At 51.7% G+C, this 141,382-nt stretch overlaps 3 protein-coding genes across 3 annotated transcripts in view; 1 reads left to right on the top strand and 2 right to left on the bottom strand.

The window, feature by feature from the left end:
• The window catches only part of TNNT2 (troponin T2, cardiac type), a 10,088-nt gene extending 4,381 nt beyond the window's left edge, over positions 1-5,707 (top strand). The window contains exons 7-17 of the mRNA XM_071449947.1: positions 254-289; positions 534-555; positions 1,437-1,497; positions 1,602-1,718; positions 2,320-2,397; positions 2,492-2,602; positions 2,982-3,091; positions 3,652-3,742; positions 4,169-4,209; positions 4,883-4,888; positions 5,593-5,707. Coding sequence (XP_071306048.1) covers positions 254-289; positions 534-555; positions 1,437-1,497; positions 1,602-1,718; positions 2,320-2,397; positions 2,492-2,602; positions 2,982-3,091; positions 3,652-3,742; positions 4,169-4,209; positions 4,883-4,888; positions 5,593-5,641 — 722 coding nt within the window. The 3' untranslated portion in view covers positions 5,642-5,707. The remainder of the gene's footprint in view (positions 1-253; positions 290-533; positions 556-1,436; positions 1,498-1,601; positions 1,719-2,319; positions 2,398-2,491; positions 2,603-2,981; positions 3,092-3,651; positions 3,743-4,168; positions 4,210-4,882; positions 4,889-5,592) is intronic.
• Positions 5,708-33,869: 28,162 nt separating this feature from the next.
• On the bottom strand, positions 33,870-80,147 carry PKP1 (plakophilin 1). Its single transcript, XM_071450198.1, has 13 exons — positions 79,946-80,147; positions 72,208-72,308; positions 59,773-60,194; positions 50,706-50,850; positions 48,221-48,428; positions 47,363-47,540; positions 45,158-45,272; positions 43,849-44,004; positions 43,569-43,745; positions 41,063-41,216; positions 40,431-40,617; positions 35,276-35,360; positions 33,870-33,941 (listed from the first exon to the last, which is right to left on the bottom strand). The coding sequence occupies exons 1-13, from the start codon at positions 80,145-80,147 to the stop codon at positions 33,870-33,872; spliced, it is 2,202 nt and encodes a 733-aa protein (XP_071306299.1).
• An 18,151-nt stretch (positions 80,148-98,298) lies between these two features.
• Positions 98,299-126,816, bottom strand: IGFN1 (immunoglobulin like and fibronectin type III domain containing 1). Its single transcript, XM_071449920.1, has 22 exons — positions 126,798-126,816; positions 126,197-126,319; positions 123,868-124,007; positions 123,206-123,305; positions 121,768-121,813; positions 120,902-121,076; positions 120,236-120,349; positions 118,902-119,073; positions 118,040-118,312; positions 111,498-116,312; positions 110,172-110,296; positions 109,595-109,736; positions 108,831-109,127; positions 107,909-108,208; positions 106,863-107,036; positions 106,354-106,482; positions 105,616-105,921; positions 103,618-103,706; positions 102,327-102,522; positions 100,866-101,165; positions 100,081-100,407; positions 98,299-99,352 (listed from the first exon to the last, which is right to left on the bottom strand). The coding sequence occupies exons 1-22, from the start codon at positions 126,814-126,816 to the stop codon at positions 99,339-99,341; spliced, it is 8,376 nt and encodes a 2,791-aa protein (XP_071306021.1). The 3' UTR covers positions 98,299-99,338.
• Positions 126,817-141,382: the final 14,566 nt, after the last annotated feature.

Genomic DNA, 141,382 nt, shown 5'->3' with positions numbered 1-141,382 from the left:
AGAGAGGCACTGCTGCTTTTCCAGCCTGAGCTTCTGCAAAACTTGTCTGGATTCCTCCTGAGAGCACCTGGGGCTCTCCTGGCCACCCTGTGAGTGAGGGGTGTCCCTCAGGGGCTGCTCTCCCCCCATTCATCCTGCAGGGATGCAGCCGGGGTTTGCAGTGGGGATAAGCGTGGGAAAGAGGGGGACAGCCCCCCAGAGTGTCCCTGGGCAGGACTGGCCACGGGGACACAAAGCATCGTGTTTTCCACAGGTGGAGAGGGAGAGCGGGAGCAGGAGCCCGGGGAAGGTGAAGTATCACCCTTGTTCCTCCTCCTGCCTGGGGGTTCCCTGCTCAGCCAGCAGCACCAGCTGTGCCTGGGCACACCGTGTGGCACAGGGCTGGCACCTCACTGCTGGGGGGGTCCCTGGGAAGCCCCCGCTGCTGTGGAGAGAGGGAGGGCTCGGCTCAGGGCGGGCTTGGCTCAAGGTGTGACAGGAAACCCCTTGGTGACACTGACCTTGTCTTTCTGTGCTGCTCCTGGGACCTGCAGGTGAATCGAAGCCAAAACCCAAGTAAGTGTGGCAGGGTTTCCCTGGGGCAAGGTCTGAGCCATGCCAGGGCAGAGGCTCCGTGTGACAGAGCCTGGTCCATAAAGGACAGGGCACAGGGAGCCTCCAGGGCAGGGTGGGACTGGGGTATGGAGAGAAAAGGGAGAGAAACGACAGCAAAACACAGCCCATGAAGGGGACCCTGAGAACGAGGTCTTTAGGCAGTTCTGAAGCCTTTTGTACATTCCCTGGGAGAAGCTCAGCGGCCCTGTGACCCTGCAGGTGACAGAAGTGTGTGTGTGTGTGTGTGTGTGTGTGTGTGTGTGTGTGTGTGTGTGAGAGCACCCCAGTGTGGGACACAGACCCCAGGCTATGGCTGGCATGAGGCACATGTTTCCAGGAGTGCCAGGGACTGACCCGGAGGGAGCAGGACTGTGAACCATTGCAGGAAACCTGGGGGGTCCTCCTGGGCCCCTGGGATTCTGCAGTGTGGGAGGCAGATCTGCCCTCAGCCATCATCATCCCTTCATCCCTTTGTGCCCCTGCTGGGCATCTCCTGCCCTCCCTCAAGCCCCACAGGAGGAAGGCTCCAGCTGCCTGTGCCAGGTCACACAGAGCACACGGTGCCCTTTGGGGGGAGCAGGGGGCTGGCAAAGGGCCCTGGCCACGCTGTCTGCAGCTTGCAGGGTTATTCCAGCCATGCAGGCACCTGGGAGCGTTTCCAGGGAATGCCACAGGTCTTCCTCTGGGGCTGCCCAGCTGGCACCTCCAGCAGGATGCATTGCACTCCTCCAGCTGTGGCCACTCTGCACCCCGGGGGGCTCAGGGGGTGGGATGGGTGGAGGGCACGTGCTGTCCCAGACCTGCTGCAGCCCCCTCGTGCTCCAGCTCCCCCTCCACTGCAGGGTCTTCATGCCCAACCTGGTGCCCCCCAAGATCCCAGATGGCGAGAGACTGGATTTTGATGTAAGTTATGGCCCAGTTCCCACCCCTGGGGGTGCTGCCCTCCCTCTGCTCCCCCTCAGTGTCTGGCAGCTGCTGCAGGCCCTGGCTGTCTGTGCCTGCTGCAGGACATTCACCGCAAGCGCATGGAGAAGGACCTGAACGAGCTGCAGGCCCTCATCGAAGCCCACTTTGAGAGCAGGAAGAAGGAGGAAGAGGAGCTGCTGTCCCTCAAGGACAGGATTGTACGTGTTCAGTCTTCCCCTCTCTGGCTGTTGCCACCTGGTCCCTGTGGGCACTCAGCCACTGTCCCCTCCCCACAGTCCTGGCAGACCTGGGACACCCCTGGCCCTGCAGGAGAGAGCCTGAGGGTTGAACCAGATTTCTATGAGCCCCAGTGCCTGCACACCATAAAATTCCCTGAGCTGGAAGGGACCCACAGGGATCACTCAGTCCAACCCCTGGCCCTGCCCAGACCACCCCAACAATCCCACCCTGGGCATCCCTGGCAGTGCTGCCCAAACACTCCTGGAGCTCTGGCAGCCTCAGGGCTGTGCCCATTCCCTGGGGAGCCTGAGCAGTGCCAGCACCCTCTGGGGAAGAACATTTCCTGATCTCCAGCCTGACCCTCCCCTGGCACAGCTCCAGCCATTCCTTTCCTGTCCCCGCTCGCTGGGAAGCCCCCGGTGGTGCTGCAGTGCCCGGTGCCGATGCACCTCTCCCCGGGTCACTGTCCCCAGGCTCCCCTGGGGCTCTCAGGGCTCTCGGGGTCCGGGGTCTGTCCCTGGGAGCAGAGAGGATGCAGATTCCTGGCGGTGTCCAAGCCCAGGTCCCCTCCCTGTGCAGGAGCAGCGGCGAGCGGAGCGGGCGGAGCAGCAGCGGATCCGCAGCGAGCGGGAGAAGGAGCGCCAGGCCCGCATGGCCGTGAGTGCCCTCTGGAAATGCGGCCTGGCAAGGGCCTGGGGACACGAGCTGTGTGTCCGTCCATCCACTGCTGACCGCCTTCTGACCCTGGCAGGAGGAAAGAGCTCGCAAGGAGGAAGAGGAGGCGCGGAAGAGGGCGGAGGAGGAGGCGCGGAAGAAGAAGGCGTTCTCCAACATGCTGCACTTTGGGGGATACATGCAGAAGGTGGGACCCTCCCCAAGGGGCTGTGATGGAGCCACTGTTGCTCCTGGGGAGGGCTTGGCCATGGGCTGGCCTCATCCATGTGACACTGGGGCTTTAGAGGCAGGAGGGACAGGGAACTGAGCTTGGGTCAGTGTTACAGGGCCAGAGTGAGCTCGGACCTGCCCCGAGCTCAAGTCTGCTCTGCAGATGTGCAGCTCCAGCCTTGCCTCAGGGACAGGGATGGGGACAAGGACAAGGTGTCTTGTCCACTGTTGCCAAAATGTCCTCAAGGACCTCATGGAGTCCCAAAAGCTGAGGGTGTTGGGTGCAAAACTGGGGATGGGGGAGAGCAAAGGCTGGGCAGACTTCCTTCTCTCCAGTGGATTGATGGTTTCCTCAGTCAGAGAAAAAGGGTGGGAAGAAGCAAACAGAGCGGGAAAAGAAGAAGAAGATCCTCAGTGAGCGACGGAAGCCCCTGAACATCGACCACCTCAGTGAGGACAAGCTCAGGTGAGCACAGGCTGGCAGGAGGGATGGCCAGGGCAGGATCCCAGGCTGGGGACAGCTCCTGGGCAGGATCCCGGGCTGGGGACAGCTCCTGGGCAGGATCCCGGACTGGGGACAGCTCCTGGGCAGGATCCCGGGCTGGGGACAGCTCCTGGGCAGGATCCCGGGCTGGGGACAGCTCTCTGGGGCTTCCAGCTGAGGGGGATGGCACAGCTGGGGATGGGCTGTGACACCCCGTGGGGGACACGGGCTCCAAGGCTGTGCAGGGCCACCATGGCCGGGCTGCAACTGATGGCACCAGCCATGAGAGGGAGCCAGGGTCACACGGGTGACACAGGGGTGTCCTGGGGAGCCAGGGTCTCACGGGTGGGATGTGTGTCCCCATATGTACTGACCTCCCCCGTGGCTCTTGTCCTGAACTCACTGCCTGCGTCCCTGTCTGGGAGCCTCCTGAGCCCCATCCCCGGGAGCAGATGAGGGGTTGGCATCAGTGCCCCATCCCTGCTGAGCTCCCTGGGAGCACAGCCCTTCCCTGCACTGTCCTCAGCTGGCTCTTCCTGCAGGGACAAGGCCAAGGAGCTGTGGCAGAACATCCATGACCTGGAGGCTGAGAAATTTGACCTGCAGGAGAAGTTCAAGCGGCAGAAATACGAGGTGAGCCCCAGGGCCTCTGTGATTTGTCCACCCTCTGTGTTCCTGACTGCTCCTTCTGCTTCCCAGCCAGGGGATGAGCTGGGGTGTGCAAGTGATCTCCCAGCTCCTGGGGACGTGTACCTGGCAACACCACAGGGCAAATGCATCACAGGCCAGGCAGGATGGAGCCCTGAGCAACCTGGGACAGTGGAAGGTGCTCCTGCCCATGGCAGGAGGTAGAATGAGATGGGCTTGAAGGTTCCTTCCAACCCCAACCATCTTGGGATTCTGGGATTCTAAACCCCACAGAAAAACTGCTGGGAAAAAGAGAGCAGTGATGCATCTTCAGCCAGCCCTTGTCCCCAGCCTGGGGTTTCTTGTCAGACCTCACCATCCACCTGCAGCTTTTTCTTGCCAGACCTCACCATTCACCATTTTTTCTTGCAGATCAATGTTCTTCGAAACCGCATCAGTGACCACCAGAAAGTGTAAGTGGCTGCCCATCCCTCCTCCATCTCCTGTCCTTCCAGCTCCCTGTTCTCCAGCTCCCTCCCTATGGATATCCCTTGCTAAACCACCTCCTCCCTTTCCCCCTCCTGCCTCTGGTCTTGCTGGTGCCCAGCATTCCTGAACCTGCAGGTCTGTCCCAGGATCTCAGTCCCTGCCCTTCTGCCCCTGATGGACCTCCATGGTCCCACTGCCACCAGCTCCCCCCTCCCCAGAGACCTTGGCAGGGGATGGACCCCAGGGAGAACTTACCTCTGCATGGGAAGCTTTGTGCCCTCTGGGGTCCTTCAGTCTCCAGCACCCCCTCCCTGCAGGGGCTGGATCTCAGGGGCATCTCAGGAAGCTGCTGGAGATCCCAGCTTGTCTAGCAGGAGAAGTCCCATGGGCTGTGGGATTTGTGCAGGCCCACAAGGCCAGAGGAACCTGTCCCTGTGCCCATGGTCCCTGCACATGGCTGGGGAACCCTTTGTAGGAGGGTGGGAGAGGCTGTTTGACCCCTATTCCCAGGAGCACCCCAGTGCTCTCACATCCCCATCCCACTTCCCCCTCATGTGGGAGGTGCTCAGCCCACCCCGTGTGTCAGGGGCAGCAGCTCCCACCCAACTTACACCAGGTCTCTCTTCTCTCCTGCCCCACCATGGCGTGATCCTGCAGCAAAGGGTGAGTACAGGCACTTCTGAGGGCTGTGTGTGTCCCCCTGCACAGGAGCTCTGTGCTCTGTGTGTGTGTCCCTGCACAGGAGCTGTGTGTTTGTGTGTGTTTGTGTTTGTGTGTCCCTGCACAGGAACTCTGTGTGTGTCTCTGCACAGGAGCACTGTGTGTGTTTGTGTGTGTTTGTGTGTGTTTGTGTGTGTGTGTCTCTGCACAGGAGCACTGTGTGTGTCCCACTCCATGTGTGTGGCAGGGACACCAGGACCCCAGGGCAGAAGCAGGGCTCAGGGATGAGGCAGTCCCAAGGACTGGCAGCCAGAAATGCCCTTCACTGCCCACCCAAACCTCCTCCTCTGTGCTCCCCTGTGCTGGTTAGGGCGAGCCGTGGGCTGGTTCCTGAAGGATCCTGCAGCTGCTTTTATCCCTCTGCAGTCACAGATGCAACTTGTCCATTCTTCTTGGAACGATTCTTGGGGGGGAGAAACATGGGAGGGAAATGGTGGGTCCTAAGAATCACCTGGCAACTGCATGAGCTTGCTCCCAGGGAGTCCCAAGGCTCTTTGGCTCAGGTCCCAAGGTTTACGTGGGGCCAGTGGAGACCCCAGGGCAGTTTCCAATGGGAAAAGGCTGCAGGACCACTGACAGCACCCACCTCCTCCTCCCTGTGTGGTCACTGATGCCTTTTTGCACGTACTGTTCCTCTTCCCTTGCAGATCCAAGGGTGCCCGTGGGAAGACCATGGTGGGCAGCCGAAGGAAGTAGAGGCTCAGGGAGAGAGGAGGCCAAGCCTCAGGAGCTGCAGTGGCTGCACAGAGCCCTGGCTGCAGGAGTGGGGATTCCAGGGGGCAGAGGCCTCAGGAGTGTCCCATCTCCACCCCCCAGTGTTGTTGTGTCTGTAAATAAAGAGGTGCTGAGGGGGTGCAGGTGTGGTCTCCATCCTGAGGCTCTGATCCAGGGGACACAGGCTCAGCACAGCTCCAGGAGTTGCCCACCTGCTGCCCAGGCTGTGAGAGGTCACAGCAACCACCCAGGACCCCCCACGCCACTGTCCCTGTGCCTCCCAGCACCATCTCAGCTACTGTCCTTGGCAGGTTTGGTGACACACCTCAGTGCTCTGAGCTGCTTTTCCTGCTGCACCCTGGGGCAATCCTCGTCACGGCCACTTCTGCTCTGCTTTTGCTCTACCAGAGCCCCACTGGCTCCTCTCTGGTCCCCTGTGGGACACCATGGACAGGGGCACTGCTTCCAAAGCCTCTTGGCCCATGGAATAGTCACTAACTCACCTTCCAGGCTATTTCCATTCCTATTTCCAGCTCTTGCTAAAGGCTCTGACCAGCTGTGTTTGCCTCCTCTGCATGTTCCTGACAGCATGCAAGGAAGCCTTGAGATAAAGCTGTGTGGGGAGGCCACTTCTCAGTGCTTCAGGGGCAGATCTCTTCCATCTGGCTGGGAATCTGCAGCACATCACACGTGTGCTGTCCCTGGGGACACATCACCTGCAGACCCCTGCAGTGTTCCTGGTGGGTCTGGATCTGGTTCTGGATCTGGATCTGGACCTAAACTTGGACTGGCTGCCAGCCCAAGGCACCAGAGGTCCTGGAGTGCTGTTTGCTTCCCTGTTATGTTATGATAGCCTGTCCCAGGCAGTTGATAAAGCAAAATCCAGCATCCAAGAAGCCTTTCCCAGAGCAGTGGGGACAGGATGATGCACGGAGTGGTGAATCTCATCCCTTGGTGAGATGTTTTGTGTCCCCCTTGCTGGGGCTACCTGTCCTCCCCATTCCTTGCCTGGTGATGTGGGGGTGTCCTGCAGGTTTCTCCCGTTTGTTCCTGTTGGATGAGAATTTTTTTTCCCTCCTTCAACACACACCACCAGATTTTGGGGAATAAGGCTCTGGGAAGCTCAGAATCAGTGAGGCACAAGTGGAGGACAACCAGCTCCCCACCACCTCCCTCCTCAAAACCGAGGTGTGGAGGGCAAAGGGGAGAGCTGGGTAGGGTGGCACTGCTGGGACACTGGGAAACAGCCAGAGGGTGGCTGGGTGATGGTCCAGCAAGGGACACTTCCAGCCTGCCTGATGCACGGCAACAGGAGACAGGAGTGCTGGGGGCAGTCAGCTGTGTGTGCCTTGGAAAACACCTCCCCTTGTGCAGGCCCTGCAGCTCCATTCTCCCAGGCCCTCTCTGCAGCTCCATTCTCCCAGGCCCTGCAGCTCCATTCTCCCAGGCCCTGCAGACCCATTCTCCCAGGCCCTGCAGACCCATTCTCCCAGGCCCTGCAGACCCATTCTCCCAGGCCCTGCAGACCCATTCTTTCTCCCAGGCCCTCTCTGCAGCTCCATTCTCCCAGGCAGTTTTGCGGCGGGCAGAGGCAGGGCCGGAGCTCAGCCCAGCCCCGCAGCCGCTCTGCCCGTCCCCGCGGCTGGCAGCGCCCAGGGCGGCGGTGCCCGGGCACTCCCTGCTTCCCACAGCGCTGCCTGTCCCGGCAGCTCCCGGCCCCGCTCCAGCCCGATCCCGGCACCTCCCCGTGCGCCACCGCCGGGGCACCGGCCTGAGTCAGCGCCCGGCCCGGCCCGGCCCGGCCCGGCTCAGCCCGGCCCGGGCATCCCGCTCCCAGCGCACTGCTGCTGCTGGGCATCGGAGCGGCAGAGCAGGAGCAGGGTGCTGCAGTCCCTGGGACACCAGGCAGAGCAGGAGCAGGGTGCTGCAGTCCCTGGGACACCAGGCAGAGCAGGAGCAGGGTGCTGCAGTCCCTGGGACACCAGGCAGAGCAGGAGCAGGGTGCTGCAGTCCCCGGGACACCAGGCAGAGCAGGAGCAGGGTGCTGCAGTCCCTGGGACACCAGGCAGAGCAGGAGCAGGGTGCTGCAGTCCCTGGGACACCAGGCAGAGCAGGAGCAGGGTGCTGCAGTCCCCGGGACATGGCAGAGCAGGAGCAGGGTGCTGCAGTCCCTGGGACATGGCAGAGCAGGAGCAGGGTGCTGCAGTCCCCGGGACATGGCAGAGCAGGAGCAGGGTGCTGCAGTCCCTGGGACATGGCAGAGCAGGAGCAGGGTGCTGCAGTCCCTGGGATATGGCAGAGCTGCCTGCGGTGTTCTCTGAGGGCTCCCGGGGTGCTGGGAAGCCCCCAGGTGTTGCACTGACAGGGAGTGGCTGCCGTGCTTCGGGGGGTTGTGCCGGGCTTGGCTGGAGCATGGCTCGGGGTCTGTGCTGGTGCTGGGGGGCAGCTCTGCCCCAGATCCCTCTCCAAGGGCTGCAGCTCCTCCCGGGGGCAGCTCCAATCTCTGCTCTCTGTGGGCAGCCACCGGGGCCGAGGGAAGGGTTAGGCTGGGTATCAGGAAAGGTTCTTCCCCCAGAGGGTGCTGGCACTGCCCAGGCTCCCCAGGGAATGGGCACAGCCCCGAGGCTGCCAGAGCTCCAGGAGTGTTTGGGCAGCGCTGCCAGGGATGCCCAGGGTGGGATTGTTGGGGTGGTCTGGGCAGGGCAGGGGTTGGACTGGATGGTCCCTGTGGGTCACTTCCAGCTCAGGACATCCCAGGACTCTGTGGTGTGCTGCTGTCCCCACCTGCCAATGGAGCACATGGTGAGTCTGGGGTAGCACAGCAGAGCAGGGCTGAGCCCAGGGTGAGGGATCCCAGGAGCAGCCTGGGGAGGGTCGTGCAGAGCATTCACAGCCTCGAAGAGCTTCATTGTGGAGATCTGAGCAGCCTGGTCTGTGAAGGTGTCCCCGCCCATGGCAGGGGGTAGAACAGGATGAGCTCTGAGGTCCCTTCCAGCCCAATGCATTCAGTGATTCCGTGTTTGCAGGGCTCTGCTGTGTGCTCTCACTGTCCCCGTGGGCAGCAGCACCTTGGCTGCCGGATCCAGGCACTGCCCTGGTGCCAGGGGTAGGGAGCTCTGCCCTTCCCTAGCAGGGCACCTTCCCGGGAGCTGTGAGGTGAAACCTTCCCTGACAGGCTGCAGAGGAGCAGCATCTGCCACAGCACGTGGGCCTGGGGTCACGGAATTCCCTGCCTTGGAAGGGACCCAAGGATCACCCAGTCCATCTCCATCTCCAGCTCCATGCTGGGGCCCTTTGAGGAACCCTTGTGCAGCACCTCTCTGCAGCACAGCTCATGGGCACTGGGGTGAGGCTGTGTCCCATGGAGCCCGAGCAGAGCAGGCAGCCAGGAGCTGCTCAGTGAGGCACTGCAGAGCTGCAGAGTGTGTGTGTGCTGTGTGCAGGGCAGGGCTCATGTGGCTCTGCCCTCCCGGGGTGGTGCCAATGTCCTGGCAGGAGCTCAAAGCTCCAGAGGCTGCTGCCAGCCCAGGGTCCAAATCCTTCTCCACAGTGTCCAGCACAGGTGTCCCAGCACTGCTGAGAAGCCCAGCCTGCAGCAGAGTTGTGCCAGGGCTCACAGACCTGCAGCTCGTGGTCTGTCCATGCATTCCCATGCCAGGGCAATCCCTGGGTGCCACTGTCCCCAAGGGGTGAGATGGATGTGAGGGAGGATGCATTTGGTACTGAGAAGGTGCTGATAAATGCTGGGCCAGTGTCTGGGGCTGTCCTTGTGCTAGAGCAGTGCTGGGAGTGAGGCAGCCTCATGCTCTTCTCTGCCTGCTAGAGACCTGGAGCAAAGCCACGGTGAAATATTGCAGAGCCTGGTGCTGTCCCTGCATCCCACCCAGGAACGCCTGCTCATGGCTTTGGCCAGCTCCCCTTATCCAGGGGTGCTCTGGAGATGTGTGCTCAGATCTCTGGGACATGTTGGGATTGCTGTCCTGGGGCCATCTGGCCAGTGCATGTCCCAAGGAACCAGGCTCAGGCAAGTGCCCACAACATTACAGGCCAGGATGGGGCTGCAGTGGCTCACAGACCCCCTGGGGCAGTGGAGCAGAAGCTCTTGAGGCTGGAACCTGCCAGGGCCCCAGGGTCTCAGCAGAGGGGATGTGGGGCCTCTCACTGGGGCCATCAGTTGGGCACAGAGTGAGGGAATCCCTCACCCCCAGCTCAGAGATGGCAGATGGTGGAACGGGGATGTTGGGAGGGGCCAGGGGAGGTTTGCTAGGATGGAGCTGTGCCAGGGGAAGGTCAGGCTGGGTATCAGGAAAGGTTCTTCCCCCAGAGGGTGCTGGCACTGCCCAGGCTCCCCAGGGAATGGCCACAGCCCCGAGGCTGCCAGAGCTCCAGGAGTGTTTGGGCAGCGCTGCCAGGGATGCCCAGGGTGGGATTGTTGGGGGGTCTGTGCAGGGCAGGGGTTGGACTGGATGGTCCCTGTGGGTCACTTCCAGCTCAGGACTCCACAATTCCAGTTCAGAATTCCACAATTCTGTGATTCTGTGATCCAGTCCCCCCTTCCTGCTCAAACAGGGAGATGTTGAGGAATTGTTTCCCCCTCAGGCCCATCCTGGATGAGTGGGCTGCTCTGCCTCTCCTGCCTGTCTCCCTGGGGAGCCCATCAGCCCCAGTCCTGCTGTAGGGTGGGGAACCTGGGTCCTATGGGGCTGGAGAAGGGGAGGGCACTGCAGGATAAGACACCCTGACTCTGTGCCCATGGTGGGCTGGGGCCAGCACAGCCCCCACTGCCCAGGTCAGGGTTTTGGTGCCATCCAGGGTGTGCAGGGCAGCATGGGGCAGGTGGATGCCACCACTGTGGGCAGCCAGCAATGCCCGTCCTTTGGAGTGTCCTGTGGAATTCACAGCTTCCAGCACCCTTCCATTCATGTACAGGGTGTCTGTGTTGCCCTGATCCGCAGTGCCACTGTCCCCACATAAGCAGTGAATGCCCAGCCTCCAGCTCAAACCAAGGCCAAATGACAACCAAAAACTGCAGAAAATTGAGAACTACAACCTTGGATTTCTTGTAGGTCAGGTCCAACAACCGCCTGTAGATTAAAATACAGGCAAAAGAACATAAATGCTGAACTTTGCAGCACCTTCCAGATGTGGAGCCCTCACCCTGAGAGTCCCAATTCCTGGTATTGCTGTGCCATGGCCTCCTCACACAGCCCCTGCAGGGCAGTTCTGTTTGTTCCTGCAAACATCTGACATTTGCAAGTTTCTCATGATTGTTTTTAAATGCCTTATAAAACTTCCAGTTTCATTGAGTGTTAGACCTGTAAATCACTGCCCCTAGCAGCTCATTCACAGGTCTCAATTAATAGCCTTTAATTGGGTAAAGTCACCCATGGTTTCTGCTGATTCCACAGATGTGTTAAGTCACCAACGAAGTCTTTAATGCACCCCAAGCGAGGTTTGGGTTTGGCACTGACACGATGCCTGTGTCCACAGCCCAGCCCCGCTGACACAGCAGGCAGTGATGCTCTGGGATGGAAGGAAGAGGCTTTGGCTGCTGTCTAGAAGCAGCATTTTATTGGCACTCGGTGGAAGGAAAATGAGCTTCCTGGTGATGTGTGAATCACTGCCTTTGCGTGTGCTCTCATGCCCTGGTTTCAGTGTGGGGCCTGGGTGTAAACTCTGCTCCTGAGCACAGGGCAGCAGCCCCTGGCAGGAGCACGGAGGGGTTGGGTCCTGCCTGGAGCTGGGACCTGCCCTGTGCCCAGCACTGGATCCCTGAGGATCACCCTGACAGGTGAAGGTGGTGCTGCCCTGTGGGCTGACCTGGAGCTGAGCCCTGAGTGAGGGATCCCTGGCATGGTGGCTCTGGCAGGCACAGGCAAGGGATGGCACATTTGGAGCACTGCAGGGAACTGGTCCTGCTCAGCACAGCCCCCAACCCACCCCACCCAAAGGCACACGGAGATGGGACTCACCCCATGGAGATGGGACTCACCCCATGGAGATGGGATCCACCCCATGGAGATGGGATCCACCCCATGGAGATGGGATCCACCCCATGGGGACAGGACTCACCACATGGATCTGGGACTCGCCACATGGATCTGGGACTCACCCCATGGGATGGGACTCACCCCATGGATCTGGGACTCACCCTGGCTGAGCTGCTCACAGGGCTCTGCAGGAGCAGTGGGTGTGAGGCAGGAGCCTTTAGCAGTGTCCCCCAGGTGCCACCTCTGGCAAACCCCTCAGTGACAGGTCCCAGAACCCACCCCTGCAGTTCTGAGACCACAGATCTTCAGGACATTCCTGCTGCTCTCTGCTGACACCTCCAGCTCTGGGCTGCCTGCACAGACACAGACACAGACACAGACAGACAGACACACACACAGACACACACAGACACATAGACACACAGACAGACACAGACGACACACAGACAGACACACAGACACACGGACACACAGACACACAGACACACACACACACACACAGACACACACACACACACAGACACACAGACAGACACACAGACACACACACACACACACACAGACACACAGACAGACACACAGACACACACAGACGTGTGCAGTCCCAGATGTGCACACACAGAGGAGCCTCCACACTCCCAGCACCAGTCCCTGTGGAGCCCCTCCAGAGGGAGGTGGAACAGCAGCACTGGGGAGAGGGGGTGCAGGGGGTGCAGGGGGCACAGGAGGCACATTCCCCTGGCATTCCCAGGCCCTGCTGGTGGATGGGCTGTCCCAGAGCCCGGGATGAGGCTTTGGGTGTCCCCCACTCCCAGACACCCGTTCAGAGCTGCCAGGGCTGTGCTGGCAGAGGGGGCCCGGGGGGCACAGGGCAGGCAGAGGGGCAGGTGGGCTGTGCTGGAGGGCCTGGGGGCCATGCTCAGTGTTAGTGTGGGTTTCTCTGGGAAAGCTCTCGGGTCCCAGCTCTGCTGGTGGCCCAAGACTCCTCTGTGAGCACGGTGAGGGGAGGATGGGATTTCAGAGACCAAGAGCAAGGTCCCACACCCGGGGCTCTCACTGCAGGAGCTGTGAGCCCAGCTCCACAGCTGGGGGAGATGGAAATGCCCAGGTGTGAGCTCACAGGCTTTCCCTTCAGGCCTGAAATGACCCAAGCCTGGGAAAATCCTCATTTCACAGCAATTCCCTTTGGATGTCCTGCTGTGAGAAATGAATGTGGGAGCAGCTGCTCTGGTGCAGGTGATTGAAGTGCCTGACCCCGAGGTGCCACCACACCTCCCTCACCCCTGCCTGCTCTCTGGGGCTGCTGCAGCCTCAGCACCTGCACAGAGCACAGGGGTTTATCCCAGTTTGCCTCCGAGCTGAGCCTTAAACCATAAACAAAGAGGAGGAGGGAAGAGCAGAGGAAGGGAAAGCATCCCTTATCTGACAGCTCAGAGGGTGCAGCACTTGCTGATGGGGTGGAAAATGCGAGTTCATGTCCTTGTCTGACCCAAACATGGCTTTGAGCTCTGGTTTTTAACCCAGCTGAGGTGGGGTTAAAAACTGCAGCACCCAGTCCTGTCTTTGTGAGGTGCTGGTTTATCACAGAATCCCAGAGTGGTTTGGGTTGGAAGGGACCTCAAATCCCATCCCATCCCACCCCCTGCCAGGGACACCTTCCCTATCCCAGGCTGCTCCAAGCCCCATCCAACCTGGCCCTGGACACCTCCAGGGATGGGGCAGCCCCAGTTGCTCTGGGCACCTGTGCCAGGGCCTGCCCACCCTCACAGGCATTAGGAAAATTAATCCACAAACACCAGAGGTTTATGTCCAAAAAGGAGACAGAGGAGTCCTTTTTTGGCTTTATTTGAATAAAGGGAGAGGCTATAGGGCATTCCCCTGGGATCTCTCAGGTTTTTGGAGGATGAAGCCTCCTTTTAATCCCAATTTCCCAGCTGCATTTCCCTTCTCTCTTTCCCCATTGGCTGAGGTACATGAGAGGTTCAGACTTCCCAGAACACCTGATACCAAAGATTTCCCTCTAGTGTATAATCCTCCCTTTTAATTTTAATTCTTATGGAATTAAGGATTTTTTCTTCCTCATCATTTATTTCATTTTCATTTTCAGAGTCTATTTTCATTTATCAGCAAGCCTAAAGTTTATTTGTAAAAGCAAGTATCTTTTTCCATCCATCAATCAGTGGAATCCTTCCCATTGTTTCTTTTATCTCTCAGCGCAGGTTTTATCTACCAGCAGACCCAGAGCTTGTTTGTAAAGACAAATCCGCTATTCCTCTCCCAGGGAAGAGTTTCCAATTCCAAGCCAATCCAGCTCTCTCCCTGTCACTGTCTGTCTGGGTAAGAAGCTGCTCTTTCTGAGCCCCCCGTAGGTCCCAAGAGGCCCCTGAGGTGTCCCCGGTGGGTAAATCCACGCTCCAGGCTCACGGCCACGCTGGGATGTGGCGCCCCGGGATGGGATGGGATGGGATGGGAAGGGATGGGAAGGGCTCCATCCCTCTGGGGCTCTGCTCCGGGCTGGGAAGGGCTGGGAGCCGCTCACGCCTTTTATCTGCCTGAAAACAAACACGGCTGTGCCTCGGCAGAGCAATAGATGCGGCTCTGATAGCATGACAAAGAGGGAACACTTTGATCCAGGGAAACGCTTTGATCTCCTGTGAGTCAGATGCTGCTGATTAGCTGTAAAAATAGAGCAATTATGGGCACTCTTCACGTGGGGGGCTGTCCCTGTCCCAGCTGAGCCGGCCACACCTCAGGGAAAAGTGACAGGACACGGAATTCAACAGAATATCAACTTCAACCGAATATGAAATTTAACTGAATATTAAAATCAACTAACTCTTGTCATTCTCAAATTTTGGACCGGCATATCTGGAAAAGGAGCGTTTGGCTTTGAGAGGTTTTCCACCTCAGGGTTTTTGCTTTGTTCCAGACCCGTTGATGTAATTACATCGTGGCAAAGACTCAGAAGCATCTCTGGGCTGGAGGAGGACGGGTCAGGTCCCTCAGGCTGATATCTCCGGATGTGCCCCTCACTGCCCAGAGCACATCCCCGGGGCTGCCACCGTGGCTTGGCTGCACCAGGCTCAGCGTGGAGGAGCTCTGAGCTCTCCTGGGCCCAGATGTCCCCACTGGAACCCAGCCCTGGGTGCCCTCAGGGCTCAGCCTGACACTTCTCCAGCCACTCAGGGTGGATCAGGCACAGGAGGTTCAGGTTTGTCCCAGCTCCCAGCTCTCTCAGAGGATGGCCTGATTTCAGTTCCAGGTCTCTCCCAGCAGTGGGTAAAGATAAACATCTCCAGAGGGTGATTCAGTGCTGTGTGACTGGCAGGGCAGAGCCTGCACAGGGTCCTGGCTGGGATGGGAACCAGCTCCTGAGTGTTTGCTGGATGGGGCAATCAGTCCTGGATGTTCCTGAGCCCTGTGATTAACTGCAGCCTCCAAACAGCATCATTGAGAAAAGCAACTAAAGGATTCTGGAGATTGCTGGCATTTCTTGAACCCCATTTGCAGCCTGAAGGCCCTTGGGACACAAACCCACAAACAGCTTGGAAGGAAGGAAGGAAGAGCTTCTCTTTTGGGAAGAAGGAAAACCAATGCAAATGGCCCCAAGGCTTCTGCCCACAAACCAGGCGAGGAACCAGGGTGGCTCCAGGCAGGTGGGTACACCATGAAACCCATCCCTGGATGGTTCCTGAAGAACCAGGTTCCCTCAGGCACAAAACTCCTCTGTAGATTTCAGACCCCTTTGTCTGAGAGAAGTATTTTGGAAATTTGCCTCAATGCTCCATGGAAAAGCACTGGGCCCATGAGTTCTGCATCAGGGTGTGAGGGTTACAGGTGCAGAAATGTTCCTCTGACTCCTCCAGGGGAAGCTGCAGCTCTGGCTGGGGCTTTCCAGTCCTCAGAGAGCAGAGAGGGACAGCAAGAGCATGGTGGCAGCATCCTCAGCATCCTGCTGTTAGAAAAGGGACCACACTCCCAGTACTAAAAGTGATTTCAGCATGAGAGGAATAGCAGATTTGTCTTTACAAATGAGCTGGGGTCTGCTGGTAGATAAAACCAGCACTGAGAGATAAAAGAAACAATGGGAAGGATTCCACTGATTGATGGATGGAAAAAGATATTTGCTTTTACAAATAAACTTTAGGTTTGCTGATAAATGAAATTAGACATTGAAAGATGAAAGAAATGATGAGGAAGAAAAAACCCCAAAATTCCATAAGAATTAAAAATTAACAGGGAGGGTTGTACATTAGAGGGAAATCTTTGGTATCAGGTGTTTTGGGAAGCCTGAACCTCTCAGGTACCTCAGCCAATAGGGAAAGAGGGAAAGGAAATGTGGCTGGGAGATTGGGATGAAAAGGAGGCTGCATCCTCCTAAAACCTGAGAGATCCCAGGGGAATGCCCCATGGCCTCTCCCTTTATTGGAATAAAGCCAAAAAAGGACTCCTCTGTCTCCTCTTTGGGCATAAACCTCTGGTGTTTGTGGATTACTTTTCCTAACAAGCATTTATTATAATAAAAAGAAAGGCCTAAAACAAGGGGGCCCAGGGGCTGAGCAGGAGCTCCTATCAAGGATGGAGCAGTGCCGGTGCTGGGGCTGCTCAGCAGTGATGTCCCCAGTGATGTCCGCAGTGATGTCCCCAATGATGTCCCCAGTGATGTCCCCGATGATGTCCCTGATGATGTCCCCAGTGATGTCCCCAGTGATGTCCCCATCGATGTCCCCAGTGATGTCCCCAATGTTCCAGGGGGAGTGGCACAGATCCACTGGGTCAGATCCCCCTTTTTATCCTGTTTTTTTGTCCCTCTGGATTGGTTTCTGTTTGGATCCCTCATTTGCATGCAGATTTAAGGCGCTTTATTGGCCCATGACAGTTCTGCCCAGGCTGGCTGTTTCACTGGGGGAGGTGCACTTTGCTCAGGTGTGTTTTGGTACATTGAGTATTTATAAAACTACCCTTTTAACCCCTTTTACAATAATCAAACTAACAGTACATGCTTAACAATTATCAACTATTTTTCAACAGTTTCTGACCTGTTTTTGACACAGCAGCCAGGTGGGATGGGAGCCCATCCAGCACCCCGGGGACTGGGGGTGGTGAGATGGGGCCTGGCAGCCCTGAAAGGGGTCCTGGAACTGGGCATCTCCCTTGGAAAGGCCCCTGCCCTTGAGCAAGCCCCACAGTTGTGTTCCTTCCCCAGCAATCCCCCACAATCGGTGGGCTGGAATTTGCTGTGGATCTGGGGAAACTGGGTTTAATTTGGAAAGTTTCAAGGTTCTGCCTCAGAGACAGATCAGGGATGTTTCTTGGTGGAAATACACACAGCTAGGCAGGAATCTCCAAGACAAAATTCTTGGCCTGAAATCTCTAAATTCTTCTGTAGGGCTGAGGCTCTGACTTCATTTATCCATGTTAAAAAACAATGTTCTCATCTTTATTTTGCCCAGGTAAATGTGACCCACGTTCCCCCAAAGCCAAGGATCTGCAAGAGAAGTCACATTCTTGTGGCATTTAAGAATTTGCCCAAAGCAAGAAATAAGAGCTGGGACTTAACAGAGCTCCTCCAGCTGGAGGAGCATGGACTTTGTAGCACCCAGAGTTATGTTAAGAAAAGCTAATTCTACACTAACAGACAGTGGAATGGAGTTCATTTGTCTCAGGAAAATTAATCCACAAACACCAGAGGTTTATGCCCAAAGAGGAAGCAGAGGAGTATTTTTTACTTTATTCCAATAAAGGGAGAGGCCATGGGGCATTCCCCTGGGATCTCTCAGGTTTTTGGAGGATGCAGCCTCCTTTTCATCCCAATTTCCCAGCCACGTTTCCCTTCTCTCTTTCCCCATTAGCTGAGGTACTTGAGAGGTTCAGACTTCCCAAAACACCTGATACCAAAGACTTCCCTCTAATGCACAACCCTCCCTTTTAATTGTCAATTCTTATGGAATTTGGGGGTTTTCCCCCATTGTTTCTTTCATCTTTCAATATCCAATTTCGTTTATCAACAAACCTAAAGTTTATTTGTAAAAGCAAATATCTTTTTCCATCCATCAATCAGTGGAACCCTTCCTGTTGTTTCTTTTATCTTTCAGTGCTGGTTTTATCTACCAGCAGCCCCACAGCTTGTTTGGAAAGACAAATCTGCCATTCCTCTCATTTGGAATCCACAGTCCTGGGAAGGGGCTGTGTGCAGGCAGAGCCTCCCTGTGTCCAGCCCCCTCCCCTAGCACAGCTGAGCACAGGGTGTGAGCTCAGCAGTTTCACCCAGAGCCTGCAGATTAAAAGGAGGAAGCCACACGTTTGGGTTTGGGGCATTCCTGCCAAGGTGTTGCTCTTTTGAAGTTGCTTCTCCTGGGTCTGTCCCTGGAATGTGGATTGGGGCGACCAGTTGGGCCAGTAAAGCCCTTCCTCCAAAATGAGTTTTTACTGAAAACTGCAAGGAGCTGTCGTAAGCACATTGACTCACTTGGTTTCTCAGCTCTTAGTTATGAGCTTGTGCTCTGGACAATTAATTATTTGTTCTTGTGGAGGCTTTGAAGATGCAAAGCAGGCCGGGAGAGTGAAGTGTTATTAGCTCATCTGCAATCCTTTTTATGTGACAGAGCAATGAAGTCCAGGCTCAGCCTGAGATGCTGAACAGCACTAAAATCTGAATTGTCCTCACACCCAGCTCTCTGGTTTCTCTCTGTCTTATTCAAGGCTCAGTGACTCTTCAGTCTAAAGCTCTTTAACACCAGCCAGGCAGAACTGGAGGGCTCAGCATCCCAGCCCAGGCAATCAGCAACAGCTCCAGGATTAACCTTACCACGACAGGACACCTGGAAATCTGGAATTTGGGCCACTAATTTAAATCTTCTTTCTGCTTATCTCCACTCAGACACAAAAGGGGAGATTGAAGACAGTTTGGTTTTTTTACAGTTTCTACCCTGATGTGGGTGTGTTCAGGGTCAAGTTCAGCATCTGCGAACCTGAGATTTTTATAGAGAGGAGTAAAGTGAAGCAGCCCAGAAAGCCATGAATGAGCAGCTGGGGATGACTGAGGGGTTCTGATCAGCTCTGTCCACAGGAAGCAGCTCCTGTGTGTCTGGCTCAAAGAGCAGAACTTGTATTGACAGTTTTATTTGTGTTTCTGCCAAGGAGAACTGGCCAGGTTCCTGCCCTGGGCAGCAGCAGCTCCAACAACTCTGTCATAGCTGGGCACTGGTGCTGCTCCTGGAAATTTGGGATCTCACCAGAGGCACTTCCAAAGCTGGAGTGTGCAGGGATTTGGGCTGCTCAGAGGAACTGTGTGTCAGAACTGGTGCTTTACCTGTGCTGGCCCCATTGCAGTGGTCTCACTTGCAGAATGAGCCTCTTGTTGAATTCCAGACCATCCCTGAGCAGAAATATCCATGTGTTCCTCAGGGAGAGATGGCAGGTGGGCTGTGCTGGTCACCCTGCAGAGCCCCAGCCTGGCTGTGCTCCAGGAGCAGCACAAGCCCAGCCTGTGGGAAAAGGCCCTGCTGAGTGTGAGCCTCAGCCCTGGGCACGTGCAAGAGCCTGAACATAAATGGGAATTAAATAGGCAGCTGTTCCCAGGGCTCACTCCTCACTGCAGGTTTCACTGATACCATCTCATGAGCACTCCTGAGACCTTCCCAGAGTCTGCTATGAGTTTTGTTTCTTGGTGTTGCTGGACAGAAATGATTAATTCCTCTTATTCCTTGATACTAGGATGAATTAATGGTATTCCTTGTTTGAGGAACAAAATGTTTCCTTTTCACTGCCTTTTGTGGCTACTGGCACCAGTTCCCAATTTCCAGCTCCCATTTCAGTGCTGGCTCAGAGCCCCATGAGGGCAGGGCTGGACAATCAGGTGAAGCTTCCTTTGCTACCCAGCCTCCCTTTGCATTGCTGTGCCTGACCAGAGATAGGGAAAGCAGCCACAAATTGCCAAGAAAATGCAGGTAGAAGGGTTTCCACAGAGGCTGAGCACAATGAACATGAGTCAGAGCACTCAGGATTTACAGAGAAATCTCTTAATCCTGGCCATAAAGATGCATTACCCTGCAGCACAAGGGTGGTGCTGAGTGTGCCAAGCTTTTCTCTGAAGACTCCTGCTTGCAAAGAAAAGAAAGCAAATGTCCTGGGTAGGGTAATGACTGCAGGAGGAGGGAATTCAGAGGAATGGGGATGGCAAGGCAGGAGCTGGCAGCACTGCAGTGGTGGGAGCCACTCAGGTGCAGCAGGAGCTGCAGGAGCCCTGCAGAGCTGCTGTGGTTTCACCTCCTTTGTTGGGCTGGCAGCACTTTCAGCTCCTGTCAGAGACACAAGGAATGTGTTGTTTTGGCATCCCAGCCTGCCAGGCCAGAGCTGGTCTGGCTTCCTGGAAAGGAGATTGTTCCTTTGCAGGGAACACAGGCTGCCTGTGCCTGTGCCTGTGCCTGTGCCTGTGCTCTCCCAGGAGATAAAGGGTCAGGTTCCAGCCCTCCTGTGCCCTGAGCTCTGCTTCTCTTAATCTGCACTTCCTCAACCAGCAGTGGAAATAGAAAATTGTTCATTTGCCCCTCCATCCACCTCTGCCTGGCCATGAGGTGAACCACATGCTGGGCAGTTTATTTCTCCCCACTGGCTATGAAGGGAACCCAGAGAAACCATCTCAGACTTCAGTGTCTCATTTTAAGCTGTCCAAGTGTGGGTGCATTGGAGACTCCTCCTAACAAGGAAGGAGCAATAAAGGTCAGGAAGGTGGGGAAACCTTCCTAGATGTGGTTATTGAGCTCAGTTTGTGGAGAGGCGTTGGTGGCACCTTAAAAAAAACAACCAAGGAAGCTGCCAATAGTGCAACTCCATGCACAGGGGTGGGAGGTGCTGTGGGCATCCTCTGCTTCCACCCCTGGCATGGCTGCCCTGCCCTGCACCAGCACTGCTGGCACATTTGTCCTGAATAAATTATGCTTGGAGACACCCCCAAGCTCAAAAATACAGAATCAAAGAACCACAGAACAATTTGGGTCAGAAAGGACCAAAGGACCTCAAGGATCATCGGTTCCAGCACCCTGCCATGGGCAAGGACCCTTCCACAAGTCCAGTTTGCTCCAACCAGGTGTCTGAGGGTATCACAGAGCATCTGAGATTATGTGAGGAGTTTTCTGCCAGAATTTCCAGGAAGGAGGAGGCACAGGGAACTCCCTGGGATGCCTGAGCTGCCTCTTCTGCAGGGATTTGTGGAGGCAGCTCAGGACCAAAGCAGGTACTCCATGTTAATGGCCTGGGACCTTCCCAAACCCAGCAGAGCAGACACTCTGGGGACAACCAGGCACCTGGAAAGGAGAGAAACCCACTCCTGGCTGGGCCTTGAATGTTGAAGGAAAGAGGCATCATGGTGCCAGCCCCTCTGCCTACTGTGGCCCAGGGAAGGGTGACAGGGTGGTATCAACACCTGGGCTTGGGAACCTCGTGCTCCTGGTCCTCCTGGGAAGGAGGAGCAGCCCAGTGGCACATCCATAAACATGGACAGAAACAGCCACAGTGCTCTCACACGGGGATTGTTCCTGCAGCATCCACCCAAGCACAGCTGGATACACCAATGGTTTTGGCCTGGTTCCTCCTCAGGGCTTGGCCTTGGGCTGTGCCCCCAGTGGTGCTCCTGGGGTGGGAGCCCAGCTCTGCACTGGAGGGTGTGGAGGGGCTGCCCTTGGACAATTCTGGCCAGGCTGCATTCCCCTTTGGATAGTTCTTGGTAGGTGCCTGTGGCTCTGCTGCTGTTGGATCACGGTCACCACCCTGTCCTTGGCACAGCCATGGGGCTGCAGGACACTGCACATGCCCCCTGTCACAATCTGCTCCTGTTCCCCAGCTCAGGTGGAGGGGAGAAGGGTCCCTCCCTCTGCCAAACCCCAGGAGATGTGTGGGACAAACCCCAGCCCTGGTTTCTGGGGATTGCACAGCCCCAGAAATCTGCTGGCACTTCCCCCTGCAGGGATGATCCATGGCAGGAGGGTGGTGGCAGGGGACATTCATTGGAAAGATATTCCCAAATCCTGTGCTCTTGGCTCTGTCAGCACTGGGCTCTGCTTGACCTGTCCCAGGGCAAAGCTGAGCACTCCTGCCCATAAGTAAAGGTGTCTGCCCATCCCATCCCATCCCATCCCATCCCATCCCATCCCATCCCATCCCATCCCATCCCATCCCATCCCCTTCCTGGAGACCTGAAAGTCACCATCAGCCTATCAGTGCCTCAATCACTGGAAGAAAAGCTCATCCATCCATCATCCATCCATCCATCCATCCATCCATCCATCCATCCATCATCCATCCATCATCCATCCATCATCCATCCATCATCCATCCATCCATCCATCCATCCATCCATCCCTCCATCCATCCATCCATCCATCCATCCATCCATCCATCCATCCTTTATCCATCCATCATCCATCCATCCATCCATCCATCCATCATCCATCCATCATCCATCCATCCATCCATCCATCCATCCATCCATCCCTCCATCCATCCATCATCCATCCATCCATCCATCCATCATCCATCCATCATCCATCCATCCATCCCTCCATCCATCCATCATCCATCCATCCATCCATCCATCCATCCCTCCATCCATCCATCCATCCATCCATCCATCCATCCATCCATCCCTCCATCCATCCATCCCTCCATCCATCCATCATCCATCCATCCATCCATCCATCCATCCATCCATCCATCCCTCCATCCATCCATCATCCATCCATCCATCCATCCATCCATCCATCCCTCCATCCATCCATCCATCCATCCATCCATCCATCCATCCATCCCTCCATCCATCCATCATCCATCCATCCATCCATCCATCATCCATCCATCATCCATCCATCCATCCCTCCATCCATCCATCCATCCATCCATCATCCATCCATCCATCCATCCATCCATCCATCCATCCCTCCATCCATCCATCCATCCATCCATCCATCCATCCATCCATCCTTTATCCATCCATCATCCATCCATCCATCCATCCATCCATCATCCATCCATCATCCATCCATCCATCCATCCATCCATCCATCCATCCATCCCTCCATCCATCCATCATCCATCCATCCATCCATCCATCATCCATCCATCATCCATCCATCCATCCCTCCATCCATCCATCATCCATCCATCCATCCATCCATCCATCCATCCATCCATCCCTCCATCCATCCATCCATCCATCCATCCATCCATCCATCCATCCCTCCATCCATCCATCATCCATCCATCCATCCATCCATCATCCATCCATCATCCATCCATCCATCCCTCCATCCATCCATCCATCCATCCATCATCCATCCATCCATCCATCCATCCATCCATCCATCCCTCCATCCATCCATCCATCATCCATCCATCCATCCATCCATCCATCCATCCATCCATCATCCATCCATCATCCATCCATCCATCCCTCAGCATACAGCTCTGTCCCTGCTGTGGCCGCATTCCTGGGCAGTGGGATGGGATGGGATGGGATGGGGTCGGGTTGGCTCTGCCCCTCTCTGCTCTGCCTTTGCTGGAGCCCCCTGGGCTCTGCCTCCCACAGTCCCCGCAGGGCTGGGCAGTGACTCAGCCCCAGCCGGGCTCGCAGTGGCTCCGCCTGTGCTGCTGCTGCTGCTCTTGGAGCCTGGGGCAGGCTCCAGGGGCAGAGGGTGCTGGGTGTGGGATCTGCTCCCTTACCAGGAAGCCACCACTGCAAATGCCATAAACACTCCCTGAGACATCTTCTGCTGCTCCCTCTCTCCTGGCTCCTCTTCTGCTTTGGCACATCCTGCGGGAAATCATTTGTGTGACTTCTGGCTTACCCTTGGGAAAAAAAAGAAAAATATTTGGGATAGGCACAGCCAGTTTCTCGTTGCACAGCCAAGAATGACAGAAGCCATTTAAGAGATGTGCTGCTGCCTGGGAAATCCAGGGTCCCACTGAAATCCTGCCAGTGACCCTGTTCCAATGATCCTTTCCAGTGTCTTTCTCCCTCCTGGCTGCGTCTCCTCCCCTGGAGGGAAACAGGAATCAATTTTCTACTCAAAGACTCCCAGATAATCTCCAGTTCTTCCCTTTACACTTTTTGAGCATTTCTTTCAGCCCTGGAATCAGGGGGGACTGATTTTCCTGTTCTGCTGGGAGAGATCCTTGTTGATTGAAGCAGGAGTTACCTGCACTGGGAGAGAAGGAGGCTTGCTGGAGAAAGAGTAAAAAACATAGGGAAGAAGGCACTGCGATGCACAAAGCAAATCTCTGCTGCCCTTCACTGGACAGCAAAGGCTGGGGCATCTACCACACCGAAACTTGGCCTGGGGACCCAAAGCAGGGACAGGGACTGCCTGAGCTCAGCTCTCAGTAAGATCCTTACCTTGTGAGGCTCTTTGTGAGATAGGTGCCAGGGAAAGGCAGGACCAACTCTCCTTCTCTGGAAAAGTATTTGGGTTTTGCAGTGCCAGGAACAGCCAATAGATTTATGACCTTTGAAAATTTCCACCTGCTTTTTTTTCCATGGCATTCCCTTGGGAAGCCAGACCCACCCTGGACATGAGGGGATACTTCCCTGCTGCCCAGCCTGAGGGTTTGGCTGCTTTGCTTTTCCTCTGCAGAAATGCAGCCAATGCAGGGTCCCTGCAGGCCCTGCACCCACACAGTGCTGAGATCTGGGGCTGCTGCAGGACCTGTACTCAGCTCTGGCCACCTCTGTCTTGGTTTGAAAGACAGGCGTCTGCTAAGGAAGGCAGGAGCCTCCCCTGAAATTGAAAATGTAAACCCCCCCTCCAAATTGCCATAAATTTTAAATTAGGGGGCTGTCATGCAAAAAATATGGGAGCAGGAAATAGTAGTTCTCAAATAGGGAAGAAAATAAAAGGATAAAATAAACAATGCAGTAAACCAAACCAACACTGCCAGAGTCAGAACCCAGCCTGACACCCTGTGGGTCAGGGTGTTGGCAGCAGAACCATTGGAATTGTGGCTCAGCCCTCCTGCAGTGCCAGGGCTGGTTCTGCTGGAGCAGGGATCCTGGAGAAAGGTGCAGTCTCTGCCTCTGAAGATCCAGTGGCAGAGGCAGCTGCTGTTCCTCTGGGCAATCCAGTGCAGAAGCCGTGCTGGTGTTCCAGAATCTCCAGATTCTATCCAGGTAGGAATGCTTGGCTCCTCCCCCTGGGCTCACATCTCCCAATGGGATGCTGTAGTTCTTATCAGCCATGCAGGGACATTCAATAGCTGTTATCAGCAGATGCCTCCCCAGTCATGGAAGAGATAAGGAAAACTGCCCACTTAACTGAATACAACTGCCATACAGATGGTAAATAGAATACAATTTGCTTGACAATCCAGGACAACCTCCCACCTTTGGGATACCCAAGATCTCATCCAGGAGCTGAAATATTGGCCAAAGTGTTGATCAAGACCAGATCTGATTCCTAAAAATGCCTGTCAGCAGTCCCACCTTCCCAATGGCATTCCCTGGTATCCTGCAAGGATTCCTGCAATGCTCTTTTTGTGCTGAAACATTTTCTTGGTCCCCATCAGCTGTGATGATGAGGCTGGGAGCATCAGGGATCTCATTTCTGCACTAGGGATCTCATCTCATTTCTGCCACCACATCCAGGAGGGGGTAAGAGGGAAGTAATTACATCAAAACCTCTCATCAAAGCCTTTTCTGCATGAGACGATCAAGCTGCAGAGAGTTGGGATGGGAAAAGCATTCCTGGGGCTTGGGAGTAGATGCCACATCCTGACAAAATGCTCTCAGTTTCCTTTATCTGGGAAATGTTGCTCTAGGTGTCACTGCTGCCCCCACCCTGATGGAGACTCAGGCTCAGTTTTCCGCATCCCAGCAGTGCAGAGGAAAAATTTCCTGGTACTGGATGAAAGGGACATGGCCCTGTGCTTGGGATGCATCCTGGGGATCCCTCAAAAGGCTCTCCTGAGATGAAGACAAGCTTAGGAAACACCAAAAAAGGGCCCAAGAACAATGTGGGATCTGCAACAACTTCTGCGCAAGATCCAGTCTGCAAGGCTGGGTAACAAATGGGGCTGTACAGGAGCCCAAAGTCCTGCCTGTTCCAGGGCAGGCAAGCAGGGACTGAGTCCCTGTGGGGCTCTGCCCTCTCCTGAGCCAGCCCAGCTCCCAGAGGAGCTGCCCTGGGGCTGGGGGTTCTGGGTGCCAGTGCCAAACTCTGCCCTGGGGCTGTGGCACTGCCACCAGCAGTGTCTGTGCCTGGCCATGGGGCCACAGCACAGCCTGAGCTGGGGCTGATCCCTCCCAGCAGCTGGGAAACGCTGACAGAGGGACTTTGCTGAGCCAGCCTGTCCCAGCAGGAGCTCTGTGTGTCCCTGCAGGGGCTGCTGGTGCTGGGGGGTCCTCGGGGCTGTTCAGGTTTCTGCCCTGGGCTCAGTGCTTCCTGCACAGTTCAGGCTGGAACCTGGGCCATGGAATTCTCTTGCATGGGTAGCCTGGGAAAGTCAGGAAGTTCTGGTGCCTGGGACCTGTGGGATAGAATCCCATGGACCTGAAAATGAAGAGCGGGGTCTGTGATGCCCTGAAGCATCACAGGCAGAGAAAAAGGATTCAGACTTTGTGCTGTGGGATGGGAAGGGGCTGTGCCAGGGGCTGCCTGGCTGGTGGGATGAGGCTTTGCTGGTGGAGCCCCATGGATTATTTGGGATCCTGGGGCTGTAGGACCTGTATGTTTTCCAAGGATTTAGTGCCTGCTCTCTTTGGGACAATGAATGCTCTGTGGGTGCTCTGCACCCTGTAGTGTCCATTTTCTCCCCTGCTGCAAGTCCCATTACACATGGGCTAAATCAGTACCTCTGTCAGAGCCAGGCTCTGAAGGGACAGCACAGCACAGCTGAATCCCACCTTGCACCCTCCCTGTGCTTTTTGTGTGTGTCCACAGACTTCCCTATCCAAAACTGGGCGTTTGTCATGTGTCCACACACAGGATGCAGACCCCAAAAAGACCCAGTGGTTTCTTGGGATTCATTTCACCTGCTGCACATGGACAGAGATCTGAGCCAGAGATCTGGCTCCAAAGGTGAGCAAGAATTCATTTCCCAAGTGGAGAAGTGTTCTGAGCTACACTGTCATGTCCTGCCCTTCTCAGTGTCCAGGGAGCGACTCAGGAATGGGCAGCAGGACTCATCTGCATTCCTTGTAGACACTCCAGACTGGGTAGAAGGTAACTCCCAGCCTGTCCTTGATGTGACCTTTCTTAGATGTGACTTCAGGTGGGATTCATGCCTGAAGAAGTTGCACACTGAACATCCCCAGTTGGTGATGTTTGTGATGTCAAATTTAATCCTCACAAGGACTGCTGGATGTGCTGCTCCCTAATGGGCTTTTATAAAACAATTATTATGTACCACATTCAAGGCCAGTGACAAACACTGCTGCTGTGCCAGGGCCCAGGAGCAGTCTGAGTGATCACAGCTGAAATGCAATCAGGCTTTGAAGGGCTGTTGGGTCCACCCAAAGCTGGTTTAGACATTTGAGTTTTGATGCTTTGCCTTTATGCTTAATCATTTAGTGCTCACCCACCCTTCAGCAGCCTGAGCAGAGCAGCAGAGGGTGCTCCTGGAAAGCAGCTCTGAGCCACGTGCAGGGAGTGGCACCTGTCCCTTGTCCCTTGCATGGCTCACAGAGTGTGCCCAGCCTGTCTGATGGGCTGCAAATCCTCTGTTCATGAGATTCTGGCAGTGGTAGAGGATTATTCCTCAGCCTTGCCTTGAGTAAATATCAAACACAGCTCAGAGCTGAGCTCATTCCCCTTTGCCAGGTATCTGCTTTGAAAAGTCTCCTGAAGGAGATCAAGAGGTGCTGCTCTTTGTCCCTGTGTGAGGCTGCTCCAGTGCTTGCACACCCCAGTGCCCCCCAGCCCTGGGAGTACAAAGTCCTTTGTTCATCCTGCACTGGGCTCTGGTTCCTGCAGGTCTGATGGAAAGACCAAATCCTTTGATGCTGTCACTAGCAATTCCATGGAGCAGGCTGGGGGTCCCCAAAGGGTGCAGATGCAGCTTCCAGTTTGGTCCTGATTAGCAGGAAAAGTCTGGACTCAACAGAACCCACTTCATATCCACCAGCACAGGCTCATCCTCCAAAACAGGAACTCAGAGGGACCTTTTAAAGGGTAAAGGAAAGGGAGAGTTAAATTTTCCAGGCAATGTGGGCTGCAATCATCATCCTGAGGCTCAGTCCAGCACATCCCAGCAGTGAGGAATTCCCTGAGGAGCAGGAGATGGCAGCTGGCCTGGGTAAGCAGCAGGAGGAGGAAGTACCAGCAGGTGTTTTTCAAACAGCTGAAGACAAAAATAGGAAAGCTTCACAACCTCTTCCAAGTTCAACATAAACTCCATTAAACCTGCCAAAAGCAGTTGAAGGAACAACCAGCTGGAGTCAGAAGAATGAGCCAAAAAGTCAGAGCATCTCCCAATAGAGGGGAAGGGCCTGCCAGGAGATTGGGGGATCAGTGGGGATCAGTGGGGATCACAAGAAGGAGAACTCAGGAAGGAAAGGAGCAGAGAGGAGCAGCTATTTACCTTTTCCAGTTTGTGATGCCTGTGGAAAATGGGGAGGATTCCCACAAACTGCTATACCTGATACATCAGTGACATTCCTGAGGATGGAGGAATGTCTGTGGAATTTTGGGGAGCTAGAGACCAGCAAGGAAAGGGAGGTAAATGACAGACAAACATCAGCATGTTGTGATACACGTGGGGTGAAATAATCTTTCCTTTTGTGAGATGGGTGTGGAGGTGACTCCATGGACCATTCATGGCCAGCCCATCCCAGTGACAGCTCAACAAAAGCTCAACCTGATATTCCAAGGGAATATCAGGTATTGTGGGAAGGGGCTAACAGCAATCCTGTTAGCTAAAGGAGTGAGAAGAAGCTGAGAAGCAAGAAGAAGCTGATAAGGAGCTCTCTCCAAGGCTGCAACCAAGGAGACCAAAAGAAGTGAAGAACTGAAGAAAGATGAGAACTTTGCAGCTGGATAAAGTATTTTTAGAAAGTTAGTTGGAGTCACTGTAACTTTTGGCCAATAGTGTTATGTTAATTTATTGTAGCCAATAGTTAAGGTAGAAGAAGCATAAACAATTAGAAAGTGTATAAATAGTCAGCCATGTTCAATAATAAAGAGTTGCCATCTGAGACTGCTTGTGGCCTCTGCTTTGTGTCGTGACCGCCTCGACAACGACAAGGTCTGGGCAGGGATGGAGCAGAGATCAGATCTGTGATGTCCCAGCACAGGCCTGGGCTCACTCACCCTGTGCCCTGTGCCCTGTGCTGGGCTCCCCAGCTCAGGAAGGAGCCATTCCATGGGGAAGGGTCCAGGGGAGGTCACCGAGTGCCAGGAGCTGCTGGGTCTGAGTGAGGAACTTCTCTGAGCTGGGCCTGCCCAGCCTGGCCCAGAGAGAAACTGGGGAGGATCCCCCCACCCCCACCACACCTTTTAAATGTCAGAACCACAGAGCTTCAGCCACAGCTCAGGTGGGGCAGGTCTAGAAAGAGCTGAGGGGTTTTCCCTGCTACAGCCTTTGGATCCTTTCAGCAATGACAAAAATGACACTAATGGTAATTAACTTTTCCATGGACTGAAGTCATGGCTGTGAAAGCTCTTGGGAGAGAAATCCACTGAGGATGAAATCATGGAATCATTGAAAATCCTGGGCTGGGAGGGACCCACAGGGATTGCTGAGTCCAACCCCTGCCCTGCCCAGACCACCCCAACAATCCCACCCTGGGCATCCCTGAGAGCATTGTCCAAACACTCCTGGAGCTCTGGCAGCCTCGGGGCCGTGCCCATTCCCTGGGGAGCCTGGGCAGTGCCAGGCTGCAGGAAATGGGATTTACAGTTTCCTTGCTCCTGTTGGATAAGACAGATCAGTCCAAGCTGATTCCTGCTGCAGGGTAACAGGGTTTTCCAGACCTTTCAGACCTTTCTTCTTTCCTAACACTGGCAAATCAACCAAAATAAAACCATCCAAACCAGAAAGCTTGAAGAAATTTCAGCAATTTTTATTGATTTCAGCTTTTCCAATGAAGCAAATACATACAGTACAGCCAAAACAAAACTCTGAGACATTTTTCTCACATACCTATATCTTACAGAATACACTGTAGAGCTATGGACTGGTAAGGCTGAGTTGGTCTCACACTGGTGTGTGTTCAGAAAGGAATGAAACTGCCTTTGATTTGTCCATGAGGCTTCTGAAATGCTGGGGTGGGATTGTACACACACAAAATAAACAAAGCATTTATAAGGAAATAGACCAAAAAAGCTCTGCTGTGCCCAGGACAGTGAGGGTGGTGTTTATTTACATGGCTGGGTGTCCAACTGCTCCTGCTGCTGGCCACACTCCTTCCTCCTCCTCAGGAATTCTCCATCCCTGTCCCTGTCCCTGTCCTGGGGTGTGCCCTACCCTGGCTCTTCAAGGAGCAAGGAACAGGAAACCAGCTCAGAGAGAGGATGTCACAGTTAAAATCATGCCTTAAAAAAAATACCTCCCCAGAATGAAAACAATTATACTGGAGGTGAAAACAGCATTAATTTATGTTGGAGAGAACCTCACTGGGCTCCCAGAACAGTTGGTTATGAGCAACAGCAGTTACTCCAATGTCTGAATTTCCCTGCACTTCTCAGAGTTGGGCATCAAAGTCACTTCACTGACTTGGGTGGAGGCTGGTGTCCAGATTTTAAAGGGAGACTGGGAGGACAACAGAGGGTATCAGAGAATTTCCCAGGGAAGATCCAGCTGCAGAACAGCCCTGGAATGGCAGAATGGTTGTGATTTCTGCAGCCCATGGCTCTCCTGAGTGGGCTCTGCCCCGAGGCTTGCAAGCAGTGACAAACAGCATCCTAAAAACAGCTCAGGGGGAGGAACCTCTCTGGTGTGCCCAGCTCAGGGCAGGGACAACATCCCAGCCAGGTGAGGATGCTCAGGGCTGTGCCCAGTCACGTTTGGAAGAGCTTTGAGCATGGAGACAGATTTTATTTTTAGCTTTAAAAAAAAACTGTCATAAAAACAACTGTAACAATGGTTTTTGTAATAAAATTTATGTGAATGATGAATCTGTCTCCTGGAGTCCAATACTCACTAATGAAATCTCCAGCACCTGTAAATTTAATTGTGAGTTGATGATCATAATCTGATCTTTGTGCCTTGTACAGTGACTCAGTAACTGCATTAGGGGAGAAAGCAGCTGCACTGTTTTAAATAAAGCCTAAATCACAGCCAATTAGAGTGAATTTCCTCAATATTCCATCATTCCATTTTGTAGTTCTGTTTCCCCAATTAGTTTTCCAGAGGAAAACATCTGCTCCCAGGACTTGTGTTGGACATGTCATTAGAGATCAAACCTGAATGCAAAATTGCACAGAACACTTCACACCCAAACTGAACCAGCCCTGTGGATGCTGCAGCCCTTGGGGACATCCACAGATGGGTCTTGCCCAAAGCATTTCCAACATTTTGCATCTGGGAATCCACATGCAGCAAGGGAACTGCTGGAAGGGCTTTGCCCACAGACTGGGGCCCTTTGCTCTGTTTAAACCCTCCTGGAACACTTCAGTCCAACTGGATTCTCCTGGTTCTGCCTCTCCACTTCAAAGGGGCTTTTTTCCCTTTCTCATTTGGCTGCAGCTCAGCACAGAAAGCTCCTGACTGAGAAGAGTGGCTGCTCAGTAAAGTGCACAAGATGAAGCCACTCTTTGTAGCCCAAGAGGAAAACCAGCAAGGGCCACCTGGAACTGCAGCAGAGCAAACCCAAACTTCACAGGGGGTTCTTTAGTGGGCACAGATCACCCCATGGATATGAACTGAATATCCTGAGCCCCACCAATTAATGAGCCTGACACTTAAAATGAGACTGCTTTTCTATTTCCAGGCTCATAATCCATCCTTCCCAAGCACCTCCTGTGCCCCTGATGTTTGAGAAACAGGGCCCTGTGTCCCTGCAGCCTTTGAGGAATAATAACCAGCACAGGCAGCAAAGACAGCCTCAGCTGCTCCTTCCCTGTGAGTCTGAGCTGTGTCCCCTCCATGGGAAGGATATTTTTCTTCTGGAGAGAGGGAGGTTGTGAGAATTGAGTTGCTCTGAAAGGAGCTCAGCAGTCCCTCAGCACAGCCTCAGCATCACAGGCAGACTAATGCAATTCAAGATCCCGAGAAATAAAACATTTCCAAACCTGACATCACACAAGTGCTCACATGCCTTTGCACATCAGTACCAGTTCTTTACATTGATCAATAAAAACAAAGTATGATTAAAGAGAACACATCCCTCCCTTCTTTCATTCCTGTGGCAATCATTGATTCCAGGGGGAAAACACTTGGCCTGTCCTGCTCAGCTTCTCAAATGCCACCTTTGTCCAGGCACAGTCAGGAACTGGAATTGCTTTGGTGCCCAGAATGGATCAGGACCTGGGAATGTTCAGGCTCTGCAGCTGTGTCCCAAATGTCCTCTCACAAACAGCTTCAGGGAAGGGTGATGGAGGCCTGGGAGAGAATCTGCAGGTGTCAATTTGCTTCTTGAGATAAAGAGCTCATGTGACAGGAAAGAAAATGTTAACAATTATCAGAGAAAAATCCTAAGCAGAGAAGAAGCCCTTGCTCATAACTGTGAGGAATAACCAGACTTGGAAAGAAGAGAATCCTTGTGTGTATCTGTTAATAATGGACAGATGCAAAGGGGGAACTTGACCTAAAATTGACTTTTTATGTGTTTGTGAATAAAAACACGTTGTGACAAATTTTTAGCATGGCAGTATTTGGTGCATGGATAGGGTGAAGTTGGAATAAAATCCTGCAAGGGGTTAAACTGCACAATCACCCTGACCTTGGGTGGAAAACAGGGGACTAAACGGGAGGAAGATCCTGCTCCCCACGTGTGCTCTGTGTGCTGCCTGCACACACCTCTACATCACACCCAGAGTTACACAGACACACTCTTGGCAAAAAAATAATTATTGACATCGAGAAAGTATATAAAAGTCCCTTCTCCCCCCTAAAAAGAAGAAAATGTTTAAAAATATCAGTGTCATCCACATGAAATCCATATGTTTGGTTTGCTTTACAGTTGAGTTGAACTCAGAAACTCTCTACATCTTTAACATCCTCAGGAATCATGGAAGTGTTGCTCTTCCTAGACATGAACCAACTCCAAATTCTGAAATAGAAAAGAAATAAAACAAAGAAAAAGCAAAACCCCAGATAATTAAAGCATTCAAGAGATCTTTTCATTACAGCAAACCCCAACTTTTAATCTTTTCTCTGAGCCTGGCTGCAGTTTCTCAGCTGCACAAAGCTTTTCACCCTGGACTTCCACCCTCCTCAGAGTCCCAGTGCAAACATCCCAACAGAGAAGGAAGTGAAATCCATTCCTGGGCAGAGGGAGGGAAGGGGCTTTAGCACTGTTTTCCCTTGGTTTGATCACAAGGACCATGCTGGGGAAGGGAGCAAGTAATTCCCTCTGCATAATCTCAGACATTATCCAAGAGACCTCTGGTATTTTCAAAGTGCTTAAAGCTTTTCCCTTCAGTGGGAATCATGAGTGAAAAGTGCCTGATGGGTTAAATCCTCATTTCTCACTGAATATAAACCCATAACGATGCCCTGGAAATTCTGCCCATGGTTTCTCTTCCCTGATTCTCTTTTGAGATTTTCAGTTGACAGAATGTGGTTCTCAACTCTGACCTGAGGTTGACAGGCAGATTAAGGGCTCAAACTATTAGTTAAGGCTAGTGAAGCCATGGATGTGCTGGAATTCACTGCACATTACTGGCACTGTCTGGCTAACACCGCTCAAAGTTCAGGAATGAGGGCCAGGGAGAATCCCAGAAGAGCCTCACCTGTGAGGGTTTGGAAAAATGCATTGAAATCAGAGATTGCTTGGCAAAGGAAAGGAAGGGCACAGTTGAGCCCAGCAGCTTTGTCTGTCCTGTGACATCTGTGCTGATCATCTCCAAAATGCACAGCTGGGCAGTGGGGGCAACATCTGCCCTGGGCCCAGGGACAGCACAGCCTCTGACCTCTCATAGAAACAGACTGGGCTGGGAAAATTTGGGATGAAAATCTCACAAACACACTCCTGAGGTGATCAAAAGTAGCAACAATCTCAAAGGATTCCTGTGTCTCGAATCCACCACAAGGGCCATGTTCTCACCTGCAGCCTGAATGTGCATGGAGAGGCTCTAAAATCTCGAGGAGAGGGTCCTGAAGGTCGTTCCAGCTAAAGATCCCATCATGTTCTTATCAAATCCTTGCTAAAAAAGCAGAAACATGAGGTGCATATCAGTTTCTACACTGAGAGCAGGAATTGAGCAAAGTATGCTTCATCCTCAGCCAACCTCCTCTGTCAGGCCTCTGGGTACTTTTGTCACCCTTACTGATGAACTCCACAGAATCACAGAACCATGGGATGGTTTGGGTTAAAGGGACCTTAAAGCTCATCTCATCCCACCCCATGCCATGGGCAGGGACACCTTCCCCTAGACCAGATGGCTTTTCCTTGCTTTGCCTTCCATCAACCCGGAGCTGGACCCCTCCTGGTTTTTGGAGGGAACTTCTACTGAATCATTCACTCAGTATTGTTTCATTTAGTTCCTCATCCTGAAAAAAGAGCAGAAGTCTTCACATGGTGCATGTACCCCTGCAGACTCCCATCCTCCTCCCTGACAGGTACCTCTGCAATAAACCTGTGTGTGAACACCAGAGTGACTCAGTCACACCAAAATGAGCTGGCCTGGGCTGTGAGCAGAGCCTGGCACAAAACCACCCCAGCTCCTCTGCAGAAAGGCCTCACTGTCAATGTAGGAACAGACTTTGGATGCTCTGCTTTTGCCTCCAGGTGCTCCCCTTTGTAGGGATCCCTCCTCCTCTTTAATTTGGCCCTGTACTCCCTGCAGGTGCTGCTGCTTTTGAGTTGGAAAAACCCAAACTTGTTTAAACTCTCCACTGGGAGCTGGAGCTGGGAACTGGGAAGAGCTGGAGCTGGGAATTGGGAGCAGTTGGAGCTGGGGGCTGGAGCAGGGAGCTGGGAATTGGGAGCAGCTGGGGCAGGGAGCTGGCGCTGGCTCAGTGCCTGTTTGGCTCTGCACTTTCCCAGCTTCTGTTGCAGGGAGTAAAACAAATCCCAAATACTCCTCTCCTCTTGGTTTGAAAGCTTACTCTGACTGCAGGGGGATGTAACCACAGGGCAGGGCCGTGGACACAGAAGAAAATGAGGGGAAAGAGAGGAGGGACCTTGCCAGGCACCTGCTGGGACACAATGGGCTGCAGAGAAGGGAAGCCCCTAAAGGAGGGTGGAACACCCAGCATGTCCCAGCCCAGAGTGAGGGGGCTGTGCTGGGGAACATTCCAGCACCATCCCCAGGGAGGAAGGTGTCTGACACAGGCATGACACCCTCTGCTTTGTCCCCAGAGTGAGTCCCAGCAGTGTCCCCCTGCCACCTGCTCAGATGCCAGGCCAAGTGCCCCAGGCTCCTCCTGGGCCCTGCCCTTCTCGCTGCTGGATCAGGGCCTTTACCAGCTCCCCATCTCAGCAGGTGAACAACCCAGAGCTGCTCCTGACTCCCAGAAGCAGGAGTGTTGTCCTTACCTGCTTGAGCACACTCTGCAGCTCCCTGTTGGACCAAAGGTCTGTCAGGAGAAGTCGAGCAGCTTCAGCTGCTTTTGGACAGGAGCTGGGAAGGTGAAAGCAACAGGAGGATTATGGCAGGCACAGAGCAGCACCCCACAGGCACTGGTGAGCACCTGGGACAAACCCAGGCACTGGTGAGCACCTGAGACAAACCCAGGCACTGCTGAGCACTGGGACAAACCCAGGCACTGCTGAGCACTGGGACAAACCCAGGCACTGCTGAGCACCTGAGACAAACCCAGGCACTGCTGAGCACTGGGACAAATCCATCTCCAGCTGGGAGCCTGGCTAGCCATGAACAGGACTGTCAGTAACACCCTCCTGCTCTCTCAGCAATGTTGTGTGACAACAATTGTCACCAGAGCAGGGAAAATGAAAGAGAGAGGAGGATCTGAGTGGGAAAATGAGGATAAAACTGAGCTGAGTCTGAAATTTGAGAGAGGGAAAGAGAAGGGAAATAGTGCCAGCCCTTTGCTGGAGTCTGCAGGGACTGCCAGCGTGGGTGGATCTCCTGGGAGGGGGCAGAGGAGCGGGCTTGGAGCTGCCTGGAGAGGACAAGGGATGGGAGCCTTTGCAATAACATCTGCAAGCAGCCCAGAGCCCTTACTCAGCACAAGGGAACAGATACCTGCTCACGTAACAGCTCGAAACCGTGAGTCATCGCAGGACCTTTTATAATTTTGGAACATTTCATACCCTGATATCCCCTCCCTGCTGGCTCCCATGGCTGCTCCTGATCTCCTGGGCCTCCTTCTGGCTGTGGGAGACTCTTGCTCTGGGTTCAGGGCAGCAGCCCCAGCCTGTCCCACCCAGGATGATGGAGAGGAACAGGACCAAGGTCAGGACCCTCCCTGTCTGATACAGAGCCTTGTGCCCTCAAAAACAGTCCTCAAAACATTCCTCAAAACAGTCCCCAAAAGCCTACAAGAAATGGAACCAATAGATCATGAGGAACCTGGGACATCAACTCCACACTTGGAGTGTGGGAGGACAGGGATGGAACCATATCCAGAAAATTTTGAGGCATTTCTCTGATATACACAGCAACTGCTACCAAAGAAATGATCGAGTTTAACTTGGTCATAAACTTCAAAGGTGTTGTGCAGCTCCCAGTGTTGTGTGGAGGGCTGGAGGACAGCCAGAAATTCCTGAGCAATGCTTTGGGACAGAAAAAACAGGTTTTATTGCCAAATCTCTTCTGTAGTTATAAGCACACTATGCTCTGTCACCAGAATGACAATGTTTTAAAACATTTTTGCCTGAAATGTTGTCTGTGGCTGAAAAGCCATTAAATCCCTACAAACCCAAGGGTACCTGTGATCAGACAGGCAGAGCACAAACTGAACTCTCAAGGATTTGTAGTTTCAAGTTATTTCTCTATTCCTAAGCCAGAGTAATTCTCTCTTATTTTTGAAAAAATTTACATCTAATGATGCTTAATACGTGCTTTTTGCCACTATGTCTCCAGAGAACACCTCAGAAGTTTTGTATTTTCAAGCCAAAATTACCAGCATCAGTACCTGAATCATTTATGAATTCAGGCAGAAGTTCTGAACTCTTCATTTGAAGAACTGGCACTGACTGTTTCTTCCAGCATTGACTGCTATAATTTAGGTATAAAAAGCTCAATATGGGCTGGTGGAACTGTGATGCCAACTTCAGTAGGTAAAGCAGCATATCCCAAACAAAACAGTGTGAATATAGTAGTGGGTAACATGGAGCAGAATATCAAGGACAGCTGATTTGAGGGGGAAATTCCTTAATAATGAATTGCCTGAAAATCAAAGATGATTTTAAGCACTGTCTGTCTTTTACAAATAGAATTATTCATGAAAAATTGTGGAAAGGCAATGAGGGAGATGTCCCCTGGTGGCAGTGGCAGGAGTGATCCAAAAAGCTACAGACTCAACAAAACATAAACAAGACACAATCAGAAGGAGATGGTGGGGAATGGGGAGAAACAGAATGGGAGCAAAAAAGACAAGAATCTTGTCCACAGATATCAAATAATGGGGAGAAATAATCCCTCCTCAAAGGACAAATGTACGAAGAACTTAAGGTGTGTCACTGAGAATGCCAAGGAATTCCCAGAACAAGCAAGAGATTATGAAATTGATATCAAGGTGCAATCTTTGGCAGAAATGGGAAATTGGAAATCTGTGGATAAGAACTCTCTGGCACAGGGAATAATCAAGACCTGAGTCTCTCAAGAGATTAATTTTGGCAAAATGCTGTGGTGCAATTGAACTGGAAAATAAAACTGCAATAGCAAAAGTGTGAAAAGTGAAGGAACACAGAGAAACAGAAATAAATCCATGGTAAAGGGATAAACTGCAAATGTGATGGTCTAAAGCACAAGGAGAGATTTTGAGAAAAGCTTTGAGTGCAGCCAGTAGAATTAATGAGGAGAATTTCAATTTAATTAGTGAAATAATGTTGCTTGAAAATGAGCAGAGAAATATTTTTCAGACAGCTGGAGAAGAAAAATGAAAAGGAAACCAGACACCCTAATAAATCAGGTCCAGTGGCTTGATTTTCAGAAACATCACCAGAAATTGAAGGAAATATTCAATATTTTGGCAACTTCAATTAAAAATAATGAAGAGTGAAGGAACCCCATTTGACCATGAACTCCATGCCATAGAGGAAAGCATCTGCTCTATGACAATTACTTAATTGGGATGCTCCAGGAAGAAGAAGAAACCACATCCATCAGATAAATTGCTGAACCCTTTCTGCCTTTCTGTCAGAACCCAGCTATGAGAAATATGAGGAGAAAGAAACATGGGAAGGGAGGAGAACATGGGAAAGGACAAGATGCATAACTCACTGGTCTGGAACCTGGAGTCTCTTTCTAAGCTATGCCTCTGAAGCTGTTTGAGCTGGTGGAGCTCCTGGTTTGCAGCTGGTAATGCAGTGAGAGCCCAGCTCAGAAACACAGGGCAGGATCTGTGGGTGGCAGAGGAGACACAGGGAGGGAGCACCCAGACACCAACCCCAGCCTGGGGGTCAGGGAATGTGCACAGGGACCTGAGGCAGATTAACAGAGAAAACTGCAAAGCCCTGACGGGTGCAGGGTGTCCCTGGGTCCCCCGTGGCAACTGAGGCACCCCTGAGCCCCTGTCCCCCCCATCTCTGCTGCCTGCAGTGCTGGGAAGGAGGAGGTTGGTGATGTGGGACTCAGCACATTCAGAACCACAGTGGGGACCTGGGGGCTTCAGCCAGCCCCCAGGAGAGGTGGAGGTTTACTGATGGGGAGGCTCTTTCTGATGTAGGACTGGACAAATCCCACCCTAATTTTTCTTGTTTATCTTCGCAGGCAGCATGTGACACTGGGAAAATTTCACCTTGGGACCCAGCAAGAGTCAAAAGTCTCTCCAACATCTGCTCTGCTGGAACAGCCTGAAATAATACAGCTTGGACAAGTAAGATTACTCCTGGGTGGAAATTGTTCTCTTTTTCCCTGAGAAGTGAACAGCATAAAAATCTTTGAGGACAAAAATGAATAACGGAGGCAAAGGAACAACTCAAGTTTTGGACACTGTAAGAACTGGGGAGTTTCTCGGGAGGACTTTGTGATCCTGGCAGGACTGGAGACATCTCCAGAGTTTGGTAACTCCTCACAATTCAGTGACTCACCTCCAAGAAAGCTCATCCCCAACAGCCAAGGCAATTAAAGTGTTCCCAGCCCGGGTTGTGCAAGGCTGTGCTGGAGCAGCAAATTACTGAGCACTGGTCTGAGGAGCCACAGCAGGACTTCAGCACGAGTAAATACCATTCAAAACAAGGAGGGCTTAGGAGAGGGCTGGGTTTCATGGTAATTGGGCTCATTGGAGAGTGGAAGCAAGCAAAAGCAGCAAATAGAGCAATGCTCCTTGGCCCAGGCCCAAACTAAACAAGGAGGCCCCGGGTAATGACAGAGAGTGTCTCTGCCATGGAACAAGAGGTGGATTGGAATAACTTTATCAAAGGATGATGAAGGCATGCAAATGGATTTTCACAACAGAAAACAATGGGTTACTTGTCTAAGGCATTTTAAAACAAAGACAGATGGCAGGAGAGATGAAAGCCTAGGAAGGAGAGAACATGGTCGAAGATAATAGAAGTTTAACACCAGTTTGGCCAGAAATGAACACAGAACTTGGCAAGGCTTGACAGGCTTGTGCTGCAGGGAATATGGATAACAAACAGGACAGAATTCCTACCACCAAACCCCAAACCAAGTCCTAAAATAGAAAGAGGTAAAATATGATGAGATTGCTCAGCTGGTGTAAAATACAGGAGTAGACCAGGAAGGTACCTAAAATAATTCCTGCCTATGTTCCCTCAGAGTTGCATCTTGAGGAAGATGATTCAATTAAAAAATGAACAGAATTGCACATAAAAGTTAAGCATGGTCCTTGTGTACCTGCAGTGTTGAATCTCAGACCTCACCTTCATGAAAAGGTTTGAGGGAAGCCCAGGAGTCAGGAAGTCACTGACATCCCCTGTTCTGAGGGCTCGAATTTTTCATAGATCAGAGAACCCCAGAGTGATTTGAGTTGGAAGGGACCTAAAAGATCATCCAGTTCCACCCCTTGCCATGCCAGGGACACCTTCCACTAGCCCAGGTTGCTCCAAGCCCCATCCAACCTGGCCTTGGACACTTCCAGGGGTGGAGCAGCCACAGCTTCTCTGAGCAACCTGTGCCAGGGCGTCCCCACCTTCATGGGGAAGAATTTATTCCTAATATCCAGTATAAATGTCTCCTCTTTTATTCTGAAACCATTCCCTCTTGTCCTGTCACTATCTGCTTGTGTAAAAAGTCACTTCTCCTTTTTTTTCATAAGCTGTCTAAGTATTATTTTTAAAAGACTTTAAGCTATTGGTGCTTCAGTTCTTTTTAGAAATTCCTAAAATTCAGCCAGAAAGTTTCCAGAGGCCCTTTTGCAAATCCACCCTGGATGGCTCCTGTCTGTTTCCAAGAAACCAGTGCTGAGGATTTCTGCCCACTAACACACCCAGTTCCTTTATTGGGAAGGAATAATGCTCCAGTCTGGCTCCAAAGGGTGCTGGGAAGGCTCTGGGCTCAGTCTGGCTCTGTCCCTGCCCCTGCCTCCTGCCCCACACTCACCCATTCCGGCACAGGCTCACTACATTATTTAGCAAGTTGCTGGACAGGTAAGACTTTCCCAGGTGGGGGTTGGACATGATGAGGTTCCTCAGAGTGTAACAAGCTGATGTCATGATCTCCCCATAGCTGCTGGTGTTTCCAGACTGGAACGACAGGAGACGGGACACATCTGGGAGCACCTGGTGAGCTAAAGAGGTGGAGGAATGTTCCAATCAACATTTAAACACAATCTGGCACAAGTGAATGATGCTATTTGTGTTAACACCAAGCAGAGTTATCTCTGCAGGGAGACACTGGAAGTGTTGGACAGCAATGGCATCATTGTCGTGAGTGGATTTTCCCAAGACAAAACGAGGTCTGTAGGCCTTTGGAAGGGCAGTGTTGTTGGCCACAGACACTGAAGTCCAACTCAGTTCCCAAAATACTGTCACCCTCGTGGTCCTGCAGGTTTGTCTGTCCATAAAGCACAGCACGTGTCACACAGCACTGGTGACTGTCCTTGGGGCCAGAAGAAATGACACTGCTCTGCCCAGTTCTGGAGCATGGCTAGGTCTCCTTATGGGGCTTACAAAGCAAGCTGGGCAGATCCCACAGAGCTGAAAGCTGGGATCGAGCACGGGGGAAGGACTTACCCATGGTTTTGTGGAGCACAGGATGCCTGGACATGTTGCTGAGCAGAGAGGCCCCGGAGCGGACGACCTCGGAGCTGTTGGACTGGAGCAGCCGCGCGATGCGGGGCAGTCCCTTCTCCTTCAGCCCAATCATCTGGCTCATGGCATTGGACATCTGAGGGACAACACAGGAGCCCATGATTACAGTGCCAGGGGAAACAGCTGGGATGATGGTCAGGCCTGGAGGAATGGGACTGTACCATAAAATGAGCACTGCACAATCCTTTCTCCTGCTGCTGGATGATCCCACTTACTCTGTCAGTTTTACCTCTCTTCCCCACAGTTATGGGAGCCTGGAGAAAAGGAGGCTCTGGGAAGATCTTCTGGCTCTCCTCAACTCCCTGACAGGAGGGTGCAGGGGGGTGGACTCTGCTCCCACAGAACAAGGGACAAGACAAGGGGAAATGATCTCAAGCTACCCCAGGGGAGGTTTAGATTGGATACTGGGGAAAATTCTTCACCAAAGCAGTTGTCAAGCAGTGGCACAGCTGTCCAGGGCAGTGGTGGAGTCACCATCCCTGGGAATGTTCAAAAAGTACATGGATGGGGCACTTGGGCACATGGGTTAGAGGTGAACATGGGTGAACAGCTGGACTTAGTGATATTAGAGGGCTTTTCCAAGCTTAATGATTCCATTACTCTGTGACATTTGAAAAGTCAGCCTCTCATGTGCTGTGATGCAGCTGGTGCTATTCTCAGGAGCCCCAATGGAGCAGTTGATCACTCAACTGACATTCCAAACGCTGGAGAAGCTTTGCTTTCATGTCCGTGTTGCCCTCACCCTTCACAACGCCCTGGCAGCTCCCTGCCCTGGCCCTTCACAGCTCCCTGCCATGCCACAATGCCAATGGGAGCAGGAACAGATAATGGATGCCTTTAAAAAACAGTCTGAGGACCAAAACTACTCATCTTAGATGTGATCTTGTGCTTGTAAATGTAGAAGGTCTCAAGATGCAGTCAGGGCAGAGGAGCTCAAGCACATCTCCTGAATAACCTGCCCTTATTGACAGAACTTAAACTGAACTTCTCAGCTGCCCCACCAGAAATGCTGATGGAGACACACGTCCATCAACAGTGAGATGGGAGTGGAGAGAAGGCTCTGGAAAACATGTGCCCTGTTCCACAGGGCACCACAGGCACATTCACACCAGCAGTACTGGGGTGTGTAAAGCACAGCTGAAGGATATTCAGAGCCATCCTCTGTGAGCTAAAGGATCACAGCAAGCTCCATAAGCTCATCCCCAGATTCACTTTCCATCAAATGACAGCAAACTCAGCAACTCCAGCTCCAGCTCTGAGCTGGAATGAGACCCTTGAGGGGAGGAGCCACTTCTGCACACCCAGACAAATTTCAGCCATTCCATGCCAGGAGGCTGAATTAAATTGCTCCAGCACTGTCAGAGCTGGGTTTGGTTGTTTGTCCCTTGTGCAATGTTGTTGATTGCTGAAATTTCTTTTCCCTGGAGCACAGAACTCCAGCCCCATTTCCCTGACCAGCTCTGCCCATACGTGACAGCCTCTCTCCACCTTCTGGTTCGTGGCACTGCTTAGTTAAATTGCCAAAAGTCAAGGTTCCCAATTATTTAGCATGGAAATCGTTGTGACAAAAGGAGATCAGAGCTGGCAGGTTAATGCCATCCCAGCAGGGAAGGCTCCGAGTGAGTCACCCGTGTCTCTGGGTGGGACACTCCCCACACGTGACACGCCTCTCCTACCTATGGAATCATTATCTCTTTATCTCCCCATCCATCTTATTTAAATTGGGATTGATGGAGCTGGGCACAAACAGACAAGTCAAGGGCTGTCCCAGGGGCGGCAGCCTGCGAGGACGTGCCCAGGGCAGTGACGTGGGCCTGCAGAGCCATGGCTGTGACACGTTCCCCATGGTGCCACGGCATCACCCAGCCCCTGGCACTGCCACACTGCCGTGCCCACGGGTCAGGACATCTGTCACAGCTGTTTTACGGGTAGCTCTGAGGTGTGGACAAGCCACAATCCACAGCACAACCCACCCTGTCATTAGAGCCACCTCCCCTTGGAGCACACGCACGGGCGGTGGCTCAGCCCTTCTCCCATCTCTCATCACATCTGGCTAGGGGTGCACATCTGGGCTCACCCTCACTGCCACCCTGGGGGAGGCTGCCAATACCAGCAGCTGCTGGCAGTGCAACCAACAGACTGGGGAAACTTGGAAACCCAGTGTATGGGTCTGGGATAGATCCTTGGGATGCTGGCTGTAGCTCCCCATGAGACCCTGAGTTTGGAGTTAGGATCCCACTGGATCAAACACTATGGAGAGACTGGCTGTGGTGCCCTGAGGTTTAAGGAGGACATTTTCCTTTTTCATGGCTGAGAAGTGATGATGATCAGGGACCTTAGAGTTCTTCCCAACCTGACTGACTCTCTGGTTCCATGGAAGGGCTGACACATTTGGGTGCACACATGTGGAGGGGAGGGAAGCTCTTACCAGCCCTCGGCTCGCAGTGAGGTTCTGCAGAGCTCCAGCACAAGCTTCCAGGGTGGCATCCTTCTTGCTCTGATCCATCAGGGACAGGTAGGTGCGGATGGCATCTGAGTGGTAGAGCCAGCTGGGGCCTTTGGGCTTGAAATCCTCCTCAGGAAGGGGAACCCCGTACTCATCATTCTGCAAAGACATGAGAAACAGGGAGTTCAGATCCTGCTCTTCCTTTGCAGCCCCTGCCTGGGGCTGAACATCACATTCCCAATTCCTCCATGGCACATCCTACCTCCATTTTCCCACTCCTGCTGTTGAAGCAGCCTGTGAGAGTTTTGTCCATGTAAACGCTCCGGGCCATGTGGTTGAGCTGGGTGTATTTGTTGGGAACTTCAGCATCCAGGCGGTAGGAGAGATTGTGCAGGATGCAGATGCAGTTCTCCACAGACTGCATCACCCCCAGAAGACAAATGCAAACATCACATTAGGCAGAAAACTATGGAACAGCACCAGAGAGGACATGGACTGGGCCATAAAATCAGCTTTTTAGCACCACAGATGCTCTTTAGCCTTTTTCAGGGAGCAAGGGATGGGGGGGAAGGAGCTGGAATAGATGTAAAGGATCTCAGTGAGCTGCTGACCCAGAAAACCTTGGGAGGCCTCACTTGCCACAGCCAAGTTGGCAAACAGGAAAAGAGAGTGTGAGAGTGGTTGGATCAAACCATGAAATTCCAAATCTTGAAATGCCCCTCTCACCAGGGGTAACTTTAACTTCCAATGACTCTCTCTGAGTAACAGTTACAGATCAGGTGACACTTTTTACCAAGAACAGGCTTGAAGCCTCCTTTCCTTGGATGCCAGAGTGCCCAATGGGAAGAGCAAGAGAGAATTTTGGCTGGATACCCATAACCAACACCAGAACCTGTGGTTACATTTCCAAAGAGCTGTGTTTTGTGTGTGCTGCTGGAAAGGGGCTTCCTGCAAAAGCCATCCCCAAAAGAGGGTTTGCTCAATCCAGAGAGAATTCAAAATAACTCTGGTAACTTTGAGGGTTACATCTAAAAAGTGTCTACAAATACTTTTTTGTCCAAGGCAAGTGCTGCTCAACACAGCCATCAGTCACAGTCTGGGGACTGGCAGAGACATGCCAGCTCCTGGCTTCCTGCTGAACATGGTGCCAAGCTGGGGATTGTACACTTGAGTCCTGCTGGATGGCAAGAGGTGGGGGTAAAGAGCAAGAGATGGAGATTAGGATGTGGGAAGGGAAGGGAAGGGAAGGGAAGGGAAGGGAAGGGAAGGGAAGGGAAGGGAAGGGAAGGGAAGGGAAGGGAAGGGAAGGGAAGTATTCTGAGGACTCAGGAACCAAAGTATTTTACTGTTCCTCTGTGTCTGTTAAAAGAAAATTTTAAAGCCCAGCTCTACTTCAGGCCCAGAGGCCCAAGGACTTACAACCCTCCAACAGATCCCACTGGGGCTTGGAAGGACAAGAGCAGCCAGAGACTCCAGCCACCTCTTGTGTTTTTCGGAAAGGGGTTTTGAAGTATTCCCAGGGTTGCAATTGTTAACTGTGGGGCTGGGCAGCCCAGGGCAGCAGCTGGTACCTTGTCATCAGGGCGGCTGGAGGCCACGCAGTTCTGGGTGTAAGTCATGACAGAGTCGATCAGGCCAGGGTAATTCCTCATGGTCTGGCGCCCCATGTCTGCAGAGCTCAGGTTCCTGAGGAAGCCATCGAGGAGCACAGCAGGGGACAAAGAGGAGAGAGGGTGAGCTGGGCTCTGTTCTGGCTATGGTTGTCACTGAATTGGGGGATTTTTTGGCAGGTTCAGCAAGGCTGAAGAACTGCTCCTGTTCTGGAGGCCTTTGGTGGGACTGCACCAGTGCACAAGCTCTCTTGCTGCTCTTTGGGACTGATTTCACCTGGAATATGTCCTGCAAGGAGCTCTGCATAGAAGACACCCTCCTAGGGACAGTCACCAGCAGAAGGCTGCCTCAGAGGCTCTGCATGTGCCACTACACAGACACTGTCTCCTGAGTGGAGTTTCCAAAGGGAAGACTGGCTAAAGACTATCTGGGCTTGTTGTGATCATCAGGAAGGTGCACAGGGCTGTAAGCACAGACCTACCCAGGGTCAGCAGCAATGTCTGTGTGGGAAATGGGCTGGAAATGCCAGAGGGACTGACCCATCTGTGAGGTTGAAATGGGTTCCTGGACACTGGCAGCTGTCAGCAGGACAGGGGAGTTTTTCCAGTAACAGGATATGGGTTTTGTTGTTTTACTCTGGTTTGTTTTTGTTGTTTGTTTTTTTTTTGTTTGGTTGGTTTGGGGTTTTTTTGTTTTGTTTTGGGTTTTTTTTCCTATTTTATTGCCTTATAGCTTGCAAATGAAAAACAAAGAGAGGTTGGCAGTGGTTGTAGATATTCACTGCAGGCGTTCCAGAACTGGATCTGATGTTCACTGTGATTTGCAGCCTCCTCATTAACATGGATTCATCTGCAATCCAGAAATGCTTGAGCAGCAATGGCTCGGGCCCAGGGCAAACCCAGGGCTGTTCTCATCCCTGTGTTCTGATGTGGCAGGGCAGTGACTCAGAGTAGTCCTGGCTCAGCCCTTGGAGCAGGGGCTCTGGATCCAATCCCAACTTCCCTCACTCTCCCTGCTCCCCAGTCCTGCTCCCTCAGGCCTCTGGAGCTCTCTTGCTGACCTGCAGCTGCCAGTCTTCCTTGGGATGTTGGGCACTGCTGCCACAGGCTGGGATCAGTTTCAGAAGGTAGAGCCTACCTGTAGTTAAACTCCACAGGATTTTTACAAGCTGTTGCCATTGTCTTTCCCTAATTTTAATGGGATGTTTTATGGTGTTGTAGGCTGGGATGGCCTTAAAGCAGAGCAGCTCATACCCACCATACCCCACACATCCCGAGCCGCAGCTGCTCGGGGAGCTGCCTTCCAGGACAGGCAAGGAGGGAGCAGCACTCCCTATCTCCCAGACATGGTTCCCAGCCACAGAAGCTGATGGTATCAGGTCTCCAAAGGCCCTGCCATGATCAGCCTCTCGTTTCATAAGCAGCTCCAGCTCCTGCGAGCTGCATGTCTGGGAAGGGCGCGGCCGGCGCTGCCTCCCTCGGGGAGAGCTTCCCTTGATGAAAGCACCTCATTATACAGGGCAGGTTTTTTGCCCCACTTGTTCCCATTGAGACAAGGAGCTCATATCCAAGTGGAGGAGGAAAGTAGGAGAAACAGCAAGTCAGGGCGAAGATCCTCTACAAAAGGACTCTGGTTTCCTGTGAACAAAATAAACTACTCTGGGCTCAGTCTGCACCTCCTGTTTCGTAGCTGAGTCTCCAGATGAAACGAGCCAGGAAAAGTCCAGGACAATGGGACTATTCCGTACTAAAACAGTTACCAAAAGAAGTGGGAAAATGCTTGTTTTCCCCACACAGAAAATTCTGTCTTTTTGTCACCTAAACCCTAAATCAGTTTGTTTTCTCTGGAAGCCTCAAAACTCTAAAGGCAAAGTTTCCCGGTCTGAGCTAGACACTGATGGGTTCCATTAGTGCACAAAACAACTTCAATTTTTTTTTTGAGAAGAGACTCAGTAAGAGCAAAATTATTAAAAAAAAGCTACTAGAAAAATATTTTACATGCATTTTTTTTCTGCACCTTCTCTTAGTCAAGAAAACTTTCTCAAGGAGAATTTTTCATAGCGCAATTGTAATGAGCATGAATTCAGCTCATTGTAAGAGGACTTAGATGGCATTAGCTTTTGCCCACAGACACAAGCTACAGTCCGTCCCTGCCTGGTGACTCACCTCAAACACCCTGTGGCATTGAAGAACACTTCTGGGTCAATAATTTCTCGTGTCCTGTTGCAGCCGCCATCAGACCAGCCCGAGAAAGGGATGATAACACAGTCTGTCAGCACAGGCAGAGCCTCCTGTATCAACTCTTCTTTTAGTTCATCAGTGGAGGAGAGGTTCCAGAGCAGTCCTAGGAAGGATGTGGGACACAAGCTCAAGCACAAGGTCATGTGCATTAGGAACTTTGTTTAGCTCACGGTGATTCCAGCACCAAAATCCTTCTTCCCTTCACCACTCTGAGCTGAGGGTGCAGAGGCTGCGTGAAACCTTGGTTCCTGTCCACCCCTATGGGAGACAGGCAGGATGGGTCCACATGGAGGTGGGCATTTAAGCATCCTTCCTTCTCCCAAAATTGCTATTTATTGCTATTATGTTGCAGGGGACAGCATCTCTCCAGGGATCTTGGAAAGGCTTGCACATAAAACTTGGGACACAGTTGAGGGTGACCTGCACAAAAAAACTCCCATCAACTTCTCAGACAAAGGTGAGGCACCAAGGAGAGAACCCAGCCAACCCTACTGGGATGGCAGCTCCACAGCCATTCCTGGGAACAGCACAGGGGCCAGGGTGCAGGGAGGTGTGGGAATGGCAGGGTGACCATAACTGGGAGGGCACCTGGGGCAGGTGCTTCCTCAGCAGGCACTGAGGAAGTCAGGAATCCTTATGGAACATGGAAGGGCCAGGACCTCTTCTGCTTTCTGATCTAGGTCACCCTTTGGTGCAAGAAGAACAGAAGATCCCTCCTCTGTGCTAGGGTAGCACCAGGGCTGCAGGCAAGGGGAACCTCATGGCTGAGCAGACTCGGGGTACCTGTGAGCTGTTTCTGAATTTCAGTGTTCCCTGTCCTGCGGAGGAGGCTCACACACTCCCTGATCCCGTTCTGCCGCCGGGTTTCGATCTTGTTGGTGGGGTTCTTGAACACCAGGTTCCGGAGGGCTCCGGCTGCCGCCCGCTGCACGTTCTGGTTCTGGCTGCGGAGCAGCTCCACGAGCTTGGCAATGCCCCCCAGCCGATAGACCTGGACAGAGAGACACGGGACAGACATGGGACATGAGCACAGAGTACCAGGAGAGACATGGGACAGACATGGGACAGATGTGGGACATGAACATGGGGCACCAGGAGAGACATGGGGCACCAGGAGAGACATGGGACTGACATGGGACATGAGCATGGAGCACTGGGAGAGACATGGGACAGACACAGGACATGAGCATGGAGCACCAGGAGAGACATGGGACAGACACAGGACATGAGCACAGAGTACCAGGAGAGACATGGGACAGACATGGGACATGAGAATGGAGCACTGGGAGAACACAGGACAGACATGGGACAGACATGGGAGATGAGCACGGAGCACCAGAACAGACACAGGACAGACATGGGACATGAGAATGGAGCACTGGGAGAGACATGGAACAAGAGCATGAAGTACTGGGAGAGACGTGGGACAGACATGGGACATGAGCACGGCACCAGAACGGACACAGGCCATCAGCACAGAGCACAGGACACTGCTGGGACAGGGACACCCAGAACTGCCCCAGCAGTTCCAGGGGTCAGACAGCCCATCCTGGGGGAGCTGAAGAAGCAGAGCTGCCAGGGAATGAGGGCCAGAGGTGACAAGTCTGGTTCACAGGCTGTGGGTCACAAGCACAGAGCTCCTGGGCTGGAGGCTGGAGCCAAAAGCTCAAACTGCAGGAGTGGCTGTCTGTGAGTAATGGCCATGGACAGAGTCCTTTGCTGATGGAAATGTGCTCCTGCAAACTTTCACCCACCTCCACAGTCTGCACCGAGTGGAAATGCTGCCTTGCCTATGAGCAGAGGCCATTTATAGCTACCTAATGACATGCTGTGGTCATTTATCTGCATCCTGAGATCACAGGCTGAGCTCAGAGGGATGGTCACGGCCAGTGTCACCAGCCTCGAGGTCAGCCGCAGGCAGTGGAGGGAGCCCAGCCCTGCAGGACACCGCACACGGCACACGGAGCTTTGAAGGCGGATCCCTGCAGCTGAGCTCTCCAAATGCTGAGCGCTCCCGCTGCGGGATGTGCTCTGCAGGAGCCCGTCCTGCCACGAACACCCCTCGGCTGAGCCTGCTGACAATAGACAATGACCGAGCGCCTTTTGGGAGGGAAGGAAAACAAGCGCGAGCTGGGATGAGTCACCGACCTGCTCTGACACATCCTCCTGGGAAGGATGGCACGGCCCAGTGCTCAGAGAGGGTTTGCAACGGTAACAAAGGGTGTGGCCAGCCCACAATGGACCAGCTGAACATGGGCTGGGCACCTGCACTCATCCAGGCACAGCCAGGGCACAGGAGCACAGCCCCACACCGGGCCAGTGCTTCCAGCTCCACTGCTGTGCCAGGACAGGGAAAGCCACTTCTAAAGGGTTGGCATGTCAGTAAATCCAGGGTGGGGATAAACTTTGGTGACATCCTTGCCGCAGCAGATCCATCCTTCAGTCTGCCTCTTTTGCTGCATGTTGGCAAAGGAATTGATGAGTAAGAGCATCAGAAAAATAACCTGTGTTATAAGAAGAGCTTCTCTGGTCAGGTATCACAGAATCAAAGAGGGGTTTGGGTGGAAAAGGACCTTAAAACTCATCCTGTCCCACCCCCTGCCATGGGCAGGGACACCTTCCACTATCCCAGGGTGCTCCAAGAGCTGCCCAACCTGCCTTGGACACTTCCAGGATGGGACAGCCAGCATTATGGATGTGCAAAATTATCTTTGTACATGGTCACTTATTAGCCCATTGGCTCAGGTGGCTGAAATAGTCTGGAAAAGGCTGGCAAAGGGCTGCAGGGTCACTGGCCAATGCCCAGCAAAGTTCACAGTGGGATTTAAAGCAGCTTTTGTCTGGCTCTGACTCTGCAGCTCCAAGATAGTGAAAGATTGATGTGGAGCTGGGTGAAAGACTGATGTGGAACTGTGTGCAAGATTGATGTGGAACCGGGTGCAGTTGCCCCCGGGAGAGGACATTGGATGGCAGCTTCCACACTGTCAAACCCCATCACCCTGTGCCAAAACAGTTCATGGTGACAACAGGAACAGTTTCTCTGCTACCCAGAAACTATTCCAGGCATTAAATCCTGACCAACTGCTGTTGTGAGAAAGTGGCCATCAATAGCTGAAAAATCTACTTAATTAATACCTGAGCCTGACTAAAGAGGTACAAAGCACCCTCATAAAAACCAAGGGAACCTATGGATCTTTGGCACTAAGGAAACCAGTCCCATCCCTCTCTTGTGCCATCAGCACAAGAGGCACTGGAGGAGTCTGCTCACCTCTTGCTTGGCAGACTCATCCTGGAAGCAGGTGTGCTGCAGGTAGTAAGCCCCCATGGCCTGGTACTTGTCATCAGAGGAGCACAGGAGCTGGATGGCCTTCTGGATGGTCATGGTGCCAGCATCAATCTCATCACCACAGATCCTGTGTCAAAGAGAAATACAGAACTGGGTGAGTGCTCAGACAAGACAGCTATGTCAGCACTGGGAATTATTGGGAAGGAATCAATAATGAAATATCATCACATTGCAACACAGACCACACAGTGCACTTCTAGTGGATTTCTCTGTCTCAAAAAAAGATGGTAAAAGACGGAAAAGACACAGTGAAGAGCACTAAGGGTAATAAATTCCAGATCCAGTCTATCCACAAGCAAGGGAGACAGAAAATGAAAACTGGGTTGAGGTGGTAGATGTCTGATCATGCCCAAAGTGGAAGTTTAATGAAGAGAGAGCCAGTTCACTGTTCCCCAAATAAAGGAGTGAGTGGACAGGAGTGAAACCATCTGCCAGGTGATGAGGACAAGGTAACACAGGCAGGTGATTTTCCCACAGCATGGGATTCTTTGATGTGAGAGGTGGTGCAAGCAGAAATGTGAGCACAGTTGATGGTCTTGGGAAGCTCAAGCAGATCCCTCAGGAAAAGGCCTATCTGGAGTGATGGGATGGACAAAACAGCAGTTTATGAAATGCTAATAATAGCTCTGAGACATCCTGCTCCCAGGGGATGCTCACACTGGCTGGCCCCAAGCTCTTATAAAAGCTGACCACTGTCATCGTCCCTGTTAGAGGTAAAGAATGAGCCTGCAACTCAAGAGGAAGGATATGAATTCCTCTGGCTTGTGGCAGGACTGGAACCTCGGGAGAAATACAAACACCTGGAGGTTCTCTCACTTGTTTAGTAACGTGAAGGTCCTGCTCTTTTTGGCTTCTTCCTATTCAGTACCATCTGTGATGTTTTAACCACACAGAATTAGAAAAGGGTCCAAACTTTCAGGGGGGTCTGAACAGCAAAGCTTCTTTGTGCTTCCAGTTATAGAAATTAATGTAATTGAAGGTTCCTGTCTCCTCTCAGCATCCTTGCAGCTGAATCCTGCACAGGCTGCACGGGGATCTCAGCTCATAGCAGTGGTGGCTACATTAATTTGTCCAGGACTGAGGACAGTAAAACCCAAACTCCTGTTTGGTTTTAACTGTCAGCAGTGACAGGATACAAATGAGAAAGGCTTCATTAGCAGTGGATGGAATCCAGAAGTGTGAGGGCTTTCCCAGGCCAGCAAAGTCGTGGCTGTGCCAGGCTGATGATACTCCCTGGGACTGATGGGGAGTTTCACCTGGAGGTCAGGAAATCAGACCCTGATTGAACCACATTTATTTATACACATAATGTATACCAGGAGTGACTCTGTAGAGGAGCTGCTCATCTTCAGACAATGCCATAGACCAACAGAACAGTGATTTTTAATAAGTTCTTTAAATGAACCATTACATTTGAAGTGTTAACTTTCACCACAAGACAGTAGCACTTCCAGGCATGGGATGGACAGAGTTGCTTTGACTGAGTGCCAAAGAAATGTAAAGGTCTGAAAGGACATGTGGTCACCACCAGCAGCACTTGCAATGAGATAAAACATTTCTCCTTATGAATCTAAGGGCTCCCCTCCACACAGCACAGAGCAGGGAATAATATGCACAATTCCACAGGGAATTTCACACAAAAGGCAGCATGAAGGACTCTGGTCACCACTGCCCTCACTGGCATAAAGTTACACTAAGCCTGCATCACTCAGTCAAGCACCTGTGGAGTCAGTGGAAAGAAATCAGTGATTCCAAAAACCACCTTGCTTTTGTGTCTTGGACATTTTGCCTAGGAAAGGAAGCCCTGCCCTCTGGAGACACCTCTGCCTCTCTTGGTATGCAGGAATGAAAGACAACAGTCTGCAGCTGCTGTCTTAAACATTCCATGTCTAAGGCTGGGTAAACCTCATTCCACTTTTATTTCTACACTGCAATAAAACACCTCTTCCTCATAAGACTTTTCATCAGTTTGAACGTCTATCAAAACCTGGCACCAAGGAACTTCCATTAAACTTGCAACAAGGAGACACAAAACTGGAAAGACTAAGTAAACTAGAAATTATGGAGCCACAGAAACCCTTGGGTTGGATCCAGGATGTGATTTTTTCTCAGGTTTTTTTCATGCTCCCGAGACGATCTGAGCTGAGAACTGATGGATCCTGCACCAGGGAGGGGCTTCTCCTTTGGGAATTGGGACCTGGATTGGAGGTATGGGAAGAGAGGCAGATTGGTAAAAATACCAGATCAGTGGCCATGTAATCATAGTGAATCTATTTTGCTTTAAAATTATTGAATCAAATGCACTTTTTCTGAGACAGAAGGATGTCCACTTGGTCCAGCTGCTCAAAGAAGGCAATTTTCTTCACATCCACTCCATAGAGGGACAAAGCCTCCTTCAGATGGGAAAAACTGGGGATGCAGGTGCAGTTCTGTGGGAGAAAATGGGGAAGGTTCCCTTTTCCCTGCTGTGTCCTCAGCAGAAATTCACAGCAGGTCAGCAGTCAGGCTCAGTCACACTGCCCAGGAAGCAGCAGGGATTTCTCCTACCTGAGAATAAAATCACCCTGGCAAAGTCCAGCAAAGGGGAGATTGTTCCTCAGCCAGTCAGGGATATCCCCAACCAGATTCACACTGTGGGAACAACAACCTGCTTCAAGACAAACTCTTGGACTGAGCCATCTCCAGCCTGGGCAATGTGACTGGTAGGAAGAGCTCCAAAGGTTGTTCTTCCACAAGAAAGAAGCAGACTAGGAAGAGACCTCAGCTAGAAATTATTCAATGGAGACAAAGAAGATCAGATTCTGGAATGGAAGGCAAACAAATACTGAAGAGGATCAGTATCAAAGAAAGGCAATTTCTCTCACCTTTCATGAGCAGATTGTTTTGTGTTAATTCCCATCTAAGTTTCTGTCCTACTTGTTATGGCTACAGCTCCCAAGAGAGGAGGAATTAACAAATTCCATTGTTCATTAATAAAATCAGAGTAGAGACTCTCAAAACAGTGTTCAGCACATCCCAGCATTCTATCCCAAATAAAAACAAACCAAAATGAAGGTGCCTTTCATTGTACTCAGTTCTGCTTTCACTGCCTGGCTTAGCCCTGAAAAATGAATGTTTTGATATTGATCAGCTTTCATTATCCCAAAAGACAAGAGATAGATCAGAAATCACCCTCAGCACCTTTCCTGACTGTTTCAACCACTCCTGTCCTTCCCTCTGTTTGCAGTACTGCCAGAGAAGCTGAGCTCAGGAGGGAATGGTTGTTGGGGACACAGTGTCCCTGAGCTTCAGGCACAGCACAGAGACTGCAGCAGCTCAGCCAGGCCCAGGTCAGTGTCACCAGAGCCAAATGTGGCACCAAGAAATCCCAAAGGGTTGTCCCAGTCTGCACTTCCCCCTGCACAGCTGCCAGCTGAGGCATCCAAGACCTCTGACAGAGCAACTCTGAGATGTTCTGGATTCCCAGGTGCCTGGAGAGACACTCACATGGCCTCTAATGAGGTGTTTCAGTCTCCTCCACACTCAGAGGTCTCCAAAGGGAAGAGCATCCACATCTCCCAATGGGGCCAAAGGTAAGTGTGGGTTTGCAGGTGGCCATTAAAGGCTCCTGATCCAGATCAGCAAACCCTCAGCCAGGGACTGTCTGCAGACACCCAGCTCCCCATTCCATGCTCCCAAAGGAGAAAACCCCCTTCTCCAGGGGTGGGATGAGTCTGGGCTCTCAGCCATGTCTGCAGCTCAGACATCTGGGGTGCCCTGAGAACAGCAAGAGGTGTTGGCTTTGTTGGGGAGTAACTCAGGGACCTGTCTCTGAATTCAGCCCCACTGGCACTGGGCACCTCAGCTCAGAGAGAGGCATGTCCTGAAGTGGTGTGACCAGCTCAGACACCATGGCCACAGACACCATGGCCACCACCTTGCCCTGTCCCTGCCAATGAGGTCCCTGAAGCACAAAGTACAACAGCTCTAAGCAGAGTTAATACAATATCAGTCCCTAGTGGACACAGATTTCTTGTACCTCAGGTTCCAGTTGGAGGGGCACAAAGACTCCAAATTTCCCAGGAGAATTAAACATCCCATTGTTTGTTACTGCTTCTTACCACTGTTCCCTGATGACCAAGCAGGATGTAGAAACTTTTATCCTGAGTGGGCATAAATAGTATCAATAACATCAATAACATTGCAACATGTAATTTAGCCAAAAGCTGCCTGCTCAGGGTGCTGCCCTTCACCTGGAGCATGCTGCAAGTGCCACCCAGCAGAGGAAATGGTTCAAAGTGGGCAGATGTGGGTAGTCTCCACCAGCTGCTGAAATCACCACTGCTGCAGCTTCTAGGGTGAAATACTGCAGCTCTGGGGGATGTCACAAGAGATCAGGAAGGAGAAGGGTTCTGTGGAGAACAGGGAGTCCTGGACACCAAGGTAATTCCTCCAGCTCTACCAGACTCCAGAGAGCTGCATTTTGCAAAATGTGAGTGCTGCTCATTGAGAGCAGCCTTTGGGCAGGAGCCACTGGAACACCCTGAACGTCTGAGCCCAGGCCAGAGATGCTGAGCTTGGAAATGTTGATCCAGATATGACATAATGATTACCAAGGCTCAAGTCTCTGAGTGAAGTATGTCTGGAATCTCAGAATCAGTGAGGTTGGAAAAGACCTCTGAGACCATTGGGTCCACCTGTGGCCAATCCTCACCTTGTCACACAGCCCAGAGCACTTAGCGCCACCTCCAAGGTGTTCCTTGGGCACCTCTAGTGATGGGGACTCCTCCACCTCCCTGGGCAGCCCCTTCCCATGTTAAACAACCCTTTCTGTGAAGAAATTTTTTATGAAAGAAATGGAATGGACATGAGAAGGTCCCTCTCTGCTCACTGAGGCAGGATCATGACTGGGGCTGGTGGAGGAGAATAAACCGCATGAGGAGTTCTAAATAGTGCTCAACCTCCTGATCTGGCAAACAGTGCACAACTCAGATTTCATCACCAGGACCAACAGCATGGGGTGAGTAAACCCCTGTGTCATGATTTAGTTTATAAGGGAATCATAGAATGGCTTTTCCTGACAAACAGTTCAGTGTTACACTGCTCAGCAGGCAGTTGGAAGAAAGGGGCTTTGGTCAGAGCTGCTGCTGTAAGAGGGAGGACTCTGAGAGGTATCAGTTATCAGCTGTTCCCTGTCTCATACAGCCAAACCCAGTTCAATAAATGGCAGCAATCACATAATCAAGACCATTTGTGGAAATTAAATAACTTTGTCACCAAATACAGAGGGACTGCTCAGCACAGACAGTTTGACAGTTATTGCGCACTCATAATTTTGATACCTGCACACCACTGTTGCCACCTGAGAACACTCAGTGACCCATTTTTCTTCTCACACCATCCAGGGAGACCAGATCCACAGCAGAGGATGACTGAGAAGCACCACTCTGGAGCCAGTCCATGGGCATTACAGAGTTTTGTATCACAGACAGACCCAGTGGAGCACAGGTCCCACTGCAATCCCTCTCAAAGCAATGGAAATCACCCCATGGATCACCTCAGAAAGCATGAAAAGCATCCAGCCCTTCCCTAGCTCTTGCAGGCTATTGGCAAACCTGCAGACAAGACATCCAACAGATCCCAAAATAGGAGATCTGCAGCACAAAAACTGAACACAGAATTCTCCATGTCACAGAGGCACAAACTGCACCTGGAGAATGACCAGAATGGAAGGACAGAGCCCCAGACTGGGAACTGGCAGCAGCTGTGACCCTGCATGTGGAGGTTAATAATGGGGTACCTACAAGCAAAGCTCTCCTTACTCAGCATTGGGGGAGCCAAGGGAAGATTGAAATCTCTAGGTGAAGAATCCTCCAGACACAACAGCCCTACATAGCAAGGAGAGCCCAGACATGTTCCTGACCAACCTCAGAAGCCCCTCCCCAACAAGAGCACACTGGGAGCAAGGCCAACAGTGCCCTGCAAGACACTTCTGAGGGCTGTCATCCAAAAGAGTCATTTTTCCAAAAAGGACAACTTTGTATGTCTCCAAAGCTTTAAGGACAACCTCCTCCTCTCTGAGCACAACTCCTGTACCAGGTGCCCCCTGCACCAGCCCAGCTCTGCAGAGCTTCAGGCAGAGCAGGGGCTGTGCCACAGCCACATCAGATTCAACCAGGGAACACAGCCCCAGCTGAGCCCACAGCTTGAAGCCCAACCTGGAGCCCAGCTTGGAACCTGAGGTTTCCACAGCAGAACCAGTTCTGCCAGATGAGCTGTGCCCCAAGCCAGGAGTGTGTAAATGGAGCCACTCCCTAACCAAGGGCAACCAGAGCTGGAGAGGATCCCTCTCAAAACAGCAGCTCTCCTCTCAGAAAATGCCATCATTCTCCAAGTGACCTCTCCAAAGCCATGACCAAGCCCCTGACCATGGCTGTGGCCAGAGCCTGCCAGGACTTTTGCTTCAAACCTGTGTCCTCCCTAGGAGAAGGCAGCTGCAGCCTTGAGTTCAGGCATTCTGCCATCCTTCCCACTACACTTTTCTGTTCTTCAGTGAGAATTGCATAGAACAGATCACTTCCAGTTTGTGTAACATCTCTGGATCCTGTTCCAGAGGATTTACAGAGCTGCTGACAGCAGCAAGACAAGGCCACCAGTGCTCTGGGCTGGCCAGGGCTAATTTGGCATGTATCAAACATGGAGTAACTGGGCACATGGGCAGCCAAGGGCTCATGATAACATTCTAATGGGGCAGTGATGTTTCTTGGCATCCATGCTCTGGGATATACCCTCCTACTGAATCCCAAAGGAGGGAGGCTCAGCCAGAATAACCTGGGACATTCAGATGTGGAAAAGGGCACAGTGTGGCTTATGCTGCTGAAAGAGAAGGGGATTTTCTCAGCATCTCCATCATTCCTTGGGGCAACAACTCTACAGTTTCAGACTTTTGCTAGGAGTTCTGATAAAGTCTATGAGCCCTGACAGTCTCTCACACCTCCTGCAGTGGGAAATTTCTCCTTGGGACCAGGGACCACCAGGAATGAGTTTGGGAGCTTTTACTGTTTGTGTGACAAAATTCCCCCTGTCAGGGAGTTGTGAGAGCTTCTGGGCTGGTGCAGAGCAAGTCCTGTGTGATGGTGATGCAGCACAGGAACTGCAGTAGCCCTGGGAACTCTTGTGGAAGCTGCAGCCCCTCCTTCTCCAGCTTTCACTGCAATGTTTTGCAGTTCAAAACATGCAAACCATGGTCTTCCAAGGCTTCCAAGACTATGGTTTGTGCAGACCAAGTCTCTCCCAAGACTGCAACAGAACATGGCTGGTGCTCCAGAGCTGGAGGTAGCACAGGGCATTGGGGCAGTGTTCAGTCACCACCCAAACCAGGTGATTGCCAGTGGGAACTCTGCTGCATTCACAGGTACAGCCTTGGGAGGCTCTGAGCTCACTGCTGTGACTGCACACCCTGTGCTTGTAGGCAACATCTACAAGAAGAGATCTGATGCTCAAACATGGACTATCCTCCACCCTTATATATTTCCTATCCCAAATGGGACTGGATGCTCTGGACAGGAAAGAATTGAACAGCTTCCACTGGCTCCTCTTTCCTGGTTAGTCAGATTATTCCAATTAGGATATTTATTTCAATTTATGACTCAGTTTTTTTTCTGGAACCAAAATCAGACCTTTTGGGCAAATGAAGCAGAGGCTGGGTGGAGAGAAGAGAGGGAAACATCACTGCTTAGCAGGCTCTCAGCTCTGCTCTGAGTCAGACCCTCAGGAGCTGACTCCTTCCAAGACAGGTTTTTTTTTTGAGTAAGTTTTCTGCCAGGCCGAAGCAGCAAGACAGCCAGGACAGACACCATGACTGCACACCAGGCCTTCTGCTCTTCACCTCCCCATCCTCCTATCATTGTGGGTTAATGCCACCACAGACACTGAGGGATTGTGTTGCCCAATATCACAGAGCTACAGCAGTGCAATGATATCTGCACTGAGCCAGTCCTATCAGTTCCCCTCCACAGCCCAGGAAATGCAATAAAGCTCTGAAGAGTGACTCATCTGACCCACTTTGCTGCAGGATGTGCTGGTGAGGGCTCTGCAGCAGCTCAGGTGCCCGGCTCTGGTGGGCAGAGCTCCCAGCACTGCCCAGGCTCCCTCAGGGTCAGAGTGTGAAATACAAAGCTGTGTTTCGTGTCAGGTACATACAGGCAACGTGTATATTTGTGATTGTGATATGTGTGGAGACCGACCATGGGACAGTTGCGAATTCTAATAATAACTGAGGAAAGTAAAGCATGGAAAAATTTGAACCTATCTTTTGTTTGCAATTAACCTTCGTTGATTTAGGAGCATTGGAATTAAGGTGTTAAGGATGTTGCTTTTTGCTTGTAGTTAATCCTTAAAGAGTTCTGCAATAATAACCTTTTGAAGTATAATTTTAGAATATTGCTTGTATCCTTGAAACTATAGCTTTGGAATATATATAAAGGAAACATGCTTATCTCACGCCTTAATAAAGCAGAGAAAAACAGCTTGAGAAAGGAAGGTGAACATCAACTCAAGGATTTATGGTTTCAACCAAGGGAAGCTGGACATCACTGTTATGAGATTTATAGTCCTTGCAATTAAAAGGTGGATCCACATCTGGAGAGCTGGACCTCACCACATGGGATTCTTCTTCCTTCTTTTGGAAACCAGACCAGCACCATCTGGGATACTCCTTTTGGGATACATCCTGAGAAAAACTAAATCACAATAGTGTATAGAATTGTGATGTAAAAATTGGGAATAGAAACTGCTGATGAGTAAAAATTGGAATAGAAACTGCTGAGAAAGCTGATGAGTACCCCTATAAATACCTGTAAGCCTCAACTATCGGTGTGCAGTTGGAGGGAAAACTTCCCCCACTGTACCCAGCGCTGTATTGCTCATACTTTACCATATTAATTAATAAATTGATTGCTGCTTGAATATTGGCCTAGTCAAGCTTCTTATTTATAACAGGAGCACTTACTTGGAGCTGGACTGGGCCTGTCCATAGACCCCGTCCTGCTTGCAGCTCATCACGGGCTGGGCATAGACCACGTCGGGCTTGTTGCTCGAGGGGCAGGACAGGGCCCGTGCTGGCACCTTTTTGCTGGTCCTGCTGGTTCCCTGCTGGGTGCTGCAGCTGCTGTAGATGCTCTGGCGGTTGAGGGTGGCCTTGTGCTCGGCGCGGCCGCCGCCATGGGCCTTGCGCAGGGTGCCGCGGGGCGGCTCGCAGTAGAGGTCGGGCTCGCTGCGGCTGCTCTTGATGTTCTGCACGAAGCAGTAGTCGCTGCCGGCCCGGGGGCTGCACAGCGCCTTGCTGTGGGCCCGGCTGGCCCAGCCCTCCATCTGGCTGTAGGAGCTGTAGCGCCGGCTCTCCACGTCCCGCTTCAGCGTCCCGTTGTAGAGCTATTGGGAAAAATGCAGGCATTTAAGGATTGGCTTTTCGCAAATATTAAAATGAATAGTATATGTGTTGTGTTAGAAAGTAATGCTGTATTAATTCTCTTAAGTACTGTGTTAAATATAGTTTTAGTTATAAAAAATGTTAAAATAGAAACTATGCTATGTAGGATGCTTTTTTTAAAGAAAGGGCTCGCAGTGAGATAGCAGCCACAGGACACCTAAATCTTCAGAGAAAAAGAATTTATTGCCCTCTTATCAGAAGAAATGAACATCTTCCTGCCTCAAAGGCGCTGTTAGGATTCGGAGGAAGAAGTTGATGATGACCAGACAGAATCCTGTGTTTGAATGGAATTTATGTATCATGTATGAAGTGTATGGATATGCAACAAGCTATTGTTTTTAAGGGTTAATCCTGTGTTAACGGGTGTCCTTTTTTGGGCTCATGCTGCCCAGAAAAAGGTACCCAGATGTCCATAACTCTTTGTATTTATTGTCTCATATTATCCTAATTCAATTTGTCCAAATTGTTATTACGCTAATTGTATTAATATTTTTTATAACCATTTTATTACTATTAAATTTTTAAAATTTTAAAAACAAGTGATTGGCGTTTTTCACAGCTGCCAAACACAAACACGGCTTTAGGGCTGAGCTGGGCACAGCCAGGCCCCCCTGGCTGCCTGTTACCACTTTCCTGGGCTTCCCAAAGTGTTTTCGTGCCCAAAATTGATGGGAGGTTTGTTGGAATCCAGGACATCCCTCTGGCTGCCCTGGATGGCTCGAGCCTCTGTCAGGAGGCTCAGAGACCTTGGCACAGAGCCCAAGACCCCTGTGCCTTTGATTTTGACCCACAGAAAATATTACCAACCTTACATGAGGAATTACAAGCCACGAAAGTTTAAGTAGAATGATAGCTTGTCACAGGGTGAAAAGTAGAATTTTGGGGTTTTTAGAATGGGGCTTGGGGTGCCAAGACGGAGGAATTTGGGTGTGCCTTGTCCTTTCTCCTTCTTCCTAGCCTCCATCTTCTGGGTGATGGTGGCACTTTTGGATTGGATTAGAGTAGGAACACACTGCCTAACATAGGTGATAGCTATTGGAAAATAATTGTAAATAAAGTACAGGTAGTTTTTAGTATAAAAACATAACCCCGCCCTGAAGGAGGGCAGCGTGCCACTGACTGACCTGCTGAACAGACCTCAGCAGGCCAGGGAAAGAATGTTATAGATAACAGAAAACAAACAACCTTGGAAACCAGAACAGAAGAATCCTGACTCCTTCTTTGGTTGCCAGGCTGGGAAAAGAGACTCTGACACATCTTGGGGTTGGCCAGGACCACAGAGACCCCCGAGAGAGGTTATCCAACCTGCAGCCCTTACAAAGGAGCCAAACCCCACCTGGGTGTCAGGGACACTGAGGGATCAGGATGTGGCATCCAGGAGCTTTAATTAGAACTGAAAGCTGCAATGTGACCCTGGCAATAGAGAAAGTGCTTTATTCCCAACACACAGGGTCTAACCCACACTGTAACTACAGGACCTCACTGCATATCTCTCACCATCATGGAGCTTGATGCCCCATTCTGACCTTCCAGCAGTCCCTGCACTTATTTTTAATTTCCTTATGCTCCTTTCTCCTCCATCCCATCTATTAGAAAGGGAGTAAAGGGAGTGAAAAATGAGTAAGAAGGGATTCTTGAATCTTGTTTCTTGTGCCAAGAAACAAGTGGAGACAATGAATATCAGCTTATGAGTTACAAGGCGTGTAGTATCTGCTCAGATAATGGGATGCTCTAGGAACAATGGGGAATATGCAATAAAAACTGAGATGACTAAGAAAGGAAATAAAAAAGAAAGGATAAAAGATGATGGTAAAATAAACCATCAACAATTAGCAAAACAAAAAGATGGCTTTAGCTGCCCTGCTGTCAGTTCAAAATGCCTTCATCAGAAGTCCTCCAGATTTGCATCAAGTTTGCCACACCAGGATTGAATTCAATCTTCTGCAAGGTTAAATCTTTGGGATGTCAGTGCTGGCTTGTGGGAGCCTGCAGGGTTATGTCCAAATGTGAGACAACTCATTCAGGTGTGTGCTCCAGAAAGGAAAAGAAACTGTTCTAGGGCTGTTTGCCCCTTGATGCTGAGTTTGTGCTCTGCATCCCCTCAGCAGTCTGGCAAGGAGATCTCCAAGACATACAGCAAACAGGGATAAAAAGAACTAAGGAATAAAACTGCCTTCCCCATCTCCCTTTGATTATCCTGGGAAAGCTCCTCCATGGTCTCCTGTTGGATCAAAGTGGTTTTTTCTCATCCAACTCTAAGCAGTGGCACTTTGGGTGCTGCTTTCTGCAAAGGCCACCCAAGGGTCCCTTTGGCTGGGAGAGAAAAGTCAACACTGGCTCCTAATCATTTCCTTGGAATTGTGAAAAGCCTGTGTCTGGTGTAATAGTTCATGCCACTGAAAAAAAAATTTCCATATTTCCTAACCTAGAAACACTCTGTGATGGGGAAATGGGAATCCTCTGCTGGCTCACCCTGAAGTCCCTCAGCTCTGCCCTAACTCCATCCCAGCCCCCGCACACTCAGCACCATTCCTGCCTCCAACACTCTGCAGAATTGTCATTATGTTAATTAATTAAGCCAAATATTTCCATTAACAAACTGATCTTCAGGAATGCAGGGAATCCTCTCAGCTGTGTCCCAGAGAGCTGCAGAGGTAACGGCTGAAACCCTTCCCTGGCACCACCTGGGTGGGACTAAGCCCTTTAGTCCAGCTCTGCTGATGCCCAGATCACTGTTATTTGAGTAGTTTTCAGATTTTCAGATGTGCATCTAAACAGGTGAAGTGCTGCAAGGGGACAAAAGGGGAGCAGCTTCTCTCTGTGCCTTCTCCAGGGGACATAGAACAAACCAGGTGCTGAGCGGGGTAGGGGCAGGTTTGGAGCCTCCTGCAGAGCTCCTGGGGTTGGGTGGTTGCAGGTGGAAAGGAGAGCCAGGGTGAGGCACATCACAGTAGAATGTGATGAGTCTTGGGGGCTCTCTGGCAGTGGGACAAGCTCTCTGCTGCCCAGGATAAAATCCAGAATCACCACACACACAGGCTCTCTGCATCCCATTGCTTGGGATGCAGCACACACACAGCAACAGTGAAGTGACCTTCCACGAAGTCATGATCTACCATATATTTCCTTCTGAGGTGATGTCATCCTCATTTCAATTTATTTTCCCGGGTTCAGAAACCCTGGGGACAGTGAGGGATGGACAGGGCTGCAGTGGGAAGGTGCAGGGTGATCTTTTTGCTCAGTGGAGCCGCTGGCAGCAGCCACAGGACAGAGAGCAGCTTGTCAGATGTGAGCCCTGCTGGTTTTCTTTATGAGTCAGTTTAAGCTGGGATTATTCTGTAGGGCTGTCAGAAGCTTGGCAGAGCTGTGGAGCCCCTGGGCATCTGCTGAAATCGACTCAGGAAGCCTGGAAGAGGAACTCGTTGTTTATCTAAAGCTGGGATTTGCTCTGCAGTGCACTCACTGAGGGGAGGGGGGAGTCTCTGTTTACTGAGACAGAATCACGGGTTCTCGATTACCTGCTGGGTTTTAGAGGGGCCATAGCATTGTCCTCCTCCTTGGCAGCCCCAAGATGGGTGAAGCTGTTTGCAAAGACACCTTTCTGCAACACACGAGCCCTGGCTGCAAGTCCGAGCAGGTCCCAGCAGGGCGGGGGAGCCTTTTGCAAACTCATGGGAAAATTGTTCCCGTGTGATGTGAAGCTCATTACCAAAGGCAGTCCAGGACTTTTATTGCTGATTCTACCAGATGCTTGGCTGAGCCCATTTTAATCTCTTTCAAGTGGCACGGACCTAATTGGTATCTCAGAATTCCTTTTTGCAGGAGGAGCCTGATCCAACGGCTCCAGATCGATGAGGATTCTCCTACCAGCTCCAATGGACCTCAGACCTTGAGCCTATGAATCCCTGCATGACTGGGGCTGACCTGATCCCTTCCTGGTCCTGGCAAAGCTTCCCCACACTAAAACCCAAATCCCTGTGTTGAATTCTGACCCAGCTAAGTCAGGGACTGTCACTTCTAGCACTGGAGCAAATGTGGCCAAGGGAATGCGATTCCCTGCAGCCATCAGTGAGACAGGACACCCAGAGAGGAAGAAGGGAAGCACTCTGTGTCTGCAGAGATGCCATCTCTGAGGGGAAAGGTGTCACACAGTCTGTGGTTTTAAGAGCCACCTGACAAGAGCTCCCAACTTCTGCTGATGCCACTCTGGGTGCATGGAGCTCTGCCTGTGCAGAAGAGCAGCAGTGAAAGGAAAGAATCAATCTCTGACCTTCAGATCTCATCAGTGCCCAGATTTCCCAACGCTGTGAATTGCATCTGCCCACTGCCCACGGGTGTGTGCATGGTGTGCCATTCACACCTCTCCCCTTTAGGAGTCTGGGGAAATGCTGGGAAAGACCAGGAAGTCCCTCACAGTGGGGTGGAGACAGAAGGCAGTGATTCCCTCTGCACTGCAGGATCTGGGAAGCATTTTGAAGGGTTCAGGCTGTCACTGAGGCTTCTCCCCACAGGAGCTGAGAAGTTGGGACAGCTTGGAAGGTGTCCCTTTCCATCACACAACTCCTTGGATTGCCAAGGAGCAGCCCAGAAAAGTCATCCATGTCCTAGGCTCATCCCCCAGTGTGGGCTGCAGGGAGAGAGAGGACTCTCCCATCTACTCTGCTCTTCTGACACCCCACCTGGAATACTCTGCACAGTTCTGGTGCTCCCATCATGAGGACATGGAACTGTTGAAGCAAGTCCAGAGGACCCCACCAAGCTGATAAGGGGACTGGAGCAATTCTCCATTGGAGACAGGTTGGGACAGCTGGGAATGTTCAGTGTGGAGAAAAGAAGGTTGTGTGGAGACCTCACAGCACCTTCCAGGATCTGAAGGGGCTACAGGGAAGGTAGAGAGGGATGTTTCATCAGTAACTGGAGTGACAAGACAAGGGGAAAGGCTTCAAACTGCCAGAGGGCGTTAGATGGGATTTTGGGGAGAAATTCTTCCCTGTGAAGGTGGGGAGGCCCTGGCACAGGCTGCCCAGAGAAGCTGTGGCTGCCCCATCCCTGGAAGTGCCCAAGGCCAGGTTGGATAGGGCTTGGAGCAACTTGGGATAGTGGAAGGTGTCTCTGCCTATGGCAGAGGGTGCAATGAGATGATTTTGAGGGTCCCTTCCAACCCAAACCCTTCTGTGACCCTGTGATCCTGTGATTCTGATTCCAGCCATTCCATCAGGCCCTGGCAGTCCCTGTCTTTAGGCTTTAGGATGCAGGAGGATGCTCAGGTGCAGCCAGGCCACCTGACATTCTGAATTTTAGTGTGAACTTCTCCTCCCCCCTGTGAAATGAGTGTGTCTGAGTGAGGCCAGGCCTTGGGAGCTGTTCATTCACAGCTCCATTCACAGTCAGACAGGGAAAGCAAGAGGAAGGAAAGACACTGGAGATGAGCACCAGTGGCACTGCTGCTCCTGTCAGGCCCAGGAAGTGCTTCCCTCCCTGGCAGCAGCACAGACCTGCCTTCAGAATAATGAGCATTTGTGGATCTCCAGTTCTCAGCCTGCAGTATGTTCTTGGAACAACAACTGGAATATCCAACACGAGATTTTATTTACACAGGTAAATAAACATCTTTAACTTCTTATTTCAGCTGGAATAAAAATGGTTCTAGAGAGGAAGTCAAAATGACATTTCCCCAGCCATCAGCCATGAGTCCTTTTCTGGTTTTTTTTCTTCCATAAACCCTTTTGCTTGGCAGGAAAAGTCTCTGTCCTCCCCCTAGTTTCCAGAGAAGCAGAAGCACAGAGCAAGGTGCATCAGCCCAGGAATGGCACCCGGATCCAGCTCTGCCTTCCCACGTCAGAGCCCTCCCAGAGAACTGGGTGGTTCTGATTCCGCATCTGAGGACGCCATCAGTTCATTACCTGCCTGGATTTTTTTCCCTTGCAATTTGTTTGTTTCTAGAGCTGCAGACAGAGAAGTGAGGGCTCCGTATAAACACGTCAGGAGCAGGTTTCTCCCAGGCTGGAGGGCAAAGCACAGGAGATGCAACCCGAGCAGGTCCCACCCTGAGTGCTGGGTGGGGAGAGCTCCTCACGCTCCTTGCGAAACCCTCTGAGTGCTGCTCCCTCCATGGCAGGGAGAAAAATTGCAAAACCAGCAAATACATTGTTTATCTATTTCTGAAATGCTCCTTCCCACCTCTCCCAGGAGCTGCCTTTCCCTATGATTTTTCATCTCTTTTTTCTCATTGAGATGAGATTTAGGTCCTGCTGGTTCCATTTGTTCTGGCCAAGGAAGGCAGTGTCCAACTTGCTGTTCCAAAGCCTAAAGCCTCATGCAAACCTCCCAGGGACACCAGGCTCTGACCAAGCAATGATGTGCAGTGACTCTAAATCTTTGTTTTCTCTGGCAAGATTATCCAAACCACTCTCTTTTAGGGTTCTTTTAAGCTTGGATGCATTGTCACAACAGACAACAAACTTTGACCTAAAATCCTTATGGAACAAAGCTCCCACTGACAATGAGAGGTTTTGTCCAAAGAGGCAAAGGCAGGCAGGGACAACAGTGACCACCTCTTGTTCAGGTAATGCTCTTCAGAGAGAAAGCTCTGACACTTTGTCCCACAGAGGAGTTTTGGTTAAAAATATTCCTACAGTCTCCAGTGCAGAGGGATCACCGGTGTGTGTTTCTCATTACTGCCATAACAGATGTAATTACTACAGATAATTGCTTTAATCCAGTACCACCAGACCAGCCAAATATTCCTTGGTCTGGGAGCATGGCTGGTCCTAGAACCATTGTTAAAGTAACAGCTGGGTCTCCCCTGGAAGAGAGAAACTGAGGGGCTGGAGCTTGTCCGGGTAAGGGAGGGGAGCTGTGGAAGGGTCTGGAGCACCAGGAGTGGCTGAGGGAGCTGGGAAAGGGGCTCAGCCTGGAGAAAAGGAGGCTCAGGGGGGCCCTTCTGGCTCTGCACAACTCCTGACAGGAGGGGACAGCCTGGGGGGGGTTGGGCTGTGCTCCCAGGGAACAGGGACAGGACAAGAGGAAATGGCATCAAACTGTGCCAGGGGAGTTTCAGGTGCGACATCAGAAGGAATTTCTCCATGGAAATGGTTGTTAAACATTGGAATGATCAGCCCAGGGCAGCAGTGTGGTCACTGTCCCTGGAGGTGTTCAGGAAATGACTGGACCCTGCACTCAGTGGTGATGGGTCAAAGGTTGGACTGGATGATCTCAGAGGTCTTGTCCAACCTCAGTGATCCTGCGATCCTGTGAAAGCCCCAGTTCAGCTCTGTGGGGATAAGGATCTGCTGGAGACAGGACACATCTGAGACTCCCTCCCCAGCACATCCAGGATTTGTTTGCCCTCGCTGGGGGCAGTGCTGGGGGGACACACTGGACACATCCACATGATGTGGGGGATTTCCTTCTTGTGGAAGCAGCAGCATGGAGGGCCAGGTAGGCTCTGTACCTTGTCCTGGTCCTGCCTCATCCTGGTCATGCTGTGGGACCTGGGAATGCCCAAACTCCCTGTCAGCAATGGACCTGCCAAGCCAGCAGGCCCAGGCAAGGGCTGGGTGGGAACTGAGCCTCAGAGGTCTTTGTTGGTGGAACCCCATGTGCTGCCCTCCATGTGTTTAGGATTTGGTTGTGCCTCTCCAAAGCTGTACCTGCAGTTGGGGTGAGCACCAAGGTCCCTGCAACCCATGGACCCATGTGGCTGTGGCTTTGCAACACTGCTGGAGAGACTCCATTTCTGGGGTGAACTGAGCTGTCAGAGACAAGGGTGTGGCTCATGCTGAGGCTTCTGCCATGACTGCACTGCTCCAGGGGCTCAGTTCAGCTTCCTTATCCCTCCCCGGGGTTTGTCTGTGTAAATCATGGTCACCACTGACCCTCCTGTGGGACCTGAGGTGTTGCTCACACCAGGACACAGTTCCTGAGGCTGGAGGGCTTTGGGAACTGCTGGCCACTCTCAGCTCACAGTGGAGTAGGGTGACAAATGTTTCTAAGGCTCCACAGCACCTGGGTTGAGGTATCACCCTGACACAGAGGGGTTTGCAGGCACGGATCCTCCCATTACTGCATCCCAGTGTGGGATCTGAGCAAAGGAATTCCCAAAGGAATTCCCATTCTTGAAAGCTGTGCCAGCCCCTGACACGAGGCAAGGAAATGCTGCAGCCAGGAGCAAACCCAATGCCCTCCAAGTGCCTCCTGGAGAGGCCCCACTGGCTCAGCGCTCCTTGCACTGGCAGTGAGAAGGTGCTCACTGAGGACAGCAATGCTGCAAATGAGGCAGCCCACAAGGGGAATTAACAGAAAAGAATGTAAGTTGTAATAATGGGTGAATTGGAGAGTTTAATCCAAAGTGTTAGAAACAAAGAATTATGGAATCATTAAATTAGAAAAGCCCTCTAAGATCAAAGAGTCCAATCATTAATGCAACACTGCCACATTCACCCTAAACCATGTCCTCAAGAGCCACATCCACAAGTTGCTGAACACTACTGGGGCTGGGGACTCCACCACTGGCCTGGGCAGCCTGCTCCAAACTGACTGATCCAGAAAGAACTCTGTCTCCAGATCCATCATTTCTCTTACTCTAATATTTGAACATCAGTCTCACAAGATTGGGAAGAAAACACAGAAGTGAAAAGTTTGACATTTCCAGGAAGACACAAAACAATACAAAAGGAGGAAGTTGGGGATAGCAGCTTTTAAGAGCTGTGGGTGGGAGAGGACATCTTTAGTGTCACCATCTGAGGCAGTGCCTTAGATCAGGGCACTGCAGTGTCTCAGGTGCAGGTGCTGTGGAGCAACACCCTGGAAATGGATTTCCTGCTGCACTTTTTTAACTCCAGGGGGGACTGGGAGGCAGTTATTCCCCTGAATATTACACTGGGTCACTTCCCTGGAGTATCTGAGTTTGCCTGTGCACCTCAAAGGACTTTGCCACTTTTCAGACACATTCATAGCACCAGTTCCAGCTGGAAATAAGTCCAGCAATTTTGCCTTCAAAAATAGATTTGCTTTATCTTTTGTTTCACATCTTACAACCCAGGAATTACAAACAGGAAACATTTTTTAGGAAGCCCACAACTTGCACAGACTTCAAACAGGTCTGTAGACAAAAGCTGAAGTTATCCCAAGCTGGAGGCTGGTGGCAGATGAGTGGAACCTTTAATACTGTCTGGAAAAAGCAGAATGGAGGAGGCTGCTCAGTGTGGTTGAGGAGTCTGGTGTCTGTTGAGCTCCTTAAGCACATTTAGGTTTGAGGTTATGTGTTCCAAAGTGCCAGTGGCCCCTGGGACTGCTTGCCTCTGAGTGCAGTCATCTCCCTGTGCACTCATCTCCTGCTCCATCCAGCTCCAGTGGCAGGAGATAGGGATCCAGGGGGGCTGATTCATCCTGACCTGACAGATCTCCCAGGTGGAGGAGATGAATCACTGCCCCTACCTCTGCCTTTGTTGGCCAGGGGAGGAGTCAGACAACTTGTCAGGACTAAATGGCTGATTCTCAGATAGACTCGGGTAAGACAAAGTTTACTGTGAATCCTTCACAGGTCGCAGTCCTTTTTGCTGAAGTAACACAGATCCTGAAGACCTTTATCAAAAATATTTAGAATTAAAGACTTGCATGACACTTAAATTTGGAGAAAGACCTTCCCTCCTCAGTAAGTGCAGAGGAGTCTCTCAGAGAACAGACAGAGCTGCCCAAATCCCCAGTGAGCCTGAAGGGACTGAACTGCTGTGTCCAGGGGACTCTGGTGTGTCTAATGGAGGTCCTGAACTTTATCACCCTCATCACCACCTTCCAGCTGTTCCCCTGAACACAAACACTGCTGACTGAGACCCCCGGCAGCCAGTGGCATTCCCACCTACCCAGCATTTGTCCAGCTGCCATAATGATTGGGAACAAGATCAGGAACTAACAACAGGAAACAATAATCCTCACACCAGCAGCAGGAGCTGCAGCAGCACCTTACCAGCATGAGCAGAGCCAGGCCTTGGCTTCCTCCATCTTTAACAAAAAACCCATCTACAAACCCTTAGAATGGCTGAAGCAGAGCAATTTTGCTTGGACAAAGCACAGCAAACTCCATTCAGGAATCACAATAGGCAAACAGCAACATATCATCAAAACAAAACATCCCAATTGTTTGAGTGGTGAAGCTCAGATGCTCCACCTCTGCCTCGGGAACTGCCTCAGTTGCACTTTTCTAGTGGCCACAAAAACCCTGCCTGGTTACCATGGCTGGACCCTCTGCAGGGCTCCACCACTGTCTTAGGGATAGACACAGGACACCTGGATGGATGGACCTGTGCTCTGACCCATTACAGAATCCCAGCATGGTTTGGGTTGGAAGGACACTCAAAGCCCATCTCATTCCACCCTGCCATGGGCAGGGACACCTTCCACTAGCCCAGGTTGCTCCAAGCCCTGTCCAACCTGACCTTGGACACTTCCAGGCATGGGACAGCCACAGCTTCTCTGGGCAGCCTGTGCCCAGGCCTCACCTCTCTCACAGGGAAGAATTTCTTCCATCCCTCTCACGGAAGAAAATCCCATCTAACTCTGCCCTCTGGCAGTTTGAAGCCATTCCCCCTTGTCCTGTCACTCCATCCCTTGAAATAATCTCTCTTCATCTTTCCTGTAGCTCCTTCAGGTACTACAAGGCCACAATATGGTCACCCCAAAGCTTCTCTTCTCCAAGCTGAACAATCCCAACTCTCCAGTATTTCCTCACAGCAGAATTCTCCATCCCCCCAATCCACTTGGTGCCTCCTCTGAACAAACTTTTCCATCTGGGGACAGCAGCCCCTCTGGCTGGGATTTAACCAGCACAGGAAGGGACACTGAAATGGGCCAACAGACAGGCTGGAAATGAACATTTCAAAGACACTCCAGTGCTCCCAGTTTTCCTACTGAAAAGTGTGCAAACTCAGCAAGTGACACCACTGCCTCGAAGCCATCATGCTACAACAAGGCCATTAGGAATGACCCCGGTAAATCCTTCTGAAGCTGAGGAATGCTGGTGCTCTGAACAAGCAGAGGATCTGGCAACCACCAGGAAAAGCTGCAGCCCTGTCTGTGTGTTTGGAGCCACCAAAACCTTTCCTGGTTCAAACCTTTCATGGCTGACACGGAGCTGCTTTACAGTTCCAGAGTTGTTGAAAGGAGTCCTTTGCTTTTCTCATATTCAAATCCCAGATCTGTGAATTGCTCCTTTCTACTTTAGAGCTGATGAAAAGCAGGGAACAGCAGAACACAGGCCTGAAATGGAGGGGCAACATGAGCACAAGTTGTCCCAGTGGACTGTGGAGTGGTTGGAGCAATTCCCTGTATACCAGGAGTCTGTCCCCAAGGCCCAGGAGCTCTGTGGGATGTCCAGACTCACACTGCACAAAGACAGGTACCATCTCACCTGTGCTTTTTCTGGAAACCTACAATAATTTTTTTGGAAATCACTGTGGAAGAACTGGATCCACTTTTCTGCAAGCACAGAGAATATCTCTGAAGGGTCTGCAGTAGCACTGAGGCTGGGAACAGCAGCACAGCAGTTCTAATGCAAATCCCCTGTTCCACATTCTCCAGCCACATTCATGTCATTCACAGCCATGTTTTGGTGCACAGGAACAAAGATGGGAACCCCTGGATGTGCTCCAGACTTGAACTGAGCTGTGATAGTCTGAACCCAACCCTGATCCCTCAGGCAGCTTCCAAACTCTTGTGCCATTGGATACGAACCCGCAGATGCAAAATAAATCTTGTTCACTCTAAAATCCCCACATAAAGCAGCTGTGGGGCCTTCAATCCTCCTCCTCCACTGCAGTGAATCCCTTTCCAGAACAGCCAGGATCCCTCTCAGGTGAGTTTCTGAAGCACTGTGACCTCCCTATGTGACTGTGAGATTTTCTTCCTGTCCAGGGAACCTCAGCCCATGCCACAATCCCAGATCAAGGAGTGTCTTACCGGGTATCCCCAGTTGCTGTTCCCTGTCTGGGTTTTGGTGTAGTAGCTGCCCCGGGATGTCCCGTAGCCATAGCCATCAGCTAAACCATCATACATGGAACCTGCAAATGGAAAAGGCATGGTCAGCATGAGAAAGCATTCCCAGGAGAAAGGATTCCCAGCAGGTCCCTTTCAGAGCACAAAGCTTTTTTTTTAACAGCAAGATTAGTTATGGAAAAGTGACAGTTATAAATCTCAACAGGAACATAGGGAATACAGGCAGGAAGGGGAGCCCTTGTCACTGCTGGGAACTCCAGCCCTCACACCACAGACCCCCCAGGGCTCCCCAAGGTTTGCAGCACAAATGACCAAGTGCCATAAAATCTAAAGCAAAGGAGCAGAAAGGAGTCGGGGACAGTGTCTGACATTATGGAATCACAGAACCCCAGAATGGTTTGGGTTGGACCTCAAAGCTCATCCAGTTCCACCCTTGCCATGGCAGGGACGCCTTCCACTATCTTAGGTTGCTCCAAGTTCCATCCAACTGCCCTTGGGCACTCCCAGGATGGGACAGCCACAGCTTCTCTGGGCAACCTGGGCCAGGGCCTCACCACCCTCACAGCGAGGAATTCTTTTCCAATATCCCATCTAACTCTCCCCTCTGACAGTGGGAAGCCATTCCCCCTTGTCCTGTCCCTCCAGGCCCTTGTAAATAATCTCTCTCCATGTTTTCTGTCAGTTCCTTCAGGTACTGGAAGGGCACAATTAGGTCACCCCAGAGCTTCTCTTCTCTAGGGCTGAACAATCCCAGTTCTCTCAGCCTTTCCTCACAGGCAAGTATTTCCTTTCCTCTGATCAACTTGGTGGCCTCCTAGCTGTAGTATGAGAGGAACCTCATGATATTTTTGTGCTACATGTCCCAGAATGTCTGGCCATAGAAGACTTGTAGTAAATAGAATTTCTCTCTCTGAAGGCAAAACCTACCCCCGACCCTTTCACCGGTTCACTCCATGTCTGAATCCTACCAATCCCATCAGCACGAGCAGCCTGAGTAAAGTTTGCTAAAATTAATCAATGGTCACTAACAAACACCATGGATAAAGGATGATCCAGTCTATTTAACACCTGGGGATCTAAAACAATAAAGCACTACAAAACCTCATTGCACTCTTTGAATTCCAGTCTTGTCTCTAAAAGATCACTTTGTGTGTCTATACTTTCTTTTCCTGAAAATGTATAGAGCTCCATCATTATTTTTGGGATGCTAGAGGAATAAATGAGACTGGATCTCAGATATGTTTTTTAAAGATGCAAATATCTTGGATCAGGAGGAGCCCATCAGCCATTTTTTCTGTTTCTCAGTGCTTTAACCAGAGTTTGGATTGACCTACCCCAGCACTTCCAAGAGCTCTCCCAGCAGTCTCTGGCACTGCAATTTTTGGATCACTCCTAAAAGTATTTTACTCAATGCCACGTTCATCACTACAAGACAAATGAAGTGAATCATTCTCTTTCCACAATGAAATTCCCTTAACCCTCTGGATGGTCCAAAAGACTTTAGGGTGATTTCAGTTTCATTTTCAGAAGTGCTCAATAATTGTGGCATCTCAGGTCCCGTTATGAGGAAGTGCAAACCCTACACTCCAATTAACTTCCAGGGGAAGCTCTGAATGTCTAACAAAGTACAAAATCAGGACTTACCTGTCCTAACTTATGCACCTAAACTGGTGGGTAATGTCAGAAATATCCTAATCTCTGTGATTGTTTGATAAGACTCATCTCTGAGATAAACTGGATAAGCTCGACCACAAAGGCCCTGGAGCCACTCAGGTCTCCTCCAGCCACTGATCCTTGGAATAAACCTTATTTATTGCCCTGCCTGAGGCACCCAGAACCTGTTATGGTGATTTGGTTTGTGGCTAAAAATTCCTGCATTTTCTCAGGAAGATGATTCCTGTGGATGTGGTGTAAATAATGAGATTTGCTTTCTATTGTCAGCAGGACTGCACCTGGAGAACATCCCTGGATGGAGAACAGGCAAGAGCCAGCTCGGCTCCCAGCCCTGCCCCTGTGCAGGAAACCACAGGAGTTCCTTTTCCATAGTCTGGAGATTTGGTGGGCACTGCTCCTCACCCAGATCTCCCCAGCCCCAAGTGCCTCATGCACATAAAGCTGCACAGCACTTGCTGATAAGAGAAAGAAGTGGCCATGGAAATGCAATGGGAGATTCAGTCATGTCCTTCACCTTGTGCTCCCTCTCCCCCCCGGGATTTCCTTTCAATTCCACATCAGGACATCAGTGTTGGGCCTAAGCAGCAGCAAGGCGGTGCTGGAAGTGGTGAGTTTGGGCCAGGTGATTCCCCAGGACACAGAGTTAGCTGATAACCATAACTCTGAGCACGAAGGTAAAGCCATTCCATGATAAATTCCTGGGAATTCCTTCTTCAAATCTGCCTCTTGGTCTCGGTAAACATTCTGTAACTGCAGGTGTGAGCACCTGGACCATTTTCCTGAGTGAGCAGCTGTAAAAAGGGGTTCTGTGCCTGACTTACAGGTCCCTCTGACCAGTCCTTCCTGGGGACTGCACTTTTCCTTTCAGGATCTGTTCCTGCCATGCACTCCAGGGTTAGAGCAAGGAGATACCCAAAATAAGCCAGTTTAGGCACATCTGTAACTTTCTTCATAAATTCACTGTTACGTGGCTAAATTCAGATCAGGCAGTTGGTTCAAGTTTATGTTCTCCAGCAGGGAAGGGTTGCCTTCACCTCCCAGAACTTGTACACAAGAGCTTATAAACACAGAATTATACAGAACCTCAAACATTCAAGGCATTTTGAAGTCACCCTGCTGGTTGGAGAAGATGTTTCTCCTGCCACCACTCAACTGGGATTTATTGCTTGGAGAGCTCAGTATTGAGAGCAGGAAGAACCTGGGGATTTTCTGGTGAAGGTGGCTGAAGAAAACCTGATCTTTGCGCAGGTTTGGACACTTCTCTGCTTGGTTCATCTTGACAGACAGCTTGACAGCCAGTATCCCCAGCCCTCAGGAACAGGAAGGAGATCCCTCTTTTCAAGCACCTCAAAAGAGCAAAGACCACACAACCTGGTCCCAGGTCCTTGGAATTTGGGATAAACCCAGGCAATCACAAAAGACCATTTGGGCCAGGGTGGAAATGCTCTTAGTAGGAGGTGCCCCCCTCGTGCTTTTTTCTGGCTGTGTCCACAGGTCTGTGTCCCAGCTGCTGTTACCCAAGCAGCTGTTTAGGTCCCTGAAGGGCCCATGTGCACTTGGGCAAACACACAGAGTCAGTAACACAGAACCAGGGAATCACAGAACCACTGAGCTTGGAAAAGTCCTCTAAGATCAAAGAGTCCAACCATTCCCCCAGCACTGCCACATTCACCACTAACCCATGTCCAAAGTGCCACATCCACACATCTTTTGAACACTCCCAGGGATGATGACCCCACCAATGCCCTGGGAAGTTGTGCCAGGGCCTGACCACCCTTTCCATGAAAAAATTTTCCCCCAAATACAACCTAAAACTCCCCTGGCCCAGCCTGAGACCATTCCCTCTCCTCCTGTCCTTGTTCCCTGGGAGCAGAGTCCGACCTCCCCCAGGCTATCCCCTCCTGTCAGGAGCTGTGCAGAGCCAGAAGCCTCCTTTTCTCCAGGCTGAGCCCCTTTCCCACCTCCTTCAGCTTCTCCTCATGACAGAGGACCCTCACCAGGTGGGACAGAATTGGAAAGATGTGGCAGAACCACACAGATGAGGTGCAGCCTCTCAGTGACCATGTGGGCAGAAAACAATCCCAAAGGCTGCTGAGATTTCCCCCTCCCCAAATTATCATTCCCCCATGACATCTCCTTTAAAACTTAGACACTTTAAAATCTCTTTTATCTTCAGTGGGACAATTCATGAGGGTAAAATTCAATTACAGCGGATAAGAATTGCAAAACCTTGCAGTGCATCTCTGTGAGCCCCCCTACACTGCTCCCACTGCCCTCACCCCCTTCTCCATCCCTGTTATCCACTACTGCAGAGCAAACTGAGGCTGCCACGCAACCCAGTGTAGCTGTTCTTGATGAGTTATTTCCTTTCCTCAAAGGCAGCTCTCCTCTCTTGCAGCTGGCACTGCTGGCAGGAGGAGAGCTGTGCTCCAAGTGCCATTTTCCCAAAGCCAGCCGGACACACAGAGCCAACGTGGAGATTGTGGAAAAGGATGTCTGTTAATAAATATTAATCTGTGGCAGGGAAAGGCAAGACAAGAACCAGTCACTGGCAGTGCAGGCTAGGCAAGTTAAATCATAAACTATGCACAGCTTTAAACAATAAGGATGATTAAACATAGGAAAAACACAGGGAGAGCAGAGGCCTGTGGGAGGCACAAAGCAAAGCCTGGGTGCCTTCTAGGAGAGAAGTGTCAGTGAAATCCCAGACATGGAGATTCCAGCAGGAATGACAAAACTCCAGTTCTGCCTTCTGCCCTATGAGCTAATGGGGATTTTTTGTATCCCAATAAGATTTGTGGACGAGTGGAACCTTTCACTGAATCATCTCATGCTGGGGGAGGTTACAGAAGTCTTCAAAAGACTTTTTATGCCCTAAATCCCACTTCACATCAGAGTCCTGATCCCCACCAAAGCCAGATGGGGTCCCATTAGACCTTGGTGGAATTACTCCCCTCTTAGCCACAGCCAGCACAGAAACTTCTCAATCCCAGCTCAGCCACAGGACAGTTGGATCTGACACTCCTTGGATGTGTCTCCTCCATGACAAACCACTGGCAGAACTTTCCTTTAGCCAGAGGAATTTGTAGAACAGAGCTGATGGTTAAAGGAGCTGGTTCAGCTTGGCCTGGCCTTTTCCTCTGCCACGCTACTGAAATTAATTTTCCCTGGAAATGTGCATTACTCACAAATTCAAGGAGAGCCATCTAGTTTGGTATTGCCATGGGGAGAAGGACAGATAAGCCCTAGAGCAGAGCCCACAGACCCAACCCCCAAGGAGGACAGACCCCACAGACCCCACACATCCCAGACACCCTTGGGAACAGCTGTAGCTGCTGTGCTGAGCCAACCCCCACTGGGTTCAGGAGTGTTCTGCTGGCAGCAGTTTTCTGCCCACTGTCCCACCCCAGCGCACACCAGTTGGAGCCCACACTGGCCACCTTGCCCTGGGGGACACCAGATCTCCAAAGTGGCCACAAAACCTTGACCTGCTGGACTCCAAATCACCAGCTCATTTATGGTTCCAACTGCTGCCAGCAGAACACTCCTGAACTGGGGTAGTGAGGGAGTGTGTGCTCCCCCTCAAGGAACTCCAGTGGTGGGACACAACACCCCCACCCTGCTGTGTGCGTGAGGGTTCCACGTCCATATTCCCCATCCTACACACACCAGGACACGGTTCCTGTAGGTGGGGGAAGCTCTGGGCCCTGCTCCAACTCCAGCTCAAACCACAGCTCCAAACACAGCAACAAAGCTGGACCTGGCCCAACAGCTGCCCAGCCCCACTCTGGGACTGTCTGGGAGCAGAGGGAACAAAGCACTCAGGCACTTGTCAGGGGGCTTTGGGAATTCCCCAGCTTGTGCTGCCTCTGAGGAGCATCTCTGAGAAATCCCAGGGGACGCAGGGAGTTGAAGTTGGATGAGGGTTTGGACAGGCAGAATCCATGCTTAACAGAGCCACATAGCCTCTTTGTAGGAAAAACTAAATTTTCTCATCAGGGCTGCCTACCTGATCTTTGGGCAAGAGCAGTAAAACCCAACACCTGAAAGCTGAGCTGGACCCACTCCGACACCAACCAGGAGACAGCCCTGGGAACAAACAGCAACTTCTCACCCTTCTGGGATTCCATCCAGGAATGCACTGGGATGAATCAGCCCCCAGCACCTTTGCTGGCCAACCACCCCTGGTGGGAACGAGGGGAGGGGGGGCCTGGGCCCTGTACTTGGAGGCAACTCCTGGGAGTGGGATGTGACTCAGCTTCCCTGGGACACAGAAACCAAAGCTGCACATCTCCACGCAATTCCCATTCCCAGACATTCCCCAAGTGTCTGGAGGAGGGGTTTAGCTTGTTGAGCAGAAACTGGCAATTTGGGAATGTGCTATTTTTTTTTTTCCTTTCCCAGAGGTTTCACCTGGGCTCCTCTCCAAGCTGGATAATCCCCCTCTGCCTCCCTTCCTTCCTGCCTGTGGATCCCTCTGCCCGCTTCCCTCTCCATCCAGAGCCCCTCAGCTCATCCTGCTGTGTATTTTATTTTGTCAGGTCTGTCACTGTAACACCATAAGCAATAAACCCTCTGGAGGTGGGAGGAGATTCCCATCCTCCACTTTGATGACAGAGGAAAGCTCTCCTTGCCCCAGCCCCCCTTCAACTGTTGGAATCTGTGTTGACAAAACAGAGGAAGCAGGGATTTGTTCCTGGCACAGCCCACCTGCCCTCGCTCAGGAGATGCTCCATTCCCTCTGTTCCAGCAACTGCAGTTCCCAGAGCAGGGATGGCTCCCAAGGGAGCACCACCTCCACACTCCCTCCAGCAGCCTACAGCCACCCAGCTTCTCTTGCTAATCCAGCCTCAAACATGCCTCTGGACCATGGCAGCTCACCAGCACAGGATTTAGCCTCACAATGCAGCTTGGAAGAGCTGCTGGACAAGGCACAGCTCCTGAAGGAGGTATCGGAGCCTGGCCCAGCTCACCCAGGACCCCCCTCCATGCTGTTCACTCCAGACTCAGTGGAATGCTCAGTCCCAGCTCCAGCACCCCAATGGCCCTCAAAGCCCTGGGATTTCCTCTCCCTGGTGGACTCAGTCAGGCCAGAGCTCTGTGGCTGCTGGAAAAAGCACTTCCAAGAGCCAGAAGGTTTTGCACAGAAGTTGTCACAACCCTCTGGGTTTGCAGCTTCCAGCTGGGGAATGCTGGGCTTTACTTCCAGATCAGCTTTCTCCAGACACAAGGATGGCAGAGAGAACCATTTGCCAAGCCTTGATCCAAAGAGGAGGGGGTTCCAGTGGGACACCTGGCTGCAGGACTCAGCTGATTGTTTCTGTGGCACACACTCAGAGCACAGAGGTGGAGCAGCTGCCTGGACGTCAACACAGGCAAAGTGGAGGGGGCTGTGAAACACCCCCAGCAACCAACACCAGGGACACTTCTCCCAACTCATCTCCTTCCTACCACTCCCATCAGGGTCCCAGAGACTCCACACTTCTCAGCCTGTAAATGGGAGATGTGTTGGGAGTTCCAGAGGTGAATCCTGAGCTGAGGTTTGTGTCCTGTGTGTGGGCACAGCCTCCTGCTCTGCCCCTGCCCAGCGCTCAGGAGCAGCAGAGCCCCAGCCTCAGCCCACACAGGGTGGAGGAGGAGCACTGTCAGCTTTGCCATCCACAGGAGGGGGTGGTGGGGAATCCCAGCCATGGGGGCAGTTGCAGAGGAAGGATTTGCAAAACCAGACAGCTACTCCAGCTTTAAAGCCAGGGAAAAATTGGTTATAGTACACACTGAAACGTCCAAGTGCCTCAGGGATGTGGAGCAGAGCAGCACTCCCAGGGATCAGCTCCAGCCAGGAAGGAGTTGATGCTTCCAGCTCTGTGTCTTGTCCTAAACCCTTCCAACTAGTGCAGGAGATCTTGGCAGCACCTGCCTGAGGTGAGCCAGGAGAGAAGCAAAGCAATCTGTGCCCCCTCCACAAACCCCATCAAAGCACCCCGAGCACCAGCCCTGCCCCAGAGGCTCCCTCGCTGCGGGACTTTACCTCGGTTTGAGTGGCCCACGCTTGACGACACCGACGACTTTTGCTTCTGCCTCTTGACCGTCATCATCACCTGCTCCTGGACGCGCTGCTTGCCCGTGCCCTTGGTTTTCAGCTTGTGGTCCGAGGGCAGGGCCAGCGTGGAGCTGGCCTGGTCCTGGAAGCACTCGTAGGCCAGCGCCGTTTTCAGCGGGGAGTGGAGCATGGCTGGAGGCCGCGGGCGCGGGGCTGCACTCGGCTCGCACGGACAACACGGGGCCACCGAACACCGGCTCTGCTGGGCTTAGTCCCCCGAATCCCTCCTTGCCATACGTCCCCTGGCCCAGGGTGTCTCAGGGCTGCTGCTCGCAGCTCGGCTCCCCAGCGTGTGAGCAGTCACACCCTCTGCCAGACTGGATATACAGCCCTGCCCGCACACACCCACGCCTCCCGCCAGCCCCGGCACCCCCGGGCCGCTGAGGGCCTGCCCGGCCCCGGGCCTGCCCCAGCCCCTGCCCAGCCCCGCGGGCCGCGGCCGTGCCGGTGGGCAGGGCGGGGGGCTCCAGGGCTGGGCACGGGCACTGAGAGGGGTCGGGCTGAGGCTCTGTGGGTCTGGGTAGGGAACGGTGCTCCCCGGGGGCTGGAACATCTCCCACACGGCTCCTCTTGGGTTCCAGTGTTTTCCCTCAGTCCCAGCTGCATCAGCCCCAGGTCTCAGTGCCAAGAGATGGCCCTGCCTGCAGGAGCAACGCTGCCCACAGTGCCCGTTCGGAGCCCAACTCTGCAAGCACAGGCTGCAAAGCCACCCCTCCAAGCCCAGGAATGCAGGAATCCTGCAGAACACCGGCCCCAGGGGTCAGGGAGGGCCCTGTCAGGTCCCCTGGAGAGCCAGGAGCATCCCCCCAGAGTGTGTCCCCTTGTCTGAGGGACAGGCCTGTGGGGAAATCAGGGCACGGTTGAGGCAATCTTTGCACACAGCTTGGGGTAGCAGAGAGGAAAAGAGGAAATTTAGCAAGGAGATAAAATGGCTGTGCAAGAAATGACACGCCAGGCTATGAATGGCAGCAGAGAGTTCTCCCTCTGCCAAGCCACACTGCAGCAACTCGTTTGCAGAGAACCGAGCACCTCGCTGCTGGTGTGACCAGTTTCAGGTCACAGCAAGTGCTGACAAAGCTCCTGCCAAGCCACAGGAGGCTGATACAGGAGAAGAGGAACAGTCCCCATCAGGAGGGAGGCTGAGGAGAGGATGCCCAGGGTAGAGGCCTCCTGGGTGCTCCAGGATCAGGACCTGGGTGCTTGTGCCAGCACTCAGAGGAGCAGAGCCCTTTGTGCTGCCAGATGGATCAGCTGTGGGAGAAAAGATGTGTGGAGTTTCCCTCCAGTGAGAATCAGCAGTGCCCAGGGTCTGACCTGGTGCTTTCACTCCCATCCATCAGCGTTTGTGTTTCCCTGGTGGTTTGTGTCCACCTTTCATGTTTTGTAGGAACAAGAGCAGCATCAGAAAGCACAGAGCAGGCTCCTGGGAAAGATGAGCTTTGTGCACTGTCCTTTTCCACGCTCCAGGATGCTCCTCCCATGAAACCCAGGAGTAGAAAGCCGGGTTTTGTCAATATAACACAGGAGTAGAGCAAATGGAGGGTATTTATTTGCCTTTGGTCCCTTCTCCCCACCTTCCTTGACACCTCACCAAGGGATGCAGAGGCTTTACCCTGCTCCCTCACCCAACCAGCAAGACTTTTAAACCATGCCTGGCAAGGCCAGCCTGGAGGAGGGCAGGGGCTGCCCAGGGCCGGGTGGGTGATGCCCAGTGGGATGAGTGGATGGGGTGGATGGGGTGAGTGGGTGCCCTCCTTTCCTGCTGCTCCTGAGCATTCCCCGGGTGGGGATCAGACCGTGCTGTCCCGGTGCAGGCAGGAGCAGCACAGCAGCAGTGCCCGGCTGTTGTTTTCCCCTGCCCCACTTGTTTCTCCTGAAAGCTTGATATCGATGCCAAGCGGTGTTTTCGCAAATCAATGACAGGCTGTCAGCGTCAGGTGGCTCCTGCACAACAAAGTGCCAGCTCTCGCAAACCTGTAATGTCACTTGGCCCGGGGCGAGGAACAGCCCTGTCCCTGTCCCCGCGGGAGAGCCGCGTGTTTATCGCATCCCGTCACTGCGCTCTGGCATCTCCCGGTTTCATAACTCGCCCAAATTGCTGAGCTGGGCTGCGGAGCTGCGGACAGGGAGCTCAGGGAGGCTTTCAGGAAACAATGGTTTCTTGGGGCGAGTTCGCACGGTTTAGCCCAAGGGAGGGAATCTCCCGGGATTCTGCAACAAATTCCAAACCCGAATCTGGAAGAGCAAAAGATGCTTAAACGAAGGTTTTTATTGCAGTTCTGTGCAAACTGCGTTCTGGTATCGGGCTGGGGGTGTTCCTGAGCGGGGCAGGGGAGCATCATCCCAGCGCAGCCCCGGCAAAGCAGCAGCAGCAGCAGCAGCAGAGCTTTCATCCCGCAGCGCCCGGAGCAAATTCCCTGTCTGCCTTTGTGTCTGGAGCTCACGGGCACAGCGGGCAGGGCTGGAAGGGACGCAAACCCGTGCCGAATCGGGCTGCGATGGGCGGGGGTCGGAGGGTTGATGCAGTCGCTGTCACGAAGGACGCGGGCGCTGCTCCCGGGGCTCGGGGGTCCCGGCGCTGCCCCAGCGGCGCACGGCGAGGCCGTGACTCACCCTCCGCACCCACTGCGGGACACGCCCTGTGCATCTGGGCTCTTCAAAGCATTTTTGCGAGAGTTCCTGGGATTCCTGCCAGCTGCCTGATCGCAATCAAAGCGCTCGCTGGCCCAATGCTGCTCCCAGAGAGGCGCAGGGTGCCTGTTCAAACTTGTCGGGCGCTCCTGAGCTGGAAGTGTCTGAGGCGCGCTCGGATTCTGTTGGGGGGAATAATTGTCCCCAGCCCTGGTGTCAGGAAGTCCCGCTGTTGGGGGTTACTTCAGCACCGGGGGTTGATCCTTCCTTCGGACAGGTGGTCGCCAGGAGGGGCAGAGGTGCAGATGCTGGGAATTCTTGTATTTCCCAGGATTATGCTGTTTTCTGAGAGTGACTCATCCTCGCCCCAGCACAGCTGAGACTTTCCAGAGCCTGGCAAGGTTCTGCAGGAGGGAACCTGCTCTTCAGACTTGCACACCTTGGTTTCACTCTGCCTGCCTTGAAAGTGTCTCTTTTATGGGACCAGAAAGCACCATAGGAAAGGGGCAGATGGAGGGCTCAGACCTAACAGACTAACAGGATACAGCTGGAAGGGAATGTGGAGCTGCCACAGTGAGGAAAGCCAGGCAGAGGCCTGCTAAGACTTGTGGCAAGGCTGTTCTTGAGCAAAACCTCCCCTCTACTCCTTGCACACCTGTGGCACTGAGAGGTTTTTGGGGTCGTGCTGTGGGAGGACAAGAAGGCAAAAGTGCCAGGCAGGTCGTGGGCTGGCCCTTGGCAAAGCAGGGACACTTCTCCAGCCCCAGAGATCTCCCAGTGTGCATGGAAGCTTGGAAAGAAAGGAAATCCCTGATTTCTCCCCAAAACAAAAGGATGCATCAGGCAGAGCAGCTGCATCCAGCCAGCTGAAAGCCTGGGCTGCATAAGGGAGATAAAAGACCTGGGAACATCACTGAGGTGTTTCCTGACAGAAACGTGGAATGTGTGAGTGAGGAAGGGGCTGCCCCTCTGCCCAAAGCAGGGCTGAACCAAGACAGGACCCAGTTGCTCCAGATGTTGTCCAGTGCAGGTTTGATGGAGATTCCACAGCCTCTCAGGCCTCTCTCCCAGTATTTGACTGTCCTCATGGTGAATTGTTTTTCAGGTATCTAAAAGGAATTTCCCATGTCCCAGCTTGTTCCCATTGCCTCTGCTCTCCCCATGCACCTCAGAAGGTGTGACTCCACTGTCACAGAATGGATTGATTGACTTGGAACTGACCTCAAAGCTCATCCTGTTCCACCCCCTGCCACAAGCAGGGACACCTTCCACTATCCCAGGTTGCTCCAGGCCCCATCCAGACTGGCCTTGGCCAGGGATGGGGCAGCAGAGCAGTCCCTAAGGATTTTAATAGAGTTACCTGTGTATTCCAACGTCAGCAGCTGCAGTGTCTGTAAAGCTCCTTGGTGCCACAGAAGGGGGGAGCCTCCTCTGCAGCCTTGGCAGCTTCACTGCCCAGCAGGAGCCTTGAGTTGGCAGAAATGGCAGAAAAACACAATTAAGTCCCCAAATCAGCTGTGTTTTGCTGTCAGACCCCTCAATCCCCCCCTCTCAAATAGGGGTTTGCAGTCCCCTGGATGTTGTGAGTTTGGAGTTTAAAATGGTTCTACTTGGCCAGTTTTGGTTGCATAATGTTCACTCCTGGTCTGTGCATGGAAGCTCTGAGTCCATGGAGTTGTTGTTTAATTTGCCTAAACCCCCATTTTTCCCTTCTCAGGGAAGACCTTTAGTGCCAGAGGAAACCAAACCCAGCGCTGAGTGAGAGGGTGACTCCAGCCTGAAGAAGCAAAGGTTCCCCAAAAGTTCCTCAGAGATTCCCCAGAGGTTTCCTTGTCCCTCTGGGGAAGGCCCAGAGCCCCACAGGGTGGGTGCTCTGGAAAAGGAAGAGTGACACCGTGCAGCAGCTGCAACAGGGACAATTCCAACTGTCCATAAGGAAAAAGCTTTTCCCATGGAGTTCTGCAGCCTTGGGATGGGATCTTCTCTGAGCACTCAGCGGGGCAAGGACTGGAGCTGGCCTTGCATTGAGCCCTGCTTTGAACACGGCCTGGGGCTCAGGACCTCCCAGAGTCCTTCCAACCTTTCCTGATTTCCCTGACCTGAAGGGCACTGACAGTTCCCAACATGGAGCTCGTGGGTCCTGCAGGAGACACAAGAGAGGGAGATGTCCCCTGACAGTGACAATCCTTCCTTGGCTTTGGCAGCCTGGAGCTGAGTGTGGCCCAAGCACCACCTGCTCTCCCTGCCCCAGGACAGGGCTGTGTGGGACATTCCTGCACAGATGACTTGATCAGTCTTCTCCATTCCAAACAGAGATGTGTGGCAGGAGGGCAGGGATGCACTCTGGAGCATCAGCCTCCTCCTCTTCTCCTTGGCTTTTGTGCCATGCTCAAACACCAGACCCTGCCTGAGGACCAAATGCCTTCTCTGCTCCTGGCTCCCCTTTGGATTTGCCATGGAGTGTCACCAGCTCCCTCTGCAGTGCCTGAGGCTGCTGGGATGTGGAGCAGGAGCTCAGCCAAGCACCTGGGAGGTGGAATAAATCCTTAAAGAAGGGCCCAGAGGAGGTGACACTGGCCTTGCCCCGAGCTCCTCCAGCCAGGGGTCGGAGTCTGGCTAGGCTGTCTCAAACTGGGGTATCCGTGCTCACTCCCTGGAGTGTGGAGCCACAGGGAGAGGGGATGCACTGGCAGTGCTCAACTTCCCACAGCACCCCAACCTCCCCTCATACACAGAAACAGCACTGCAGAAGTTCAGCCTGGTGCTTCAGCACATTTCCAGTCCAGAGGGAATTTTGCATGGACAGACCTGGCAAAAAGGACTTGCAAAATCAGCACCAATTGTGCAGGGATGACTTGGATCTTGGATGTAAGGACACCCCCTTGGATGTAAGGAAAGCTCCTTGCTTGTCTCTAACACTGTTCCCTGACAATGTTTCAGGTTCCAGGTCATAAATTCTCTTGAAAAATCTGTGTTTTCCTGAAGTTTGAAGGTGAACATGTGGATATTTGTCCACCTTGCAAAGCCAATCCAGGACAGACTGTTCCTGGAAAGCAGGAATGAAACAGAGAACCTCTGCAGGCCATGCTGGTTGGCCTCAAATGTGATCTCTAATCTCTGGTGCTGCGTTTCAGTATTAAAATAAAAGATACTCTTCAGTAATTGTGTCAGTACCATGATTTGCATAAAGCTATGGAGTGGTTCAGAGCAGTTTTTATTTAACAGGGTTTCAATGGTTATTTAGAAAACAGAATGAACTTTCTGTTTATCCTGTTCATCCTTTCCTGCTGGAATTGTTATCACCAAAGTCCTTCCCTGCAGCCCTCAGTGGGTGCCAAGGGAGTAAATAAAACCTGGGAGAAGCAGCTCTGCCCCACACTTGGCATCCAGTGCTGTCTTCATCCCCTCCTCCTTGGGTTTGCCCCCAGCACCACTGGGTCTCAGGAGTGGGGTGGGATGGAGGATGAGAGCCATGGGTCAGCCCTGCTCTGTGTGTTCCTCCTTGTGAGTGACCCCAGAGTGGTGCTGCCACAGCCCTTGGCATCCAGAGCCTTCCTTGGAGGAAGTCTGGTGCTGCTCAGTTGGTCCTGAAAGTAACCTGGGACAGTCTGTGCTCTCTTCTCAGCCATCTCTTCTCCTCATTTTCCCAGGGCTCCTCACAGCGGCAGAGGCTCCTCAGGGATTGCAGTGGGATGCCACAGGACACACGTAGGGGGAGGATGGTCCCCATCAGCACAGCCTGCTGCATCCCACCCTAGGGAGGAATCAGGTGCTGCACAGGAATCAGAGCCTTGCCAGTGCAGACAGCAAGGTGGGTGGAGAGTCCTGGAGCAGCTGCTTTTGCAGAGGAGGGGATGATCACGATCATGGACTCAGTGATACTCGATACTTGTCTGCCATGGCACGTCCTGGTGGGCAGCAGTGCCAGGCAGTGCTGGGGCCAGGGCACCATGGGCATGGGGCCAGCCCAAGGTCTTCATCTGAAAAGGACTGACCTGTGCTGGCAGCAAAATCTTCCTGGAATTCAGGAGGGCGGGAGGCCAGGCCTGGAGATGGCATCACTGCAAAGCTGTGATCCCAATGCTCTGCTCCTCCCTGTGACAGGACAAACAAGGCAGTGCCACTTGGCAGCCTGTCATGGGGACACAGCCCTGCTGAGGGGCTGCCACGTCCCCATGGCAGCCACAAGACCCCAGGCCTGAGGGGGGTCCAGCACAGGGCACGTGTCTGACCCAGGCACTGGGGCAGCCTCCCACACTGACCTCCCAGCAGGGCTCATTTTCAAGGGAAGGCTCTTGCAGCCACCCTGGGTAATGGGGCCCCAAGAACAGGCTGCACCCCCTGCCACCAGCACGAGGAGTTCCTCCTTGCACCATGTCCTCCCACATGTCCTTTCTGAGGATGTCACACCCTGCCACGGAGGTGGCACCAGCACCAAGGATCCCTGGGACAGGGCCAGCTCCAGGGATCCTGAGCTGGGCTCTCTCTGCAGGGTCCTGGGCTCCATCTGGGTCTTTGCTCCCAGACTCAAACTCCACTGCAGGCTTTGCCCTTGGGCTGCTGGGCCGGGTCTCTAGCAAGGAGGGGCTTTGCCAACAGCATCCCCAGGTGAGTCTGTGATATTATCTCCTTGAGCTAGGTCTTATGAGCTCTTGGAAAAATATATCACACCAAGATAGCTCAGCTACCTCAGATGTCCTAAAATCAGCAGGATGGCTTCTGTGGCAGTGTTGGAAACAGGAAAGTTTTAATAAAAGGCAAAATAACAAAGCTCTTCACAGAGAAAACCCAAGCCAGAGCAAGAGGTTCTTGCTCCTGGTAAAACGCCTCACAAAAGTGATTTGTTCCTTCGTTCTCTTCTTTTTCTAGTAAATTGCTTAGGAGGAACTTTTTAGCTCCTGTCCAATTGACTATCCTTAAGTTTGAGGTGAAGTCCCCCAGGTCCCATGAAGTGTCTTTTTACCTAATTGAGGAGAGAAACTTCTGGGCATTTTTCCCTTTTAAGAAGACAAAGATAATTTGGTCACTCTGTCAACAGGAGGCACATTCCTACAAGTCTGGGTGTGAACATCTCCCCCCAGAGCAGCTCCTTCCCAGAACTGGGACAGGAGACAGAGCAGGGGCAGCTCCCCCTGACCAGGGCACAGAGGAGGACACACAGAGAGGACTGGGAAGACATGGGAGAGAGCAGCAGCTCCTTGGCCTGTTCTGGAGAGGCTTCTCAAGTGAGATGGGGACACAAGGAGATGGAAACTGGGTGGGTTGTTCTTGTCCTGGAGGGGAAGCAGAGATCCTTCCTGCTCCATCACCATCCTCCCCTCCCAGGGCACCTCCCTGGGGCCAGCCCTTCCCTGGCAGCTGCATGACCAGTCCTGGTGCCTGTTTTCAGTGTGACCTGCTGACCATGTCCCTTTTCCCTGCTGACCACATCCCTTTTTCCCTGCTGACCATGTCCCTTTTTCCTTGCTGACCATGTCCCTTTTCCCTGCTGACCACATCCCTTTTTCCCTGCTGACCAAGTCCCTTTTCCTGCTGTCAGGCCTGCACAGCCCTTGGAGCTTGGAGCAGTTCAGAGTTGTGATGCTGTTGCTCATCAGAGGTGGGACCTGTTTGTCAGGGGATGTCCAAGGATGTCCAGAGGGGACAATCTGTGTCCTCAACCGTGATGGAGCTGAGTCTAGAGCTGTTGTCAGGCCCCTGCACTGAACTCTAAGGGCCACCCTGTCCTGCCTGGTGTCCCCCTGTCCCCTCCATGTGCCATTTACCACCAACAGGGGAGCCAGGACTTGAGCCCATGGAGGTCCAGTACAAGGGCTTGGCCTGCCCTTCAGCCCCAGGGTGGTCAGGACTGGAGAATAGGAGACAAAGGAAAGGCTGGGAGAGCTGGGTTTGCTCACATTGAAAAAGGGAAAATTAGGAGAGATCTTTCAGCTCTCTGCAGCCAATTGACCGGAGTTGACAGAGAGGCCATGGAGAAACCCCAAGGGCTGGAGCCCCTCTGCTCTGGAGTCAGGCTGGGAGAGATGGGGATGCAGACCTGGAGAAGAGAAGGCTCCACCTTAGAGCTCCTTCCCCAGTGCCTAAAGGGTCTCCAAGAGAGCTGGAGAGGGATGTGGGACAGGGGCCTGAAGGAACAGGACCATTCCCAAGGGGAAGGGCTTCCCACTACCAGAGGACAGGGTTAGAGGGGATAGTGGGAAAGAATTGTTCCCTGTGAGGGTGGGGAGGCCCTGGCACAGGGCCTTAGGGGTGGCTGAAAAGGAAATCTTACATTGCTTCTGTAGATCAAAGTGCCTCGTGCTCCTCCTGTAATCACACCAGGCTGACATTTGTCCAATGAGTGCTCTGGAGAACCAGGGAGGTGGTTTCAGGAGTGACTGAGTAGCAGCTGTCCTGAATGGGTTTTAATCTCTGATTTAACTTGATTTGACAAAATACAATAAAATTTAGAGCCTTCTGGGCAGAAATGGGGTTTAACACAAGTTTCCCAGACACTTCTACTCCATATTCCACTTGAGGCCTCATGTCCTGAGAATTTCCTGCCCTTGTGGGGAACTGAACAAGAGAGGAAAGAGCCCCTTGCTGCAGCCCAGCAGCCGCTTTGGGAGGAGGGAACCTCCTTGGGAAGAGAAACTTCTTGTTCTTGGCACAGCACATGGCATCCAAAGCATCTGCCCTGGCTGTGGGAAAGCAAAGAGGACAAATGTGCAACTAGGACACTTGTTCAACATGGGCCAGGATGAGAATTCCTGTCCCAGTGGCTGGGACAAGGAAACAGTGGCAAGGGGACCCCCACCGACCCACCCATGGGTGTCCTGAGGTTCTGCCCTGCTCAGCAGCATTGGAAAAGTCATCACAACAAGAGGCACAGAGACTGACCTGGGGTCCTTGGATCATCCATCATCCATCCATGGATGGGCTCCCAGCTATTCTGCTTTGGACACCCCTCCTCAGAGCAGGTTGTGTCCACAGATCCTGCTCTCAGACCCTTGTGGTGGTCTGTGACACAAATATTGTTCTCAGAGGGGTTTTTCCTGTGTCAGAAATAGCTGGAGGGAAGGTGAAGTGGCTTTTTATAGCACAAGCCCCAGGCTTTGTCCTGGAGAGAGCTGGGTGGAACAGCTCAGAAAAAGCTGAGGAGGGAGCTGGTGGTGGAGGAGCCTGGGCTGGAGCTGCTCCCTGAGCCCTCCCTGCAGCACAGGGACAGCAGGACAGGGCTGTCACACAGTCGAGGCACCCACAGAGGATCCAGTGGGGGACAGGTTTCTCCAAGGCCCACAGAAACCCAAAAGCCCAAGAGAGATGCTGAAACAGCCTGGACAGAACCAGAGCCCCTTCCCTGAGTGCCTGGCTATTCCCAGAGGGAACAGGAGTGTCCCAAGGGCTCTGTGTGCTCCCAGAGTTTCACCAGGCAGTGCTGCCCTCTGGGCAGGAGGCTGCACCTGAACTCTCCCTGTCTTGGATGCTGGGGAGGCTTCGTGGGGAGAACAGTTCCTGGACTCTTCCTATCCCTGAAAAGCGGGAAAAAATGAGCTGTTGATGATTTGAGGTAAGTGCCTTTTACCCATGGAGCTGCTGCTCTGGAGCCTTTCAGGAGGGGTCACAGTGTCCTGCACCAGAGCAGGGAAAAGACCCAGACACTGTTTGTGCTTCCTTCCCACCCTGGACCATTCAAATCCTGCCCTTCCTCAAGCACCATGAGGTTCCCCCTGGCAGCCAGCACAGCAGCACCTCACAGAGGGTGCCAGGGGAGCTCTGGACTCTGCCCTGGGACCAGTCTGGATGTGACTAGCCATGCCTGTGGTCCCTGCTGGCTCCTCACGTGTGCCCAGGGCTCAGCTCTCAGGGCAGGGAGGAATGGTCAGGTTGCCAGGCTGCCCTGGCAGCACCGGGTCAGTGCTGGCCACAGCTCCCGGGACCATGGGGTGGGACTGACTCACGTTTGGGACTGGGCTAAAGGCAATGAGCTGTTCTCTGGGCACTTTTCCAGAGGTGGCACAGGGAGGTGGTGCAGCCCTGCTGAGCCAGGTGCCCTCTCCTCAGCCTGGCTCCCTTTGGACAAGGCTCCAGGAGCTGTGAGTTCCTGGCTGGACGAGTTCTAAAATCCAGCTCTCAGCTCCTTCTCCCAAACACGTGTCCCTGTAATAGAGGAGTTTATCCTCTGCTGGAATGAAGCAACTCAACCCTCCCCTTGCATTGCTGAGCCTTTCAAGCATCCTTTGATAAGCAGTGTGAGTGCAGCTCCCTGGGCATTGCCACATCTGCTGGCGTGCTCTGCCCTGCCAAAGCCGAGCTCCAAGTGGTTATAAATTAGCACCACGCTGGGCTTTCATCTGCTCCCGAGCAGGGGCGGGGGCAGAGGCCACGCCAGGGCAGGCGAGCAGGGCGTGGGCAGGGGAGAGGCAGCACCAGGCTGGGGAGCAGAGCCCCTCAGCCCCTGCCAGCCCTGCAGCAGGGAAGGAGCTGAGCTCTGGGGCATAGCAACAGCAGAGAAAGCTGGGGTTCCTGAGCAGTGACAGCAGCAGGAGCAGCAGCAGCACCAGGCAAAGAGGGAGGAGAACATAGGGAAGGGGCTGGAGGGGAAGTCATGTGAGAAGTGACTGAGGGCACTTGGTTTGTTCAGCTGGAGAAAAAGAGCTGAGGTCTAACCTCAGCAGGGACTGCAGCTCTGATCTCTGCTCTCTGTGAGATGGGATAGGACCCAGGACCCCAGGGATGGGCTGGGGCTGTGTCAGGGGAGGGTCAGGCTGGAGATCAGGAAAGGCTCTTCCCCCAGAGGGTGCTGGCACTGCCCAGGCTCCCCAGGGAATGGGCACAGCCCCGAGGCTGCCAGAGCTCCAGGAGTGTTTGGGCAGCGCTGCCAGGGATGCCCAGGGTGGGATTGTTGGGGGGTCTGTGCAGGGCAGGGGTTGGACTGGATGGTCCCTGTGGATCAATTCCAACTCAGGAGATTCTGTGATTCTCTGAGGCAGCACCATCCCATCAAAAGGACTACACAGAGGGAAGGTGGCTGTACAAAGACAAAGAGGGAAGAAAGGCAGAACTGTGGGCAGAGGGAAAAAAGATGCTGCGCAAACCATCATAACTGGAACCTCCAACTACTCCAAGGCCATCCTGGAGGGAATGGAATTGCCCAGACTGGAGCTTTGGGCCAGGTCACAGCGAGGCTTCCCTGCAAGGAGTGAGGAAATGAGAGGAAATGTCATCTGCAGGGTAACAGAACTTCCCAGGTCAGAGCCTCTGGGTCTGTCATGCAAATCTGCATCTGCTGCAGAGGCTGAGCCTGCCCAGGCCGAGGAGGAGCCCGAGCCACTGGAGGGATGAAGGAAACCAGTGTGAGCCACTGCAGCAATGGCAGTTTGCTGCTCACAATGGTTATGTGCATGTTTCATTTCATAGACTCCCAGAATGGTTTGGGTTGGAAGGGACCTTAAATTCATCCCATTCCACCTCCTGCCATGGCAGGGACACCTTCCACTAGCCCAGGCTGCTCCAAGCCCCATCCAACCTGGCCTTGGACACCTCCAGGGATGGGGCAGCCACAGCTGCTCTGGGCACCCTGTGCCAGAGCCTGCCCACCCTCACAGCCAAAATTTCCTTCCCAATATCCCATCTAACCCTGCCCTCTGGCAGTGGGAAGCCATTCCCCTTGTCCTGTCCCTCCAGACCCTTGTCCCAAATCCCTCTCCAGCTCTCTTGGAGCCCCTTTAGGTGCTGGAAGAGGCTTTAAGGTTCTCTTCAAAGCCTTCCTTTCTCCAGGCTGGATAGCTCCAATTTCAGCATGTTCCTTTCTCTCTGAGTTTTCAGATACCTCTGGCCCCCTGGGCAGACCCCCAGTCCTCTCTCAGTGCCAGGGTTGGGCACACACTGAGAAACCTCAAAAGTCCCTTTATAGAGCAAAACCAGCAGTTGAGGCGCCCAGATGTGGAGATGGTTTCCTCATCAAACAGCTTCTTGTGTGTAACAGGATCTTCTCCATCGATCAAGGTGCCTCCCAAGGCTGCTGTCAGAGCAGCACACACAGCATCACCTTCACTGAACTGGGGCTGCCCTGCTGCATCCCTGGGTACAGGAGCTCCACCAGGCACAGCAGGGGTCGGTTTAATCCCACACTGTGGCCCCTAGACTGTGTTCCATGAGGATCCCCACATGGGGGATCCAGCCCCCACTGCATTCCCCAGACATGGCCTCAGCAGGGCAGGGCAGGGCAGGGCAGGGCAGGGCAGGGCAGGGCTGGCACCATCCTACTGCATGGCATTGGTTTCCCTTCCATGTCATCAGCCCCAGAATTAAGATTAGGCAGGAAATGGTGGTCTGGTAGACACCTCCATGCAGCTCTGCTCATGGCTGACAGATCCACTTCAGGGCTGGACAAGCTCCTTCATCCAGACACATTCCCTGCAGGAAAAGTGCCATGGGTGGGAAGTGCCCTGGGAGCTGCAGCTCTGCACCCACTGCCCAAATCTTGAGAGGTTCAGCTGAGCTGGGCCCTGCTGTGCTCCCACCACAGCTGAGCCACTGCTGGGACACTGCAGAGGGTTTCAGAACACCCCACACTTGTCCAGGTCTTGTTGACTGCAGTGCCAATGGCAGCACCTCCAGCTGGAGCCTTTGGGGTGACTGAGCCAGGTCATGTGAGCTGTCAGTGTCCCCCTCCAGCCTCCACAGAACCCCTTTTCCTGTGCAGGAAAGAGAGCCCAGCTCTGAGGGTTCACACCAGGACCCCCAGCCAGAGGGGCACAGGGAAGGCACCCACACCCCCATGGCATCCAAACCCACAGGAACAGAGAACGAGGACTTGGGGTAACAACAGAGCTTCCCCCCATGGGAGCTTCATCCCTGCACATGGAGGGCCCCAGGGAGGGAATGGCAGCCAGTGCAGATCCAGGGCCAAGGGTCAGATAGAGGCTCCACTGTGTCCCCATCTTGTCCCCTGCCCATCCTGTCCAGGTGTGCTGGAGAAGGAAACCCATTTCCTGTCACTTCCCATGAACAAACTGAGCTGCCTGACCCTGCAGAGGGGGTGCTCCAAACCCTGCCCCCAACAAGCCATGGAGCAACCCAAGGCCCCACTGGAGTCCCATTCTTCCTCCCCAGGATGGCCACATCCCAAACCAGCCTCCTCCAGCACAGAGCATCCCTCCCTGGCTAGACATTTCCAGTGTGGGTGTTACAGGACACAGCCTGGGATCACCCCCTAAGGAATAGACAGTGCTGTACAATCAGTGCCAAATTCATTCCTCTCATGTGGCCTAAGCAGCTGCCCCAGGACTGCTCAGGGGCCCTGCTGGGACCAGTGGTATTTAATGTATTCACCAATGACACAGGAAGGGATCCCTCAGCAGCTTTGCAGCTGCCAGGGCACCCTCAAGTTTACAGCTTTTCCTGCCCGAGTCTCCTCAGCCAGGAGAGAAGAGCTCCAGGTGAGTGATGCCAATGGCAGCTCCTAGACGAGGCTCATGGGGGCTCCGGTGTCTGCAGGCTCTGAAGGAGCTGAATTGCAGAGCACAGAAAAGCCCTGTCAGGGAGAGCCAGGGAGCTCCGCAGTCCTCCAGCACCACTCCCTGGAGAGGGAGGGATGGGACGGGCTGTGCAGCCAGGGCGGAGCTGCTCCAAGGCTGCACTCCCTGCTCAGCCCTGCGAGACCCAGAGGCCCCCGGAGCCCCTCCTGCAGCACCTGCACCCAGGACATGGGTGCCAAACTCGGCTGCCCAGCGTCAGTCCAGACCCGCCTCGCTCTGCCAGGAGCTCGGGCCGTGGAGCCACAGAGGAGTTACCCTTCACAAAGGGAAAAGGACCCAAATTCACCCCCAGGGACTGCTGGGGGACTGACACCAACATAGCCAGGCCCTGCCCGGGGAGGACTCCACACCGCGGGATGCACCGGAGCTCTCTGGGACAAAAAGGGGCCGAAGACATGAGCACAACTCCTGCCCCCACTCCTGCTCCCAGCAGAGCCAGACCAGCATCCAAACTCCTCCTGGAGGCAGCAGCAGCTCCTTCCTGAAGGCCTCCAGCAAGAGTTGAGTCCTAAGCCCTGAGCAGCTCTTTCCTGGAGGGAAGGGATGGGACACACAACTGAACAGGGCAAACAGAGGGACATGGACATTCCCAGCCCACAGAGACCAGGAACCTGCAGAGGGTGAGGAGGCACGGCCTTGGTCACGGTGCTGGATGGAGAAGACCCTTTCCTAAGCAGGGCCTATAGAGGGAAAATCGACAAGGAAAGAAGGTGCAGTGCATTCCTGAGTGAGATTTCAGCACTCAGAAACAGCCTGGAAAAGCCTGCTGATCTTGCTGATTCATGGGCAGACTTGGTCTTGCTCTCCAAGTCTCCAAAGATGAGATGGAGTCCAAGCAAAAGAATTGGGGGGCATGAGGGGAGGGGGAGAGGGTGGTGGAGGAGGATTGGTAGAAATCAGCCAAATACCCCAAACCTCCTGCCCAGGAGGCTCCTGTGTGAGGAGCTACTTCCTGCCCCAGCAGGATCCACCCTCCCTGCTCAGGGGCTGAGAGGGGATTTTGCTGTAACGCTGCTGGAACCTGTTCCCCAGCTTGTCCATGCCAGGCTGGCACAGCCACTGACCTCAGCAGTGACACCAAAGCCAGCCCAGGAACAGGGGAAATCCCAGCGCTGGCAGAGAACAGCTCAGCCCATCAGAGCACAGCCTGCCCTGCATGGGGTGGGAGCCCAAGCTCAGCTCATCCCTCCTCCCAGCTCGGGAGCATTTCTCTCCTCGGTGCTCACAAACTTCACCAATGAGACACTGCTGCTCTCTCATGGGATGGGAATTTTGGGGAGTGGCCCCAAGGACTCCCAAGTGCCAGCAGAGGCTGCAGCGGTGCCACCCCCAGCACCACTGAGACCCTGGTGACAGTGAACCACAGGTCAGGATCCTTCTAGGACATCCTTTGGCCATTACAAATAGTTCCTGGAAGGAGGAGCAGCCCCCCAGAGTCACAGCATCTTTCAGATTTGGACTGGAAATGATCTTAAAGACCAACCAATTCCACTCCCCTGCCATGACGAAATACCTTCTATTAGCCCAGGTGGAAAAGGATGAAAGAAACATTCAAGTTACAAAAAAAAAAAAATTTATTTATGTGTTATTATTTATAACTGCTAAATTGAATTAAGAGCTGGACCTGCTGGATTGGACCCAACTGGGAAGGTTTTCCAGTTGTTTTGACAGCGAATGAAACAGGTGGACAAAGAGCTGCTAAGGAGATGCTGGCACTCACAGAGAGACAGCAGAACCTGGCAGCCAGTGGGAAAAGGGTCCTGTCCACCCTGTCCCACCATGGCAGTGCCCAGGCCATGCTGGGTGTGCTCTGAGCTGTGCCCACACCTCCCAATCCTGTCTGTGGGAAAGCAGGATGGCAGAACAGTGTCACCCTCTGCAGCCAAGTGTGGCAGGTGAAGCCCTTCAGCAGCTGCCAGGGCAGGATGTTCTCGTGCCCACCCCTGCCATGAGGCCGGGCACCACTGCCCAGGATGTGCTGCTGAAGAGGAGCTGATCCCAGCCATGTCCAAGTTCTGCTCAAAGGGGGGCTCCCCCCGTGTGCAGGGGACACACAGACTGTCCCTGCCTGCCTGAGGCAGCGCTGGGGATCCTCTCTGGTGGGACACACACCCCTGTGCCTGTGGGATCCACGGGGACGCTCCCAGGCCCTCACCCCATCACCCTGGGATGTGGGACTGCCCTGCTGTGACTCCCCTGCCTTCTCCCCACACCTCACTGGTTTACAAATTCCAGGCTGGAAAAGGACGCTGCCGGTGTTGGAGGAGGACAGCGGGATCCAGGGAAAGGCCGGACCTCTCTGGTGAGGAATGAACCCACCTGCGGGTGGGGAAAATCCTACCTCTGCTCCCCTGAGCACGGCCAAAAACTTCATCCTTTTTCCCAGCAAGGAGGGAATCTCTCCTGCCCTCCAGACTGGACCCAGTGCCCAGGACCGGGAACATCCCCAAGATTTATCCACGAACTGGGTGTGCAACAGGTCCTGGACAACTGTGCTGGAACCGAAGCCAAGGAGCTGCGCCGGTGCCCCGGCCCGGGGGATGCCACCTCCCGCCCGGTGTCAGCGCAGCGCCCGCGGAACAGCCCTCGCTGCTCTCCCCGGAATGGATCCCCGCTCCACGATGAATTCCAGGGGATCCCGAGGGTGCTCCGGCCGCTCCAGCGGCAGCGCGGAGCTCTGGGGGAGCTCGGACCGCCCCCGGAGCTGCGAGAGGCCGCAGCAGCCCCATGAGAACGCCCGAGGCGCGCCACCAGCCCGGCGGGCACTCGGAGCCGGTGGGGGAATGGCGAGGGCGCAACCCCTGCCCAGGGCATCCCCGGTGCCCCGTGCCCGTGCTGGGCATCCCCGGCCCCGGACGCTCCGGTACCCGGTGACCCCGCGCCCGCTCCCCCGCTCCCTCGCAGTCACGGAGCTCCTCTCGCTGCCGCCCTACGCCCGGATCACCACCTCTGTCTGTTTCTCCTTCTCTTCACTGTTGTTCTCCCGCCCTCTCACCCCTCCCCGGCGCTGCTCGGCTCTCCCGGGCCCGTCCCACGCTGCCGCCGCTCCCTCAGAGACCGCTCGGTGCCCGCGCCTTTCCCGAGGCCAGAGCAGCGCTCGCCGTCCGAGCAGCCTCGGGCAGAACCGCGGCACCCTCGCGAGGGACAGACCCGGAGCCCAGGGACGCTTGGGAGGCACAGACTTGGAGCCGAGGGACGCTCCGCAAGCACAGACCCAACGCTCAGGGCCCACCGCTCCCCGGGTCCCTGAGCGACAGAGGAGCCCAGGAGTACACTCGGGCTGGTCCTGGGCGCCGCCATCTTAGCTCAGGGCAGGAAAGGCCGCCATTGACTGGGTCGGGGAGGGCCCCGAGGATCGACCAATCACTGACAGCATTGGCGTGATGGACGCGGGGGGGCGGGACCTGTTAGCGGGGCGGGAGAGACCATCTACGGTCGGTGCCGGGGGCGCTGGGGCCCGGGCGAGCCCATAGCGCTGCCGCGGGGGCGCGGGCCGATGCTGAGGGCGGCTCGGGCTCGGGCCGCGCTGGCAGCGCCACAGCCGGGCCTGGCCGGGGGAACCCCGAGTTCCGTCCCAGCGCACCCTGCCACGGGCGGGGACACCGGCCGCACTCCGGGGTGCCCCCAGCCCCTCCAGCCCCGCACTGGGGATCACGAAGGCGATCCCCGGCAGGGACCCGCCTGCGGCTGGGATCGCAGCTCGCGGGTAAAGCGGCAGCCGAGCATTTGCTGGAGCTGGTGCAGACACCGCAGCAGGGCTTGCAGGAGTCTCCTGCTCCTGCTGCGCCGCGGCTGCCCGAGGTCCTTCAGCCCCAATCCCAGCTTCCATCAATCTTGTCTCTTGTGCTCATCAGCCAGGAAGCGAGTTTGCCCTGCAGGTGATGTCCCGCTGCCTCCGTCCCCGCAGCAGGAGGAGCTGCGGGAGCAGTTCCGTGAGGGATGACCAAGGGCAGCAATGAGATGTGAAACTGCAGCAGTCAGGACCCAGGATGACCATGTGCAGCAATGAGATGTGAAACTGCAGCAGTCAGGGACCCAGGAACTGACTGGGATTCCTTCTCCAGAATAAACACGGACTCGGGGTAGATTTCCCTGAATTGTGGTTTAATTTCATTATCTACTGCTGCTACATCTGTACAACATTGTACAAAATGTAATCCCAAGAACATTCCAGCCCCACAGCTGTTTGGCTCTGCTCTCTCCTGTCTCGAAGTACCCTTGGTGCTCTCTCTGGCTGTCACACCCTCCCACAGCCACCAGAACATTTTGCTGTCCAGGCCCAGTGCTGGGAGCCCCTGGCCATGGCAGGAGGACCCTGGGAGTCCCTCGGATTTCTGGTCACACAGGAAGGATTTTTCACCTCTTTTGCTCGAGGCAAAGGCTCCCAGCAGTGCCATGACCAGGGGCAGTTGGGATGCACAGGTGATGCTGGGGGTGATTCAGGACTGGCACGGCCTTTGTACAGCACATGCTGAGGGTTTGGGGAGTTGCTCTGCTCACACGCCGGTTGTAGACTGCCAGTCCTTCCCACCACTGCCTTTGCACTGGGAGCTTCACCTGCCCCATGAAGGATGGTTTGAGATTTCATCTCCTGCTCAGACAAAATGAGCAGGCAGATATCTTTTAAACTTAGGGGTTAGGGAAGATAATCTACTTAGCAGCTACTGGTAGTAGAACATATGCAGAGCTGCTTTTGCCAGATTTGGGAAACCTGCAGAGAATCACATGGAATCCAACGTGACTGTGTTGGCTTGAAAAAGCATATGTGAAAGGACCAGAGATCCCTGATGTCCAGAAAGGTCCTTGTTGTGGGTGAGTGCTGTGGCAGGATGGTCTCTCCCCCACCTGTGTTCTCCACTGAAAGTTTCAATTTGGCCAATTATTTTTCCTCTCATCTTCTGTGTTCCTGAAGCTTCTAAGCTGTGTTTTAAAGGTCTTATAGAAAGCCTGATTATTTAAAAAAACATACAGTGCTCTTAAAGCTTTTTTCCCCCAGTATTGATGGCAATGCAGCATCATGTTCAACATGCAATCACTGGATCTGAAAAACAACACCCTCAGACTGTGAAGAACATCTGGCAATAAATGCACAGCCTTCATATGGACGAGTCCTCACCAAAACCTTCTTATCCTTGGAGCCAGGCAGGGATGTTCTCAGCAGGGCCACGCTACAGGGAGGAGTCTGAAAGTGAGAGTGAGAGAGAAGCAGCTCAGGGTTGTAGTGAGGAAGATCAGAAATAGTCTGAAAAGCTCCCTGGGAGGGGGAGCTGAAATATTACAGGGCCTAAAACTCTGCAAGAGGGTGACAGGGGTTTAACTGACCCATTTTGCCACTCCTGTAATCCCAGCAAGGTATTTTGCATTTAAAGAAAAATATTTGACTCCAAGTAAAGGATATTTCCCTGGGTACAGTCACCAACAATATTTATCCCTAAGTATATCCAAGAGTCTATCCCCAGCCAATCCCACTGCCCTTCCAACCACATGAGGATCCCAATGCCTCTGACCATGTCCCTCTTTTCTCCCTTTGTGTTGGCTTTGGCTAAACATCAGCTGCTCCCTCAATGCTCCCCTCACCTGGCACATTTACCAGGGTTTTTATTCTGCAGGTCCTGCACTCGAGAAGAATCCTTGATATTATCCTACCTAATGAAGATGGGATTGTTCCTTCTAAAAAATTTGTTCAAGCTCAGCCAAAACCTCTGGGTCATGTAGAAATCAAGTGGTCTTTCCCTTTTTATTTCTGCTTCTGTTTAGTACTTGATCACGAGTATCATGATCAGGAATTCAGTTAAACAGCCCAGATGTCCCATTGCTTTGTCAGCAGGTGGAGCTGGCTGGGGACCATTTCTGAGGCCCTGGGCAGCAGTGACACCCCTGGATCTGCCAGGGAAGCAGCCCTGCAGTTACCTTTGATGGCAAGGAAGGCTTTGCTGAAGGCACGGCCCACTTCATTGCTGGCTTCCACCATGTACTCCCCCTCGTCCTGCTTGGTGACCCCCAGCACCACCAGCGAGCACACGCCGAAGTCGTTGGTGCAGAAGTAGTTGGGATCTCTGGAGAGGTCTCTGCTGTCCTTGTACCAAGTGACTTTTGGTGGGGGATAGCCTCCAACAGCACAGCTCATGTGGCACTCGCTGCCTGTCACCACCACGTGGCACTTTAGTGGCACCAGGAACCTCGGGGGCTGGTTCTGGTTAACTCCCCTGTATTTCTGTGCTTTCACTTGAAATTCAGCTGTGAAATATAAAGCACCAAACACACACTCAGATACTGCTCCCAGCACTGCAGGGTTTGCAGGGGTTTGTTTGTGCAGTGTCTGGAATTCTGCAAATTACCAGAGATCTCATGCACCTATGGATTGTAACCTCTGCTGCTCCTCAGAACTACACAACATTTAACTTCAAAGTCAGAAACTTTGGTTTCTACAATACTAAAGCCTTAGATTTTGCTGGGAATTCATTTTGGGGCAAATGGTATGTCATAATGGCTGGGAATGAAGGGCCTGTCTGCATAATGCCCCTGCAGAAAGGACAAACCTTCCCTGCCCAGCTGGAATTCCTCAGGGCATCTCTGTGCATTCCTGTTCTGGGCCACTGAATATTCCCAGGAGGAGAGATCCATTTGAGGGTGGGGTGTTAGAAGCAATGAAAGGAACAAAACACAACACAGAGAAATACTTGAAAATGTTTTACCCTTTTTTTTCCAGATCCTCCAGGGCTGCACAGTCTCTGATGGATCACTGGCTCCCAGGTCATTTTTTGCCACAACCCTGAAGTAATAATCCCTGCCTGGGACCACCCTGGTGAAGGTGAACTTGTTGTTGTAGATCAGGTCCCCCAGCACATGCCACAGGCCCTTCTGGGATTCCCGTTTCAGGACAGTGTAGTACAGGTTCTTCTCCCACTTCTCAGAGGCTGAGGGCTCCCAGGTCACTGTCACTGTGTTGGGGACATTCTCCTCCAGCCGGATGGCTCCAGGGGGCTGAGGGACATCTGCCAGGGAGGGCACACAATGTCACAGCTGTAGGGACAGTGGCACAGAACCCTAAAATCCTGGAGTCTGTTGCATGTGTGGGGCTCAGTGACCATGCTGGTCACTGGAAGGGACAAAATGCCATTCCTTCTGCAGGCACACAGCTGCATTTGCTATGGACTGAGCTGCTGCTGCTGCACAACATCTGCACTGGCTGAGAGGAGGGTGGTACAGCTCAGCTGCTTCTCCTCCAGGGGTCACAGCTGGGAGAGCCGTGCTCAGTGTCCTACAGCCTGTGCTGATCACCATCATTCACAGGACAGTTTTAGTCAGTGGATTGCTCTGTCCTGCAGATAAGTGAGATTAGACAATCTCATAGAAAACTGTACCCTGGTTCTCCCTGTGCCTGCACAGACAAACTGCAGCAGAGCTCATGCTGCTAAACTCAGCTTGTGGCCTTCTGCCTACTCACAGTAAATCATGGAATCCCAGACTGGTTTGGGTGGGAAGGGACCTAAAAGCCCATCCAGTCCCACCCCCTGCCATGGGCAGGGACACCTTCCACTATCCTGGGTTGCTCCAAGCCCAGTCCAGCCTGGCCTTGAACACTTGCAAGGATCCAGGGGCAGCCACAGCTGCTCTGGGAAACCTGTACCACCCTCACAGGGAGGAGTTCCTTCCCAATATCCCATCTAACCCTGCCCACTGGCAGTGAAAAGCCATTCCCCCTTGTCCTGTCCCTCCAGGCTTTTGTCCCAAGTCCCTCTCCAGCTCCCTTGGAGCCCCTTTAGCCACTGGAAGGGGCTCTGAGCTCTCCCTGGAGCCTTCTTTTCTCCAGGTGAACATGCCCAGCTCTCCCAGCCTGGCTCCAGAGCAAAGGGGCTCCAGCTCTCTGAGCATCTCCATGGCCTTCCCTGGAATTGCTCCAGCAGCTCAACATCCTTCCTTTGCTGGGGGCCCCCAGAGCTGGGGCAGCTCTGCAGGTGGGGTGCCACCTGAGGGGGCAAGGGGCAGAATCCTCCCCTCCCCTGCTGCCCATGCTAGGGATCAGCCCAGGGCATGCCCAGCTCTCACCCACCAGCAGCCCCAAGTCCTTCTCCAGGGCTGCTCTCAGTCCCTTCATGCCCAGCCTGGACAGGCTGGGAGTTGCTGGTACATTTGCACGGATGACAGTGAGTTACCTGTAATTTGAACCTGGAAGCTGAAGGTTTCCTTTTTGCCCAGCCCATCCCCAAGCTCCACAGTGTAGGTGCCGCTGTCGCCGAGCTCGGCTGCCCTGAGCAGCAGCTGGCTGCTTCCCTCCTCGGTACTCACGGCGGCGCGGCCGGGCAGGGGGAGCCCGTCCTTTAACCACGTCACCACCGGCTCGGGAGATCCCTGCAAACAACAACCACTCACAGCCACTTCTTTCACCTCCAGACTGTGTCTTATATCTTTAGCTTCATTATCTTACCCCAAACATGCACCTCCTCAACATAGTAATGTTTAGAAGTACAGATCCACGATGGATCTGAGAGCCCTGATCTGTTCTACAGTTTCTTTACAAATTGTTTTTCCTTTTTGTCCTTTAAGGATGTAATTGCAGTAAAGTGTTCAGAACTGTGTCAAGCAAGCTATGCCAGATCAAGGACAGATAACTTCAGGAGACAGTATTTTCTGCTTTTAAAAAAAGATCTGTTAGTTTTGGAAAGAAAAAACATCCTCTAAGTCTTTATTTCCATTGTGCCGTCTTTGATCTCTTCTCCCAGAGATTAGGAGAAAGGCCAGCAAATACACACACAGTTCATCACCCTCCTCTGGTGTCCCAGACTTTAGAGGATCATGGAATCATTTATGTCTGGAAAAGACCTCCAAGAACATCGAGTCCAACCCATGCACCATCCCCACCTTAAGAGCTCTTTTACAGTTTTTACACAAAAGGTGTTCCTTGGACACCTCCAAGTATGGGGACTCCAAACCTCCCTGGGCAGCCCCTTCCAAAGCCTGGCCACACTTCCCATGAGGAAAAGCCTGTGTTGTTCCAAGCTCACTCCAAAGCACTGAGATTTCTCTCAGTGCCTGCCAAGTTCTCAAGTGCTGCTGCTTGGTGAGACAAGCCCAGTGAAGGTGCTGCTGGAAATGGTGCCCCAAGGCCTCCTGAGGGAGTCACAGGGAAATCTCTGATTTGGGCTGTCTGACAGAGCAGGACCAGATGATGATAACATTGATAAGGCTAGGTGGACAGCACTAAGCCTTGTCTGCAGAGGTTAAGGAATGATCACAATGTCATAAAACACCACTGCCAAGACTGACTGCTCGATTCTGGCTTATGTTTTCCTCACCCTAGGTGAGGAAAGTCTACACAGCACAGGCAGGCCAAATTATTTGCCCAGTGACTTGTAAACAAAATTCCATGACATAAAAACAGTGGCTCAGTTTTCCTGCCTGCTATAAAACCAGGCAGGGAATTCCTCCAAAGCCCTGAATACCCACCTCAAAGGGAATCTTCACCCGGATGGGATCCCCTGCTTTTATAAGCAGGAAGCTTTTCACCGTGTCATCTATCAGGAACCTGGGAGAGACTGAAAGAGACAAAGATTGCTCCCAGAAGGTGGATGTTGGTGCAGTCACTGGTGACAATTGCAGTGTTCCACCCCCTGGTGCCTCTCCCAGCTGAATGAGGCCGGTGAGGGACTCACAGTGGGAAAAAGCTCCCTGGTTCAGTTCCAGAGTGTACACCTCGCAAATTTCATTACTATTTATTTATCACCATGACTAAACAAGGGAAAATGATGTAAAAATACATTCACAACAATCTTTGTATTCATGTGATGTCTCAGTTACAGAGAAATTGGCTCTTTGCCACACTTTATCCCATCACAGGGATCATCTTTTGTGTTTAAATGGTGTCTGAAAAAAGGAAATTCCAATGGACACTTATAAAATATATATGCAGTACAGAGGACAGAACATCCACAGGAAAGCTGGCAGAGTTTATCTAAAATAGTATTTTTTAGTATTTAAAATATTTTCTTTTCTCTTTTCATCAATATACTACACCAGTTAGTATTTATCTAAGCATACCAAATACGGTAATGCTAAATTGCATTTAGTGTTTCCAGTGTACAACTGAACACCTGCTTTAGATGGATTTATTTGATTTTATTTATTTTAGGTTTTTTATTGATAAATGGAGTCTCCAGGCATATGCCAAAGAAGACATTTTCACTTAGGATCCAAGTTAAGGAAGATGAACCCCTCAGAGAATTATCTCTTAAATCTGTAATTCTGCAATGTTCCCAAAGAGCAGGGGAAAAACAGCTACAGATTGTAAATAAAGATGGAAAACTGAAAATGGTGAAAACTTTCAAACTAAACAATTAAAAAGTAAAATAAAGTATCCAAAACATAATTTAAAAATGTGATTTAGGAGAACAAAATAAAATTTTTAATTTCAGAAGATTGTCTAAAAATTGAGTGGAAACTCTATTTTTCCCTTGGAAGAGTGCAAGCAGGGGTAAGGCACATACAGGTTCTGTCTGGTGACTGTGGTGTGGCCCTGCACAGAGGGCAGAATGTAAGTACAAGGAGAAAATGGAGTTCTGAGGGTTGTTTTATCCAAAGGAGTCTCTAAATGAGCTGAGCACTGTGCACTGCCTATCTGGTATCAGTTAATATTGAGACTGCCCTGCTGAGGTGAGCAGAGAACCCCGAGGTGAGCAGGAGCAGCGCTGCCCTGTGCGAGGCTGGGCCTGGGGGCAGCTGCTGCGGTGTGCCACAGCCCGGCGGCTCCTGCTCCCGGAGAGTGCCCCGTTCCCGGGACAGAGCCGGGGAGAGTGCCCCGTTCCCGGGACAGAGCTGGGGAGAGTGCCCCGTTCCCGGGACAGAGCCCCGGGGAGAGTGCCCCGTACCCGGGACAGAGCTACAGGGAGAGTGCCCCGTTCCCGGGACAGAGCTACAGGAGAGTGCCCCGTTCCCGGGACAGAGCTACAGGGAGAGTGCCCCGTACCCGGGACAGAGCTACAGGGAGAGTGCCCCGTACCCGGGACAGAGCTACAGGGAGAGTGCCCCGTTCCCGGGACAGAGCTACAGGGAGAGTGCCCCGTACCCGGGACAGAGCCGGGGAGAGTGCCCCGTTCCCGGGACAGAGCTACAGGAGAGTGCCCCGTTCCCGGGACAGAGCCCCAGGGAGAGTGCCCCGTTCCCGGGACAGAGCTACAGGGAGAGTGCCCCGTACCCGGGACAGAGCTACAGGGAGAGTGCCCCGTTCCCGGGACAGAGCCGGGGAGAGTGCCCCGTTTCCGGGACAGAGCTACAGGAGAGTGCCCCGTTCCCGGGACAGAGCTACAGGGAGAGTGCCCCGTTCCCGGGACAGAGCCGGGGAGAGTGCCCCGTTCCCGGGACAGAGCTACAGGAGAGTGCCCCGTTCCCGGGACAGAGCTACAGGAGAGTGCCCCGTTCCCGGGACAGAGCCCCGGGCCCCTGACTCACCCAGGGCAGCAGCGGCAGCTCCAGCACACGCCTCCAGCTCCGTGGCCTCCCCGGGGCCGCCGTCGCCGAGGGCCCTGACGCGCAGGAACAGCTTCTCCTTGGCCTGCAGGCCCTGCACCCTGCACGAGGTGCTCCCGGCAGGGAGGGTGAAGCACTTGGTCCAGCTGAGGCTGTTACAGGGCCTCATCTCCACCTCGTAGCCTTTCACATCATTCCCATCTTGTACTTCAGGTTTGTTCCATGTCAGGGTGACACTGGTGCTGTCACTGCTGCTCACTTTAAGGTCCTGCACTTGTCCTGGAGATTCTGGATGAAGAAATTTTATTTAAACTATTTTTTCTAGGATTTCTCTTCCCTCTTCAGTCACTGCCTGAGATTGCCAACATTCTTGCAGTGCACTGGATTTCCACCGTGCTGTGTTGCCCCACATTCCAGTTTTTCAGAGCTGGATCTGGGTCCTTGCTCCTACCAGCCCTGCAGTAAATCCACAACATCCCAAAACACTCTGGCCCCTCCTGAGTGTTCCTCCACACTGCACATTTCTCCCCACTGGGGCCTGCCAAATCTTGACTTGGACATCCTACAGGAAATCCTTCCATTCCTTCCTCCAGCTGATTCTTAGCCATGAAACATTCCCCAATTACTGATCGTTGTCTCCACACACTTTTACAGAGGATTTAAGAACATCTCTCCATGAATACCCTGAAAGCAGAGCACAGGGCAGGGCAGGGCACTTACTGGTGGGGTCCCGGGCAAAGGCAGGCTCTGAGGGGTCACTGGGCTGTCCTGTGCCAGCAGCATTGACAGCTGCCACACGGAACTCATACTGCACACCCTTCTTGAGGCCCGTCACCTTCAGTTTCTTGTCTGCAGAGAGGAGAGAGGAGAGAGGAGAGAGGTGTTGCCTCAGGGGAGCTGTTCCCCATCAGGAAAGGTGACACAACAAAGCTGTGCCTTACTTCAGGCAGAATTATGGACAGAAAAAGTCTCAGGAGCCACAAAAGCTGTCACTGATTCCCCTGCCATTCCCTAGCCAAGTGCATGTGATCTTCTGGGATGTGTTCATTGTATTCCTTTCAAAATCAAACAGCCCTTGAATCACAGAATCATTTAGTTGGTAAAGACCTCCAAGGTCACCCATCACCACCTTGATGTGAAAGGTGTAAGATCCTAAGCAGCTCCTAAACCCAGCTGACATTTTTGCCATTTCAAATCCACTGGGCTGTTCCAGGAGTCAGAACACCCACCTTTGACAGGCGCATTGGTGACTGGCAGCCAGGTCACAGTGCCCTTCTTGCGTTTCTGAACAATGTATCCCATAATTGGGGAAGTGCCAGTTTTACAGGGAGCTTTCCAGGATATGGTGATGGTGTCCCTGCTGGCACTGATGATCTCAGGGCGATCTGGGGCACCAGGAGAACCTATAAAGAGACAATGGCTTCATTATTGGCAGGTATGTTTTTATGGCAAGATAAAATGATGCTGTGTGGAATTTCTTCTTCCAGATTCCCCCAGGTATTCCTATGGATGTGCTTTGAAAACCTGGCTGAGACCTGAAGCTGTGGATCCTGTTCCCCACACAAACTGGATCCAGCATAGACACTGTTCCTTAGTTTGGATTTCACAAAAGACCTGCTGTCATCAGGACTGACAATTCCTCTGCCAGTGGGGTGTGTCATTCCTACATATGAACAATCAGCATCATTCTTGCTTACAACAAAGGAACTGGTAAGAAAACGGATTTTCTTTGCCCTCTGCTAAAGTGTCCAAGGTACAGAATCATGGGAATGAGAATGGAGAAAGAAGATAATTAGAACTGAACATTGCTCTCTCTAGTACTGCATTTGTGCTCATGGCAAACCTGTTCTAGTATTTAAACTTCTTGAAGGACAAAACCAATATTCAGTTGTTTGGAGATTGGGGGAGTGGAGTGCTCATGCTGAGAAGGGCTGCACATATAAGTTCTTTTGTCTGTGGAATTAAGAAAAGGCCTCACATGTTCCCTTTGCAGCCACACTGAGAAAAATTTCCTTTGATCTTGATGTGTTTTGCATTTCCCCCATGAAACTTCCTTTCCAATCCAAAATAGAGCATGACCAAGGAATAATTACATCTCACTCAGCATCAGCAGAGCCTACAACAAACTGCTGCTCTTGCTGGGCAACCTCCACAGCTTTGTGTGAAGACTGAAGTTGAGATCTGTAGCAACATCCGCAATGCAGTGAGTTTCCTCTGATGTCAGCTTTGATAATGAATTTACCAATTTGAATTATGAATTATGAGTTCTCCTCACCTTTACCAGCAGCCTTCACTTCCCCTGACTCCAGTGCATCGCTTACTCCCTCGGCATTTGTGGCCCTCACCCTGAAGTAGTAGCTCATCTCTTCCTCCACTTTGTTTGTGGTGAAGCTGGTGCAGCTCCTGGGGGTTTCTCCCAAAGTCTCCCAGTCGTTCCTGCCCACCTGCTGCCTCTCCACGAGGTACCTTTGCACTGGTTTGCCCCCATCGTCCTTTGGGGGCTTCCACTGGATCGTGATGTTGTTGGCGGAGCTTTCGACAATTTTGATGGGTCCTGCTGGAGGCTGTGGCTTGTCTGGAAAGATGAACAGAGACACAGCTGGCTCCAGACCCAGACCTGCTCCTGGGTTTGGAGCAGACACTATCCCTTGCTCACCAGCTGGGAGACTGTTCTGATGAAATGCAGGCACAGTTGTAGGATGAGGGCTGGACATGTGAATTGCCTCTTCCAAACTTGACCTCTTCTAACTTTTGATGGAGAAGATGGAAAGCCATGCCCTTGCTCTCCCCGAGTCAATAGTTCTCATAAGCATTGCACCAGTTCAGCTTGCTAATACAGGCAAAACATCATTTCTGGTCTCCCAAAGGAGCCCAGACATTTATGGGAGGGCTGAATTGGACCTTGATATCCTATTTCAGATTTGCATGTTGGTTACAGTCACATCTCTCACAGTGTCTGAACACCCAAAACTCAGCTGCTTAGGCCATGAAACACCAAACTAGGTTTGTTTTCCCTTGTACTAAAGGGCATGAAGCATGTTCAGCAATCTTTCCTTGTACCCTGATTTTGGGGCAATATAGAGAGTCTTATTCCTTTCTAAATACCCAGTCACTCCAAACAAGGTTGTCACCAGTGTCAATGGATTCCCTGCCTAAGCTTTACAGTGAAAGCCACAGTGAATGTTATAGGATCTTACCTATCACCATGAGCTTTAGGTTGATCTCCAGGACACCACTGTCATTCTTGAGCCTGACTTTGTAATCCCCACAGTCCCTCCTGTCGCAGCTGGAGATGGACAGCGTGGTGCAGGTGTCTGTCTTGTCCACACGGATCCTGGAGTCATCCCCCAGCTCCATCCTGTCCTTCAGCCACGCCGCCCTGATGGGGCCCCGACCCTCGAATGGGATCCGCAGCTTCACCCCCTCCCCAGCCTTGGCCACTGTGGGGACACTGGTCAAGTTCTTGAGGAGAACTTTGTCCACCTGGGGAGGATCTAAGCAGGTGATACAAGGTCATTAAAAACCACAATTCAAGGAGGATAAGGTTCACCTTGGAGAGAAGGGATCCCCTCATGGTGCTGCCAGCAATGCTTAGAAGCTCACAACACTTGGATCTGAACCTTTAGTTGTGCTTTGCTACAGGATAATTATCACAAAATTTTGTGGTATCCCACTGTCCTTTCACTAGAGAAAATTTCTCCTAGGCAACACACTAAACACAAGAATGAAGTCTGCCCTGGTAAAGTGTTTTGTGCACCCCAGAAATATTTGAATTGCTGGCAGAAGGGTCCTTAGTTAAATTTGCAAATGCAAAATGAACCAACCTGTACAAAAAACATTTCCCATTTATTTTGTAATTCTTTATAATAAATTTATCTCAATAACCAATAACATGTCTCTGAGTAAATATATTACATTTAAAGCCCATTTCATGCTGCCTTGGTGGTTTGAGTAGACTCACCTTCAACAAAAATTGAAGCTTCAGTTTTTACATCTCCACCTTCAAACCTGTATTTCCCAGCATGAATATCTTCAGCCTTGTTGATGATCAGTTTGTGGACAAGACCTTTCTTTTCAAAGACGACTCCATCCATGCTTGTTAACTACAAAGTAAAAGATAGAGACCTATCCTTTTTAAAAAAAAAGTAAAAATGCAATCCAAACTAAAACTGGACAGACTACAATTTGAAATGCAGTTGAAAAGATTTAGGAATGTCATGCATATTTAATGACAATATTCTGGTATTCTGTTGCCCAGAGAAGCTGTGGCTGCCCCATGCCTGGAAGTGTCCAAGGCCAGGTTGGATGAAGTTTGGGTCTAGTGGAAGGTGTGTCTGCCCAGGGCAGGGGTGGGACTGGATGATCTGTAAGGTCCCTTCCAACCCAAACCACTCTGAGATTCTGGGAACCCTTCCAGGGCCCCACTCAGACTGCAGGTGACTCTCAGGGGGAAGGACACCTTGACACCACCCTTAGGAAGTAGAGCCAGAGAGCAGAGCATTGCTACCCAAAGCCAACAGCAAGCTCAAGGAACCCACCTTTAGGCCATCCTTAAACCAGGTTCCTGTCACATTGTCCCTGCTGACAGTGCAGGACAGCTCAGCCGGCTCCCCCTTCAGCACTCGCATGGTCGCCAGCTGCTTGTTGAGGTAACAGCGCGGGACTGAACAGCACAAAGGAAGGGAAAGAAGCTAAGTCTGTGCTACAGAGAGACACCTAGAGCTGAAAATGCATGTGCACGTGAGATGAAAAGAGCTTTAAAAAAAAAGGTCCTCTGGTCAGGAGAGGCTTTTGTGTCACCTCGCTGTGGGCCAGCTGGATACACCCAGTGCCTTGAGGACCATCCCAACATCCATCTCATGGACAATGGATTCACCACAAATCACATTTTCCAGCTGTGGATTTGCTAGTTTATGTCTATGCTAATTATCTTGGCTCCCTCTACAGCCAGTGGAAAAAAACAGGCTGCTCCAGGGTGTGAATATACTGCTTCAACCTCCTCTTCCTCTGCACTGACCACACATGGGCTGCCCAACACATCCCCTAAACAGCCCCAGGCACACTGTTCTCCACCCTTGTATTCCTCTTTCTCTTACCAAGTCCTCTCCATTACCATCACGATCTCCTCTCTAATATATACCCCACACTTCCTCCTGAACCCCAGTTTTGATGATTTTACTTCCTTGTTTATATTTATGGTTTAGCGATGATAATTCCTAACTTGTGAACCATCCCATTAGGTCAATATTCCTCTCCAATTATACACCTGATATTTCACATTCCTACAATTTTCACATCATCATCTTGTTGGTGGAGCCACAGGTTTTACTCAAATGACTGCAAACACATTACTCCCCTCTTACTCTATGCAACACCTTATTATTCCTGATGTTACAAAAGAAAAGAGCTCTTTACATTATATAATCCCATATATGCAGGCACAGAATTGTTCCCAGAACTTAGAAAACACAGTTCTTTACAGTAAGTATATGAAAAATAAAGTGAAAGCTTCATTTTGAATGGGAACAGTATCAAAGAAACATGATGATATTCCTTGAAATCTTATAGGAACTGGTATGTTTGTGAACTGGTCTGTTCCATGATATGTGAAACACAAATGAAGAGATGAGACCTGGTTTAGATCATTTAGACAAAGAAAGTAATTTAGACTTCTAAGGCAGTTTGATCAGAGCACACTGTGTAAGATCAAGCAGCCAGTCAGTGGGAGAAATAGGAATGGATCATGGGACAACCAAATTTCTATACAGTTGTGTTTCTCTAAACCATAACATCCAATTTCTTTTCAGGATTAGGGATGTGAGTATCAAAATGCAAAGAGCAGGAGTCACCAGTTAACCACGTACCTTTGAGATCATCCAGGACACTCCGTCTCTTTTGTGCTGTGCTTTCCGTGTTGTTCAGGGAATCATTTGCTTTAAGATCCAGGTCAGGTTCCTGGTTTCTCTGGTTTGCTGAAGGAGGTCCACCAAAAGGACCTGACACCTGGTCATAACTCAGTGGACCTTGACCAAACCCACCTGAACGACTCCCATCAACAGATCTGTCATGGGATTTACTCCCTGCCTCTCCAAAGGCAGAATAAAGGGAGCCCAACTGTGTGAAATCTCTGCCCTCTCCCCTGGCTCCTCCTGGACCTGACAGGGACCCTCTGTCACCAGCTGAACCTTTGTTCCCTGGCCCTCTGACATCACTGGCAGTGCCCTTTCCAGTTTCACCTCTCAAAGATCTGCCAAGATGTGCATCCAGCACATATTCCCCTCCTGGTCCACCAGCAGCTCCCACACCTCCTTTACCACCGACTGAATCCCATCCGTCCCCTCCCAGCCTCCCAACTCCACCTGCACCAGCTGTGGCTACACCTGACCCTCTGTCCTCACCATAGGGAGACCCTGCACCCCACAGGGCAGAGCCTTCCCTGGAAAAGCCCTCTCCTCCTGCTCCACCTGCATATCCCAGAGCTCTGCTCAGTGTGGCATCCATGCCATGGCCCAATCCCATCGCTTCCTTACCTCCAAGAGGAAAATGAGCAGCTCCTGCCACAGCCCCAGCTGGGAGACCATCCTTTCCATAGGGACCTCCAACACCCCCTGCACCACCAGCTCCACCAGCACCTGCTCCAACTGGGAGACCATCCTTTCCATAGGGACCTCCAACACCCCCTGCACCACCAGCTCCACCAGCACCTGCTCCAACTGGGAGACCATCCTTTCCATAGGGACCTCCAACACCCCCTGCACCACCAGCTCCACCAGCACCTGCTCCAACTGGGAGACCATCCTTTCCATAGGGACCTCCAACACCCCCTGCACCACCAGCTCCACCAGCACCTGCTCCAACTGGGAGACCATCCTTTCCATAGGGACCTCCAACACCCCCTGCACCACCAGCTCCACCAGCACCTGCTCCAACTGGGAGACCATCCTTTCCATAGGGAGCTCCAACACCTGCTGCAACACCAGCTCCACCAGCACCTGCTCCAACTGGGAGACCATCCTTTCCATAGGGAGCTCCAACACCTGCTGCAACACCAGCTCCACCAGCACCTGCTCCAACTGGGAGACCATCCTTTCCATAGGGAGCTCCAACTCCCCCGGCACCACCAGCTCCACCAGCACCTGCTCCAACTGGGAGACCATCCTTTCCATAGGGAGCTCCAACACCCCCTGCACCACCAGCTCCACCAGCACCTGCTCCAACTGGGAGACCATCCTTTCCATAGGGAGCTCCAATTCCCCCTGCACCAGCACCGCCATCTCCAACTGGCAGACCATCCTTTCCATAGGGACCCCCAACTCCCCCGGCACCACCACCACCACTCCCAATTGGCAGACCATCCTTTCCATAGGGAGCTCCAACTTCCCCTTCACCACCAGCCCCACCAACACCAGCTCCAACTGGGAGACCATCCTTTCCATAGGGAGCTCCAACACCCCCTGCACCACTAACACCAGGACCTGCTCCAGCTGGGAGACCATCCTTCCCATAGGGAGCTCCAATTCCCCCTGCACCAACACCACCAGAACCATCTCCAACTGGAAGACCATCCTTTCCATAGGGACCCCCAACTCCCCCTGCACCACTAACACCAGCACCTGCTCCAACTGGCAGACCATCCTTTCCATAGGGAGCTCCAATTCCCCTGGCGCTCGCAGAACCAGCGCCACCAACACCTGCTCCAACTGAGAGACCATCCTTTCCATAGGGAATTCCAAATCCCCCTGCACCAGCACCACCAACACCTGCTCCAAGTGGCCGACCATCTGGACCATACAAAGCCTCTCCTGCACCAGCTCCACCAGCTCCAACTGGGAGACCATCCTTTCCATAGGGAGATCCAAATCCCCCTGCACCAGCCCCACCAACACTTGCTCCAAGTGGCCGACCATCTGGACCATACAAAGCCTCTCCAAGTGCTCCTACACCAGCTCCACTAGCTCCAGCTGGCAGACCATCCTTCCCATAGGGAGCTCCAGGTCCCCCTGCACCAACACCACCAAAACCATCTCCAACTGGCAGACCATCCTTTCCATAGGGACCCCCAACTCCCCCTGCACCACTAACACCAGCACCTGCTCCAGCTGGGCGACCATCCTTTCCATAGGGACCCCCAACTCCCCCTGCACCACCAGCCCCACTAGCACCTGCTCCAACTGGCAGACCATCCTTTCCATAGGGAGATCCAATTCCCCTGGCGCTTGCAGAAACAGCACCACCAACGCTTGCTCCAAGTGGCCGACCATCTGGACCATACAAAGCCTCTCCAAGTCCTCCTACACCAGCTCCACTAGCTCCAGCTGGCAGACCATCCTTCCCATAGGGAGCTCCAGGTCCCCCTGCACCAACACCACCAAAACCATCTCCAACTGGGAGACCATCCTTCCCATAGGGAGATCCAAATCCCCCTGTACCACCAGATCCACCAACACCAGCTCCAACTGGCAGACCATCCTTTCCATAGGGAATTCCAAATCCTCCTGCACCAGCACCACCAACGCCTGCTCCAAGTGGCCGACCATCTGGACCATACAAAGCCTCTCCTGCACCAGCTCCACCAGCTCCAACTGAGAGACCATCCTTCCCATAGGGAGATCCAAATCCCCCTGCACCAGCACCACCAACGCCTGCTCCAAGTGGCCGACCATCTGGGCCATACAAAGCCTCTCCTACACCAGCTCCAGCTGGGAGACCATCCTTTCCATAGGGACCCCCAAATCCCCCTGCACCAGCCCCACCAACGCTTGCTCCAAGTGGCCGACCATCTGGACCATACAAAGCCTCTCCAAGTCCTCCTACACCAGCTCCACCAGCTCCAGCTGGGAGACCATCCTTCCCATAGGGAGATCCAAATCCCCCTGTACCACCAGATCCACCAACACCAGCTCCAACTGAGAGACCATCCTTTCCATAGGGAATTCCAAATCCCCCTGCACCAGCACCACCAACGCCTGCTCCAAGTGGCCGACCATCTGGACCATACAAAGCCTCTCCTGCACCAGCTCCACCAGCTCCAACTGGGAGACCATCCTTTCCATAGGGAGATCCATATCCCCCTGCACCAGCCCCACCAACACCAGCTCCAAGTGGCCGACCATCTGGACCATACAAAGCCTCTCCAAGTGCTCCTACACCAGCTCCACTAGCTCCAGCTGGAAGACCATCCTTCCCATAGGGAGATCCAAATCCCCCTGCACCAGCCCCACCAGCACCTGCTCCAGCTGGGAGACCATCCTTTCCATAGGGAGATCCAAATCCCCCTGCACCAGCCCCACCAGCACCTGCTCCAGCTGGGAGACCATCCTTTCCATAGGGAGATCCAAATCCCCCTGCACCACCACCAGCACCAACACCTGCTCCAAGTGGCCGACCATCTGGACCATACAAAGCCTCTCCAAATCCTCCTTCACCAGCACCACCAGCCCCAGCTGGGAGACCATCCTTCCCATAGAGAGATCCAAGTCCCCCTGCACTACCAGCCCCACCAGCACCTGCTCCAATTGGAAGACCATCTTTCCCATAGGGAGCTCCAAGTCCCCCTGCACCAACACCACCAAAAGCACCCCCAGCTGGAAGACCACCCTTTCCATAGGGAGACCCAAATCCCCCTGCACCAACTCCAACAGCACCACCAGCACCTGCTCCCAGTGCCTGACCATCTGGACCATACAAAGCCTCCATTTCTCCTCTGGAATGGCCACCTGTACCAGGTGTAGCCCCACCTCCACCTGGAAGCCCTCCTGGCCCATACAATGAGCCAGATCTTCCTGTCTGCCCTAACTGACCACTGACATGAGGTGTCAGGCCATCCTTACCATAGGGAGTCCCTGTTTGTCCCTCTCTGTTTATACCTGCTCCATTCATGTCACCCACAGTGGCATCCCCATCCTTGCCATGGTGGGACCTCATTCCTCTTGCCATTCCAGCACTTGCAGCTTTCCCCCCAGCTCCAGTTCCTGGACCAGTCCTGCTGAACAGATCACCCACACTGGCTCCCATTCCAGTTGAATCAGGATCAAGCCCATCTGGCACAGAGCTTCCACCACCCAACCTCCCAGCACTCCCAAATCCAGCTCTGTAACTGGCATCACCTAAATTCCCATCCTTGTCATGCTGAGAGCCCAAACTTTCTCCATCACCCATGTCAATGTCAACAGCACTCAGCAAACCTTCACCTCTGCCATCTACAGAATTCCCTTCACCTGCCCCTCCTCCTGCACCACCAGGACCTGCTCTGCCTGACACAGAGTCCATGCCATGGACAGCTCTTAACCCACTTCTGCCCCCCTTTAGTCCAAAGATGCTGCCATCATTGGCTGCTGAGTCTCCATCTAGACCTGCTCCAGAAAACTGCCCAGACCCCATCTCTCCATTCATGTGGGTTTTGCGTAGCCCTTCTTTTCCCAAAAAAACTTGGCTTCCATCACCAGAATCAAGGGAGTGTCCTTGGCCCCTGCCTTGACTGCTGCCTTGACCTGTTCTGTGCCAGCCACTTTTCTCCCCACCAGAGGATGTGGAGAAGGAAGCACGATCTTCAGCAGCAGCTTGTTCCTGGCGCCGAAGCTTCCTCGCCCTTTCGTTGTCTGCCATTGTTTCTTTCAGCCACTCAGATGTCTCCCTTACAATCTTTTCTCCTTCATCCTGACTCCTCTTTCCTTTGGCATCTGAAATTGCATTGTTTCATGGCAGCAGATTTACAATATACAGAAAAAGAAGGGAACAAAATAACAGAAAATCAATAGGACATGCACTGCATCAACAACCAAAGAAAATTTGTTAGCACTTTTTGAATTTCATTTTAGGATATACAAACACAATACATTTAAATAAATTTAAAATAATTTCAAATCCTGAATTTTTCAATGCCACATTCAGACAATGAAATGTTAGTTAAAAACAATTATTTTTAGTTAAAATACATTGGTTTTTAATGGAAACATGCTCATTATAACAAACAAACCAACCAACCAACCAACCAAAAATAACAGAAAAAGAGACTTCCAGCATGGCAGGTCTGATTTAGAGGGGCTGAGATTGTATGTGGGATTCATTCATTCCATCTTCCTTCACCCTCCAGATATGGAGGAGTTACAGAATATTCCATGCACAGAAGAGCCATCAGTTCCCACCCTGGAACTGGGATTTCACTGCTCTGGAGGCAGCTTGCACATCTGGATAATGGCTGGTTTAGGGATGCCCAACCTGAGGACTAAAGCTTTCAGATATGTGAATAGCTTTGGATTAATCTGAAATTCAGGCTGTTCTGAGAGCAGGTCACTCACTGCTTTGGTTTCCAGGTCAGATATAATTTATCAGAGCTCACAGCTCACTGAAATCCATGGAAAGTTTCTTTGTTTCAGAAACCTGCATTGCTTTGGAGAGGCCTTTGCGAGAGAGACCCCTCCTGCTGCTGCAGGAAGATCCCAAAGGAAACCAGAGTCAAAGAGAACCAAAGGAACCACCCTTCATAAGCAAACAAATATAAGCCAGGTGACTGTCAATGTGCCTGCACTGTGTTCCCACCTTCCCAGCTTCCTCTGAGCTCCTTCCAGCATGTTTAAGTCTAACTGGGAATGAAAAATATTATCTAACAAGAAGAATGGCATTGATAGTGTAGAACTGAGAGTATCAAAAGCTCCCTGAGCCCCTGCCTGCTGCACTGTGATCCCTGGGACAGCTTCCTCAAAAACATGTGGGGAGATAGGGAGCATTTTTCCAATAACTGATGAAGAATGTGCTACTTCATCAAAGCTGTAGAGCAAACAAGCCAATAGGATTTCTCAGGACTAATTAAAAGGGGAAAAGTTGGTCTCATATGAAGAGGAAAGAGGGTGTAACCAGCCATTCATTTTTCCAAACAAGATTTAGAGTAATGGAATCACAAAATGGTTTGGATGGGAAGGGACCTTAAGACTCATCCCATTCCATCCCCTGCCATAGGCAGAGACACCTTCCACTATACCAGGCTGCCCCAAGCTCCATCCAGCCTGGCCTCAGACACTTCCAGGGATGGAGCAACCACAACCTCTCTGGCACCCTGTGCCAGGGCCTGCCCACCCTCACAGCCAAGAATTCTTTCTCAGTATCCCATCTAACCCTGTCCTCTGGCAGTGGGAAGCCATTCCCCCTTGTCCTGTCCCTCCATCCCTTTGTTCCAAAGTCCCTCTGCAGTTCTCCTGAATCCCCTTTAGGCCTTGGGAAGGGCTCCAAGGTCTCCCTGGACTCTCATCTTCTCCACACTGAACACCCCCAGTTTTTTCAGCCATGATTTCGGAATTAGAGGCTCAGCAATTCATTTTCCAGCAGAGCAACATCTCCCTGAGCCATCAGGCAGTGAGAAGAATGCTTTGTGCCAACACACCACAGGAACAACCCACTGCCAACCACTCACACTCCACGAGGAGCCAGGCGCTGGAGGAGCCCTGTCCCGCGTCGAGCATGTACAGGCCGCTGTCCGAGGGCCCCACGTTCCTCACAGTCAGCTTGTGGGTCAGGCCATCAGGTGTCACAGAGATCTGGTGCTTGTCACTGGCCTGGAGGGGGTGGCTTTTGTGCAGCCACAGGGGCTGGTGGCAGGGCGTGCACAGCACACACTGGAACTCGGCGTCCCCGGCCTCGGCACAGCGCACGTCAGAGAGCGGCTGCCGGAACCGCACCGGGATGGCTGCAGGGGAAACCAAGAGCTATGGGGAGGAAACAGCTTCTGTGCTCCCAGGGAAACTGTTACAGCTGAAGGAGGAAGGAACAGGAAGTTGTGGTGCCTCTGAGCAAAAGGAAAAACTCAGATGTGCTTCTGTGCCCAATTCTGCAGAAAAGCAGAAAAGTAGATTTTTGTCTTTATTATCTTCTGAGACATTTGTACCTCACAGCACCGATGTGTTGCCAGTCTGTAGTCATTGATGTGTTCCTGCAGTACAATACTTGGATTGAATTTGTTATTATTCTGAGCTCACAGAAGCAAACTGTAATGTGGGGTAGTTAAGGCGTGTGTTCACTGTCACCCACAACCACACTGGTACTCGAGGTTAGGCCTGCTCCCTGGGACTGCAAATGTAGCACCTAAAGCATTTAGTCACCCTCCTGCTCCTTTTCACCTGTGCCAGGCAAGGAGCCCTTACTGGGCAGCACAAAACCAATCCTCTGTGGTGGTCAGGAGTTACTGAGCTTTGCACTTGCTCCTAGACACATTTTTCCAGCAAAAAAATAAACTTTTGTCACAGTTGCACACCAAAACCATCAAAACGAATTCATACCTTGAGCATCCAGTTCGGTTGAGAAGACAGGGACGTCCTCCACCCTGACCTGGTACACCCCTGCGTCCTCGGGCTGCACATCGTTGACAGTGAAGTAGTACCTCCTGCCGACCCTCCGCAGGCAGTGCTTCCTGTACTCATCCCCTGTCCCGTAGCGGAGCCGCTCGCCGTCCTGGCCAGGGGAGGGCAGGGAGGGAAGGAATGTCCTCACAAAGGCTCAGCCAGTGCCAGGCATTTCAAACACAACCCCCTTGTTGATATGAGTACCCTCACAGTGCCCAGGGCTCTTTGCAGTACACAGGCACTGTCTGGGCAGTGAGTCCTGCACAGAGCAGGGCACCAGGCTCTGAAACTCAGCAAAACAGCACCTCTTGGCTGCCCACATAAGGGTCTGAAGCTTAATTAATACACAGTTCTTGCAGCTACAAAGACAAAGCACTTTCTTTTCTAGATTTCAGCATCCTCACAGCTGGATGAGCAGGAGAGTTCACCACTTTCTGTAGCACACTTGGGTTACATTGTCCAAATTGTGGCTCATCGACTTCATGTCATATATTTGATCCAGAAGATTCATAGTTAGTCTGTCCTCCCCCTTGGGGCATTCTGATTTCCCCTGGATTAAAGCCTCTAACCAAAATTTGACTAAAAATTATCTTTCAGACAAACACATCTAGCACTGAGCACCTGCAGATTCTATCTATGGGACTATGGATCTAGAGGGAATGTTTTACCTCTCTGAGATCTTCTTCCACAGAGGGAGTTATAGTGCAATAACACACTTGAGAAAGTTCATAAAATTTATATGAAACTGCAGAATTTCTGTGGCCTGAAAGACACTGTTGGGGTGATGGTCTTAAACTGAAGGAGGGTCAGGTTAGATATAAGAAAGTGGGTGGGGAGGCCCTGGCACAGAGTGCCCAGAGCAGCTGTGGCTGCCCCACCCCTGGAAGTGTCCAAGGCCAGGTTGGATAGGGCATGGAGCAACCTGGGCTAGTGGAAGGTGACCCTGTCCATGGCAAGAGGTGGAATGTTTTAAGGTCCCTTGACCTTTAAAAGGTCCCTTCCAACTCAACTCTTCTATGAATCTCCTGAAGACACAAGCATGTCAGTAACTGACTGCATGCTCTGTACTTGGATCTACAAATCCACAGGGATATCCACCACCAAAGGTCACCCCACACCCACATTGCTCCCTAACCAAGCAGGGAACTGCAAAAGACAGACAACCTTAAGGCATTTATGTACTCTCAGCCACTGCCTAGCAGATGAAGCCTTTTCTGTAGAACACTTGAGGGGCTGCTCTGAGCTGCTGCTGCCTAACTCATCCCCCTCACCTTGAGCAGGTAAACGTTGTTGTTGCTCTTTTTCAGCTCCATCTCCAGGCTGAACGTAGCATTTCCCTCCTTGTTGACTTTGATGTGTTCAAAGTTTTTGAGACTGTGAATTAACTGCAAAGAAATATTGAAGAACCTAGTAAATGGTAAAGCTGCCATGACAAAAGTTCTTAAGCTGTTGAATTAATGTGAAATCTACTTTAAAGACCTATCTCTAACATTATGTAGTAGAAGTATCTGTAAGTCACAGTTCTGGTACAGTGACTTGCAATGTCTGTAAGTTGCCACAGTTTCCTCCTGTGTATAAATTATTTTTTATGTGTTGCCTCCTGGTCACTCCCACACTGCCCATCCAGGTCTCTACATGCCCCTGTATATGAAGGCCAATTTTTACTTTTGGACATATAATTTTTAATTTGGTGTCCAAATTCTCATCAGAGACAACTGAATTACCCTGTGGTCACTATCTCCTAAAATCTGTGAACTGAGCTTCAAAAAATTCATTAGCATTTTCACCTGCATGAGTAAAGAAGTGGAACTTCTTTAAAATATTGTCATAAATCACTGTCATACAACAAAATTTTCATCTCCAAAGCAATTCAGGAAAATATAGCCTGTTTTCAGAAGCTGCAATTTCTTAAAAATGAGTGGTTTCAGTTTATTTACCTTGTCTTGTTCACTCTCTGTTTCTTTCCTCATCTCCTGCAGCTTCCTCAGCATCCCACGGAAGTCAGCAATTCCATATTTTATACAGATTTTCTCATAATCTCTCCTATCTGCATGGAGCAGCAGCTGCCACACAGCTTCTTTGTCCAGGGGCTTTGGTTTTGGTGCTGCAGCCCTGAGAACCAGGGGGGAACCATTCAGACATTTTCATAGACACCAAGATGTCCTGTTTTTCTATCCCTAATTCTCTTTCATCTCTCTTCATCATTCCTGTAGTTCACTTGGCCCTGTAGGTGCAGGCAGAAAAGACTGGGACTCTTCCAGAGCAGGTTTTCTGCATCTGTACTACAAATTAAATGGTGCCAGAGAACAGCTTCCACCCTGCTGAATTATCACAAGAGGGTCTGGCACAGTTTGGCCCAGGCCAGGTAACTGCCTAGCACAGCTCAGGACTCTGCACAGAGATCATTATCAGCAGGCAATCCTTAGAGCTTCCCACCTGGGAAGGGAAGGATTCTGCCCTGTGCACCTGGCAGTGCAGCTGGGCTGGCAGCCAGAGCCAGCAGTGCATGGAGAATTGTCCTTTGGACAGGAAGCCACTCGTGAGCTAAACACAAGGAAGCAGAGAAACACAGCCTCCCTTCAGAACCTCGTGGTGCAGAGGAAGTACCCCTCAAAATGAGGCTGGAATCTTGTGTTTATCTCAGTCCAGCTGGCAGTATCAAGCTGTTGTGGCCTGTCTCTCCACAGGGAGTCTCACCACAACTTTGGACACAAGAAGTGTTGCCCTGAAGGTCTCTGGAGCTGTCCCCTAGCACTGAGAAACATCCAGAAGTGGGAGCATGGCCCTCACTCCAGAGCCTTACCTCTTCCTCAGCATCTTCCTGGAGTCCAGGAGTGTCTTCTTGAGCTCTGTTACAAGAGTGGGGGAAGCAACAGTCACATAGCCAGCACTGTGAAATACATCTCCCCAAAGAAGATAATGCAGAATAGCCACTGACAACAGGTCATTCTGCTGGGGTCTCTGGTGTTTTTTTCACATTTTACCAAAAAACTGTCATGAAACTTAGTTAGTTCTCACTGCCATTCTCATCCTTTGAGTGCCAGTGAAGTTCATCTCTCCCTAAAGGGCTTCCCTCTAGAGACCCACTCTTTTCAGCTATGTTAACAAGTTTGATGTTAAACACAAGATGTGTTTAACATCCCCAAATCCCTTTTTCCTTTCCTAATGATTCCATAATCACTAATTACAACAGCCCAAAACTGTGTCTAAAATCATCACTTTAGCAAAAGGTAAAGAGCAAGCAGACAGAGATGACAGAACATCAGAGGCTCATTAATCCTTCTCTTACTCCGGTCTTTATGAGTTTGGGGTAGCAATAGTGTGGCAGAGTATCTTTCTCTCTGCTCCCCCCCAGTAATATATTACACAAATAGATCTTTAACTTACCATCAGCAGCGTGAACAGGAACATATTTTGCCTTCCTCTTAAAGCCAACTGATCATTTATAAAACAGAAGGAATAAAAACCATAGGATGAACAAGATTAGATTAACAGCAGTGAACCAATGAGCCATGAAACCACTGTATCTGTTACCAGTGCAAGAGGGAATCCCAGTTTGGATTTCCTTGTCAATCTGACATTTGCTCCCAGTAGACTCCATCTATAAAGGTGATATTCCTATTGCCATTGACTCTGTGCTTGCTGCAGACTCCACACAGAGGAGGAGAGCATTTTTGCCCTACCAATTTTATGGTCTAAGCAATGGGAGGAAATATCAACATCTTGTGTTAGAGATGGGAAGCCAAGGTGGAAATGGCAACTGCAGATAGGTACCTTCTAAACTTCTAACCTTGAAAGGTACAGAGGTGACATGGACACTTCAGATATAATCCATCTTCTGCTCAAGTGGATTCCAAGAAAATCAGTTGTATCTGACCCACCAAGTGCCCGTTTCTCTGCACTGACTGTGACAGAAGAAGGAGCAAGGAGCAGAGACAGCCACAGAGGGATGGAACCCTCCCAAAGGGCTGATTCATTCAACACCATAAAGAAAGAACTGGGGCAGTTCAGCAGTAAATCCAGAGTGTCTGATTATGGACCAGTGCAGTGAGCACAATTCCACTTTCTTCCCCCTTGCCTTAAAGCTCACAGTGTTAGGGAGCCACCAAAAGATCTCCAGTCTCAATGAAGGGAATACCAAACCTTCACACCAAGAATGCCCAGACAAAGTCCAGACACCCAGCCCAGGAACAGCACAGGCACAGCCTCTGGCCTGTGGAGCCCAGAGCTGCCAGTCCTACCTTGGAGGATCCTGAGGCCAGCAGAGCACGAGGCCTCTCCATAGGCATTGACAGCACAGCAGCGATACAAATCACTGTCATCTGGAACCAGGCTCTTGATCTTCAAAGGGAGAGCACAGAAACTGCTCACAGAAAGGGCTGGGGTTCAGTTCACCTTCAGCTTCTCATAAAGCAGCTACTCAGTGGCACCTCAGAGGCCTCTTCTGTTCCCAGAAGGGCTCTAAAAAGCTTTGTTTGCTTATTTTTGTGTTATCTCAGAGCTGGGGATCTACACTCTTCCATCAGTGTAGAATCATAGAATACCCTGAGTTTGAAGGGACCACAGGATCATCCAGTCCAGCTCCTGGATAGGACACTCACAACAATCCCACCCTGGGCATCCCTGGCAGCGCTGCCCAAACACTCCTGGAGCTCTGGCAGCCTCAGGGCTGTGCCCATTCCCTGGGGAGCCTGAGCAGTGCCAGCACCCTCTGGGGAAGAACCTTTCCTGATCTCCAGCCTGACCCTCCCCTGGCCCAGCTCCAGCTGTTCCCTGGGGTCCTGTCCCTCTCACAGAGAGCAGAGATTGGAGCTGCCCCTCTGCTTCCCCTCATCCCACTGCAGGTTTTTCTTGTCCATTTCTCTCGGTTCCACAAGTCCTTTCTGAAATATTTGATCTTTACCTGCAGAATGAATTCATTTGTAGCACTGTTGAAGGACATTTGATATTTGGCAGGATCATCCATTCCTTTCCGTGTACGTGACCATTTCACCTCAGGAGCTGGGACACCTTTGACCACAGCTCTGAAAATGGCATCTTTACCTTTGAAAAGAAAGAAGGATTTAGTTATTTAAGACAGGCTTGAACATGAGGACTCTCAGACCTGGTCCCTTTTCTAATCAAGAGTGAGTAATTTCTGTTATTTTATGCAGAAACATTCTTCAAAAGTAACATTTTCTTTTGCACATCAGTAATTCAGGTTTTGTGTGTATTCAATCATAAAAAGCCTTTAAAACATGGCATTGCCCTGCCAGATGTGGCTGCTGACATCTCTGACCATCACTGAAATCAGAAGCCTGACAGCAACTTCAACTCAGACTTGCTTTTTACCCATGAAATGTCCAAATCCCTTCTCATCACACATATTCTCTATCAAATCCCACTGTTTCTCCAATCTTTAACTGGCACCACCTTGCACTCCAAACCCACCAGGCACTGCTGTTTGAAGAGACAAGGGAGGGAGAGGAGAAGGGGGTTCCTCTCCTTCATCCCTGCTCCCCAGGAGCCTGAGTACCCACCAGCCCACCACAGAAACCTCCAACAGCTTTCCCACTGCCCAGTAAAAACCTCTTCTCCAACAGGTTCCAAAACCACAGGAAACACTGGGAAACAAGTCAGAGAAGTGACTTGTGGGAGTGAGAGGGAGTAGAAATGGAGGTGAGTTATCCATGGAAAAACCTCAGAGTAGAAATGATCACTCTCTCTTACTTTTTAGTACTCTTGGTCTTCAGGTGACCAACACTGGTAAAGATTCTCCCTGGAAAATCTGGCAATATTTCTCACACCTTTCTGCAGTCACCATCACCAAACTTACTTGATGGAACAAGTTCCTGCCAGCAGATCCTTATCAAAATACCTTTTCCAGCCTCTGAGATTGCAGTGCTATCTCTTATTGAAGTCTGATTGCAGTTTGTTATCCCTGTATTACATTTTAGCCACTGTGGCTGCACTTTTCCAGGCTTGCCACAGACCACCCAGCCAGAAGAATCAGCTCAGCCATGCACTGAACACAGTGGGGTGATGACAGAATTAAAGGCCCTTGTGGTGCCTCTACACAGACACAGAATTACAGTGACCAACATGAATGCACAAAGAACCTGCTGAAAATGAAGTAACTTGGAAAATTTACACAGGTGAAAATATAGACAAGTGAAAACTTAGCCTTGGGTAGTTGCTGAAAGGTGCAGGTGGAGGAGGAGGAAGAGGGACAGGTTCCACTAGAGGCCACTGTGCTCCTTCATAAAACCTCAGTGGCTCCTGGAAATCCACAGGTCAGTGTGGAACACCAAAACCCTAGCTGCTGGTTCAGTTCTGGCAGGGAAGAGGAGCTACACGATGTTCACAGGCCACTCCACACCAACAAAAAAGAAAAAACAAAAGGACTCTGCAGGTGCACAGAGACACCTCTGGGAGGCTCTTCATTGATTCCATTTATTGGCTCATCAGCTGCCTGCTCTGTGCAAGATCCTTACGTTTTTCCTTGCAGAATCATCACAGAACCATGGAATGGCCTGGCTAGGAGGGAGCTCAAAGCCCATCTCATTCCACCCTCTGCCATGGGCAGGGACATCTTCCACTATCCCAGGGTGCTCCAAGCCCTGTCCAACCTGGCCTTGGACACTTCCAGAGATTGAGGGGCAGTCACAGCTTCTCTGAGCACCCTGTGCCAGGATCTTACCACCCTCACAGCCAAGAATTCCTTCCCAATATCCCACCTAACCCTGCCCTCTGCCAGTGGGAAGCCATTCCCCTTGTCCTGGCACTGCAGGCCCTTGTCCACCTCTCCTGGAGTCCTTTTAGGCACTGGAAGGCTGCTATAGCCTAAACAGCACCTCCAGTTGCCATATCCTCTTTAAAAGCAGCTGATTTTAGTGCTGAGCACAAGTTCTTTCAACAGGAAAACAAAAAAAACAACAGCTTTTTCAATGTGCTTAATCTTTTGCTGCAAAATCCTTACTGTGAGAGCTTCCTGCAGAATTCACTGGATTTGCTGTACACATAAGAGCCAGATGTTGGTCTTTCATACACATAGTGACAACTCAGGACACCTTTGTGAGTACTGATGGAATTGTCATCAGTGTAACAAAGACTTTGGCCACACAAGACTTTTTTTGTGGTCATGTCAAATCACTTTAGAAACTCACTTGATTTAATCATGATAATTTTTAATGTAGGTGGGACATGGAGTCAAACCCCCAGAACTGTGGCTTTGCCTGTTTATCAGGTCTCACCTTCCTGCAGTGTCAGAGTGAGTGGCTTCCTCTCAAAATCAGGTGTACTGCATCCTTCTGGAACATCATTCACAAACTGAGTGACAACAACTCCTGGGATAGAAGATTTCTTGAAGATTTTAACTAGAAAATCAAGAAAAATACATTCAATTTACATGTCTATCGTTCAGAAAGAATCTCTCAGTCTGCATTGCCTCCTGCAGAGCAATAACTGCTCCTGCTCAGCTCTTCTTGAACCACAAAGGTCCCACCCACTCCAGTGCCACAGGCTGTAAATGTGTCCCAAGGCTTGGGGATTAAGGTTTGGGTGGCTTTGGTAAAGCCACCTTCTGGTTGTGGTGGCTTTGGCAGAGTTGTGTCCAAGTAGGAAATTCTGCAATCAAAGTCCTAATCCAGGACCACCTCGGCTCACAACTCCAGCCACGGTTTGGACAGGGAGAGCTTTGCATCAGTTCTTGTTCCAAATACAAAATCTGGCATGAGGAAAGCCCCACTGCCAAGTCAGAGCCTGGAGGGTCAGTCCCTCCCATCTCCAAGGTAGAGAAGCAAGCTGGGGTTGTTCTTAGGGGAATATTCTCCAGAGCTGTGTCTGTTCTCTCACCTGTCTGATGGCTGCTCATGATGCTTTGCTCAGCTTTCTGGGGTCAGCACAAACAGATTACAAGTTCTCCTGTGAAAAAGACAAATACTTTCATTATTTACAGTTTGCAAGGTAAAGGACAGACCTTAACACTGCTTCCTTTAGTGACACAGTTTGTCCTTCCTCACTTGCCACATCCTTGTAGCCAAGTAGAGGCAGACCTGCCAATCAGCCTGTCATGCCCAACACAACCTGGGTATGAGGATGATTAGCAGGGCTGAATGGAAAATGTACACATCCAGTGGCATCCCTCTGTGTCACCTGGCTTTCCTCTAAAGACCTCCTCTCGTGTTTCAGGCAAACATTCACCACATGGCACTCACGTGGTGGGTTCTGATGGATGGCAAGAGCAGTTGCTGAGAAGAAAACCACAGAGATGGATGTCTAAACTGGGGCATGGAGCAGAGGTACATCCCGATCTCATTTAGCTTGGTTAAATTAGCAACAGACCTGAGAGCAGACAAGAAGCCTTTAGAAGGGAATGGTGAAGTGTGAGCTTGGCATTAAGGAGTTATTGTTATGGATCATTCAGGGGACCTTCTGCCAAAGGAGTCTCTTTCCCTGTATTTGAAATCGGACAATGTGTAATGTAACACATCCCTGCCTTGCAGCAAGCTGGGAAAGCAGATTCTCTGTCATGTGAGAGATGCTCAGGAACTATAGAGTTACTGCAGCTCTGAAAGAGCAATTAGATTGGATTGCCTGTGGCATTAGTGCTGTGTCTCTGCTTACCCTCTGCACTCCTTCAGTCAACAGAGGGACACAGGAAAATGCAACTTCCATCAGTTTTGAAAGGCACAGGGACTTTGGGAGCACACTTACACCAGGCATTCATCCAGCTGAGCTCTGGCACCTGGCACCTGATGAAAACATAGGGGTGACATCTCCTTGTCACACATTCAACTTCAAGCTGCATTGTCTGGGTGAGAATTGGTTTCAGCTAAAGGTAAGAGACAACCTAGTGAGCAAAAATAATTTGTGCTGGATAAACCATGCCCAGGCCAAAGAGAATGTCACTAACAGTACCTCTGGGTCAGCTTCTGAACCAAAAAGTGTTTTGCCATTACTCAGCAGCTGCAAAGAGCCACAGACACCCCCCTACAAAAAAATCACTGGCTCCACTTTGTCCTTACCACCAATCTTGTTTTGGGGCACTGCGCACACCAGAAATCTCAGCAATAACTGACATCTCTGAGCCTCCCTGGCCTCAGTGGAAATGCACTGAAACAACAGCACTGGGAAATGGGAGTGGGCTGTGTGAGCACCAGCCAAGCCCTCTCTTCTGTCCCCTCCTGGCCTGATCTGGATGTCCTCTGCTGCTCCCACCACACATCTGTGTGCTGCTAGTCTGGTACATCACACAGTTACTTCTGTAACCCCCTGGGAGATGTCTTAAAACCTGGGAATGAAGGGAATGAGGAGCTTGTGGGAAGGAAAAGACACAAAACAGAAGTGAAAAGAAGCTGATTCCAGGGCACCCTGTCCTGCCCCAGGCAGGGCATTGCACAGTGAATGGCTGAGATTTTTAGAGGCTCTTGATCACCCTCTTATGGATTTAATTTATCCTCCACAGTACTGAACCACATTAACAACAAACATAATCCCCTATTGCCTCTTGTATATTCCTAAACATGTCACCACTCCTGGAGCTGGAATGCCTGATGCTTACAACACTCACCAAACAGGATGACCTGACACCAGCTTGCAGCAGCTTTCCCCTAAGCTCTGTTTATGTTACACTTGCATTTATTCTTTGCTCCTCCTGATTCCTTTCCTCCACGCTGGGCAGTGGAGAGGAGCAGCTACTCTGAAACAGCAATGGGGTACAAACTCAGCTCCAAAGCCTTTCCTGGTATCTCCAAATGTTTCATGTCAGAATGTTTCATTCTCAGCCTGGTGCAACGGTGGACATGTGTTACCATAACAAAAACTGCTGAGAGAGGGCTAAATTCAAATCTAGTTTGGTAAAAGCCCCAAATACTGGCAATATTTGCACAGGCAGTAACAGGCCCCATCTCCCAGTGGACAACATGCACTATGTGCACTATGTATAAACTGCTGAGTTTACAGAGTCTTAAAGATTTCAGAAATTCACTTGGATTAAAAATAAGCTCCTGTGAGTCCTTAAACTCCTGTGAATTCCTGACTTCTGGAGAATGAGAAGGAAGCATGTTAATGCCACACATTGATTGCAGGGTTAAAATAACAGTGCTGGATATGAAGGGAACATTCCTTCAGTGTAATGAATCCAACCACATTGCATTTTCCAGTGTCTTGTGTATTAAATAAGGACCAGAAAATAACACCCTGATTGGCACAGAGCCCCTAAAACCTACCCCTGCTTACTTTTAAAATTTTTATTCCCTTGTTACATGAATGATCATGGCTTTGTTCTGACTCCAGTTCAATCTAGAAAAAGAAATCACAGGATTTTTAAAATGAGACAGCAAAAGCCTTCCAAAAATTGTCATAGTGTAATTCATATCTTCACTCACAGGTGCTTGAAACATTGGTGTCCAAATGAGGACGATTTATTCAATGGAATAAATGCTTCCAAGAGGGAGTCACCCCTCCCCAGGTGAATGCTGCTAACACCCCCAGCACAAGAGAGTGACACTGGAAGCAGCTCAGCACTCTCACTCCTCTGTAAAACACAGCCCTGTCATGCATTAGCCTTGTTCATGTATCCAGTTGGCCATGACTCATTCCAGGCAGAAGTCTGTCTGCTCTGCAGCTGCAGGGACATCCCCACTGGAGACACAGGGAAAGCTTCCATGGCTTTCAGCACAGAGCTGGAGCAAGCCCTTGGCTACTGACAACATTTTTAATGTCCCAAAATAAAGCAAGAAGCCTGGCAGGGTGGGAGGTTGCCCTTCATCCTCTGTGTTCATTAATCTGTCTGGATGAGACAGAGCAAGAGACCATTCCCTGTGAGCCTGACTGGACACCAGTGCTGGGGCCATAAATCAGCTGAGTGAATAAGCAAAACATTTGGGAGTCAGAATTTGTAGGTGTTGGGGGCGTCACATGGAGTTATTTACAGGCTTCAGACAGTGCAATACACAGACAAGATGTGACATAATTGCTGGCAGACTGGTGAGCAAAATTAGCCAAAGCTGTAGGGAAGTGACACGCAGTGAGTGGTTCATGGGGAGGGGATGGGTGCAGAGGCTCGGGATGTGCCACGGGCATTGCACAAGCACAGACACAGCGGGGACAAAGCCATTACCACTTAAACCAGTGATAGTAAAGTAATCAGCAGCACAGGCAGCATTTCTTTCATAGGAGCATGTATCACAGAATCTGCTGAGCTGGAAGGGACCCACAGGGACCATCCAACCCTGCACAGACCCCCCAACAATCCCACCCTGGGCATCCCTGGCAGCGCTGCCCAAACACTCCTGGAGCTCTGGCAGCCTCGGGGCTGTGCCCATTCCCTGGGGAGCCTGGGCAGTGCCAGCACCCTCTGGGGGAAGAACCTTTCCTGATCTCCAACCTGACTCTCCTCTGACAAAGCTTTTCTCTTTGTAATTCTCTTTGAATTTCTCTTTGTAAATCATGAAAATCAGGGTGGTCCTGACACAGAAAATATTCTAAACAAAATAGCAAATTGTTGTGAGCTGAGTCAAATTCTGGCTGTGCTTTACCCCAGAGATCCCGATACTCAGTGAGCATATTCACCTAAAAGTTCTCTTCTAGCTTTGGGTTGGCTTTCTGTGGTTTTTTGTTAACTTGAAGTAATCTTTTGAGCTCGAGTCTTCCCATTTCAGATGAATTTTCAATTAAAATTTCAAACGCTTTGGTTAGAACCACAGAACTGAAGGCCAACAAACTGTAGAAGGGAAACTTCATGAAAACTTCTGAGCAGGTCACAGAGCGGGAATGTCACAAGCTCTCCAGTGATGAATGGAGGTCTTGTGCAGAGTGGGGAGGAATGCCCAAGGATCAGATTTTGTGTGACTTATCCCTTTGGTAAATCTATACCTGACCTGATCTTCTCCTCTGCTCCAGGGATTATGAACACGACCTAAGTGCTTGCTCAGGATCCACAGAAACACAAACTAGATACCCTGCACCCATTTATGTATGAAAGTGGCACTGATACCAAAGGCCAAGGGGAGACACACACCATCCCTATTTTCTAAGGGAGCAAAGGCCATTCAGCCCCATCAGTGAGCAGGAGAGTGAATCCATGTCCCTTTGGAGCAGCAGGGATGGGATGGCAGCAAGAGAACTGCTCAGTCTGTGCCTTCCTGTGGCCACAACACTCCCATGGATTTTTCATAACAGAAACAGACTTTGATACAGGCAATAGATTTACAGCAAGGATCACAGAGCAAACACAACAGTGTCTCACTGCCAGGAAGGAAAGATAACATATCCCTACTCACTGTTCAGGATGAAAACCTGAAGGAACCCCAGTGTACCTGTGTCACAAGTCCCCTGCCAGCTCCAAGGGACAATGACAGCAGATCTTCAACAGCCTGGCATCTTCCCAGGGAAATCCAGGGAAATCCGTGTAGCCTACAGGAGCCAAACACTACAGGAGCCCACTACTCCCAGAACATTTACAACCATTTCCTGACCTACTGCAACACAAACCCACATTCAGTGTGACAACAAAGGTGTCACTTCCCAGTCCCAGTTCTGCATCACCCCCACACAAATCAGTGCTGACATGGCCAAACTCACCACTCTACAGGCTGAGCTTCTGAGAGGAAGTCACTGGAAGTCACTTCTGGAAGTCAATGGAAGTCACTCTGGAAGTCACTTCTGCGTGTCGAGGCCCACAGTGCCTTTGTTCACTCAGAGAACAGAGCTCTTCATAGCTGTCCAGTGGGTCTCCTGGTCCCAGATATCAGTGACCTGTGGGAAGGAAGATAAGCCCCTTATCTGTCTGGTGTAAATGTCACTAAATGGCAAAAGAAACAGCAAACTGCCATCCCCCTCACACCTCTTCAGTCTCGCAGAAAGTGGGGCTGTGCCCAGGAGCTGTTGGGTGTCTCCACACTGAGCTGGAGCAGCCCTGGGGGCTCATTATAGCCCCACACTCCCCCAGCCCAGGGGAGGTGCCCTGGAGCCCTTGGCAAGGCCAGCCACGGCTGGGGCCAGCCTGGACAGATGCGACCATCAGTCAAGCCCAGGCTGCATCTCCAAGGCAAGACCTTGGGCCTCAAAGGACAAACACTTGTGCAGATCCAAGGAAAGGACAGGCTGTACACCAGGTTGTGTAGGACACACCAGAAGATGGGTGTGTCCTACTCAGAGGCCATGAGTCCTTAGGAGATACCACAATTCCTTAGCAGAGAAGGAAAAACAGTGAATTATTGCATCTGTGTGTGGGTCAACCATGCCTGGGCTTGGCCCTCAGCACAAGAGTCCCTCAGTCTGTGCTATTCCAAGAGGCCTGAAAGAAATCCAGTTGCTCTAGAATAGCTCCACTGCTACAGCCAATAGACACACCTCAGTTTGCTCCTTTCCTTCCAACACAGACACAGGCTGATCCCCTTCCCATGAGCAGCAAACAAGGCCACTTATTCCACCAGTGGAAGGTTCCCTGGCCCTGGCAGGGAAGTTGGAATTAGTTGGTTTTAATGTTCTCTTCCAACCCAAAGCACTCTGGGATCTCTGATTTCCATGGACAGGAATCCAGATGTACAAGTCCAGTGCATTGTGACCTCAAATCTTTTGCTTCTGGTCTGCCCTTGAAGACCTTGTACACCTTCCTTCCTCTGCTCAGAAAGCTCCCCTAAAGCCAAGGAGCCTTTGTGTAGTTCCTGATGTTCACAGAGATGGCCAGTCTGGGACTGCAAGTTCCCTTCTCCCAGGAGCTCGACCTGCCTGGCCTGAAGGCTGCTGTCACTCACTTCAGCCTGAGAGCCCACAGTGGTTGCTTTCCTTTGCATTGGGTGAATAAATTCATACTAAATCTCATGCTCAGCTGGAGAGGAATGGCTGGCTCCAGAAGATGGCAAGAGAAGAGTTTTTACTGTGATGGCCATGGCTCATAGGCTGTGCTGGCAGAACCAGAAGAAGGCTTTCCTATGAGAAGATGATAATTTTAAAATCTGAGGCTAATGGGAAGGGAACACACAAAAAATCCTTGGTGCCACAGCTAGATTCCTGTTAGATTGCATCAAGACAGAAGAACCACAAAGAGCACCATTTCCACTAGCCTGAGAAAGAAGATTCTCACTCAGGTATCAAAAATTTCTCCCTTGCAGGGCTGGGAATCACCATTTCAACCAACAATTTAAAAGATAAATGTGAAAATTAAATTCTGGAGTAATTTTCTTTACTCCTTCTTTCTTTTTGACCATTGTTGCTGTTGACAGTGTTTAAAGCTTCCCAGTTCATGAGAAAAGCATGTCAACAGAGGAAAATGGAATTGCTCAAACTGATGCCTGGGCTAAGATCCTTCCTGTTACCTTTGCAGTGATGTAAAAGTAGAAAGTAGAAGCAATTACAAAGTGAAATATAAACCATTTGAAAGTTGACAAGCCAAGAAAAGAAGACAACAAGGATCTGGGAAATCTGGACTGCTGCTGGAAAACCCTCTCAGTAGCAGCCACTGTTTTCTAGCAATGTGGGACTCCCACAGCATTTTCACCTGCTTTGGACAATGGTCATCCCAAAGATGCTCCCTCAGACATCAGCCCTGATGGTCCAGGACAGCAGTTTGTGGCTTTGCTGATTGGATGCTGCAGCTTTAATAAATCCCATTGCCAGACAAGTGTCAGAGAGAGCAGCACTTTGGGTAAGGCCTAGGAATGCTCCCACAGGAAGCATTTACCTGCCTCCACTGAAACCTGAATTCAGCTCTCCTCAGCTGCAGCAGAAGCTGAGTTATCCCAGAGGCCTGAGCTATCCAGGACCACAGGGATTTCTGCTGTTCCTCTTCGCATGTGTTCTCCCTTTGCAGGCATTTGCTCCCCACAGAAAAGTGCCAATGGTATTGAGTCTCCAGTCACATTTAGCTGTTGGGTCTCAACTGAGGAATTCCTAATTAGACAGACAGTGGGGTCTAATGGGTCTAACAAGTCCCAGGAGATCCACAACTGCTCCTGTTCCACTGATCCCACAAAACTGATCATGCTTTGCCTCATTTCCAGCCCTGATTTTACAGTTTTCATGGGGCCTCTTCTCCAGGGAGACTGATAATTTAAAACCATCTGCAACAGAGCAACCTCCTCCAAGAGCTTGACCTTCTTCCATTTCACAGCTTGTTTTCCACCCGCCCACCCAAGGCCCTGTTAACCCCTGTGTGCCAGGGCTGAGCCACCAAGTGCCACTGGGAGCCTGCAGAATGTCACGGTGAGGCCGGCACGCTCCGTGGGCACTGCTTCCCCTGCAGAGGGAACAGGTTTTTCCCTGAAAGTGAGGCCATTCACCTAAGGAAGGGCAGTGAAGAAATGTCCAGAGGCAACAGCTGAAGGACAGTTATTTCAGATTGAATTTAAAACTCCGATTTAACTGGAAACAAGACTCTTCCAACATTCTGTTTTCCCTGTAATTCTCTTCTTGGAAAATTGGTGTCAAGTCTTCCTGCTCCAACCGGTGACAACTGGCACAGCTCTTCCTACAGACTTTGGCACCCACGTGGCTCAGAAAGGACGAGAACTCAACAAACCAAGACCTGGTAGGTCCAAAACCCTGTCTGGATTTTCAGTTCATAAATGACCAAGATCAAAAACCAGGCCAAGACACCCCATTTCCCTGCAGCCTGGTGGACAGTCCTGACTGCTCTAAGGGTGGCATTGGTGGCAGGGAGGCTTGTTTGGGACAGAAATATTCACATATGAAATGGGTGAAGATGTGCAAAACTCAGTGGTCGTGTTCCAAGTCCATCTTGACATAACAGCAATGAGAATCCCATAAAAACTATACAAGAAAATGGGCATGGAATAAAGGCCCACATTCAGGGAAGATTCCAGGTACCTGCAGCCCTCCAACCACCCAACACACTACCCCAAATCAGGTGAGTCTGGCAGTGCTGGTCATGCTGGTCATGTGTGAGCACAGGGACATTGTGTGTTCAGGTCAGGCCAGGGGCCAGCTGGGTGACAGAAGAGCATTTTGGTTTTCCCAGGAGAATGTCCTACACCACGATGAGGACCAGTCACACCATGCATGTGAGTGCCCCAGTGAGTCTTCCGTAGCCACAGCATTTGAATTTAAGTAAATGTGATGTTCCAGTTACTGAGTACTTGCTGCTCTTTTAGTGAGAGATGCCCATTCCCATTCCAGTCCCTCAACACCAGTTCATCCATGTTGTAGAGTCCAGAAGAAATGGAAGGGACTTGTTTCAAGCTTGAACATGTGGTGATTTTCCCTCCCCACCTGAGATTCCAGTATGTCCCTCTGTCACCTGCAAGCTGAGGGCTGCTGTCACTGTGCACACAGAGCCAGGGTCAGACCCACTGCAGTTCACTGGACCTTCACACAATACAAGGAGCTCAGAACCAAGGAAATGAAAGCAAGAGGCACCAGTGCTCGGCTTTCACAGTGCAGATCAGCTCCCTCATTCCCACACTACTGAGAATTCCTTCTGTTCTTTTGCTCAGTTCTCTTCTCACTGGTCCAGTGTTTGCATCCATGACTGACTGAAGGGGTTTGCTAGCAGTCTAGGATATAGTTGCAGCCTGGTTGCCTATAAACCCAACACTCCCACTTTTCCCAGTAATAGCTGCTCCCATGACTATCTTCCTTGCATGTTCCAGTCTTGGGGCTGGGATTTACTTACCATTTCCATCCACGAAGCAAAATAGCAGACAACAGACATTTAATAAAGACTCACCAAAGATATGATTAAACATGAACTTATTACCAGACATATCCCTCCACCAGGACTTTCCATTCCCCTTGAGACACTGAAGAGAACAAGGGTTTAAGCCCCTCTGGGCTTTAATGAATGCAGAGAACAAGAGGTGCCTGTACAACTTCCATTTGACCTTACATGGCCCTCGGGTTTTGCTAAATGTCCCTCTCCAGCTAAAATTAACTCTGTGTGTTGGGAGCACCTCACAGACACCACCCCTTAGGCAGTCAGAGGGTTAACAAAGCTCACTGCATGTAACATATTAAACAACAAAATGCAACCCGGGATTGAAGGATTTATCTCTGTCCCCCTCTCTGCTTCAAACCAGAGGCACAGCAAACCCTCCAGCTCTGAGTTCTTTATGTTGTTACAGGATTTATTGTGCCCCAGACTGCAAGTGGCAACAGATGAAACAAGCCCCACCCTGGCCTGACCAGCTGTTTTAATGTTTCATTCCCTGATGTGCTGGGAAGTTTCCCACTGAAATAAATGGTAAGAAATTATCTCTGGAACCTCAAGAGGCCGCAGCATGTGCCACCTTCCCGTTGTCTATGTGGGACACCAGAATTAATCTCAACACTGTCCTGGTAGTGCCTGACCTGTGCTGGCAGTGAATGTCTGGCACCTACAGAGGTGCCAGGGACTCACATTTCTGGGAATGCTGCCCCATTCCTTCTGAAGTTTGTTCACTGTCACACTCTCCTTATCCAGCACTAAAATATCAGAATAAAATGTCATCTTAAACCAGAAAATTATAAGAGCATATGTATAAGAAAATAGACATGTACTAAATGAACCAGCCTAACCTTCTAGAACTAAAAAATGAAGTCATCTTTATAGATAAAAAAGCTAGTATTACAAAAAGAAAAAAGAAACAAAAAAATTACTAACAGACATAAGGGTGTCAACCTGAGTAAAATAACACATCTAACAATTAGACTAAGAAAGAGATGCGTGCTTACCTCATAACCAAAATAAAACTACTGATCCAAAGATGCATAGACAAAACAGAACTACCAATTAAACAATATGTGACTGTATAAACCAAGAGAAGTAAATATAATCAATGTTTAGAAGCACAATAAACAACTTTTACTTAATTCACATTGAATCGTACAAAGTCTTTTGTCTTCTCTCCTCAGAAAATTATGCCAGCATCCAATGGAGAAATAATCAAAATCACAGAATTATAAAATCATAGAATGATTTGGGTTGGAAGGGACCTTAAAGCTAAGCTTGGTCCACTCCGCACCAAGGGGAGAACATCAGGTTGCTTGGACCCCTCTCCAGAAAACAGAACTACAGGGAAAAAAACCCCAGAAATACAGAAAAACATGGAAATATAGAAAATCAGAGAAAGAGAGGGCATCTCTCTCCTTTCATCCCCACTCGTTCCATGAATCCTGTGGTTTTACAGAAGGGTCACTGAGCTCCCCTTTCTGCAGGAATGAACCTCCCAGGGTCTGCACCTCTACAGGGTCTGTCCCTGTGCGGGGTCTGTCCCTGTGCAGGGTCTGTCCCTGTGCAGGGTCTGTCCCTGTGCGGGGTCTGTCCCTCTGCAGGGTCTGTCCCCCTGCAGGGTCTGTCCCTGTGCGGGGTCTGTCCCTGTGCGGGGTCTGTCTCTCTGCAGGGTCTGTCCCTGTGCGGGGTCTGTCCCCCTGCCGGGTCTGTCCCTGTGCGGGGTCTGTCCCTGTGCGGAGTCTGTCCCTGTGCGGGGTCTGTCCCTGTGCGGGGTCTGTCCCTGTACAGGGTCTGTCCCTGTGCGGGGTCTGTCCCTGTGCGGGGTCTGTCCCAGTGCGGGGTCTGTCCCCCTGCCGGGTCTGTCCCTGTGCAGGGTCTGTCCCTGTGCGGGGTCTGTCCCTGTGCGGGGTCTGTCCCTGTGCAGGGTCTGTCCCTGTGCGGGGTCTGTCCCTGTGCAGGGTCTGTCCCTGTGCCGGGTCTGTCCCTCCGCAGGGTCTGTCCCTGTACAGGGTCTGTCCCTGTGCGGGGTCTGTCCCTCTGCAGGGTCTGTCCCCCTGCCGGGTCTGTCCCTGTGCGGAGTCTGTCCCTGTGCCGGGTCTGTCCCTCCGCAGGGTCTGTCCCTGTGCGGGGTCTGTCCCTGTGCGGGGTCTGTCCCTCTGCAGGGTCTGTCCCCCTGCCGGGTCTGTCCCTGTGCGGGGTCTGTCCCTCTGCAGGGTCTGTCCCCCTGCCGGGTCTGTCCCTGTGCGGAGTCTGTCCCTGTGCCGGGTCTGTCCCTCCGCAGGGTCTGTCCCTGTGCGGGGTCTGTCCCTGTGCGGGGTCTGTCCCCCTGCCGGGTCTGTCCCTATGCAGGGTCTGTCCCTGTGCGGGGTCTGTCCCTGTGCCGGGTCTGTCCCTCCGCAGGGTCTGTCCCTCCGCAGGGTCTGTCCCTGTGCAGGGTCTGTCCCAGTGCGGGGTCTGTCCCTGTGCGGGGTCTGTCCCTGTGCCGGGTCTGTCCCAGTGCGGGGTCTGACCCTCCGCAGGGTCTGTCCCTATGCAGGGTCTGTCCCTCCGTGGGGTGTCCCCCACCTCCCCTGCCCTCGATCACACGGAGCTCAAACGCAGCAGAGCTCGCAGCAAATACGGCCCCGGGTCCGGAGCAGGTGCCAGCACTCACCTGCGGCTCTCAGCCTGGCTGTCCCCTCTGGCCGAGTTCTGTCCCCCTAGCCGAGTGTTGTCCCCTCTAGCCGGGTTCTGTCCCCTCTGGCCGAGTTCTGTCCCCCTAGCCGAGTGTTGTCCCCTCTAGCCGTGTGCTGTCCCCTCTAGCCGGGTTCTGTCCCCTCCGCAGCTGCACCAGGGCCGGGCCGGGGTCAGTGCGGGTCCCTCGGACCGGGCCAGGCTGGAGCCTGCTCAGCCTCCCGTCGGTGCCGCCTCCCTCCCGCCGCTGTCCCGCGGTGTCGCCGCGGGCGGGGCCGCCTGTCACAGGGCTGTTAGCTTGCGAGACATCCAGAGGATTGGGATTTTTATGGGCACCCGGGCACCTGCCTCCTATTTGTTATTATTTCAGTCCATTCCAGTAATGGTGCTGAGCAAATTTGAGATGAACATAATTCTTCAGCATTTCACAAGTCAGTGCTTTGTCTGTGGATTGTGTTTCCTCTTCACAGCAACTTGTTACAAACTTTGACACAACTGAAGGGCTCCCGATGTTTTAAAGGGAACTGGAGTTCAGCTGGTTTGAATCCCATTCCAGGAATAAGTAGGGTCCCTAACAGAACAGATAAATTGAATTTCAGATAAAAGTCAGTGGCCAAGCATGGTTAAAGATGAGGCTTCTTCACATACACTCTTTTTTAAAAATAATTCCTTGAAAAGTCATATTTATAAGGGATGGACAGACCCCTTCAGAGCAGCAGTTCACAGTGGTAATGTGAATTTATCTTATAGTGTTAATGTGAATTTGTAGTGTACACTGAGCAGTCTGAGTCTGCACTCTTGTTACACAGCCAAGAGCAGCTGCTGTTACCTACAGTCCTTTGTACACCTTTGGATAAAAACAGCTTTAACAGGGAATTAAGAACAAAAAGGTCAGGGTGGAAATGGAGATCAGACACCTCAGCAAACTTGTAGTAGTAATTCTCTGCTGTGAGAATTTATCCAGAGTCACCTGGAGTGAGGGAGATAAGTTTTGAGAAAAACAAGACAGAGGCTCAAAGTAAAAGACCCCAGGCAGGGAATGGAGAGGTTACAGGCACAGTTTCCTCAGCTTGCAGAGGGCAGTGGGCACCAAGGATCACCCAAAGGGCTGCAGGTTGCAGATGTTCCAGGTGTTTCCTTGCCCCCATTGCCCATCTCAGGGACAGGGACATACTGGGGGAATGCCAGTCACAGTCATTTCAGAGACCAATACTTCCTGGTACACATGAGCTCATCAGTGCTTCTAAAAAGCAGATTGGGATAAAGCTCAACTTTCTCTGTCTTGTCCTCTTCAAGGAAGCCAATGTGCCTGTGGGAGAGGCTGTACCCAGAGCTCTTCCAGCCTACAAGGTGGGCAGACCCCTGTCCCATGAGACCTGCCTGGAACCACACCAGCCTTAGCCCACACGAGAGGCAAGGACCTAAAGCAAACATCATTTCCAAAGGTTTTGCTTCTACCCAGTGAAAGCAATGTCCCCACAGCAGGCAATGGGCCTCTTGTGCCCTGGATGTAACTGTACCTCAAAAAGGGCTCATTGTACAAAGGAGCAGCCAAGGCAGGAAGATGAACCAGGAGGATAGCAGGTTTGCCTGTACTTTAATGTACTTTCCAAATGAGAATATAATTCCCTAATTTTTACTTTAGATTAAACAGATTTTTGAGTTCAGATTCTCAGTCCCTTGATACCACAGAAGCCAGCTGAAATCTGCTCAGAGTTTCCTACCTTGCCCCTCCATAGCCAAATATCTTTCCTGTGGAGGAGAGAGCTGGGGCACAAATTGCTGAGCTTCTACTGGAACAGATTTAAGCCAGAAAGTGCAAGTGACACATCTCAAAGGATCACATTTACAAACCTTTATGCACCTTTACAGTTGGCACAACACAGAAGATCCCATTTAATGTGGTAGAAGAGAAAAAACATCTGCTTCAAAAAAACAAAGTACTGACAACTCAGGAGATGCTGAAATAATTCTGATAGACTTGAAAATATGTCCCAGTTATGAGACCTTAGCACCCCAAAGGGCAGTCTTATGTAATGTGCTTTACTTAGCAATCCTCTGACATGGGCATTCCCAATAAAACTGTGCAAGGATTTGTAAGCCTGAGTATTCCCTTGCCTCTGACAGCCTCATAAAGATTATTTCCTATCAGACATAGAATCTCCACTGGAAACCCACCAACACTGCATCTGATCTGACCTGACCATTCAAATTCTAATTTCATTCCAAATCAGGAGGTGGTTATTGGTTGTCTCAAAATGGCATTTGTCAGGAATGAAAATTCTTTGCCAAAATAAGCCATTCAGTGTTATTTACGACACAGACAGATTCTATTACTCTCCCATAGGGTATTATGCTCAAACACTGTTGACTCAGACAGCCCTGGCCCTCTCCCCTTTTATGTTTGAATGCAGCCATTAAATTGTCTTTTAGAAGTTGCACTGAGGGCACAAAACCCCCTCACTTCTCCATTAAATGAGGACAAAACACAGAAATGAGCCAAACTCCTCTCCCAGGTGTCCTACAGCCTTGGACCAAGGGCTGGGAGACCTGTGAGGCAGAGAAGTTACTGTGAGGGCTGGGTGTTGGGGAGCTGTTCCCTGGTGGAAGGAGCAGCCCCAGCAGGGGCAGGACAGGAACCTTTACTGACCAGGTAAACTCAACCCAGCACCTGAAGGGGGTGAGCAGAGAGGGAATGGTGACAGTCTCCATCAACTGTCCCCCTCAATGGTCCTGTGATCATCAAAGGCCAGGGAAAAAGTTGGGTCCAAGGTCAGCCTGGGAAGGCCAAACAACAATTCAGGAAAGCCTGAAAACTGGTGTAACTGCAGCAAAGCACAGGAAGGGGGTGAAGGCTCAGGCCTGAGTTTAAGCAGAGCCCCTTGGCCACGGGCAGAAGTGTAGGAAGGGACCCCTAGTGAGGTTGCTCAGGATGATTAGTGCCCTCATAGCCCTATCTCTGGATTCCAGGAGAACATTTCTGTGACACATCAGCTCACCCAAGTCTTGCACAACTGGGGCTCTCAGCACCACACTTCAAACTCAGCTCCCTCCCCTCCCACTCTCCATAAACTCTCCTGCCCCTGTGGTGGTT

The sequence above is a fragment of the Agelaius tricolor genome, unplaced genomic scaffold (genome assembly GCF_023055355.1).
Source record: "Agelaius tricolor isolate 1412-34295 unplaced genomic scaffold, bAgeTri1.0.p SCAF_30, whole genome shotgun sequence".
Taxonomy (NCBI): Eukaryota; Metazoa; Chordata; class Aves; order Passeriformes; family Icteridae; genus Agelaius; species Agelaius tricolor.
The sequence above is the reverse complement of the archived record's forward strand: the minus strand, read 5'-3'. Positions and strand labels throughout refer to the sequence as shown.

Excerpts from the sequence above, each read along its gene's own strand:
- PKP1 (XM_071450198.1), bottom strand. The coding sequence starts at position 80,147 with ATGCTCCACTCCCCGCTGAAAACGGCGCTGGCCTACGAGTGCTTCCAG. Across the intron at positions 60,195-72,207 it reads ACAGCAACTGGGGATACCCG|CTCTACAACGGGACGCTGAA; the intron begins GTAAGACACTCC and ends TTTTCCCAATAG. Across the intron at positions 40,618-41,062 it reads TGTGCTCCACAAAACCATGG|CTCACCAGGTGCTCCCAGAT; the intron begins GTAAGTCCTTCC and ends CCACCTCTTTAG.
- IGFN1 (XM_071449920.1), bottom strand. Across the intron at positions 107,037-107,908 it reads AGTGAAGGCTGCTGGTAAAG|GTTCTCCTGGTGCCCCAGAT; the intron begins GTGAGGAGAACT and ends GTCTCTTTATAG. Across the intron at positions 101,166-102,326 it reads CTTCCAGGTTCAAATTACAG|ATGTCCCTCAGCCCCCTGGA; the intron begins GTAACTCACTGT and ends CCTCCCTGGCAG.